General features: G+C 36.4%; 1 protein-coding gene, 2 long non-coding RNA genes and 1 pseudogene across 5 annotated transcripts in view; all 4 read left to right on the top strand.

Moving 5' to 3' along the window:
• LOC131415594 (killer cell lectin-like receptor subfamily F member 2) overlaps positions 1-8,165 on the top strand; it is a 9,935-nt pseudogene extending 1,770 nt beyond the window's left edge.
• A 46,561-nt stretch (positions 8,166-54,726) lies between these two features.
• LOC131416354 (uncharacterized) lies at positions 54,727-105,625 on the top strand. Of its 2 annotated transcripts, XR_009222585.1 has the most exons (6): positions 54,727-54,911; positions 70,190-70,288; positions 71,664-71,770; positions 77,046-77,114; positions 78,957-79,133; positions 105,423-105,625. It is a non-coding gene; the product is annotated as an uncharacterized LOC131416354 (long non-coding RNA). The 2 variants fall into 2 exon arrangements; XR_009222586.1 differs by lacking the exon at positions 71,664-71,770.
• Positions 105,626-106,618: 993 nt separating this feature from the next.
• LOC131416353 (uncharacterized) lies at positions 106,619-118,630 on the top strand. Of its 2 annotated transcripts, XR_009222584.1 has the most exons (3): positions 106,619-106,677; positions 113,540-113,643; positions 114,532-118,630. It is a non-coding gene; the product is annotated as an uncharacterized LOC131416353 (long non-coding RNA). The 2 variants fall into 2 exon arrangements; XR_009222583.1 differs by having other exon boundaries at positions 113,540-118,630.
• Positions 118,631-142,863: 24,233 nt separating this feature from the next.
• The window catches only part of CLEC12A (C-type lectin domain family 12 member A), a 10,912-nt gene continuing 9,596 nt past the window's right edge, over positions 142,864-144,179 (top strand). The window contains exon 1 of the mRNA XM_058558815.1: positions 142,864-143,037. Within this exon, the coding sequence (XP_058414798.1) occupies positions 142,947-143,037 (91 nt within the window). The 5' untranslated portion in view covers positions 142,864-142,946. The remainder of the gene's footprint in view (positions 143,038-144,179) is intronic.

Here is a 144,179-nt window from a genome sequence, read left to right as displayed (position 1 = left end):
TTTGACACTGATGAAATATTAGTAGGGACAACATTTTTTCCTAGTGATATTTTTTATTCTGATAAATTAGTGACAATTTCAATATTTATGTTTCTATTAAGTTTGTGCTTGTACTTTGACCAGTTTAAAAACATTTACCATGGCTTCCATAAATATTTACACCTACTCCTTCCCAAGATTATATATTAGAAAAGTTAAAGGTAACAAAATAGAATAAATTAATTAAAGCACAGAGAGTGGAAAGGGAAGAACATTGTAAAGAAAATGAAAAGCAGATGGAATAATGCTGTTGGATAAATCAACGGAGAGAACCACAGTTCAGAGAAAGTGCAACAGAGGGCTACAATGTAGATGGAAGCTATTCCTCATGGCACAACCCAGGCAAGACTTCATTTTCAGAGAGGAGAGTACAGAATGTAAAGAGAGGCCTAAGCAAAGCAATTAACTGAAAGACTTTCTAACGAATGTTCTTTAAGGTTGGTGTCTTGACAACCTCTTACCTCACTCACACATTGGCATTTGCTACCATATCATACGAAAAAACAAAAAACTCTTTTAAAACAATGAGATATAAAACTAGAATAAGCTAGGGCTCCTCTTTTATGGAGTGGTGGTTGGTGCAATAGAGTGTATGTCCCCTTGTTTTGTTCTGGGGTGGGAGACAGGAGTATTGTATTGGTCTACTGAATTGCTTGATTACTTCCTGTGCTCTTTCTATCTAAACGTTCATGGTAGCTAACCAAATATCCCAGAGCATAGAGAAAAGTGTCAGAAAAAAATCAACAAATGTAAATAAATACGAGAATATTTGAGACAATAACACAAAATGCTGTCCATCTGGAAGGACAACGTCTCTGTAACAAATTAGCAGAAGAAGAGAATGGGAGAAAAATGAAATATAAAATAACCAAAAAAATGATATAAAAATATTTTCAAGAGACAAAACAAAACCAAAAGACATGAATTTTCAGCTTATAAGAGCCAACCAAATTCAGAATAGGATACAAAAATAGGTTTAGATAGATGGATTGATGATAGATGATAGATAAATAGATAGACAGACAGATATAAACCTTCATCATATTTCAGGACACCATGGGTAAAGAGATGATTCTAAAAGTTTACATAAAGAATTAGTTTTCTGCCAAAGCAAAGAGAAACAAATTGGCATCAGATTTTTAAATACTCATAAGAAGACACCATTGTAGTAATGCCTTCAAAGCTATGAGCAAACTGGATTTACTATTAGTTTAAAACAAGGGTAATCAAGCTGTATAATTTTTCCATGTGTTCTTTCGGAACAGATAATGGAGGAGAGGCTGATTTTACATAGAGTAAAGCTAAACCAAGAATGTAATGGAAAAACATTTCAGGTTATCAACCGTTCTGTGTTCCTGGAAAGCAATTAATTCAGTCTACATGAAAGTGATTTATAAATAATGGAATCAAGAAGCTGAAGGGAATTGCTATGGTAAAAAGAAAAATTTTTTTTGTCTGGAACAAGAAGAAACAACATCAATTAAAAATTTCAGTTGAAAAAAGAAAATAATATTCAAAAAAGTGATAGGTATGAAGTTTAAGAATGCACACAATATTTAGAATTGTGTGATCAGCACTTAAAGGAATAAAAATAGATATGGTAAAAAGTGGCTAATTCTGGGGAAGGAGATGTGTAGAAACATAGAAGAAGAGTGAAACTGAACTTTTATTTCTATGCATTTATTTTGTGCTAGTATTTTTATTCTCATATACTTATATTGTTATTCATTTTTAAATGTTTCTCATTATATTTTTTCTTTGCATTGAGTATAGATAAAAAAGATGGATTTCCCCCAGAAAGTAAATATCAGCAGTCTAGCAGATAAGGCTTTTTTGTACGTGATGTGCTGCCCTATGTTTGAATCAAGAGATTTCAACCAACTGTCACGTGAATTTAGCCAAATTAAACATCAGTTTTTTAAACTTTCAGATGGGGATATAATAACTACATCACAGAAAATTTAGTGTAGATTAAACCAACTGTGACATTTAATTTTATGTGTCAACTGGGGTAGGCCACGCATGGTACCCAGATATTTGGTGAAACACTGGTCTAGATATTGCTGTGAAAGTACTTTTTAGATGAGATTAGCATTTAAGTCAGTAGACGTTCAGTAAAGTAGATTACCTTCCATAATGTGAGTGGGCTTTAAGAGAAAATCAGTTGAAGGCCTTAAAAAAAAATACTGAGGTTCCCCAAAGGAAAGGGATATTTGGCCTCCAGAGTGCCTTCAGACATGAGCTGCAGTATCAGCTCTTCCCTAGGTCTCCAACCTGCCAGCCTGCTCTGCACATTTTGCACCTGCCAGCCCCAATAATCACGTGAGCCAATTCCTTAAAATAAATCTCTCTGTGTCTCTCTCTCTATCCCTCTCTCCTCTCATTCTTCTCTCTCTCTCTCTGTGGAAATGCTGTTGAACATATTATACATATGTATAGATATGTATGTATACACACACAAATTCCACTGGTTCTATTTCTCTGGAGAACACTGACTAACACACCAATTAATATCTTATGGAGGCAGTATGTTGCAGTGGTTAAGAACATGAGCTATAGAGCCAAACTACCTGGGCCGGAATTTCAGCTTTGGCATTTATCTGTTGTATGGCTTTGAGAAAGTGATATAATCTCTTTGTGACTCATTTTCTCATCTGTAAATTGGGGGTGATAATAACATCTATTTTATAAGTTTTTATTTTATTGTATTCTTATATTTTTATTGTAAAAAATACAAGCAAAAATAGAGAGAATTGTATAATAAATCTCCATGTACCTTTCAAACAGCATCAAACGTTATCAATAAATAATCAATACTATTTCATCTGTATCTCCACCATCATTACTCCCCCAAACTAGATTACATTAAAGCAATTACCATACATCATGCCATTTAACATTTAAATATTTCAATATGCGATTCTTACAGTTAAGGATTCCTTTTGTTTAACACAATCACGATATTATTATTATCACTGTTGTGTTAGTGTTCTCTTGATGTGTAACAAAGTACCAGACACTTAGCAGTTTAAAACAACAATTATTTATTACCTCACAGTTTCCATAGGTTGGGAGTCTGGGAACAGTTTACCCCAGTCTTCTACTCAGGGTAACACAGGATATAATCTAGGTGTTGGCCTAGACACCTTTCTGGCACTGAGGTTTCTCCTGCAAGTTCATGTTGTTGTTGGTACAATTCATTTACTTGTGGTTGTAGGACTGAGGTCACTGCTTTCTTGCTGGCTATTATCCAGGACTGCTCTAAATTCCTAGAGGGCCTCTGCATTTCCTTACCATGTGTCACTCTCGTTCATCCTCTCAAGACATGGAAGCTTAATTCTTCAAAGAATTAAGAATTCTCTCAGAAAAGGCCCAGTTCCCTTCTTAAGATCTTGTACCTGATTAAGTCAGGCCTACCTGGGATAATCTTTCTTTCCATTAGCTCAAAATCAACTGATTGGAGATCCTTCTTTAGTCTTCAAAATCCCTTCATCTTACCATATAATATAACTTAGTCATGGGATGGGAGTGATATCACGTCATATTCACAGGTCTGACTCACACTCAAGGAGAGGGAAATACATAGGCCACGTACACCAAGGGGCAGAAATCTTGGGGGCTGTTTTAAAATTCTGTCTACCACAATTTCTAACAAAGTTAGCAATAATGTCTTAATGTCATCTACTATCCAGTCAGCATTAAAATGTCTTTTTTTCTTTCATTTGATTTGTTAGAATCAGAATCAAAAAAAAGACCACAATTGCATTTGGTTAAAATGTCTCTTGAGTCTCAGTCTGTAGATCCTCTCTACAGACATACCTTGAAGATATTGTGGGTTCAGTTCCAGACCACTGCAATAAAGCGAATATTACAATAAAGTGAGTCAATGAATTTTTTGGTTTCCCAGTGCATATAAAAATTATATTTATACTATACTGTATAAACTATTAAGTGTGCAATAGCATTATGTCTAAAAAAACAGTGGCCATACCTTAATTTAAAAATTCTTTATTGCTAAAAAATGCTAACCATCATCTGAACCTTCAGCAAATAGTAATCTTTTTGCTGGAGTACGGTACTGTAAAAAATGCAGTATCTGCAAATTGCAATAAAGCAAAGCACAATAAAATGAGGTATGCCTGTACTTCCTTTTATTTATTTATTTTTTTGCTACTTATTTGTCAGAAAAAAAATGGGTCATGGCTGTGCATAATTTCTCAAATTCTGGATTTTTCTGTTCATATCTCCATGGTGTCATTTAACATATTCCTCTATTTTATGAAGTTTTTTAAAAACTAAATATATTTTAGGTGCTTAGAAAACTACCTGTCCCATAATAATGGCTATATGTGTTTGTTGTTATTTTATGTAAAGGACCTGAGACAGAAATTGATACAAAGTGTTGCTCAGTACATGTTTTCCTCCATCTTCATTTCCATGATAATTCTTCTTATAGAAGATGGCACATTAACTATAACAACTCTTTTGGACAATTCGTGTCCACATTTTGCATCATTTTTTGGTGTTTTAACATATTACACTGATCACTTGGGGGTATTTTTAGAGTGTTCTGCAGCTCTACAGCTGTACTTTATTGACCAGTCTATCAATATCTGCACAATGGAGTTACTTAGTCCAAATGACTCATTTTCACTAATAATAGTGAAAAAAATAGCCACTCTCAAATCATAAATTGGGAGGTATATCTAAGGTCATTTTAGATCTTTTAGCACACAAGTATGAACTTGTATAGCTGAGATTAGAATTCAGTTATCCTGAGTCTTCAAATATTTTCACAAAATTATAATCACTTAGGATTGTCAACTCTTGTCCTGTTACAGAGTATATTATTAATGAGTCAAAGGTATATATGAAGTTTTATATATTAAAAATTAGTCCATATAGTCCTTTTCAAGTCATATCTGCTGATATTACATTTTTGTCATCTTAGCTGGACATATTAATTCAATTTCCTAAAATAAATTTTTACAATATTTTAGGCTCATAGATGACAGGCTAAATGTTAGCAATGAAAAATATGACATGCTCTGACTTATGGATATTTAATTCAACCATTCCACAATCAACAGTTGGACACTATAATTAAAGTGCTATATGATAGGAGATACAAAGATAAATATGACAGTCACCTCAAGAAACTTCAGTGAGGTAAAAGACACAGAGACGTTCACAAATTACTAGGACAGAAAATTTGTCCTTTGTTAAATGACACCTAAATGTTACAAATCTTAGAGATAGCAGAACTTATCACTGGTTAAAGGCTTTGTTTTTGAGGTGAAAATACTATTGAATATTAAAAGATAAGTATAATTGAGAAGATGAAGAAGGAAGAGAAGGCTATTCCAGGCTAAGGGAACAGTGTGAATGAAAAGCTCAGGAAGGTAAAAGTATCCAATGCAATGAGGTAAGTAATGGTAATGGTAAGTAATCTCACAGAAATGAAGTGTAGATTGTAAAGACAGCCTCAAGAAAAAGAATTAGAACCAGATAGTGGAGGGATTTAAACAAACAGGATTTTATTTTTTCAGTTAGTAATACACAATTGAAAATATTAGATATTTGTTCCCTCTAATTATGGAGGCCAGAATTCACAAGCTTTGTTCTCCCCAACCCATTACCCCAAATCCTGCTCCCATTCCAGAAAATATGCAGACTAATGAATTGATCTCATTCTTATTCTACTAATAAGAGCCGCCTTTTAATCAAAAAAAGCGAATTGGCAAAAATCTATTTTCCAGTCAATCATGTTTGACACTACTTTCTCTATTGACTGTAGAGTTTAATATTTTTCCTACATTTTTCTTCAGGAAATAATTATTTGTGCCCAGATGACTGGCTGTTGAACCAAGGGAAATGCTACAGGTTTTCCACTTCTTCTAAAACTTGGAAAGAGTCAACGCAATTGTACAAAGCTACAGGCACATTTGACTGTGAATCAAAATTTGAAAGAGCTGATGAGTAATCAAAAACAGGATCAAAGTGCCTAAGGAAGAATTGCTGGGTGCAATTCTAAGAAGTGAGGGTGGTTTAGAGTGATTGCTTTTTAACATTTATTAGCTGTAGTATAATTACTATTCTTGATGCAAAAAAAAAACAAACCCTATTATTTATGAAAGAAATTATTATTTACTGTTTCATCAGTGCCTAGACCTTGCTTTACTCTATAGAAGGCATCGAATTTTTTTGAATCAATAAATGAATCAATACACTATTTCCTTCACGGAAGTTTGTGAAGTCTAAAATCTGGGCAGCGTGGTTGGATTGGACTATATCTTACATCCCCAGGAAAACAATGGATGTGAATAAATGAACACCTTTCTGTGGAACAAAAACAGTAAGTTGCTATTTGATGGGGAGGGATGGTGGTGGTGATGCTGTTTCATTTATTGAAAGGTATTTTTAATTAAGCTTTGCTTTCCAGTCTTCTTATCTTTCTTCCTCTTTCCTCCATTCTTTTCTTTTTTAAAATTTTTTCTCTCCTTTTTCCTTCCCATCTCCCTTTTTCTTCTGTCCTCTCTCTCTTTCTTCTTTGCTTCCTCTCCTTTTTCTTTTAACATATACTAATGATGAGAAATGGGCATTAAAAGTGTTCATTATGACATCTGGAAATTATTAATTGTCAAAAACTGATAATTATTTTAGAATTGTTAAGCTGACAAATCTCATTTAAAATAATTTTAAGCAAATATTTTCCATATAGTAAATGCAAATATAAAATTCACCTATAAATAAAAGCATCAGGAATATATAAAAAAATCTCTTGAGCTAAAATCAGAAGTGTGAATTTGAAATTTTGTCCTTGGAAAATTCTGTTAAACTTGTTGATGTTAATTTCTTCATCTGTATGAAAAGAACAACGAAGCTTTCCTCACAATGTTCTTGTGTGAACAACATAATGTAACACATGCAAGAGTGCTTTAAAATTCTTGTGTCATATACATTTACATGTTCTCCTCTGTGCTCTCATTTTCTTTACATGTTACACCACTGGAGCGCCTGAGATATGGCGTGTTTGGAGCAAAGGCCATGAGTTCATTTCAGTCTGGATATTTATCTACTCCTAGATACTTCGTCTATTTATTATCGTCTTTTATGAACATAAAACCAAAGTATGAAGTAGTATTCATTCTTTGGACGTGCTTTAATTGCAATCTTTGACAGAAATTATTAAGAAATACTTAGGTTCTTTTATTTTCTTTGGAAACCAACATATTGTTAGGGCAGCACATCTCTTTTTAAAATCTTCCATTTCATTATTGAAGGAAAAATGATATTATAATACTGTTTGATTTTGTTTTTAAATGATAATCAGTAACTAGAAAGAATAGTTAAGGAAATAGCTCTCTCCAAAAATATTTTGTTCACACATTTTTCTAACCCTATCATACCATTGAAGTTAAATGAGTTTAACAGTCATCTAAACAGTTTTTACTTCAACTGTAAAAAAAATTTTTTTTCACTAGGTTACTGCTTCACAACTCCCATTGGTATGAGATATCTATCACCATGCAGTCTTTACCAAAAACTTCCATTTTAATATCTAACTACCTTTAAAGAAAATTATTTATGCTGCCGTGTGGAAAATGAATAGACGAGAAGCAAAATTGAAACTGAAGGTCACTTGGAAGGCTATGGCCAGAGATAAGGGAGAGGTAATAGCAGCCTGGGCTAGAAGTGAATGGATATACGGACTAATGTGAAGATAGAATATCCAGGACTTGCTGATATATGCAATGTGAGGGTTCAGAGGGAAGGAAGAGATGGGGATGCTTCTAATCTTCAGGCTTGAGCTTCCAGGGGAAGCAAATCAAGAGTGCCCAAATAGAATCACTGGGAACAAAAGAAGAATCCATTCTAAAGTCTTCACAGCATTTTGGCTGCTGATAGGTAATTAATACCTATACAAGTTTGGCTGGAGGAAATTTTAGAAAACACAACCATTATTTTAAGATAAATGCTTTAAAGAAGTCTGCCCTTTATTTCCTAGTTTTTCAGTGGTTGGACCAACTGATAACATGAGCTGTGCTGTCATGACAAGAAATCAGGTGTATTCTGAAGACTGTAACTCCCGATTTAATAGCATTTGGCAGAAAGATGCTGTCTGAACAACAAAAACAAATCTGTGCATTTAATAAAAAATTGGAATAAATATGTGTAGATGTTAACAATGCTCATCTTTTTTTCAGTGGATTACAAATTTATTTCTTTTTTATATAAATATAAAATTTTCCAATAATCTATACAGAAATAATACTTCAAAATGAGAAAATATAATAATTTATTTTTAAACAAGAAAACACAATTTCTTATTGTTTCATTGTCTAAAAAATAATGAAATTTAACCTTCTAATCCTGCCTTATTCCCTGTCTATATATGTCCTATAATGTGATTGCACAATTTATTCCCCTTTAATAAAATTTATATTTAAACATTATTATGTTAAGAATTGTCCCACTCCTTTAGTTTTTTTTTAACCTTGCCCATTTCCCCACCACACTCCCCTCTGGCAACCACCAGTTTGTCCTCTCTATCTATGAGTCTATTTCTGTTTTGTTTGTTCATTTCTTTTTTCTTAGATTCCACATGTAACTGAAATCATATAGTATTTGTCTTTCTCTGCTGACTTATGTATATAACACAGCTTCTTTATCCATTCATCTATTGATGGACACTTAGGTTGCTTCCATATCTTGGCTATTGTAAATAATGCTGCAATGAGTATAGGGTTGCATATATCTTTTGTAATTAATGCTTTCATTTTTTTTGATATATACCCAGAAGTGGAACTGCTGGATCATATGGTAGTTCCATCTTTAATTTTTTGAGGAACCTCCATACTGTTTTCCATAGTGGCCCCACCAATTTACATTTCCACCAACAGTCATAAGGATTCTTATTATCCACAGCCTTGTCAACTTGTTATTTCTTGTGTTTTTGATAATAACCATTCTGACAAGTGATAGCTCATTGTGGTTTTTATTTGCATTTCCCTGATGATTAGTGACTTTGAGCATATTTCATATGTCTGTGGGGCCATTTGTATGTCTTCTTCGGAAAAATATCTATTCAGATTCTCTGCCCATTTTTTTTTTTTTTTTTGTGAGGAAGATCAGCCCTGAGCTAACACCCATGCTAATCCTCCTCTTTTTGCTGAGGAGGAAAACCAGCCCTGAGCTAACATCCATTGCCAATCCTTCTCCTTTTTTTCCCTTTTTCTCCCCAAAGCCCCAGTAGATAGTCGTACGTCATAGTTGCACGTCTTCCTAGTTGCTGTATGTGGGACGCCACCTCAGCGTGGCCGGACAAGTGGTGCATCGGTGTGCGCCCGGGATCTGAACCCAGGCAGCCAGTAGTGGAGCGTGTGCACTTAACCTCTACGCCATGGGGCCCGCCGCCTCTGCCCATTTTTTAATCAGATTGTTTTTAGATACTGTAGTGTGTGAGTTCTTTATATATTTTGAATATATTTTGAATATTAACCTCTTATCAGATATATCATTTGCAAATATCATCTTCCATTCAGTAGGTTGGCTTTTTGTTTTGTTGATGGTTTCCTTTCCCGTGCAAAAGCTTTTTAGTTTGATGTAGTCCCATTTGTTTATTTTACTTTTCTTGCCCTTGCCTAAGGAGACACATCTGAAAAAATATTGCTAAGACTGATGCTGATGTCAAAGAGTTTACTGCCTATGTTTTCTTCTAGGAGCTTTATGGTTTTAGGTCTTACAGTTAAGTCATTAATCCATTTTGAGCTTACTTTTGAATATGGTGTAAGAAAGTGGTCCAGTTTCATTCTTTCACGTGTAGCTGTCCAGTTTCCCCAACAACATTTATTGAAGAGACTGTCTTCTCTCCATTATATATTCTTGCCTCTTTTGTCGTAGATTAATTGACCATATATGCATGGGTTTATTTCTGGGCTCCCTATTCTGTTCCATTGATCTTTGTGTCTGTTTTTGTGCCAGCACCATAATGTCCATCCACGTTGTTGCAATTGATGATTTTGTCTTTTTTTTGTGGCTGAGGAGCATTCCATATATAACACGTCTTCTTGATCCAATCATCAGTTGAACGACACTTGGGGTGCTTCCACTTCTTGGCTATAGTGAATAATGCTGCAATGAACATAGGGGTGCATAAGCCTCTTTGGATTGTTGATTTCAGGTTTGTTAGATAGATTCCCAGTAGTGGTATAGCTGGATCATAGGGTATTTCTATTTTTAGTTTTTTGTTGTGGTGATTATAGCCATTCTAACGGGTGTGAAGTGATATCTTAGTGTTGTTTTGATTTGCATTTCCCTGATGATAGTGATGTTGAATATCTTTTCATGTGCCTATTGGCCATCTGTATATCTTCTTTGGAGAAGTGTCGGTGCATTTCCTCTGCCCATTTTTTGATCAGGTTCTCTGTTTCTTTGTTGTTCAGTTGTGTGTGTTCTTTATATATTATGGAGATTAATCCCTTGTCAGATATATGTTTTGCAAATATTTTCTCCCAGCTGGTGGGTTGTCTATTCATTTTGAACCTGGTTTCATTTGTCTTGTAGAAGCTCTTTAATCTGATAAAGTCCCACTTGCTTATTTTTTCTTTAGTTTCCCTAGTCTGAGACGGCATGGGATCTGAAAACGTTCCTTTATGACCAATGTCAAATAGTGTGTTGCCTATATTTTCTTCTATGAGTTTTATAGTTTCTGGTCTCACCTTCAGGTCTTTGATCCATTTTGAGTTAATTTTTGTGAATGGTGATAGGAGATGGTCCACTTTCATTCTTTTGCATGTGGCTGTCCAGTTTTCCCAACACCATTTATGGAAGAGACTTTCCTTTCTCCATTGTATGTTCTTAGCTCCTTTGTCGAAAATTAGCTGTCCATATATGTGTGGTTTCAATTCTGGGCTTTCAATTCTGTTCCATTGATCCGTGTGTCTGTTTTTTGTACTAGTAGCATGCTGTTTTGATTACTATTGCTTTGTAGTATGTTTTGAAGTCAGAGATTGTGATACCTCTAGCTTTGTTCTTTTTTCTTAGGATTGCCTTAGCTATTCGAGGCTTTTGTTGCCCCATGTGCATTTTAACATTCTTTGTTCTATTTCTGTGAAGAATGTCCTTGGGATTCTGATTGGGATTGCATTGAATCTGTGGATTGCTTTAGGTAATATAGACATTTTAACTATGTTTATTCTTCCAATCCATGTGCATGGGATGTCTTTCCATTTCTTTATGTCATCATCGATTTCTTTCAATAATGTCTTGTAGTTTTCATTGTTTAGGTCTTTCAGCTCCTTGGTAAGATTTATTCCTAGATATTTTATTCTTTTTGATGCAATTGTAAATAGTGTTATCTTTTTGAGCTCTCTTTCTGTTAGTTCGTTATTAGCATACTGAAATATAACTGATTTTTGTAGATTGATTTTGTACCCGGAGACTTTGCTGTAGTTGTTGATTATTTCCAATAGTTTGCCAATGGATTCTTTAGGGTTTTCTATATATAAAATCATGTCACCTGCAAATAGTGAGAGTTTCACTCTTCGTTGCCTCTTTGGATTCCTTTTATTCCTATTTCTTGCCTAATTGCTCTGGCCAAAACCTCCAGTACTATGTTGAATAAGAGTGGAGAGAGTGGGCAGCCTTGTCTCATTCCTATTCTCAGAGGGATGGCTTCAAGCCTTTCCCCATTTTTTCTTCAGTTTCATGATCACAATAAAAGGGAAAAAGATTCTAATGGAAGAGATCTGTCTGCAATATTTTCAGATAGTTTGATTATATAAAAAGAAATAACAACAGAATCAATTTTTATTTCCTTTACTTTTCTTGTATCACTAGTTACAACCTCTAGTTCTATACTATGTTAAACAGTACCAACGAATGAGCATCTTTTGCTTGTTCTTGAACTTAAAAGGAATCTGCATAAAATTTCATTATTAAGCATCACAAAAATGCTGCATATAGCGTTAGCAATTTAAGGAAGTATTTTCCTATTCCTAGTTTCCTAATAGGGTTTATCTCAGATAAACATTGAATGTTATCAAATGCTTTTTGTGAATTTATTTAATAATCGCATGGTTTTACTTCTTAAATCTTTTACTGAGGAAGCCTACACTGATTGATTTTCTGATATCAAAGCCTTCCAAAGACAAATCCACTTGAATATAAATTGTTAACTACATTGTTTTATTTAGTTAATATTTTATTTGGAATTTCTACTTCTAATTTCATAAGAGAATTTGTCCATTACTTTTTGTTTTGATCTTAGCTTATTTTATTTATTTATTTATTTATTATGGTTTATTTGGTAACATTGGTTTATAACATTGTATAAATTTCAGGTGTACATCATAAAACTTCTATTTCTGCATGGATTACATCATGTTCTCATGTTCACCACCCAAATACTAATTACAATCCATCATCACACACATGTGCCTAATTATCCCTTTCACCCTCCACCCTCCACCTTCCCCTCTGGTAACCACCAACCCAATCTCTGTCTATATATGTTTGTTTTTTTGTGGTTATTATCTACTACTTAATGAGTGAGATCATACGGTATTTGACCTTCTCCCTCTGACTTATTTCACTTTGCATAATACCCTAAATATCCATCCATGTTGTCACAAATGGTTGGATTTCATCATTTCTTATGGCTGAGTAGTATTCCATTGTGTATATATACCACATCTTGTTTATCCATTCGTCCCTTGATGGGCACTTAGGTTGCTTCCAAGTCTTGGCTATTGTGAATAACACTGCAATGAATACGGGGGAGCATGTATCTTTACGCATTGGTGTTTTCATGTTCTTTGGATAAACACTCAGCAGTAGAATAGCTGGATCGTATGGTAGTTCTATCCTTAATTTTTTGAGGAATCTCCATACTGTTTTCCAACGTGGCTGCACCAGTTTGCACTCCCACCAGCTGTGTATAAGAGTTCCCTTCTCTCCACATCCTCTCCAACACTTGTTTCCTGTCTTGTTAATTATAGCCGTTCTGACGGGCTTGAGGTGATATCTCATTGTAGTTTTGATTTGCATTTTCCTAATAGTTAATGATGTTGAACATCTCTTCATGTGCCTGTTGGCCATATGCGTACATTCGTTGGAGAAATGTCTGTTAAGGTCTTTTGCCCATTTTTTAATTGGGTTATTCATTTTTTTGGTGTTGAGATGCATGAGTTCTTTATATATTTTAGGTATTAACCCCTTATCAGATATATGGTTTGCAAATATCTTCTCCCAGTTATTAGGTTGTCTTTTCACTTTGTTGATGGTTTCCTTTGCTGTGCAGAAGCTTTTTAGTTTGATGTAGTCCCATTTGTTTATTTTTTCTATTGTTTCTCTTGCCGGGTCAGACATCGTGCTTGAAAATATGTTGCTAAGACCGATGTCGAAGAGCATACTTTGTATGTTCTCTTCTAGAAGATTCGTGGTTTCAGGTCTTACATTCAAGTCTTTAATCCATTTTGAGTTAATTTTTGTGTATGGTGTAAGATAATCTAGTTTCATTATTTTCATGTGGCTGTCCAGTTTTCCCAACACCATTTGTTGAAGAGACTTTCCTTTCTCCATTGTATGTTCTTGGTTGCTTTGTCGAAGATTAGCTGTCCATAATGTATGGGTTTATTTGTGGGCTTTCGATTCTATTCCGTTGATCTGTGTGTCTGTTTTTGTGCCAGTATCATGCTGTTTTGGTTACTATAGCTTAGCAGTATATTTTGAAATCAGGGAATGTGATACTTCCAGCTTTGTTCTTTTTTCTCAGGATTCCTTTAGCTATTCGGAGTCTTTTGTTGTTGCATATAAATTTTAGGATTCTTTGTTCTATTTCTGTGAAAAATGTTGTTGCTACTTTGATGGAGATTGCATTGAATCTATAGATTGCTTTAGGAAGTATGGACATCTTAACTATGTTAATTCTTCTAACCCAAGAGCACAGAGTATCTTTCCATTTCTTTGTGTCTTCAATTTCTTTCAGCAATGTTTTATAGTTTTCAGTGTACAGATCTTTCACCTCTTTGGTTAAGTTTATTCCTAGGTATTTTATTCTTTTTGCAATTGTAAATGGGATGGTATTCTTAATTTCACTTTCTGCTGCTTCATTGTTAGTGCATAGAAATGCAACTGATTTTTGTATGTTGATTTTGTATCCTGCAACTTCACCCTATTCGTTTACTACTTCTAAAAGTTTTTTGGTGGTTTCTTTAGGGTTTTCTTTATATAAAATCATGTCATCTACAAATAGTGAAAGTTTCACTTCATCCTTTCCAATTTGGATCACTTTTATTACTTTTTCTTGCGTGATTGCTCTGACTAGGACTTCCAGTATTATGTTAAATAGGAGAAGTGAGAGTGGGCATCTTTGTCTGGTTCCTGTTCTTAGAGGGATAGCTTTCAGGTTTTCACCATTGAGGATGATATTAGCTGTGGGTTTGTCATATGTGACCTTTATTATGTTGAGGTACTTTCCTTCTATACCCATTTTATTCAGAGTTTTTATCATAAATGGATGCTGTATCTTGTCAAATGCTTTCTCTACCTCTATTGAGATGATCATGAGATTTTTATTATTTATTTTATTAACGTGGTGTATCATGTTGATTGATTTGCGAATGTTGAACCATCCCTGCATCCCTGGACTAAATCCCACATGATCATGGTGTATAATCTTTTTAATGTATTGTATACGATTTGCTAGTATTTTGTTGAGGATTTTTGCATCGATGTTCCACAGTGATATTGGCCCGTAATTTTCTTTTTTTGTGTTGTCCTTGTCTGGTTTTGTTATCAGGGTAATGTTGGCTTCATAGAATGAATTAAGGAGCTTCCTTCCTCCTTCATTTTTTGGAAGAGTTTGAGAAGGATTGGTATTAAGTCCTCCTTAAATGTTTGGTAGAATTCACCAGGCAAGCCATCTGGTCCTAGACTTTTATTTTTGGGTATGTTTTTGATTACTGTTTTGATCTCCTTTCTGGTGATTGGTATTCAAATTCTCTATTTCTTCTTGATCCAGTTTTGGAAGGTTGTGTGATTCTAAGAATTTATCCATTTCTTCCAGATTGTCAAATTTGTTGGCATATAGCTTTTCATAGTATTCTCTTATAATCTTTTGCAGTTCTGAGGTGTCCATTGTAATTTCTCCTCTTTCACGTCTGATTTTACTTATTTGAGCCTTCTCTTTTTTTTTCTTGGTGAGTCTAGCCAAAGTTTTGTCAATTTTTTTTTTATCTTTCCAATAACCAGCTCTTGGTTTTATTAATTTTTTTTATTGTTTGTTTAGTCTCTATTTCATTTATTTCTGCTCTGATTTTTATTATTTCCCTTCTTCTACTGATTTTGGTCTTTGTTTGTTTTTCTTTTTCCAGTTCCTTTAAGTGCCTTGTTAGATTGTTTATTTGAGATTTTTCTTGTTTGTTGAGATCGGCCTGTCTTGCTATAAACTTCCCTCTTAGAACAGCTTTTTCTGTATCCCATAAATTCTGGCATGTCGTATTTTCATTTTCACTTGTATCCAAGTATTTTTTGATTTATTCTTTGATTTCTTCATCGACCCAATCGTTGTTCAGTAGGATTTTGTTTAATCTCCACATATTTGTGGCTTTTCTGATTTTCTTCCTATAGTTGATGTCTTGTTTCATACCGTTGTGGTCAGAAAAGATGCTTGGTATTATTTCAATCTTCTTAAATTTATGGAGACTTGTTTTGTGGCCTAATGTGTGATCTATCCTGGAATGTTCCACGTGCATTTGAGAAGAATGTGTATTCTTCGGTTTTTGGATGCAATGTTCTGTATATATCTACTAGGTCCATCTGTTCTATTGTGTTATTTAAGGCCAATCATTCCTTATTGATCTTCTGTTTGGATGATCTATCCATTGTTGTAAGTGGAGTGTTAAAGTCCCCTACTATTATTGTGTTACTGTCTATTTCTCTTTTTATGTGTGTTAGTAATTGCTATATGTACTTAGGTGCTCCTGCGTTGGGTGGATAGATATTTATAAGCGTTGTGTCCTCTTGTTGGATTGTTCCCTTGATCATTATGTAGTGCCCTTCTTTGTTTCTTGTCACAATTTTTGTTTTAAAATCTATTTTGTCTGATATGAGTACTGCTACCCCAGCTTTCTTTTCATTGCCATTTGCATGGAGTATCTTTTTCCATCCCTTCACTTTCAGTTTGTGAGTGTCTTTACATCTGAAGTGTGTCTCTTGTATGCAGCATATATATGGGTCTTGTTTTTTTAATCCAATCAGCCACCCTATGCCTTTTAATTGGAGCATTTAGTCCATTGACGTTTAAAGCAGCTGTTGATAAGTATGTACTTACTGCCATTTTTTAACATTTTTTCCTCGGTGTTTTAGTAGTTCTTCTCTGTTCCTTTCTTCTTCTCTTCCTCTCTTCCCTTGTGGTTTGATGGCTTTCTTTAGGACTGTGTTTGGGCTCCTTTCCCTTAGTTTTTTGTGTATTTATTATAGGTTTCCGGTTTGTGATTTCCATGGGGTTCATATACAAACTTTGGGCTGTCCTGGGCAGCCATGAGGCGTTTCACCTTGTGAAGGTAGCATTTTTTCTCTCCAGAAGGGAATTTCTGCCTCTTCCACCCCAATTAGGATTTTCGTTTGTTGCAGGGGTTCCTCTTATCCAGTTTTCAGTTCTCTCTCAGGGGTAATTTTTCCAAGAGTAATTGTAAATTGGCTATGCCCATGGGAAGAGATGAATTCAGAGTTTTCTTACACCACTATCTTGACTTCTCCCTTCTTAGCTTATTTTCAAATCAAACTTACACTAGTCTTTTAAAAAGAATTGAACAGATTTCTCTTTTTTGCTATTTTCTAGAGCAAGATATACAATACAAGAATTAGCTGTTCCATTTGTTCTATTTTAATTCTGTTCTATTCAAATCTACCAGTTGAAAGATTATAGATTTACTCTATTTTAATTACTATTTCAGTCTATAATATTTGTTTCAATTATTTCTTTTTTGCTCATCATATTTTGGCATTTCATGTTTTCCAAAAATCTGTTTATTTACTTTTATTTAAGTTTATAAATTCATTGATGTTTTAGTATGCTTTGACTACCATTAACAAGGTACCACAAACTGGGTGGCTTAGACAACAGATATTTATTCTGTCTCAGTTCTGGAGGCTAGACGTCTGAAATTATGGCATTGGTAGGGTTGGTTCTTTGTGAGAGCTGTAAGGAAAGGATCTGTTCCAGGTATCTCTCCTTGGCTTGTAGATGGTCATCATCAAGTTGACATGGCATTCTCCTGCATGCAAGTCTGTCTCCAAATTTCCCCTTTTTATAAGGACACCAGTCATATTGTATTGGGGCTCACCCTACTGACCTCATTTTAACTTGATAAAGACCCTTTCTCCAAATAAGGTCATATTCTGAGGTACTGGGGATTAGGACTTCAGCTTATGAATTTGAGGTGATACAATTCAATCCATAGCAATTGATGAATTATTTTTATAATATTTCATTAGATATTAATATTTATATTTTATGTAATTATTTATATTTTATTGATATTTTCTTTGTTTGCATTTTCTCTTTTGCAAACTTTTATACATCTAGTTATCTAATCTTTTTTAATAACCACCATTTGATTTTGTTATTTTACTCATTTCTTCTGTTTTTTATTAACTTATTCCATTACCTATATTTTTTCATTTTGTATATTTTTATTTCACTCTCTTGTACCTAGATGTGTATTTTTCCTTATTTATCATGTTTCCACTTCTATTATCAACCTTAATTTAGTGTTTGGCTTTCCTTAATTTATCCTCCATAATCTCTCTCTATCTCTCTCATTCAGATTCTTATTACCTGGAAATTGGCATTTCTGTTTCTGTTTTTCATATCTCTTAGCTTTTCTTTTGCATTTTCCACCTTGTTTCCTTTTCTATTGTGTTTTGGACTATTTCATTCTTAATCAACATCCATTCTACTAATTAACTCTGCAAAATGTCCTTTATTTCAAATATATTTCCAAATTCAATATTTCCACTTGGTTTTTATTAAACATTCTTGTTTCTGTTTCATTTTATTAATACCCTTCCTAATCTTTTTTGAGTATTTTCATTATCTTTTAATTAAATTCTCAGAATAACTCTATTAAAGATTCTTCTTCTGGGAATATTCTGGGAATCATTGTATTTTATAGTGATTAGCTCTCTCAGATCCCTAGGTATTTTATATATTTTCCAGGTATCAGTGGCCCTGTCATATAGTGGCATGACTGAAAGCTGAGTTTTTAATTTAAGAAAACATCCAAGGCCTTGTGGTGCAAGACTGAGAGTTATAAGCACAGCAGACCGATATTGGCAACTCCTCAGAGAAAAGCTCCTCTGGTGGAGAATTCAAACTTAAACCCTATGAAAGAAGCAGTTTTAGGAAAACACAATCTTATCAGGTTGTAATCTCACGCCTTAGGTTTCATGGGGAGAGCAAGCATAGGAATTAATGTAATAAGATGCCTGGCCAGCTTGCAAGGATATATTTGAAAATTCAATCTTTCAAAAAATTACAAACACATATGCACCAAACATCAGAGATCCAAAATAAATGAAGCAAACAATGACAGAATTTTAAAAATGCTTCTGAATTTTAGATAGCTGGACATTAGAGCTACAAAAAGGAATAAAATACAATTCCTTTGGCCAAGTAAATCAGCCAGGTTTGCGTGGGTAATAGATCCAACTCTCTGGAGCGTATAGAGAGGAAGAAAATTCCTACCATTGCATAATGGAAATAGACAAGATATGAAGGATACTGAAGAGTTTGCTGGAAAGTTATGAGAACACCAGACTGCAGGAATATCATGATACTATGTGCATGCAAGAAGAATGAGGAAAATAAAACCTTCAGCTGTTAATTCGATCCATATTTCAGGCTTTCAGTATATGTTTTCTCTGAATTCTGAGTCTATCCAATCACATATTAACTATCCTAGGGTTAGCCTCACATGCCAGTTTGAAGAGCATCCCTTCTACATTCTCAAAACCAATGCTATCACTAAATAGAAAAGAATCAAGAACAGGAAGGTGGTATGGCAGAGTGCCTGGGATTTGACCTTATTACTAACTAATCGTGTAAATGTGGACATATGAATAACAGTTTTCGATCCCCAATTTCTTTGTATCTATTATTATATCTATTTGTATGTATCTGTCTGTTTATCTATCCATCCATCTATCTGTCTACATGCATACCCATGCATAGGTATGTGTATATGTGTGTAGTTACCCCTCACTAAGAACTTAGTACTTATCAGGTAATAAACTAAACATTCTTCACAGAGTATCTGTCCCATTTATTCCTCATAACAATGTCTGTAATACAGGATTAATTACCCTCATTTTATAAATGCGGAAATTGATGCTCAGAGAGATTAATATTTTTACACAAGGTCACTTCAATATTATAGAAAACACTTATTTAAACAATATTTTTTGTCCCTTTGCTCTTTATTTGTCCTTGTGTCCCACTTCTTTTTGTATTCTTCTTTGAATTATTTTCTACCAATACATTTAGAGAGCATCTGTGAATAGTGATTATTTTAAATTCTTACATCTGAAAAGTTTTCCCTGACATCTGGTTGATAGACTGAATAAAAAACTTGAATTTAAAACATTTTCTCCTTTATAAATCTGAAGTTGCATAAAGAACAGCTACAGTTGCTGATGAGAGAATAAGAGAATGATGCTCATTCTCCTAGAGTTCATTTGGTTTCTTTGTTTTCCTTCTCTTTGAAGGCTTTCAGGATTTTCTCTTTATCTTGATGTTTTGAAATTTGGTATAAACTATCAAATTATGAAATCCTTTTAACTTTTCCTACTCAGCATTTTGTATGCTTTTTCAGATTTGGGGTCATATTTTTCCTTCAATTATGACAATTTTTTTCTGTTACTGCTAAGGATACCTCTATCCTCTTCTCTTACTCGTCACTCTCTCTGGGACTCCTTCTTTATATTCCACATCTCTTAACTTTTTTTTTTTTTTAAAGATTTTATTTATTTATTTTTCCCCCAAAGCCCCAGTAGATAGTTGCATGTCATAGCTGCACATCCTTCCAGCCGCTGCATGTAGGACGCGGCCCCAGCATGGCCAGAGAAGCGGCGCGTCAGTGCACGCCCGGGATCCGAACCCGGGCCGCCAGCAGCGGAGCGCGCGCACCCAACTGCCAAGCCACCGGGCCGGCCCCACATCTCTTAACTTTTTAACACACTAACTAATTGCTTTGTTATTTTTCACTGAAATCAACAATACACATTTTACCTGATTTAGATTAGTCATTCTATTAATAATTCATCCTTGAAGAAGTTTCTTAGTGTCATGAGAAAACAGCAGTCCACACAGATTTCTGCTTCCACCCTTAAAAAATACCTAGAAAAAGTACAGAAGTAGGAAAAAGACACATACATTTGAGAAAATAACATGAAGAACTGCTAAAAACCCCTTTGGAGATCTAAGGCTATGCTACATGCACACACATGTATGTGTGTGTGTGTGCATGAATAGCAAGTGAGAGGTAAGGCTCAGGGCCTGCGCTCTGGAGACACAGCAGTGTAAGCGTCCAGAAAAGAAAACACATTGGACACACAGAAAGGAAAGTTTCTGATTTCTGCTTTTGCTTTCTTCCAACTGGCCTTTGGACAATTATTACACGTTCAAGCACCAAAGAAACCACTCAGGCCTCTGAAGTGAGTGTGATGAGCACTCAAAGGCCATGCTGGGAAGAAAGATTGGTTTGATTTGATTGTGGTAAAATACAAAATAAAATTTAGAATTTTAACCATTTTTAAGTGAATAATTAGTGGCATTACATACATTCACTAAAAAAAGACACTTCTAGTTAAAATTTCTCAAAATTGAAATGAACTGCCTTGTAAGACAGATATATTATTATCATTGAAAATATTCTAGTATAGGCTGCTAGAAGTGCTGTAGCCAGCAATGCCGGCTGAGGTGAGAAGTTTTAAGTGACTACTGAGGTGTCTTCAACTTTTAAGATTATTGGATTTATTTATTAAGAGAATTATTGAATAGATGCCTTTGGAATTCAAAGCAGTAAACTATAACAATTGTTTCTTTTGGTATCTGTAACTCATTTCAAGTTTCTACATTTTTCTCTTCACAATCTTCTTCTCTTGCTTTCTTCCCTTGTGGTTTGATGGCTTTCTTTAGTATTATTTGGGTTTCTTTCTCTTAATTTTTTGTATATCTTTTATAGTTTTCTGGTTTGTGATTTCCATGAGGTTCATATATAATAACCTACATATATAGCAATCTATGTTAAGTTGATGATCTCTTTAGTTTGACCTCTATCTGAAAGCTCTACTCTTTTACTCCCCTCATCCCACACTTTATGTTTTTGATATCATATCTAACCTCTTTTTTGTGTGTGTGTGTTTCTGTTACCCTATTACCATGGAAATAGGTAATTTTAGTACTTTTGAATTTTGACTTTCATATTATTTTCATAGGTTGTTGATCTGCTACCTTTGCTGTATTTTTGCCTTTACCGGTGATTTTATTGCTTTTTTTGTGTGTGATTTGTGGTCTTCTCTTTGCCACTTAAATAAATCCCTTTTGTGTTCTTGTAAGACTGGTTTCTTGGTGATAAACTGCTTTAATTTTTGTTTGTCTGGAAACACTTTGTCTCTCCTTCCATTCTGAATGATAACCTTGCCAGGTAGAGTATTCTTGGCTGTAGGTTTTCCTTTTCAGCACTTTAAATATGCCATGTCACTCTTTTCTAGCCTGTAAGATTTCTGCTGAGAAGTTAGCTGATAGCCTTATGGGGCTTCCTTTGTATGTAACTTGCTGCCTTTCTCTTGTGGCTTTTAGAATTCTCTCTTTATCTTTAATTCTTGACATTTTAATTATGATGTGTCTTGGTATGGGCCTCTTTGGGTTCAGCTTGTTTGGTGCTCTCTGTGCTTCCTGTACCTGGATGTCTGTTTCCTTCCTTAGGTTAGGAAAGTTTTCAGCCACTATTTCTTCAAATAGATTCTCTGCCCCTTTGTATCTCTCTTCTCCTTCTGGGACACTTATGATATGGATGTTGGTGCACTTGATGTTGTCCCAGATGTCCCTTAGACTGTTCTCATTATTTTTAATTCTTTTCTCTTTTATCTGTTCAGCTTGGGTAATTTCCTCTAGTCTTTCATCCAGCTCACTGATCCGTTCTTCTGTGTAATCTACTCTGCTGTTGAGTCCCTCTAATGAATTTTTCATTTCCAGTATTGTATTCTTCAGTTCTGATTGGTTCTTTTTTATATTTTCCAATTCTTTGTTGAAGTTCTCACTGAGTTCATCCATTCCTCTCCCAAGATTAGTGAGCATCCTTATGACATTTTGTTTGAACTCTTTGTGAGGTAGATTGTTTATTTCTGTTTCATTAATTCTTTTTCTGTGGTTTTGTCCTGTTTCCTTACTTGGAATGTATTCTTTTGCCTCCACATTTTGCCTCTTTCTCTGTGCTTCTATCTATGGATTAGGTATCTCAGCTATGTCTCTGATCTTGGAGTGGTGGCCTTATGTAAGAAATGCCATATGAGTCCCAGCATGTGCTTCCCTCTCGTCACCAGTTCCAAATGTTCCAGGAGTGTCCCCTGTGTGTGCTACATGTGTCCTTCTGTTGTGGCAGGGTTGCTCTTGCTGCAGGTGAAGCAAGACAGCCTAGGGAAGCTAGGCTGTCCCCCTGGTCAGCTCATTGTAATGCTCAGCTGCATGTGGCTGCTACGGTCCCTTTGGTCACTTTCTTGGGCTGGGGGAGCCCCAGCACAGTTGGGTGCAAGGCCTAATAGCACAGTCCTGTAGCAGTTTTGCTGTTAAGTGAGTAGGCACCCAGCATGCCTGGTTGCTAGGCTCAGGGGCTTACAATTGCTGTAGGCCTCCATTCTCTGAGGCTGTTGTCAGCTCTCTCCAGAGTGCAGTTGGGTGAGGCCAGCCCTAGGCATAGCAGTAAACAATTGTTTCAGGTTTTGGAAAATGGGGCAGATCCCCGTGTGGCTGTTTGAGAAGCACAAATCTGCTGCAGCTGACAAGCCCTACCGCCTGAAGGCTCACACACCCCATCAATGCATTCCTGCCCTGTGCGCACAGCCTGCCCCACTGCAGTCGACCCACTCATCCTGCTGCAGAGCTCCCACACAGTCCAGTTATGCGGGTCCACAAGTTGGCTTGCTGTTGGGCGAGGCCAGTCCCTAGGGTGGGCTGCCTGCCCTGGCTGAACTGGATTAAATCAGTGCTCTAGTGAATGGGGTAAATCCCTATGCTAACAGGCCATGGGAAGAACTTCAATGGCATATGCCAGTGTCTGTGTCAACACACATGTACTAGGTCACAATAATGGCTGCTGTCAATGTCTCAGTCCCTGGGGAGGTGGTCCCAGCCCCCTCCTTCCTCCATGAAATGTGCCTAGAGCCTATCAAGTGAGTCTCTTTCACCAAAGGGCTGTGCACCTTTCTTTCTGGTGATTTTGTGTTGCTTTACCAAATGAGTGAATTTGTGTATGGGCCCTTTATAGCAGGCTTTTCTTCTTTTTATGTTCGATAGATTTTCTGGGAGTATCCCCCCATTGTTTTTAGTAGCCAGGAAAGCCAGATATTATGACACTCATCTTGGTTGTTCTGAGTTCAAAAGCTGCTTATTGTGGCAAAGCTCTCCTTCTCAGATCCCCTGCTCCTCCAAGAGAAGATTCATACCTTAAGATTGCTCCCAGATGGCCATGAAGTGCTATGGTTATAACGTGGCTTTTTCCTCTCCAGAAAGGGATTTGCTCCTCCTTCATCTCAGTCACCACTGTCCCTTGTTGCGAGGGTTCTTTGGTCCAGTTTCTGCTTCCTTCTCAGGGGTAATTGTTCCAAGGGTTGTTGTAAATTTGTTGTGTCCACGGGAATAGGTGAGTTCAGAGTCCACCTACACTGCCATCTTGACACCGGATCTATCTTCATATTATTCTAAGTATTAGAATCTGCTTGTCAATTTCCAAATAAGCCTGACCAGATTTTTATTCAGATTACATTGAATCTATAGATCAATTTGAGGAAAATTGACATTTTAATGACATTTATTCTTCATCTATGAGCATTGTGTTTCCACATTTATTTGGGCCTCTTTTAATTTGTACTCAGTAATGTTTTATAGTTTTTACTGTGCAAGTTTTGTATGTGTTGATAATTATATCCCAAGGTATTTCATATTTTTGATATCAGTGAAAATGGTATTATATACTTAATTTCAATTTGCAATTGTCTGTTTTTAGGAAATAGAAACACAATCAACTTGTATATAGTGACCTTGCATTCTGAAACTTTGCCAAACTATTCACTCAGTAGTTCTATTATCTATTTTGTAGATCCTTAGGATTTCCTGCATCTTCCTGCACAGATTCAACACCTGTGAATAAAAGTTCTTTTATTTTTTTTCTAATTAGCATTCCTCTTTTTCTTTTCTTGCTTTATAATACTGGCTAGCACCTACCATAAGTGTTGAATAGAAGGAGGAAATTGCCTGTTTTTGCCATGTTTCCAACCTTAGGAATGAAAACATTGTCTTCTACCATAAAACATGAAGTTAGGGGTAGCATTTTTGTAGATGCTGCTTATGAACTTGAGAAAGTTCCTCTCTATTCCTAGTTTGTTGGTCAATCTGGCTAGATACTTATCCCCTTTATTGATCTTTCCAAAGTACCAGATATTGTTTACATTCATCTTCTCTATTGTTTTTCTCTTTTCTAATTCATTGATTTATTTTTACATTTCCTTGAGTCTTCCTTCTTTCTTATATTAGGTTTAGCTTTCTCTAATTTCTCTACTCTCTTAATGATGATGCCTAGATTAATTTGTGTTTTTTCTTCTTTTCTAATATTAGCAGTTTATTGCTATCCATTTCCTCCTACGCACTGCTTTAGCTTCATCCCACAGTACAATACATAGTGTTTTCATTTTTATTCAATTCAAAATGCTTTGTAATTTTCCTTGTGATATCTTGATTTTCTATTTTTTAATTTGAAGTGTGTTCTTATATTCTCAATATGTGGAGATTTTCCAGATACTGTGTGGGTTATTGATTTCTATTTTATTCTGTTGTGGTCAGAGAAGCACTTTCTTTTTAATTGTTTGAAATTTACTTAATCTTCTTTTGAGGCCCAGATATGGTCTGTATTGAATTTTTTGTATGAACTTGAAAAAAAAAATGAACTCTGCTCTTGTTGATTGAAGTGTTCTATGAGTATCAAAGTGGGTTGATAGTGTTATTCAGTCTTCTTGTTCTATAAATTACTCTATTTCATCAATTTCTGAGAGAAAGGGGTTGAAATGCCCAAATATAATTGTGTGTGTTTTCTCTCTCTCCTTTTAGTTAAGTTTTTGTTTCATGTATTTTATTTCTCTTATCAGATGCACACACAATTATGATTGTTTTGTTCTCCTGATGAATTGACCCACTTATTATTATTAAATTCATCTCTTTATCCTCAGTAATATGCCTTCTTCTGAAATCTACTTTGGTAATAATATAGCCACTACAGGTTTCTTTGGATTATGTATATTGTCATGGGTGTTTATACATATACTTTATATGCATATATTTATATATGAGAGTTTACATTTGTACAGATATATGTGAATATATTAGTGTATATGGATGTGTATGTCTAGATATATGGCATATGCATATACACATACCCATGTGTATGTATTTTGCATCTATGTATAGTCATATACTTGTGTTTTTGAATATATGAATACTTTCCTATATTTAAATAAATGTCTATGTGTGTGCGTATTTGTAACAGATGTGAGAATTAAAGTTTATACTGCACACCAAATTTCAAAAGATGTGAATTCCAAAGTGAGACTCCAAATGACTCTATACAGATTTTCAAAAGAAATGAATAAGATTAGAACTTGTTCCATGTCTCCAATTTTTTTTTTGTGAGGAAGATTAGCCCTTAGCTAACATCCATTGCCAATCCTCCTCTTTTTGCTGAGGAAGATTGGCCCTGAGCTAACATCTGTGCCCATCTTTCTATATTTTATATGGGACGCTGCCACAGCATGACTTGACAAGTGGTGCATCAGTCCATGCCCGGGATCCAAACCTGCGAACCTCAGGTTGCTGAAGCAGAGCATGCAACCTTACCACTACACTGCCAGGCCAACCCCCCACATCTCCAATTTTTAAAATATAAAAGTATGGAGAGAGTTGGGAGAGAGAATTTGTGAAGAGATTTTTTTGGAAAGACCTCTTGTCGTGTTAAGATTTTGCAATGTCCAACAAATTATATTCTTCCCTTTCCTGCCAGGGTTCAAAGCCAAAAAACTCAAGTCAGAGAAAAGTCAGCTGATAATGCTGATTTTGGATAATATGACACAAGTGCACATAAACAATGGGCTCCCCAGTTCTGCCCCTCAGTATGAGACAGATTACTTACCCAGTCATTGGCATCACTGAACAATTGCAGGCCATTTCCAAGGGAAAGCATCAAGGAGAAAAATAGAATGTGCTCTACACAGGCATTGGATCTCGAGTAGGAGGGTGCTAGGGGCTAAACCAGGCCCAATTCCTGATGAAAACTCACTACCAGGATGTTATCTCTTCTCCTGGGAGTCTTTTGGGGAAAACTCTCTTCATGGAAATCAGACAGAAAATTAGTCTTCTGATTCTCCTATAATACATATAGAGATATAAATACACACATACATACACACACTTGCTTCCTTTTAGAATTACACATATGCATAGATTCATCTCTTGATTCTTTTATTCAACAAACATTTACAGAGTGTCTAATATGTGCTGGATATTGTTCTGGGTGCTTGAGATATATCCATGAACAAAACAGAGATCCTTGTCCTCATGGAGTTTCCATTCTAGGAAGATTAAACAGATAAAAAGATGAAAAATAATAAATAAGTCATATGGTAACTCACCATAAGTATTATGGAGAAAAAAAGATAGGCTAGATTGAAGTTGGTCAGTAATGTTGAGGAATAGGAGTGTCAGTTGCCATTTTAATAGGGTAGTCAGAGTAGGCATCATTGAGAAGGTGAGATGTGAGTGAAGTTGGAGGAGGAGAGGGAGAGAACCATGTAGATACATGGGGCAACATCATCTTGGTAGAACTGTGTAAAGATCCTAAAGCAGGAGTATGCCTGACATGTTCCAGAAAGAGTGAGAAAGCCAATTGTGTCTGGAGGAGGACAGTAGTGGGAAATGAAGTCAGATAATTAACAAGCTAATTTTGGTGTTTCCATTCTAAGGTCTTGGCTAACATTCTAAGTAAAATGGGAAGCTGGTGAGGTATTTTAAGCTGAATAGTGTTTTGATCTGATACACATTTTATAGGTTCACTCTGGGTGCTGTCATCAGAGTAAACTGGAAGGAGATGAGACATCTTTGACTAGCCTCAAAAAGTACACATTTTAAAATGTTCAAACATTTGTCCATCATGATTCTAAAGTTCATCCTCTATCCCATTCTTTGCTCTTCCTCCTCTCCTTCTTTAGCTATCAAATCTTCTTCATTGAGCACTCTCGTTATTTTTAATATTATTTCAATCCCAGTATGAATTGATGGAAATTCCATCATTAGGAGATATAAGGTGACACTCTTAAAATGGGACTCACCACTCCAGAGTTTTCTAGTGAAAATGCACAAATCCCATTCCACTTCCTCCTTTTGCTACAGTGGTTATCTCTTGTAGCATAATAATCTAAAAATTGTAGACAATTTTTTGTTTTTGCACAACATGTAAATCATATTTTACCAAAGCCTGTATTCAAGGCCTATCTCAACAAATAAGAAAAATCTCAAATAAACAATCTAACAATGCACCTAAAGGAACTGGAAAAAGAAGAACAAACAAAGCCCAAAATCAGTAGGAGAAGGGAAATAATAAAAATCTGAGTGGAAATAAATGAAATAGAGACTAAAAAAAAAAAAAAAAAGAAAGAAAAAAATTAATAAAACCAAGAGCTGGTTCTTTGAAAAGATCAACAAAATTGACAAACCTTTAGCTAGACTCACCAAGAAAAAAAGAGACAAGGTTCAAATAAGTAAAATCAGAAATGAAAGAGGAGAAATTACAACAGACACCTCAGAAGAACAAAAGATTATAAGAGAATACTATGAAAAGCTATATGCCAACAAATTCGACAATCTGGAAGAAATGGATAAATTCTTAGACTCATACAACCTTCCAAAACTGGATCAAGAAGAAAGGGAGAATTTAAATAGACCAATCACCAGTAAGGAGATCGAAACAGTAATCAAAACCTCCCCAAAAATAGAAGTCCAGGACTAGATGGTTTCCCTGGTGAATTCTACGAAACATTCAAAGAAGATTTAATACCTATCCTTCTCAAACTCTTCCAAAAAATTGAGGAGGGGGGGAAGCTCCCTAACTCATTCTATGAAGCCAACATTACCCTGATACCAAAACCAGACAAGGACAACACACAAAAAAAGAAAATTACAGGCCAATATCACTGTGGAACATCAATGCAAAAATCCTCAACAAAATACTAGCAAATCGCATACAACAATACATTAAAAAGATTATATACCATGATCAAGTGGGATTTATTCCAGGTATGCAGGGATGGTTCAACATTCGCAAATCAATCAACGTAATACACCACATTAATAAAATGAAGAATAAAAATCACATGATCATCTCAATAGATGCAGAGAAAGCATTTGACAAGATACAGCATCCATTTATGATAAAAACTCTGAATAGAATGGGTATAGAAGGAAGGTACCTCAACATAATAAAGGCCATATATGACAAACCCACAGCTAATATCATCCTCAATGGTGAAAAACTGAAAGCTATCCTTCTAAGAACAGGAACCAGACAAGGACGCCCACTCTCACCACTCCTATTTAACATAGTACTGGAAGTCCTAGCCAGAGCAATCAGGCAAGAAAAAGAAATAAAAGGGATCCAAATTGGAAAGGAAGAAGTGAAACTCTCACTATTTGCAGATGACATGATTTTATATATAGAAAACCCTAAAGAATCCACCAAACAACTTTTAGAAGTGATAAACGAATACAGTAAAGTTGCAAGATACAAAATCAACATACAAAAATCAGTTGCATTTCTATACACTAACAACAAAGTAGCAGAAAGCGAAATTAAGAACACAATCCCATTTACAATTGCAACAAAAAGAATAAAATACCCACAAATAAACTTAACCAAAGAGGTGAAAGATCTGTACACCATACACCAATAACTATAAAACATTGCTGAAAGAAATTGAAGAAGTCACAAAGAAATGGAAAGATACTCCATGCTCTTGGATTGGAAGAGTTAACATAGTTAAGATGTCCATATGTCCTAAAGCAACCTATAGATTCAATGCAATCCCTATCAAAGTTCCAACAACATTTTTCACAGAAATAGAAGAAAGAATCCTAAAATTTATATGGAACAACAAAAGACCCCGAATAGATAAAGGAATCCTGAGAAAAAAGAACAAAGCTGGAGGTATCACACTTTCTGATTTCAAAATATACTACAAAGCTATAGTAACCAAAACAGCATGGTGCTGGCACAAAAACAGACACACAGATCAATGGAATAGAATTGAAAGCCCAGAAATAAACCCACACATCTATGAACAGCTAATCTTTGACAAAGCAGCCAAGAACATACAATGGAGAAAAGAGAGTCTCTTCAACAAATGATGTTGGGAAAACTGGATAGCCACATGCAAAAAAATGAAAGTAGACCCTTACCTTACACCATACACAAAAATTAACTCCAAATGGATTAAAGACTTGAATGTAAGACCTGAAACTATGAAACTTCTAGAAGAAAACATAGGCAGTACGCTCTTCGACATCAGTCTTAGCAACATATTTTCAAGCACCATGTCTGACCGGGCAAGAGAAACAATAGAAAAAATAAACAAATGGGACTACATCAAACTAAAAAGCTTCTGCACAGCAAAGGAAACCGTCAACAAAACGAAAAGACAACCTAATAACTGGGAGAAGATATTTGCAAACCATACATCTGATAAGGGCTTAATCTCCAAAATATATAAAGAACTCATGCATCTCAACAACAAAAAAAATAACAACCCAATTAAAAAATGGGCAAAAGACACGAACAAACATTTCTCCAAAGAAGATATACAGATGGCCAACAGGCACATGAAAAGATGTTCAACATCACTAACTATCAGGGAAATGCAAATCAAAACTACAATGAGATATCACCTCACACCCATCAGAATGGCTATAATTAACAAGACAGGAAACAATATGTGTTGGAGAGGATGTGGAGAGAAGGGAACTCTCATACACTGCTGGTGGGAGTGCACACTGGTGCAGCCACTATGCAAAACAGTATGGAGATTCCTCAAAAAATTAAGGATAGAACTACCATATGATCTAGCTATTCCACTGCTGGGTATTTATTCAAAGAACTTGAAAACACCAATGGGTAAAGATACATACACCCCTGTGTTCACTGCAGCGTTATTCACAATAGCCAAGACTTGGAAGCAACCTAAGTGCCCATCAAGGGACGAATGGATAAAGAAGCTGTGGTATATATATACAATGGAATACTACTCAGCCATAAGAAATGATGAAATCCAGCCATTTGTGACAACGTGGATGGACATTGAGGGTATTATGCAAAGTGAAATAAGTCAGAGGGAGAAGGTCAAATACCGTATGATCTCTCTCATTAAGTAGTAGATAATAACAACAACAAACAAACACATAGAGACAGAGATTGGATTGGTGGTTACCAGAGGGGAAGTGGGGAGGGAGGAGGGTGAAGGGGATGGTTCGGCACATGTGTGTGGTGATGGGTTGTAATTAGTATTTGGGTGGTGAACATGATGTAGTCTATGCAGACATAGAAGTATAATGATGTACACCTGAAATTTATACAATGTTATAAACCAATGTTACTGCAATAAACAAACAAACAAAAAATAACAAAGTCTGTATTCAACTTGCTAATATATTTTATAGACTATTAAATCCCAGCCCCTGTAGATAAGAAAGGAAAGATATTGACAAAATTTGCTTCTGGTGATGTTATACATGACTTCTTCCATATTGTTTGAATCTTTACAATAGGTGTGAGACAGAACTGAGTTAAAATGTAGTTCTACCACTTAATATAATCTTAGGCTAATAATCTAAGTATTCATTTACTCATTTATTTAAGAAAAATTGATAGGAGGTATTCACCATTGAAGGGTTGAAAATATTTAGCATAGTTCATGGTATAAACGTATATCCCAACGAGAATTACTCGTTGTGTTTGTAAATGTAAAAATGAAGAAAATAAAGGTAGGCTAAGGTAAAATATTAAATATTAAACAGTGCAGAGATTTTTAAGGAAAACTAGATGTTGACCCTCACACTCTGTCCCTCAGATACCTTTTTATTTATTTTATTTATTTTTTTTTACTTTTTATTTTTTTTCCCCCAAAGCCCCAGTAGATAGTTGTATGTCATAGCTGCACATCCTTCTAGTTGCTTTACGTGGGACGCAGCCTCAGCATGGCCAGAGAAGCGGTGCGTCGGTGCGCGCCCAGGATCCAAACCCAGGCCGCCAGCAGCGGAGCGCAGGCACTCAACCGCTAAGCCATGGGGCCGGCCCTCAGATACCTTTTTAAATATTATCTGGAATCTAAATCCCATAGGTCTTGTGAAAGACCAGAGAAATCTCCATGATTTCTTTAAGTCACCAGGGCTTTTTTTCTCATGTTCCACTCCATCTCTAAATACTCACATTCTGTTTACCATGACTCACATCACAAAGCTTGATTCCTTCACCAGTTTCAGCAACAACAAACCCACTTAATGTGAGTAGTTCTTTAGTTCAGTTATACAGGGAGAGTGTAACTGACATTTCATTGACCACCCTTCACACATGAAAAAAAAATTGTTAATTTAAGGCTGAAGTAGGTGTTTACTCACCTACTCTTTGCAACTGTCATCACAGTGAGATAGGTACAGGCATACCTCAGAGATATTGCCGGTTCGGTTCCAGACCACTGCAACAAAGTGAGTCACACAAATTATTTGGTTTTCCAGTGAATATTAAAGTTATGCTTACACTATACTGTAGTCTATTAAGTGTGCTATTTCTACTACATCTTCAGTTACTTTCTCTAGTGAAGTCTTGAGCCTCTTAAAGTCATCCATGAGGGTTGGAATCAACTTCTTCCAAACTCCTGTTAATGTTAATATTTTGACCTCTTCCCATGAATCACAAATGTTCTTAATGGTATCTAGAATGGTGAATCCTTTCCAGAAGGTTTTGAATTTACTTTGCCCAGATCCCTCAGAGGAATCACTATCTATGGCAGCTATAGCCTTATGAAAGGTATTTCTTAAGTTATAGGACTTGAAAGTCAAAATTACTCCTTGATCCATGGGCTGCAGAATGGAAGTTGTGTTAGCAGGCATGAAAACAACATTTTCATGCATCTCCATGAAATGCACATTTCAATCAGAGCTCTTGGGTGGTCAGGTTCATTGTTACTGAGCAGCAATAGTTGAAAGAAATCTTTCTTTATGAGCAGTAGGTCTCAACAGTGGGCTTAAAATATTCAATAAACCATGTTGTAAACAGTTGTGCCGTCATCCAGGCCTTGTTGTTCCATTTATAGAGCACAGGCAGAGTAGATTTAGCATACTTCTAAAAGGCTGTAGGATTTTTGGAGTGATAAAAGAGCGTTGGCTTCAACTTAAAGTCAACAGCTGCGTTAGCCCCTAACAAGAGAGTCAGCCTGTGCTTTGTCTCTAGCTATGAAGTCCTAGATGGCATCTTCTTCCAATATAAGACTGTTTCATCTACATTGAAAATCTGTTGTTTAGTGTAGCCACCTTCATGAATTATCTTAGTTAGATCTTCTGGATGATTTACTGCTGCTTCTGCATCAGCACCTGCTGCTTCACCTTGCACTTTTATGTTATGGAGATGGCTTCTTTCCTTAAACCTTATGAACCAACCTCTGCTAGCTTCAAGCTTTTCTCTTGCAGCTTCCTCGTCTCTCTCAGCCTTCATAGAATTGAAGAGAGCTAGGGCCTTGCTCTGGATTAGGCTTTGGCTTATGGGAAGGTGTGGCTGGTTTGATCTTCTATCCAGACCACTACAACTTTCTCCATATCAGAAATAAGCCTATTTCACTTTCTTATAATTTGTGTGTTCAATTGAAGTAGCACTTTCAATTTCCTTCAAGAACTTTTCCTTTGCATTCACAACTTGGCTAATTGTTTGGCACAAGAGGCCTAGCTTTCAGCCTATCTCAGCTTCTGACATGTCTTCTTCACTAAGTTTAATCATTTCTAGCTTTTCATTTAAAGTGAGAGACATGTGACACTTTCTTTCACTTGAACACTGAGAGGCCATTGTAGGGTTATTAATGGCCTAATTTCAACATTGTTGTGTCTCAGGGAAGAGGGAGGCCTGTGGAGAGGGAGAGAGATGGGGGAAGGGCTGGTTGGTGGAGCAGTCAGAACACACACAACATTTATTCATTAAGTTCACCATCTTATATGGACATTGTTTGTGGCACCCCACACCAATTACAATAGTAACATCAAAGATCACTGATCACCATAACAAATATAATAATAATAAAAAGGTTCGAAATATTACAAGAATTACCACAATGTAATACAGAGACAAGAAATGAACAGACGTTGTTGGAAAAATGGCTCCAATAGATTTGCTCAATGAAGAGTTGCCACAAACTTTCAATTTGTAAAAAATGCAACATCTGCAAAGTGCAATAAAGCAAAGTGCAATAAAATGAGGTATGCTTGCATTCTTTACTTGATAGACTATGATATACATAAATACTCATAAGTAAAATACCTAGAAATGATTTTCTAAATTCCTATTTTAGGTCATAGATAAGCATATAAAATTCAAAACGACAAAAAGAGGGCTGGCCTGGTGGCGTAGCACTTAGGTTTGCATGCTCTGCTTTGTCTGCTGGGGGTTCACGGGTTTGGATCCCGGGCACGGACAGACACACCACTTGTCAAGCCATACTGCGGCGGTGTCCGATATACAGTAGAGGAAGATGGGCACGCATGTTAGCCCAGGGCCAATTTTCCTCAGCAAAAAGAGGAGGAATGGCAACGGATGTTAGCTCAGGGCTAATCTTCCTCCCATACACACAGAAATACGAAAAGAAAAATAGAATGGTGAATTATTGTGAATTCTGGTATATAATTTCTGGTAATTAAAATGCTTTCAGTGCTTTTTTTTGGAAACTTTGTAGCACTCGTGTACACTTTCCTAACTTCTAGGGTATCTTCAAATTTTTATCCTGCCTGTTTCCAAAATACATGTGTATTTATGTGCCTATGCATTCCCTAGTACCAACTGAGAATTTACTAACTGCTATGGGCTGAATTATGTCCCCTCAAAATTCATAAGTTGAAGATATAAACCCTAGCAGCTGAGAATGTGACTTTGTTAGGAGATGAGATGTTTAAAGAGGTGATTAAGTTAAAATCAGGTCTTTGTGGTAGGCCCTAATTCAATATGACTGGTGTCCTTATAAGAAGAAGAAATTTGAACACAGACAGGCGTGTGCACAGAAAGAAGATTGTATGAATACACAGGGAGAAGGCAACCATCTACATGCCAAGGAGAGAGACCCCAGAAGAAATCAACCCTACTGACATCTTAATCTGGGACTTCTAGTCTCCAGAACTGTTGTTTAGGTCATCCAGTCTCTGGTATTGCTACAGTAGCTTCAGCAATTCATACACCACCATTAACCAACTTACAGCTCTTTTACTTCTTCCTCATCTTTTTTTTTTTTTTGGTAGGACTATATATATATGATATAATGTTAAGCTGCCAATATTTTCTCTCAAGAAAATGCCATAAGTGTTAGGTTTCATTGTCAGTAACTTTAATCTATGTCATACTTTTTCTTATATTTTTCAAGGTCAAAAACAAAATTATTGGCTGTATTTTTGCCCTCAAATCATTATGTGTGTTTTTTCACACCAAATTGGATAAACATACAATGATAGGAGAAGTTTCTTTAAATTTAGAAACTCCTGCTACTCTCTTTATCATGTCATATATCTAATATAATATCTAGCACAGATACCACAGAGCCAGCACAGTACTGATCTGTAGTAGGTGCTCAATAAATTGTGGCTAGTTACCCTCTGTGGGGAACTCAATATTTTTATTATTCCTTTCTGTTTCCTGAAGTTGGGGAAAATCTTAAACGTTTCAAGGACAAGAACAGAGTTTAAGGGTACAATCAGTTCTTCAAGCTAAGGAACATAGAGAAGTTCTAGAAATTTAAATAAAGGTCAATGGGGGTAAACATTTTCTTTTTCTCATTTATTCTTTTCCATTTTAGGCCACCAGTGGGTGTGGTAAGCGTAGCCTCGAGTAACTTTCTAAGACTCCCCTGTCAATGAGCGCCCAAAGCAACAACAAATAGACAAACAAACAAAAGGCAAATTCCTGAGTGGAAAGAGGCAAAGATCAAACTAGTTAGACTTTCATTTAGTCTAGGACAAAAGGGACGCTTGTGGCTCACCTGTGGTGTCTCCAACTCACCATATCGAAGCAAATATTGGTATTTGATGCCAAAACCTCACTAAAGACCATACATTTGCCTGAAGGTTCTCTTTGGCCTTTTTGGGAGATGATGTGAAGGAAACTACAGAGGTAGATGATGACCGCCTCAGAATCCTTACCCTGCTTAACACATTTAATGATAAATAAATGTTATTAAGGCTCACCAATTGTTGTATGCAAGTCCATTTGCCCACATCCAGAGTTTGCTTGCACTGTGCTTTTTCAGTCCCATCCAATACGAAGAGGGCCCCAGATAGCGCATTAAAGATTCCTTTTACAAAATACAGAGTGCTATACCGGATCTCTCCTAGTTTTCTCATTCTCACTACATCCAATGCTTTGGTCTTTTTTGAGCCCATTATTCTCTTGCTAGCGATACTGCAGCAGACTTGTAACATGACACTCTGTTTTTATATTACTAGCTCATCACAGAAAAGAAAACAATTCTTTTAAAACCCAAGTCAGATCATGTCACACTTTTGTTCATAATTCTGCACTATCTCCATATTTTACTTGGAGGAAAAAAAACAAAGCCTATACGATAGCCTACAAAACTCTAATGATTCCCATGCCTCACTCACTCCCTCATTCTAGGCACATTGACTAGCTGCCACTTTTCTTTTCGTTGAATATTCCAGGCATATACCTACCTTAAGGTTCATGTTCCAGCTGTTTTCTCTTCTTGGGAAGCTTATCTCCCAGAAATTCCCTTAACTAACTCCCTTATATACTTTACATTTTTGCTCAAGTGTTATTATCTCGATACGATAAGACTATCTTACCTTCAGTCTACCCACTTGGAACACTCATAACATTCCTTAATCTACATATGAATTTACTAACTTCTAATATACTTTATAATTTACATATTCATTATGATTATTTTTCATTTTCTGTCTCTTCCCTTGGGAAATAAGCTCTATAAAAGCAAATATGTTTCACTGTTTTGTTGACTGATGTATCATACAATTGAAGTACACCTGTCATATAGTAGCTACTCTATAAATTAAATGAAATTTATATTCCAAAGGAGATATCTAACCACTTCATTCTTGAAGTTAAAAATGGCCAGAGATCCACGACAGGTCATGCAGTTTGCCTGGCCATCTATCCAAGTTTTTTCACGTTCAGATTGAAAGAAGCAATTATTATTGATTCGGTGCCAGCCTTGTGGACATATAGTTGCATCCTCAGAGCATATCTTGTCTTTAAAGATCCTCAGATTTTTAACTGAAATTAACACAGTGGTAGAGAAAAAAAACGAAAATGCAAGAAAAAGGTAGAATTTGACCTTCATGGTAAAAGATTCTTATATATTTCAGATTGAGAAAATGTATTTTACTTCCATATTCAATTCAAATGATTTGACTTTAAACTTCAACTCAGAAAAATTAAAGCTCAAGACAGTGTATGAAAGAAAACAGCACTGAAGAATGCAGATCTATGCATAATTTAAGATAGCAGTAATAAACAAAGAAACTTCTAGAAACTCAGTTAATCTTCTCCAGCCATTTTCCCTCTCTTTTTTTTTTTTAATCTTCCTAGCATTTACTCTATACACCCATTTCCTGTTCTGTAATTTAATATGGCATCTGGGTCATGTCTCACTGTAAATAAAACAATCCTCTATATTCATAACCTGAGAGAGCTGGCTCCCTATTGTTGACTTAACTGAGAGTAGATTGTCTTCCAAGGACAGCACTTCCCCAGAAGTTGAAGTTTTTCCTTTGTCCTTAAACACCAAACAGTGAAAGGAAAAATTGTTGAAATTTTACTGGCTTTTTACCATCCACTTTTTATTTTCCAACTTACTGCAACTAGATAGATGAGGTTACTTGTTGAGGTATAACCCTGAGAAAAACAAGGCTTAACAAAAGGACACCTCTTCCCCACAGCTGAAATAAATGACTGGTTCATAGTCGAGTCTATGAATGGGAGGATCCTCAAACGGAACAATAAACCTGCAGTGTGGGACTATACATATGAGCCTGGTATCAAAGCCAAGTGGAAGCATCAGGTCATTAAAATTATTTGAAAGTGTCAAGTTCAAAATGATTTAAAAATGTCAAGTTCAAATAAACAACTAGTAAAAACATGAAGTATTTTGTTCAGAACTTGGGTCAACAGAAAGCCAAGTTTTCTTATTCATTCACTAATTCATTTTCTTTCTTTTTTTTTTTTTTTGTGAGGAAGATCAGCCCTGAGCTAACATCCATGCCAATCCTCCTCTTCTTGCTGAGGAAGACTGGCCCTGAGCTAACATCTTGCTGATCTTCCTCCACTTTATGTGGGACGCCACCACAGCATGGCCTGACAAGTGGTGCCTTGGTGTAGCCCGGGATCCGAACCCGGGCTGCCAGCAGCTGAGCGCACGCACTTAACTGCTATGCCATGCAGCCAGCCCCATTCTTTCTTTTATTCATTCATTTAACAACCACTGGTTGAACTTCTATCATGTGACACACTTTTGTAGCTCTAGGAATACAACAGTGTACATAACATATACAAATCCTCGCTTTTATGGAAATTACATGTCTAGTAAATTGTATAGTTTGTCATAAACTATATCAGAGTAAAGGGGATGAGGATTGTTGGTGGAAAGAGTGGCAATTTTAATATAGTAATCAGCAAAGGATTCAACGTGAAGCTGATATTTACTAAAGGCTTGAGGGAGGTGAGATAGTGAATCATATGCAGATACAGGGGAAGATATTTCTAAGCAAAAAGAGATAGTACAAAGGACCAATGTGAATATGTCTGACTTGCTTACAAAATTGTGAATATGCCTTATGACTGGAGAAGACTGAGTGAAGGGGCAAGTAGCAGGAGGTGAGATTGCAAAGGTAATTGGGTGACTGGATCCAATAGAGCATTGGCAGGATTTTGGTGTTACTCCAGTGAATGAAAAACAATTGCAGCATTTTGAACAGATCTGAATGGTTTTAAGAAATTTGTTAAAAATATACTGTAGAACTGTACTGTCTAGTTTGGTAGCCACTAGCCACATGTGTCTATTGAGCCCTTGAAATATGGCTAGTCCAAATCCAAATGTCCTGTAAGTATTACATGCATACTGAATATAAAAAACTTAGTATGGGAATGTAAACTGGTACAGCCACTATGGAAAACAGTACAAAGATTCCTCAAAAAATTAAGAATAGAACTTCCAAATGATCCAGCTATTCCACTTCTGGTATTTATCCAAAGAACACAAAAACATGAATACATAAAGATATATGCACCCCTATGTTCATTGCAGCATTATTCACAATAGTGAAGACTTGGAAATAATCTACTTGCCCATCAATGGATGAACCGATAAAGAAGATGTGGTATATATATATACACACACACACACACACTCAATGGAATACTACTTAGCTATAAAAAAGATGGAATCTTGCCATTTGCGACAACATGGTTGGACCTTGAGGGTAATATGCTAAGTGAAATAAGTCAGAGAATGTCAAATACCATGTGGATTTCACTCATAAGTAAAAGACAACAACAACAACAAACATACATACAGAGATTAGACTGGTGGTTACCAGAGGAGAAGGGGGGAGGGAGGAGGGTGAAAGAGGTGATAGGGCACATGTGTATGGTGATGGATGGTAATTAGTCTTTGGGTGGTGAAGATGACATAGTCTACACAGAAATGGAAATATAATGATGTACACCTGAAATTTATATAATGTTATAAACCAATGTTACCTCAACAAAAAAATGAACATAAAAATCCCATTAATAATTTTTATGTTGTTACATGGTGAAATAATATATTGATTATATTGGGTTAAATAAAAATATAATTAAAATTATTTTCATTTTTTTTCTTTTTACTTTTTTAGCGTGGCTTCTAAAATGTAAATGACATTTGTGGCTCACATTATATCTTCACCGGACAATGTTGCTCTAGGAGGTCAAGGGTGGAAGAAGGAAGAACATTTAGAAGAGAGAAAATGTTGGCTAGGAACAGGTGGTAACAGTAGAGATGGTGAAAAGTACTTAGATTCTGGTTGTATTTTGAAAGACCAAGCAGAACTTGCTGATTATATTTGGGGTATGAGAGGGGAAAAAAGAGTCAAAACATAACTATAAGGTCTTTGGCTTGAAAATTGGAAAGATAAATTTGCTATTTCCTGAAATGAGGAAGACCACAGTTATGGGAGAGAGATAGACTAAGATTTCATCTTGGGCAATGTAAAGTTTGACATGTCTATTAGTCAATTAGATGGATTTTAAAAATTGGAATTCTGGGAAGACACCCAGATTGGAGATACATATTTGGAGGTCATCAGAATCTATGTGACTAAATTTAAAGTCGTAAGTCGGGTTCAGCTTGCCAAGGGTGCAAGGACAGATATGGAGGGGATTTGTTCATGAATTGAGCCCTGGGGCACACCAAAGTTAAAAGGTCAGGGAGAAAAGAAGAAACAAGCAAAAACAAAAACAAAAAAAACAAACCCAGCAGGAGCAACAAGTTATGTAGGAAGCAAACCATGAGAGACTGGTTTCCTGAAAGCCAAACGAACAAATTTCTAGGAAGAGAAAGTGTTGAATGCTGCAGAGAGGTCAAGTAAGATGAAGACTGAGAATAGACCACTAGATTTAGCAACATGGGAGTTACTAATAACCCTGAAAGACAAATTTGGTGGAAAAAGAGAAAGTGGGAGCCTGATCAGAGCAAATTTATCAGAAAATGGGAAGATAGAAATTAGAAAAAACTAACTAAGAAAAATTTTCAAGGAGGTTGCTGTACAGAGGAGAAAAGAAATAAATTGGTAGCTAAAGGAGGAGTGAGGGCTAATGAAGTTTTCTTTTTTTTTTTAAGCAGGAAAAATACTACCACGTTGTATTTCTGGTAGGGATATTTCAGTTGAGCATGAAAAAACTGATAATGTAGGAGAGAGAGAGAGGAGAATTACTAGAGTAATATTATTGATCAGGTGAGAGGCTATAGAATCTAGTGTCGAACATGGATACTCCATCTGTAGTACCAGGAGTCTAGACGTGGTATATGGATGGAGATGGAAGTGAGTAAGTAGCTGCAGTGATGGGCATATTTGGAAGTTTTCAACTAATTGTTATAATTTTTGAAATAAAATTGGAAGCAAAGATATAGACTTGAGAGCGAAGATAAGGAAAGAGGCATTAAAGGTTTAGAGAGACAGGAGAAAGTGTAAAATAATCGTCTATGGGAGTGAGCGAGTTAATGCACTAGGGAAATGTCATACAATTGCTAGTCCACACCCCTCTTCTTTTTAACTCTGTCATAATTACACCTGGTGAGATTCTCTGACACTCATGTTCTTTCTCCCATCTAAGATGCTTTCTCATAAACGCCTACTTGACCCTAAGATTCAGCACAAAGACTTCTCCCTTCAGAAAGCCTTACTTGACTACCAGAGGCAGACTTATAATCTCCTTCTCTTCTGCTTCAAATTGAAATATATTTCTATTTAGCAATTATTTTATTGTGTTACTATCATTGGTTACATGCTGGTTTCTTCATTAAAGATGAATTCCTTTCAGGCCAGAAATCCCATTTTCAAAATTTTGGTATCATCATCATCTATTACTTGCCCGAAGTTCAATAGATATTTGTTAAAAGAACGATCATTTTAGAAGGCAAAGCAGGTGACTAAGTTTGAAGAGCAATTAGATATTGTGGCTGGGAGAATACTTTCTGATTGCAATTGTCGAATGTTAGAGAGGAAAGACTAGTCACCAGTAGCAGACTGAATCAATAGTAATAGAATTAATACTTTTTTAGCAGAATTTTTTTACTTACATATCTAGGAAATCCTAACATTGCCCAAAAAAGAAAGGCAATGCCTCCACATATCACACTTCATATGATCAGCATTTTCTTTGTTAAAGGAAAACACATATCACTGTGTATCTTCTAAAGAAAAACAAACAAGCAAAAAAACAAAAAACCCAAGTAATGTTTACCTTTTCCTCTATCTTCTATACGTTCTACTATTGACAACCCAACAATTAATGTATTAAAAAGGGGGGAAGTGTACTAAGATCCAACTTTTCAGCAGCAGCAGCCTCAAAAGTGCTTTGGCTCCACTTTTCAGTGGAACTTTTCTGAGAACTGTGTTGCTCAGTCTTCTGCCCTGCTCCCACAACAGAAACCCAAGTTTCCTCCTGGGACTTTTTAAAGAAATGCTCTCTTTTCTAAGGAGGAAAATATCAGGTAGAGAGGGGTAGATGCACCATTTCTTTGAAGTCTTTGCTTTATTAATGAAGACCACTTTTATTTAAGGGCCAGAGTAGGGACGATCCTTTAAAAAAATGCTGAGGGTGCAAGCTGGAATCAAGAAATGATGCTAGGGTAACCACAGGAGGCTCAGTTCCCGTATCTGAGGATAAACTCCGTCGCCCCCTTTACCTGGGCTCTTGGCCTTCTGCTCGACAGGCTGCACTCCATCGCTATTCTCAGTTCTTTCGCCCTCCATCTCTGACCCTCATGGAAAAGATTCTTCTGTGGTCACAACTGCTGGGGTAATCCTGGGGACGAATTGAGAATTCCTAGTTATATTGAGTGAAGCTCATCCAGCAGGAAACCTAAGCACCAGTGTTTTTGGTGTGCGGTGCAGCAGCAAGACTGAACTGGAAACAGCCCAGCAATCTAGCAACCTCCGCTCAGTCCGGCGGACTGGACTTCGGCCAGACGCCCCCAGGGGCAGTGCATATTCTTTATCCTTTTTTCTGATATTCTTATGAGGCTGAGCAGTAACCACTACCAGGCAAGCACCAACTGGCACCCTTGTCCAGTGGTGATGGCTCTGCAGCCAGGGATTGGCTGGAGCACAATGACGACTCTGAGAATCTAATCTCTGATTGGCTGCTTACCTCCCACCTGCCAACTACGCAAAGCAGAGCGTGGAAAGGTCCGTACTCTTCATTTTTGGCACCTTCTATGATCTCCCTAAAATCTCAAATCTGAGACAATTTAACAACATATGGGCTGTCCGCTTGCAAACTGTACATACCAACCAGCATCACATAGTGACTCTGCCCTCTTCTCCCTACTTCTTTTTCATAAGTTTTTTTTTCTGTTCTTTTTAATTTCTGAATTCTAAGTTTACCTGTGAACTGCTTAGGGAAGTTCGGGGAAACAAGGCCATTGTCTTTACATGTTTCCATGGTGCTTGAATGAAGGTTTGTTTCATGTACAGGCAGTCCTCACTTCACACAGTAGAGTGGGATGATAAAAATGACTGTGCAAGCTGAAGCCATGTTATTTTAATAACCAAGGGGGAAAATTGTGATTGTTCTTGATCTTTAAAAACTTTTGTTAAAACATTGGAAACTCTCTTACGTTCCCTCAAAAACGTATAGGGAGTAATAAACCAGTAAAACTAATATTTTTAGAGCACTGTAATTTAAAACATTAGAAACATTGAGAAACTCAAGTACTTCATTTTATTTTGTAAAAAACAAAAACAAAAACAAAACACAATGCTTACCAAGAATACTTTGAACAGGTTTGCTTCTTCTCATTGATAACTTATGACGTGGAACAAGCATTTTTTCTATGCTGTCTCAAAGTTTCTTTTTTTTGTGTGTGTGTGAGGAAGACCGGCTCTGAGCTAACATCTATTGCCAATCCCGCCCCACCCCCAAAGCCCCAGTAGATAGTTGTACGTCATAGTTGCACGTGCTTCTAGTTGCTGTATGTGGGACGCGGCCTCAGCATGGCCGGAGAAGCAGTGCCTCAGTGCGCGCCCGGGATCCGAACCCCGGCCGGCCAGTAGGGGAGCGCGGGCACCTAACCGCTAAGCCACGGGCCGGCCCTGTCTCAAACTTTCTTACTTCTAAGTTCTACATTTGAATGGGCTTTCAATATTTGATCTTTTGCGTTTGGAATGTCATGAAATATCTCTGAGAATTCTTTTGATGTAAATATTTTTTGTGGATGTAACTTCTCTGGGACATTTCCGTTCCTTTATATCACAACCATTTTCCTTATTTTTGTTGATGTTTGCTTTCACTAAATTCTGCTGGCTACATCTCTAGAGTCTCTCCAAAAGTGGAAATATCAGTATCCCCAAGAGAAGCTATTTCTTTTATAACTTTATTTACTTTCTATTTGATTTTCACTTTTAGTGTTATCACTTTTTGTTTTTTTGCTACATTGCAATCATTTTCACCAATTCCCTCTTTTGATTATCTATTTTTGTAAAATGTCATGTGAATTTATCACTGGGAGACAAAGTGGTAACACAACTTTAGACTTAACTGTCTATGTGCTAACTGATGACAGATGCATGCTAATCAGTTGTTGATAGACTTAGAAAAAAGGGACATGATTGGTCATTGATCACAATGCATGTCTGTTACATTTGTAGTCATTTGCAGACTAGAAGGATGTGCAACTATGACACACAACTATCTACTGGGGCTTTGGGGAAGAAAAAAAGGAGGAGGATTGGCAATAGATATTAGCTCAGGGCTAGTCATCCTCAGCAAAAGAGGAGGATTAGCATGGATGTTAGCTCAAGGCTGATATCCCTCACCGAAAAAATTAAATTAAAAAAAAACAACTGTAGTGATTTTCAGGCTGAAAACCTAGCAATGAATTTTGCACTTTATACAATTACAGTAAATGTGCTGTAAATATGTTGTAAATATACTGTAAAATTGAAATTTGAAATGTAGTTGGAATATGGTGTTATTTGTTAAATTACGGTAAATGAAATTTGTGCGTATCAGAACCATACAAAACAATGCATAATCACCCCACACACATATACACATTCTCTTGCAAGTGTACATAGAAAAGTAAAAATATATACACATATAAACATACATTATATACATATATACGTTATCTGCACTTATGATATTGACAAAATGTGTACCCCCAAAATTCATGTGTTGAGACTGTAACCCCCAATGTGATGGCATTAGGAGGTGAGGCCTTTGAGAGGTAATTAGGTTCAGATGAGGTAATGAGGATGGAGTCCCCATAATGGGATGCCTGTGTATGTATATATATATATATATACACACATATATATATATACATATATATCGTATCCATGCTTATTTTTGTCTGCTCAATCTGATGATTAGGGCAAGGTAAAGACTTCTTGCTATAATGTATGCATCATGCTGAGTATTCAGAGATCTGAGTTGGCTTGTTACCGAAAACACCTACATAACCTCACTACTAGGATCATCTATTTTGATAAAACGAAAGGGAATAGTAGGACATGGATACAGGTAAATGTTCAAGTGTGATGCCAGTCTATTGCTGGAGTATTTCCTCTCTGTAAGGAAATACTGAAGTTGTTTGCTATAATAAGGATGAATGTGTGGATTAGAGCAGACTAGGAAACATTTGAAGCTAGTCAAGGAGATAGTGAGGAAAAATAAGACCTGACCATCATAGATTTTTCTCCTAGCTTTATTGAGATGTAATTGACAAATAAAAATTATATCTATTTAAAGTGCATAATGTAATTTTAGATATATGTACACATTGTGGAATAATCACCACAGTCAAGCTAATTAATGTATCCATTACCTCACATAGTTGCCATTTTCTTTATTTTGTGTGTGTGTGTGGGTGGTGAAAACACGATTTACCCTCTTAGCAAATTTCAAAGATACAATACAGTATTGTCAACTATAGTAACATTACTATACATTAGATCTCCAGAATTAAATCATCTTGAATAACTGATACTTTGTACCCTTTGACGAACATCTTTCCATTTCTTCATCTACCCAACCCCTGGCAAGCACCATTCTAGTCTCTGATTATGTGAGTTTGATATTTTTATTTATTTTTTATTTTTTTAAATTTTTTGTTTATTGCAGTAACATTGGTTTATAACATTATATAAATTTCAGGTGTACATCATTGTACTTCTGTTTCTGCATAGATTACATCATGTTCACCACCCAAATACTAATTACAACCCATCACCACACACATGTGCCAAATTATCCCTTTCACCCTCCTCCCTCTTCCCTTCCCCTCTGGTAACCACCAATCCAATCTTTGTCCCTATGTGTTTGTTATTATTGTTATTATCTACTACTTAACGAAGAAATCATACGGTATTTGACCTTCTCCCTCTGACTTATTTCACTTTGCATAATACCCCCCATGTCCACCCATGTTGTCACAAATGGCTGGATTTCATCGTTTCTTATGGCTGAGTAGTATTCCATTGTGTATATATACCACATCTTCTTTATCCATTCGTCCCTTGATGAGCACTTAGGTTGCTTTCAAGTCTTGGCTATTGTGAATAACGCTGCAATGAACACAGGGGTACATGGTCTTTATGCATTGGTGTTTTCAAGTTCTTTGGATAAATATCCAGCAGTGGAATAGCTGGATCATATGGTAGTTCCATCCTTGATTTTTTGAGGAATCTCCATACTGTTTTCCATAGTGGCTGCACCAGTTTGCACTCCCACCAGCAGTGTATGAGAGTTCCCTTCTCTCCACATCCTCTCCAACATATGTTGTTTCCTGTCTTGTTAATTATAGCCATTCTGATGGGCGTGAGGTGATATCTCATTGTAGTTTTGATTTGCATTTCCCTGATAGTTAATGATTTTGAACATCTTTTCATGTGTCTGTTGGCCATCTGTTTATCTTCTTTGGAGAAATATCTGTTCAGGTCTTTTTCCCATTTTTTAATTGGATTGGTAGTTTTTTTGTTGTTGAGATGCATGTGTTCTTTATATATTTTGGAGATTAAGCCCTTAACAGATGTATGGTTTGCAAATATCTTCTTCCAGTTGTTAGGTTGTCTTTTCATTTTGTTGATGGTTTCCTTTGCTGTGCAGAAGCTTTTTAGTTTGATGTAGTCCCATTTGTTTACTTTTTCTATTGTTTCTCTTGCCCTGTCAGACATGGTGCTTGAAAATATGTTGCTAAGACCGATGTCGAAGAGCATACTGCCTATGTTTTCTTCTAGAAGTTTCATAGTTTCAGGTCTTACATTCAAGTCTTTAATCCATTTGGAGTTAATTTTTGTGTATGGTGTAAGATAAGGGTCTACTTTAATTTTTTCACATGTGGCTATCCAGTTTTCCCAAAACCATTCGTTGAAGAGACTTTCTTTTCTCCATTGTATGTTCTTGGCTCCTTTGTCAAAGATTAGCTGTCCATAGATGTGTAGGTTTATTTCTGGGCTTTCAGTTCTATTCCATTGATCTGTGTGTCTGTTTTTGTGCCAGTACCATGCTGTTTTGGTTACTATAGCTTTGTAGTATATTTTGAAATCAGGGAGTGTGATACCTCCAGCTTTGTTCTTTTTTCTCAGGATTCCCTTAGCTATTCGGGGTCTTTTGTTGTTCCATATAAATTTTAGGATTTTTTGTTCTATTTCTGTGAAAAATGTTGTTGGAACTTTGATAGGGATTGCATTGAATCTGTAGATTGTTTTAGGAAGTATGGACATCTTGACTATGTTAATTCTCCAATCCAAGAGCACAGAATATCTTTCCATTTCTTTGTGTCTTCTTCAATTTCTTTCAGCAATGTTTTATAGTTTTCGGTGTACAGATCTTTCACCTCTTTGGTTAAGTTTATTTGTGGGTATTTTATTCTTTTTGTTGCAATTGTAAATGGGATGATATTCTTAATTTCTCTTTCTGCTACTTCATTGTTAGTGTATAGAAATGCAACTGATTTTTGTATGTTGATTTTGTATCCTGCAACTTTACCATATTTGTTTATTACTTCTAAAAGTTTTCTGGTGGATTCTTTAGGGTTTTCTATATATAAAATCATGTCATCTGCAAATAGTGAGAGTTTCACTCCTCCCTTCCAATTTGGATCCCTTTTATTTCTTTTTCTTGCGTGATTGCTCTGGCTAGGACTTCCAGTACTATGTTAAATAGGAGTGGTGAGAGTGGGCGTCCTTGTCTGGTTCCTGTTCTTAGAGGGATAATTTTCAGTTTTTCACCATTGAGGATGATATTAGCTGTGGGTTTGTAAGTTTGACAGTTTTAGATTTACATATAAATGAGATTATGCAGTATTTGTCTTTATGTGAATGGATACACTAGACAAAAAGAAGAAAATTCTGAATACAAGAACACAAATAGCAGGGTCAGGGGGAGGGGGAGTAAAAGTGTAGAGTTTCTGTATATAATTGAATTTAAATTGGTATCTACCATTAAATCCAATCAAATTATTATACACAAAATCAGCCTCTAACTCATAGGAAGGAGTACATACCACACACACTCCCACCCCCAAAATAGGACTCCACCTAAAATGTTGAAGAGGACAATGGATTGTGATATGTAACCAATAGTGTCTGATATAGAGTTATTACCAAAAGATTTAATAAAATGTGTGTATGTGTGTAAGGGGTTTATTTACTGATTGCAAGACACAAAGAAAGAGATAGTACCAATATTCCTCGCACACAGTATAACAAAGTCTTAAAAAGTGAAAAACCCATTCTGCTCAGCTTTAGCTGAGATGTTAAAGGTGAAGAAAAATTCAGAAGCACTAAGTATTCTTGTATCCCAAAGCCAGGTACTCTATCACTTATGCAGGAGCTACTAAGAGTGTAAAATCAAGTTGACTTACATTAAACCACGATTCTCCCTGTGAGTACAAATAAATTTAAGTGACAAACAACAAACGAAAAATGTATTTGGAAGAGTTATCATTATGCTGTGCATCACCCCAATGATCCACACTGAGAGAGGGAAACTGTTTCCCACTCATCTCCAAACAAGTGATAATAGCTCCAAAGGGACCAATCAATGGACACAAGTGTGTCCCTTGGTGTTAAAGTGGTAGTGACCATTATCTGACCCTACCCAGGGAAGGCTAAAAATGACTTATGGCGCAGCCTGAAGCCAGCAGAGCAAAGAGAAAAAAGACTGCAAGGGAGCTAATCTATTTCCACCAATCACACAGTGGAAACAGATGTGCATCCCACCTTGGGAAACTGGTTTAGGGTGATTATAAAACATATCAAGTGCAGATTTAATGCAATCCCTACCAAAATGCCAACAGTGTTTTTTGCAGAAACATAAAAATCCATCCTAAAATTCATATGGAAATGTAATAGTTCTCGAATATTCAAAACAATTTTGAAAAAGAATAACTAAGTGGGAAGTCTCATACTTCTCAATTTCAAAACTTATTGCAAAGCTACAGTAATGAAAACAGTGTGGTACTGGCACCAAGACAGACATATAGGCCAACAGAATAGGATAGAGAGCCCAGAAATCAATCCTTGTCTGTGTGCTCAAGTCATTTTCAACAAGAGTCCCAAGACCATCTACCAGAGAAAGGACAATCTTTTCAACTAATAGTGCTGAGGAAACTGGATATCTACATGACAAATAATAAAGTTGACCCTTACTTTGCACTGTATACAAAAATTAATTTAAAATAGATCAAAGACCTAAATGCAAGAGGTAAAACAATAAAACACTTATGAGGAAAGCTTCATGACACTGGATTTGGCAATGATTTCTTCGATAACACATCAAAAGCATGAAAACAAAAGTAAAAATAGTTAAGTTGCACCATATCAAAATTTAAAAAATTTTTGTGCGTCAAAGGATATAATCAACAGAGTGAAAAGGAAGTGTACAGAATTGCAGAAAAGGTTTGCAAATTGTATATCTGATAACGGATTAGAATTCAAAATATATAAAGAATTCCTACATCTCAATAGCAAAATCCCCCAAACAACTCAATTAAAAAAGTGAGCAAAGAACTTAAATAGATATTTCTGCAAAGAAGACACATAATCGGCCTACAAGCACATGAAAATATACTCAACAAATAATCATTAATGAAAGGCAAATTGAAACCACAATGAGATAAGACAATTAGGATAACTATTTATGTTCAAAATATAGAATATAACAAATTTTATGAGGATGTGGGTAAATTGGAATACTTGTGCACTGTTAGTGGGAATGTAAAACGGTGCAGCTGCTATGAAAAACAGTATGGTGGTACCTCAAAAGTTAAACATTGAATTATTATACAATCCAGCAATTCTACTTCTGGGAATACACCCTCAAAGATTTGAAAACAGAGTTTTGAAGAGATATTTATAAACTCATCTTCATAACAGCATTATTCACAATAGGCAAGAGGTGAAAGCAACTCAAGTATACATCAATGGATGAATGGATAAACAAAATGTGGTATATACATACAATGGCATATTATTCAGCCTTTAAAAGGAAGAAAATTTTGACACACGCTAAAACATGGATAAACCTTGAGTACACTACGCTAAGTAAAATAAGCCAGTAACAAAAAAACAAACACTATATGATTTCACTTATATGTGGGACCTAGAGTAGTCAAATTCATAGAGACAGAAAGTATGGTGGTTGGCAGGGGTTGGGGGAGGGGGAAGTGATGAGTTGTTTAATGGGTATAGAGTTTCAGTTTTGCAAAAATGAAAAGAGTTCTGGAGATTGGCTGCACAACAATGTGAATGTACTTAATACTACTGAACTGTAGACGTAAAAATGCTTAAGATGGGAAATTTTATGTTTTGTGTATTTTACCACAATTTTTTAAAAAAGTATCCAAGAGAACTCTAAGAAATGAAACCCTAGTAGTGAGAGTCTATAGAACCCCCAAAGCTGAGGAGGAACCAGCTCAAGAGAAGTATCTCTGACAGGAAGTAAGCAGCAGTCAAATAAGGTGATTTCTGAAAAACCTACAAAATCACTCAGTAGGGAAGCCATCAATAGCACACATATGTTCTTCTTGTCCTCCAGTTTTCTCTTCCCCATTAGAAGTCAGAACAGCAGCTGATAAATAGAGGAATTGATGAAGCTAGGGAAAAATGTGGAAGCAAACAGCACATCCCACCCTCTGTAGGCTCCCAGGTCTGAAATAGTATAGACCGGAGCAGGGAAGAGGTTTTAAATTAAACAGGGAAGAGTTGAGTTTTGATATTATGTTAGACATAATAATTTCTGAAATGAGACTGTTCTTGTTACTGAGAGGAACCACAAAACTGTGAGACTGACCCCAAACTATCCAGGTGTGGAGAAATAAAAGTCTCAGAGTGACTTTAATGGAATGAAAGAAGAAAGCTAATTTCTGTGTGTACATGCGAAGCTACAGTCCTTTCAAAATACCGGATTCACCTGTTTGCCTTTCCTCTGATCCATGTCTGTGCATTCTTCCCATCTTCATGAATGTGGCTGAGGGTTGTGGGTTAATGGTTCTTCCTTGACTGTAAACTTGGGGATATCAGTTTCTGTTACGTGGGAGGGAAGAGAAGCAGAACCTTAAGCAATATCTCAGTCATACAGATTGCTTTTAAAATAAATACACTGTTTTCTGGAATCTCATGGTTGCGTTGAAGTTTTCTCCTATTTATTTTATGAACTGTTTCAGAAGGAATTGTTTCCTATGATTCCTCAGAACATACAGCCTTTTAAAAACATTTAAATCATTGCATATGCCTATACATTTTCCCCAATTTTGTTCGTGTTTTCTAGCAATGGATTTTGAGATGAGTTACTTCAGAATGAGTATTGAATGTTTTAGACAAAGTGGAGAATAAAAACAATTATATTATTAATAATTATATTATGTGAAATTTGGAATCCAACTGCCTCTAAAGGCAGTAACCAAGAATATGGTACAGCAGTCCCTGGAGTGAGGTCAGTCAAGAGAATGTTGCCAGGCAACAAACTCAACCAGTGTTTAGTGTGTAATGATCTGAAGATGGTCTGGGGTTGAGTCTGTTGCCTGGCAACGTTCCCTTGACCGCTCTCACCCCCAGTGACTACTGCGCTGAGCTTGTAGGGTGCTGGTTCCCCTCCAGATCTCCGGTTGCCCTTAGAAATAAGGAGAGGTGGAGATGGGCACTGCTGGACCAAGCATTCTGGTGTCTCAGTACTTATGTTTCAGTTTTGTGTTATTTCACTCCACCTGTTGTGGCAGCTGAGATTTAGAAGTTTGTGTTATGGAGTTTCCTTTACTAGCAAACTAACTTTGCAGAAACCTCAGTAGCTGTGCTCCTGATTCATTCAGTAAGCTTTCTGAGACTTGTGATGGTCAGAGCCTAAAGTAGCAGGCAACCATTGCATAAAAAACACAATGAATTTCTTGATGCCTTTCAGTCATTTGGAAAATGGTAACTGGGCACCTAAATACTCAATCAATAATATGAAACATCCTGGGATTAGGTAATAGATAGGATGACTGATATGTGTGTAGAGGGATGGGGAGAGTATACTTTAGCATGTGTCAGTATAAACCTTCCTTCTCATTAAAAGAATTATTACTACCTATACAGATTTTCTCCTTTTTTCTAGCCAACCTCCTCATGTGTAGAGTGGGCAGATTTAGCAAATTAAAATCTGGAATTCCCAGTTAAATTTTAACTTAACAACAAATATTGCAAATACAACAAATACAAACATTGCATGAAGAATACGTGCACAAAAAATAAATCATTTTCAGTTTTAAATTCAAATTTAAGTGGATACCTTGTATTTTACCTGACAACTCTAGTTAGGTCACAACAATTTTTCTTATCTTTTAAATTGTTCGGCACTCTAGGGCTTTGTTTGGGATTTTTCTCAATTCTCCGCTTATACTTCTTTGTGAACCCTTAAGTAGTGATACAGCCCAGAGACTGAGGACAGGAAAAGAATGTGCACCAAAGTCAAGAGGGATTGCTGCCCCTTCAAGGGTGGAAAGGACCCAGAGAAAGGGGAAGTGGAAAAGACAACATGACATGCTGGGAAGCAGTTCATCTGAAGACGAGAGAAACGCTGGAGGAACATGGAGAGTTGAGACAGGGTGAGTATCAAGGAATTACCACTGTGAGTACCTAGAGCTTTCTAGAAGCCAGTGTAAATACTATCACAACATTTTCCTGTCTTTCCCCAAGAGTATAGATATGTTTCTGTTTCGCTTCTGGTTGTAATGAATCCTTACCTGTGGCCTGACAGGGAGAATTTCCTGCTTTGCCCCCAGTGGCTTAAGGTTTTTGCTCCACAGGGGAGAAATTTCCAGGTGGGGCTCTGTGTCTTTTGCACAACGATTGCTGTTCATCTCCCCCAGGCCTGCAACATAAGAGAAACTTTCTAAAGTCTCCTAACCTGCCCTCAAACTTGCAGCATCCGGTGAGGTCCGTGGGTGTGATTTGCCTTTGTGTCTGCAGCTCTCAGGGGTTCTAAGCTCTCATGCAAAATCACACTCTGCCTTTAGCAACTAGCTAAAAGCTTCAGCTGAATTGGTTGTAACAGCTTATATGAGTTGAGTATTCACCCCAGGTAAGCAAGATTTCATGCCCTGTCTTTCCTCGGAGGTACCTGTCTTTCCTTCGATTTCAGCTTAGTTGATTGCCATGTGACCTCAGATCTCTGATGGATTTAAGAAAGTTGTGAATTTGCAGACTCTCCAGCTTTGCTTTGTTGCTGTAAAAGCAGGAGTTACGTACTTTCCAGCTTTCTACATGCTAAGTGGTCCTGAGTCTTCCCTTCCGGTGGCTATCTGCTCTGGTGACCCAGCCTTGTAGCCTTTACAGGTTGAAGTGTTTGCTCACTTGGAGTGGGTTAAATGTCAACCACACTTTGGACTCAAGACTAAAACGAGAGGTAAGAATTAACTCATCCAATACTGATTTGCTTCAGGATTAGCTCCTTTAAGTCTGCAAAGTAACTGGCTATGCTTGAGTGCTTAAGACAGTTTGGATAGCATGCATAAGTGAGGGATCAGGTGGTAGGCTCTGACACATCTTCCAGTTACAGACATAGGGAGGGAGGCTGGTGGGCTCTGTCGCAAAAATACTGAGGCAGCAGAACAGAAGAGAAGCAAGATTTTCCCATGTCATATTGCCGTGACCAAAAAGCTTAGAATGCATTCCTTAATCATGCCAGCAGAGAGGCTGCCATTCCTCAGCCACACCTCTAAACACCCATGTGCAGCATCAGAATCTCCTCCATGGAGTCTGATATCCAGACCTACTAGATTACTGCATGTTGCCCCAGTGTGAGATAGGTGAGAGGAAAGCTACGCAACTGCAGTTGGTTCTGCATCTGTGATATTGTTCCCTAGTAAATATTGTCCCAGAAAAACTGGTGTGGATGTATTGTTTGACCATTTGCTCCTGTGTATACATATATGCTCAGTAGGTTTTATACAATGAACAATAGGAAGATTTCCAGTTCTGACCATAGAACTGTAGCCTGTATCACGTGATGCGTCCTACAAAAAGATCATTAAAAAAGGACAAAATTTATACAAGAACTGAGAAGATGAAACTTGAGGGACTCCAATTGCTCAAGGCTTACTACTTATATTCTACCTGCCTGCCAGAAAAAAAAATAATAACCTCTTTGGTCTGGATTGAGCCCGTCTGCAGAGACAGCAAGACTGATCTCAGTTTTCCTGGCCTGCAAAGCTATTTCTAGAGTCTTTGGTAAACCGACCTTGGCCGTCAGTATGCATTCTCCCTGGCATGGCTCCTGGGCCCCAGATCCCTAAATGTGTCTCTTGTTACTAGAGAAACCAGGTGTTCCCTAGCTCCTCTTAGGCTAACCCGTACCACGTAACAGGGTGATAGGGCGGGGCTTACGCTCTCCCTCTCTCTGGGAGTGCTCTCTGTGCATGTGCAGTCTCCTGGCTAAGGCAAACTCCCTCTATCAGGACCTTTGTCACAACACATACGGGACACCTATGCCAGGCCATTGCTGTAGAAATGTGAGTGTTTGAGGACCATGTTCTGTCTTCTCTGCCTGAGAGCTTTTCTCCAATAAATTCTATGTTGTATCTGCACCATGTGGTGCTAGTGATTTGTGCCCCCTTGCAGGACACTAATAACATCCAAACACAATTTTAAAAACTGCTTTCTGTAGTTGGGAGACATAGAGAAATGAGAAAAAGGAAGAGATAAGAGGAAGAAAGATGTTCCCTCTTGCAACAGATCTCTGTTCTTTCTGAGGCCACATATGTGCTGCAGCTCATTTGTAGACCTGTGGGTGATTGGTACAGTGGATTTAAAAACAGAAGTTTAAGCTTCGGTTTACAAACAGAAGTTTAAAATCACAACTCCTGTTTAACATTAACTCTGTAAGTTCACTGCCATCTTTTTTTTTTTTTTTTGCAGTTTGTCGAATTTCTCTTCATAGCCATCAATGTCTGAAGAAGTACTGATGCAGATCTAAAATTCCAGGACTCCAGTAAGACAGAAAACATCTGGGAGTTTGACAAATTGGAGATAAATGGTAAGATTTTGAGCTGTGGATGTGTTGTAAGGTGGCAGAAAAGTAAGGGTAGAAGTCCTGCACTGTAGTTATTAGTGAATCAACAATGATCCTTCAATTTGATTTTTTAATTAATCCTCCCATTTTTACTAAAGCTGGCAAAAGTGTCATACAAATGATTATAAAGGTTTTTTTTTAAGGCACTGATAAGTGCATTGAACACTCAATCTTTTATGATTTTTCTATTTTTTTTATTGATGTTTTAATGGTTTCTAACATTGTGAAATTTTGGGTTGTACATTTTTGTTTGTCCATCACCACATATATGACTCCCTTCACCCCTTGTGCCCACCCCCAACCCCCACTGCCCCGGTAACCACAGTCCAGTTTTCTCTGTCCATGTGTTGGTTTATATTCCACATATGAGTGAGATCATACAGTGTTTGTCTTTCTCTTTCTGGCTTATTTCACTTAACATAATACGCTCCAGGCCCATCCATGTTGTTGCAAATGGGACGATTTTGTCTTTTTTATGGCTGAGTAGTATTCCATTGTATATATATACCACATTTTCTTAATCCAATCATCAGTCGAGGGACACTTAGGTTGCTTCCACTTCTTGGCTATGGTGAATAATGCTGCAATGAACATAGGGGTGCATAAGCCTCTTTGGATTGTTGATTTCAGGTGCGTTGGATAGATTTCCAGTAGTGGGATGGCTGGATCATAGGGACTCTATTTTTAATTCTTTGAGGAATCTCCATACTGTTTTCCATAGAGGCTGCACCAGTTTGCATTCCCACCAGCTGTGTATGAGGGTTCCTGTTTCTCCACATCCTCTCCAACATTTGTTGTTTTTTGTCTTGGTGATTATAGCCATTCTAACAGGCGTGAGGTGGTATCTTAGTGTTGTTTTGATTTGCATTTCCCTGATGATTAGTGATGTTGAGCATCTTTTCATGTGCCTATTGGCCATCTGTATATCTTCCTTGGAGAAGTGTCTGTTCATTTCCTCTGCCCATTTTTTGATCGGGTTGTTTGTTTTTTTGTTGTTCAATTGTGTGAGTTCTTTATATATTATGGAGATCAACCTCTTGTCAGATGTATGTTTTGCAAATATTCTCTCCCAGCTGGTTGGTTGTTTGTTCATCTTGATTCTGGTTTCATTTGTCTTATAAAAGCTCTTTAATCTGATAAAGTCCTACTTGTTTATTTTTTCTTTAGTTTCCCTAGTCTGGGTAGGCATGTCATCCGAAAAGATTCCTTTAAAACCAATGTCAAATAGTGTGTTGCCTATATTTTCTTCTATGAGTTTTATAGTTTCAGGTCTCACCTTCAGGTCTTTGATCCATTTTGAGTTAATTTTTGTGAATGGCGATAGCACATGGTCCACTTTCATTCTTTTCCATGTGGCTGTCCAGTTTTCCCAACACCATTTATTGAAGAGACTTTCCTTTCTCCATTGCACGTTCTTAGCACCTTTGTCGAAAATTAGCTGTCCGTATATGTGTGGTTTTATTTCTGGGCTTTCAATTCTGTTCCATTGATCTGTGTGTCTGTTTTTGTACCAGTACCATGCTGTTTTGATTACTATTGCTTTGTAGTATGTTTTGAAGTCAGGGATTGTGATGCCTCCTACTTTGTTCTTTTTCTTTAGGATTTCTTTAGCTATTCGGGGTCTTTTGTTGCCCCATATAAATTTTAGTATTCTTTTTTCTATTTCTGTGAAGAATGTCCTTGGGATTCTGATTGGGATTGCATTGAATCTGTAGATTGCTTTAGGTAATATAGACATTTTAACTATGTTTATTCTTCCAATCCATGTGCATGGGATATCTTTCCATTTCTTTATGTCATCATGGATTTCTTTCAATAATGTCTTGTAGTTCTCATTGTATAGGTCCTTCACCTCCTTGGTAAGATTTATTCCTAGGTATTTTATTCTTTTTGATGCAATTGTAAATGGTATTATCTTTTTGAGCTCTCTTTCTGTTAGTTCATTATTAGCATATAGAAATGCAACTGATTTTTGTAGATTGATTTTGTACCCTGCAACTTTGCTGTAGTTGTTGATTGTTTCTAATAGTTTTCCAACAGATTCTTTAGGGTTTTATATATATACAATCATGTCATCTGCAAATAGTGAGAGTTTCACTTCTTCGTTACCTATTTGGATTCCTTTTACTCCTTTTTCTTGCCTAATTGCTCTGGCCAAAACCTCCAGTACTATGTTGAACAGGAGTGGTGAGAGTGGGCAGCCCTGCCTCATTCCTGTTCTCAGAGGAATGGCTTTTCAGTCTTTCCCCGTTGAGTATGATGTTAGCTGTGGGTTTGTCATATATGGCCTTTATTATGTTGAGGTACTTTCCTTCTATTCCCATTTTATTGAGAGTTTTTATCATAAATGGATGTTGTATCTTGTCAAATGCCTTCTCTGCGTCTATTGAGATGATCATGTGGTTTTTATTCTTTGTTTTGTTGATGTGATGTATCACGTTGATTGATTTGCGGATGTTGAACCATCCCTGCATCCCTGGTATAAATCCCACTTGATCATGGTGTATGATCTTTTTAATGTATTGTTGTATTCGGTTTGCCAATATTTTGTTGAGGATTTTTGCATCAATGTTCATCAGCGATATTGGCCTGTAATTTTCTTTCTTTGTATTGTCTTTGTCTGGTTTTGGTATCAGGGTGATGTTGGCCTCGTAGAATGATTTAGGAAGTGTTCCATCTTCCTCTATTTTTTGGAATAGTTTGAGAAGGATGGGTATTAAATCTTCTTTGAATGTTTGGTAAAATTCACTGGAGAAGCCATCTGGTCCTGGACTTTTATTTTTTGGGAAGTTTTTGATTACTATTTCAATCTCTTTACTTGTTATTGGTCTATTCAGATTCTCCATTTCTTCTTGGTTCAATTTTGGGAGGTTGTATAAGTCTAAGAATTTATCCATTTCTTCTAGATTGTCCAATTTGTTGGCATATAATTTCTCATAGTATTCTCTTATAATCCTCTGTATTTCCATGGTATCCATTGTAATTTCTCCTCTTTCATTTCTAATTTTATTTACTTGAGCCTTTTCTCTTTTTTTCTTAGTAAGCCTGGCTAAGGGTTTGTCGATTTTGTTTATCTTCTCGAAGAACCAACTCTTTGTTTCATTAATCCTTTCTACTGTTTTTTTGGTCTCAATTTCATTTATTGCTGCTCTGATTTTTATTATTTCTCTCCTTCTGCTGGCTTTGGGCTTTGTTTGTTCTTCTTTTTCTAGTTCTGTTAGGTGTAATTTAAGGTTGCCTATTAGGGCATTTTCTTGTTTGTTCAGGTGGGCTTGTATCGCTATGAGTTTCCCTCTCAGGACCATTTTTGCTGCATCCCATATGGTTTGATATGGCATGTTATCATTTTCGTTTGTTTCCAGATAGTTTTTGATTTCTCCTTTAATTTCATCAATGATCCATTGGTTGTTCAGTAGCATGTTGTTTAATCTCCACATTTTTGTCACTTTCCCAGTTTTTTTTTCATGGTTCATTTCCAGTTTCATAGCCTTATGGTCTGAAAAGATGCTTGTTATGATTTCAATCTTCTTAAATTTATTGAGGCTTGCTTTGTTTCCCAACATATGGTCTATCCTAGAGAATGTTCCATGCACGCTTGAGAAGAATGTGTAGTCAGCTGTTTTTGGATGGAGTGCTCTGTATTTGTCTACTAGGTCCATCTCGTCCAGTTTTTCATTTAAGTCTAATATTTCTTTATTAACTTTTTGTCTGGATGATCTATCCATTGCTGTAAGTGGGGTGTTAAGATCCCCTACTATTATTGTGTTGTTGTTGATTTCTCCTTTTAGGTTTGTTAATAGTTGTTTTATGTACATTGGTGCTCCTATGTTGGGTGCATATATATTTATAAGTGATATCTCTTCTTGATGTAGTGTCCCTTTTATCATTATATATTTCCCTTCTTTGTCTTTCTTAACCTGTTTTATCTTGAAGTCTACTTTGTCTGATATGAGTATGGCAACACCTGCTTTCTTTTGTTTGCCATTAGCTTGGAGTATTGTCTTCCATCCTTTCACTCTGAGCCTGTGCTTGTCTTTAGTGCTAAGATGTGTTTCCTGAAGGCAGCATATTGTTGGGTCTTGCTTTTTAATCCATCCTGCCACTCTGTATCTTTTGATTGGAGAGTTCAATCCATTTACATTTAGGGTAATTATTGAAATATGAGGGCTGAATGTTGCTGTTTTGTCACTTATTTTCTGGTTCTTTTGCATTTCCTTTGTTTCTTGTCCCATTTGTTTTGGACTGCCAATTCAGTTTGGTTGTTCTGTCTTATGATTCTTCTAGTTTTCTCTTTGTTTATCATATGTGGTTTTGCTTTGATTATTTGTTTAGTGGTTACCTTGAGGTTTGGCCAAAAAATCTTGTGTATGAGATAGTCCATTATCTGATAGCCTCCTATTTCCTTATACTAAGTCAATTCAGTCACTTTCCTCTTCCCCTTCTAAGTTGCTCTTGTTATACCTTATTCTATCTTGTGTTGTGGCTGTGTGTTTACAGTGATGGGCTTAAATTTATTTTTGGTGAATTTCTTCCTTTGATCTTTGAGTTTAGTATTTAAGTGGTTGCTAACCTATTCCGGTAAAGATCTACTATTTCTCTGATTTTGTCTACCTACTTTTCTCCTTCCTCCAAGCTTTGTGTTCCCTTTCTCTTCTTTTTTTCAGGCCTGAGGGCCTTCTTGAGTATTTCTTGTAGTGGGGGTCTCGTGGCCATGAACTCCCTTAGCTTTTGTTTATCTGGGAGAGTTACTATTTCTCCATCATATTTGAAGGATATTTTTGCTGGATAGAATATTCTTGGCTGAAAGTTTTTGTCTTTTAGTATTTTGAATATATCATTCCAGTCTCTTCTAGCCTGTAAAGTTTCTGTTGAGAAATCCGCTGAGAGCCTGATGGGAGTTCCTTTGTACGTTATTTTTTGTTTTTGTCTAGCTGCCCTTAATATTGTTTCTTTGTCATTGACCCTGGCTAGCCTTACCACTAGGTGTCGTGGTGAAGGCCTTTGTCTGTTAATATATATAGGCGTCCTGTTGGCTTCGCTTACTGGTATTTCCTGCTCCTTCTCCATATTTGGGAAATTCTCAGCTATTATTTCCTTGAATAAGCTCTCTGTTCCTCTTTCCCTCTCCTCTCCCTCAGGAATACCTATAATTCTTATGTTACATTTTCTAATAGAGTCATATATTTCTCGGAGTCTTTCTTCATTTCTTTTTAGTCTTAGTTCTCTCTCCTCTTCCATCTGGAGTATATCTGTATTCCTATCCTCTAAAGTACTAATTCTTTCCTCCATATTGTCAGCTCTGTTCTTTAAAGATTCCAGATTCTCCTTTATCTCCTCCATTGTGTTCTTCATCTCCATCAGCACTGATTGGTTTTTCTTTATGATTTCAATCTCTTTTGTGAAAAAACTCCTAATCTCATTGAATTGTTTGTCTGTGTTGTCTCGTATTTCGTTGAGTGTTTTTATGATAGCTATTTTGAAATCTCTGTCATTTAGTTTATGGATTTCTGTGTCTTCAGGGTTGATTTCTGGGTGCTTGTCATTTTGTTTCTGGTCTGGTGATTTCATATATTTTTGCATTGTGGTTCCTGTGTTGGTTTTGTTTTTCCTCATCCTGGAAGTCTCTGGTTGCAATTTCCACCTGCCGCCACTGTCTGGTGGTAAAGGGCTGTGTAGTCTAAGCCCCCTGCGCTCTGCCCCTGTTTTTCTGCTGCGATCCGCAGTGTTGTTTTTTTTTTTTTCCCCGCTGCGATCCACGGGTCCAGTCGTTTGATCAGATCTGCCTCGGATCGCTAGGTCTGGTCTGGTCGAGCTGCAGAGTCCGGGTTGCGGGGAGGGGGGAGCTCTCTCTTTTGCCCTCTGGGTCCCTGACGTGGGAGGCTTCTCGTTTGCCCCTCTTTATCCGCTCTCTGGGGTGCTCAGATGTTGATGGTAGCCCTGTGGCTCCTCTGAGTCCTCTGTGCGGGAGTTTCCCACTGGCTGAGAGAGACCGAAGAGCCATGGTTTCCCCGCCTCCCCTCCCCCCTCTCTGGGAGCCGCGCGTACCGGGATCGCTGATCTGTTGGGGAGGGAGAGGAGTTCTCCTTACCTCTTCCCACTTCCTCCGGGGGCCCAGCACGTTCCGCTCTCAGATGTGCGGCAGTGTGGATCCCTCCGCTCTAGGTTTTCACTGTCTGGGATTCCGTTGTTGGTCTGTGACTGTTGCTTTTGTTGTATCTTGTCGGGGGAAGAGTTCACAGGAAAGCTCACTCCGCCATGATGCTGACGTCACTCTGATTTTTCTATTTTTTAATACCAAACTCAAGATAATTAAGAGAGGATAGTATTTTCACATGACTGGATTGCAAATTTTCTTTTTTTTTCTCATCAAAGGAAGCCATGAAACAAGGACCATATGTTGCCCAGGAAAGTCAAGTTTTTTAATGTTTTTTTTTAATAAGAAAATGCTAGTGAGTGTGTATGTGTGTCTGTGTAAAAGAGAGAAATGGAGAGGCAAAGAGAAAGAGAAACAGACAAAGAGAAGTTTTAGAAGATTTCATTTGATTTTCTACCAAGTTAAGCATATGTTCCCATAAAATTTCTCCTACTTCTTTTGGACATCTTTTCCCAACTTAGTAAAATATAGAAGAGGTTTAGTTAGATGAAAGGACATATCAAGGATTCAAAAATGAAAAGAGATAAAGAAATATTGAAAGATATAACATTCAAAACCACACTGTACCTGGAAACTTTGTATTTTTCCATTCAGCTCTCAGTTATATTGATCCTTTCTATTGTCTTTTTAGTCTCTATATTATTTATTTATGCTTTGATTTTTGTTATTTCTTTCTTTATACTCATTTTAGGCTACGTTTGTTTTTCCTTCTCCCATTTGCTGGGTTGCCTTTTCATTTTATTGATGGTTTCTTTTGCTGTACAGAAGCTTTTCAGTCTGATGTAGTCCTTTTTGTTTATTTTTGCTTTTGTTTTCCTTGCCTTTGGAGTCAGGCCCAAAAAAACATTGTTAAGACTGATGTCAAAGAGCTTACTGCATATATTTGCTTCTAGATGTTTTATGGTTTCAGGTCTTACATTTGAGTATTTAATCCATTTTGAATTAATTTTTGTATATGATGTAAGATAGTGGTCCAGTTTCATTCTTCTGCATGTAGCTGTCCAGTTTTCCCAACACTACTTATTGAAGAAACTGTCATTTCCTCATTATACATTCTTGCCTCCTTTGTCACAAATTAATTGACTATATATGGCTGGGTTTATTTCTGGGCTCTCTATTTAATTCCATTGATCTATGTGTCTGTTTTTATGCCAATACCATACTGTTTGATTACCATAGCTTTGTAGTGTAGTTTGAAATCAAGGAGTGTGATACGTCGAACTTTGTTCTTTTTTCTCAGAATTAGTTTGGCTATTCATGATCTTGTGCAGTTCCATATAAATTTTAGGATTCTTTGTTCTATTTCTGTGAAAAATGTTGTTGGTATTTTGATAGTGATTGTATTGAATATGGAGATTGCTTTAGGTAATATGGACGTTTTAACTATGTTAATTCTTCCAATCCATGAGCATGGACTATCTTTCCATTTCTTTGTGTCTTCTTCATTTTCTTTCAACAATGTCTTATAGTTTTCAGTTTATAGATCTTTCACCTCCTTGGTTAAGTTTTTTCCAGGTATTTTATTCTTTTTGTTGCCATTGTAAGTGGCATTGTATTTTTGATTTCTTTTTCTCCTAGTTCGTTGTTAGTGTATAGAAATACAACAGATTTTTGTATGTTGATTTTGTAACCTGCCACCTTACTATATTCATTTATTAGTTCAAAAAGTTTTTTGGTGGAGTTCTTAGAGTTTTCTGTATATAGTATCATTTCTTCTGCAAATAGTAACTGATTTACTTCTTCTTTTCCAATTTGGATCCCTTTTATTTCTTTTTCTTGCCTAATTGCTGTGGCTAGGATTTCCAATACTATGTTGACTAAGAGTGGCAAAAGTGGACATCCTTGTCTTGTTCCTGTTCTTAGGCAAATAGCTTTCAGTTTTTATCCATTGAGTATTGTGTTAGCTGTGGGTTTGTCATTTATGGCATTTACAATGTTAAGGTATTTTACTTCTATACCCATATTATTGAGACTTTTTATCATAAATGGATACTGAATCTTGTCAAATGCTTTCTCAGCATCTATTGAGATGATCATGTGACTTTTATTCTTCATTTTGTTAATGTGGTGCATCACATTGATTTATTTGTGGATGTTGAACCATCCTTGCATCCCTGGAATAAATCTCACTTGATCATGGTGTATGATCCTTTTAATGCATTGTTGTATTCAATTTACTAGTATTTTGTCAAGAAATTTTTCATCTATGTTCATGAGCAAAATTGGCCTGTAATTTTCTTTTTTCATGTTGTCCTTGTCTGTTTTTGGTATCAGGGTAATCTTGGCCTCATAAAATGAGTTAGGAAGCCTCTTCTTCTCTTCCGTTTTTTGGAAGAGTTTGAGAAGAGTAAGTATTAAATCTTCCTTGAATGTTTGGTAGAATTCACCAGAGAAGCCATTTTGTCCTGGACTTTTGTTTTTTGGGAGGTTTTTGATTACTGTTTCCATCTCCTTACAAGTGACTAGTCTCTTCAGATTCTCTGTTTCTTCTTGATTCAGTTTTGGAAGGTTGTCTCATTCTAGGAACTCATCCATTTCTTCTAGGTTATCCATTTTGTTGCTGTATAGCTTCTCATTGTATTCTCTAATAATCCTTTGTATTTCCATGGTATCCATTGTAATTTCTCCTCTTTAGTTTCTCATTGTATTTATTTGAGCCTTCTCTCTTTTTCTTGGTGAGTCTAGCTAAAGGTTTGTCAATTTTGTTTATCTTTTCAAAGAACCAGCTCTTAGTTTTATTGATCCTTTCTATTGTCTTTTTAGTCTCTACATTATTTATTTATGCTCTGATTTTTGTTATTTCTTTCTTTATACTGATTTTAGGCTATGTTTATTCTTCTTTTTCTAGTTCCTTTAGGTGTAATGTTAGATTGTTCAGTTGAAATTTTTCTTGTTTCTTGAGGTAGGCCTGTACTGCAAAAACTTCTCTCTTAGTACTGCCTTTGCTGCATCTCATAGATTTTAGTAGGTTGTGTTTTCATTTTCATTTGTTTCCAGGTATTTTTTATTTCTCCTTTGATTTCTTCATTGATCCAATAGTTGTTCAGTAGCATGTTATTTAGTCTCCTCATATTTCTGAATTTTCCATCTTTCTTCTTCTAGTTGATTTCTAGTTTCATTGTGGTCAGAAAAGATGTGTGATATGATTTCAATCTTCTTAAATTTAATGAGACTTATTTTGTTTCCCAATATATGGTCTATCTTTGAGAATGTTCCATGTGAACTTGAGAAGTATGTGTATGCTGTTGTTTTTGGATGGAATGTTCTATAGATATCTATTAAGTTCATCTGGTCTAATGTATCATTTAAGACCAATGTTTCCAGGGCCGGCCTGGCGGTGCAAGTGGTTAAGTGTGTGTGCTCCCACTGCGACGGCCCGGGGTTTACCGGTTTGGATCCTGGGCACGCACCGATGCACCACCTGTCTAAGCCATGCTGTGGCGACGTCCCATATAAAGTGGAGGAAGATGGGCACGGATGTTAGCCCAGGGCCAGTCTTCCTCAGCAAAAAGAGGAGGATTGGCAGATGTTAGCTCAGGGTCAATCTTCCTCACACACACACAAAAAAGACCAATGTTTCCTTGTTGACTTTCTGTTGGGGTGATCTATCCATTGATACTAAGTAGAGTATTAAAGTCCCCTACTATTATTGTATGGCTATCAATTTCTCCCTTTAGATCTGTCAATAATTGCTTTATTTACTTTGGTGCTCTGATGTTAGGTCCATATATATTAAGAGATGTTATGTCTTGATGAATTGTCCCCTTTTCATTATACTATGTCCATCTTTGTCTCTTGCTATCTGTTTTTGCTTGAAGTCTATTTTGTCTGCTATAAGTGTGGCTACATCTACTTTTTGTTTGGTTGCCGTTTGCTTGGAGTATCATCTTCCATCTCTTGTTGGCAGAATGTAGATATGTCTATATGTCTTGTTTTTTTTTCAATCCATTAATTCACTCTATGTCTTTTGATTGGAGTATTTAGTCCATTTACATTTATAGTAATTATTGAAAGGTATGTACTTATTACCATTTGTTAATTGTTTTCTGACTGTTTTTGTTTTTCCTCTCTGTTCCTTTGTTCTCTTTGTCTCTTTCCTTGTGGTTTGATGACTTTCTTTAGATATTTAGAATTATTTCTCATTTTCCTTTATGTATTTAGTGTAAGTTTTTGCTTTGTGGTTACTGTGAGGTTTATATATATCATCCTATGTATATAATGGTCTGCTTTAAGTTGATAACAACTTAAATTTGAACACATTACAAAAGTCCACATTTTTGCTCCCTCTTCCATGTTTTATATTTTTGATGTGACTTTTTACATCATTTTATTTTATGTATCCCTTAACTAATTATTGTAGTTTTAGCTAATTTTACTACTTTTGTCTTTTACCTGTCTTAGTAGCTATATAAGTGATTAATTCACTATATTTACTATATATTTACCTTTTCCAGTGAGATTTTTACTTTCATATATTTTCTTGTTATTAATTAGTGCCATTTCCTTTAGGCTTAAAGTAGTCTCTTTTATATTTCTTGTAAGACCAGTTTAGTAGTGATGAACTCCTTCAGTTTTTGCTTATGTGGAAAAGTCTTTATCTCTCTCTCAAATCTGAGTAATAACCTTGCCATATAGAATATTTTTGGTTGGAAAGTTTTTCTTTCAGCACTTTGAATATGTCATGCCATTCTCTTCTGGCCTGTAAAGTTTCTGCTGAGAAATCTTATGCTGATAGTCTTCTTAGGTTTCCCTTGTATTAACAATTTGTTTTTCTTCTGCTGCTTTTAAGATTATCTCTTTATGTTTAATTTTTGCCATTTTAATTATAATGTGTCTTGATGTGGATCTCTTTGGGTTCATCTTATTTGGAACTCTCTGGGCTTCCTCAACCTGGATGTCTGTTTCCTTCCCCAGGTGAGGGAATGTTTCAGCCATTATTTCTTCAAATAATTTTTCTGCCTCTTTCTCTCACTCTTCTCCTTCTGGGATCCCTATAGTGTGAATGTTATTCTGCTTGATCTTTGTCCCACAGGTCCCTTAAGTTATCTTCATTTAAATTTTTTTTTCTTTTTGCTGCTTTGTCTGAGTGAGTTCTGTTGGTTTGTCTTCCATTTCATTGATCCATTCATAGGCTTCATCCAGTCTGCTCTTGAACCCCTCTAGTTAGTGGTTTTCTCAGTTCACTTATTGTATTCTTCAGCTCTGTTACTTCTGTTTGGGATTCTCTTATATTTTCTATCTCTTTGTTGAAGTTCTCACTGTGTTCATCCATTCTTCTCCCAAATTTGGTGAGCATTTTTATGACCATTACTTGGAACTCTTTATCAGGAAGATTACTTATCTCCATATCCTGAAGGTCTTTTTCTGGGAATTTGTCTTGTTCTCTTGTTTGCTTTAGCTCTTGGTTGTCCCTCAAACCTTTGTGATTAGCTAGATCACCTGATTTATTCTTGCTATGGCCCCATTGTTGAGGGTGTTCTAAGATCTGTCAGTGTTCCATAGGGAGGAATCTCATTTAGCACCTAATTTGAGACTGATTAGAAACCAGACCCTCAGGCAGCAGCTTTTAATCTATGCAAACATATACAGTCCTATGGGACTGCTATCGTTATCCCTGCTGGCCTCCAGCCCAGAAGATCTGAAGGTGTCCCCTGGGCAATCATTGGAGATTTGGGGGCTCCAGATGAGAGTTGAGCTCCTTTCTGAGAAGTCTCATTGAGCTGTGGTAAGGCCAAAGGGGTGTGCAAAGATAGTGTCTCCCTTTTCATGTTCCCTGATTGTGTCTCCTTAGCATCTAAGTATGTAGGAAACCTGAAGCCTGTCCCTCAGGCTGATGTTCCAGGCTAAGTAAATAGTCCTTTTTCACAGGAAGACTGGGCTTGTGTTTCAATCTGCTTTCTGTACAGTGCCCTAGGGGTGGTAGCCTGCTAAAAACTGTCTTTCTGATTCTTGCAGTCTTGTAGAGCTCAGGTATGCCAGCCCTCTTGGCCACCAGCATCAGGCAATTAAGGGGTATCCTCTGTGTGGATTGCATGCACCCACTGGCTTTAGCAAGATAGCTGCAAAGTTTAGGGAATGAGCACATTCTCTGGCTTCAGGAAGGCAGCAGGAAAATGTCTTAACATTGCCCTCCTAGCTTTAGGCTAAGAGCAAGAGAATGCCATGACTGCTCACTCTTGTCAGCCCCAGCTAGGGAGCAGGAGAGTGTTGCAACCACCCATGCTTTCTGGTTTCAGTGCCATGACTGCCTGCCCCATCCTGTCCTAGCTAGGTGGTGGGAGGGTGCCATCTCTGAGCTCACCCACATGTGCTAGCAGTGGGGAGTGCAATAATGGCATCCACCAGGGCCTCCATCACCAGGGAGCCTTTCAATTGTCCCTGGCCCCTCCAGCCTATGCAGTTAGGTTAACAAATGAATCTCCTTCACATATAGGCTAGGAGTTTTTCAAACTGCTGTTTTTTCACTGAGTCTCTGGGTGAGTAAAACTACACATGAGCCCTTTAAGAGGGGAGTCTCAGTTTCCTATAACACTTTGAGTTCCTTGGACATCAACCCTGTTGGTTTTTAAACCAGACGTTTTGGGGGCTTGACTCTCCAGTGCAGATCTCAGGGGTTGGGGTGCCTTATGTGGGGCACCAACTTCTCGCTCCTCCAGGAGAAGAGCCTGTCTGGTGAGATCCCTCCCTGTTTTGTGTCACCATGGTGGGGGTGGGGTTTTTTGCAAGACCTTATCTCTGCTCTCTTACCCCTCTTGATGTGGTCATTTTACCCTATTTGTGGAGAGTGGTTCATCTAGTTTTCAGATCTTTTACAGAGGGAGATGATCTGTATCCATACATAAATTTGGTATGTCCCTCGGAGAAGGTGAGTTCAGGATCTTTCTGTGCTGCCATCTTGGACCCCCAGATCTCTGTTCTTTTATTACTTGACTTCCCTGGAGCATTCACAAAGTTTAACAGTCCTTCTTCTTTAGAGAATTTTGTTGCACATTCTCATGGACACATCTTCATGGTTTCTGCCATCACAATGGCTGCTCCCTCTCAGTCTTCTTTTTTCACTCTTCCCTTTGGGTCAAACTTTGTATTATGGAACACTCCAGGGCTCTGTCCTGGGTCCCCTTTTCTTGTGTCACTAAATGTACTTTGCTAAGTTGCCTCATTCAGTCATCTGGATTCAAACATAATGAATCCCAAATATCTCTTCATGACCTTTCCTTGGCTCTTCAGACTAGAAAATACAAGTGCCTGTTTCATATTTCCACATGAATATGAAATTCTAATTTCATTTCAAATTTTAAATGGCAAAAATAGAAATATTTATTTTTCCTTTAAAACTGTTCCCTCTCCCCAATAATCCTCACTTCATGAAATACAAATATAGATACATATTTAAATACAATCACCAAGTGTTTGCTAGGTGCCAGCACTGTTCTAATCATCTTAAAAATACTGAATCACTTAATCTCTAATGCTTTGTGGCTTTCTTTTTTTAACCACTACAGACTAAGACACAGAGAGGTTTGATTACTTATCCACAGTCCCACAAGTGATAAGCAGCAGAACCAGGCTTCAAGCCCAGGTATACTAGCCCTAGAGAATGTGCTATGCTTTTTATCACTATGCTATACTGCCTATAAATGTTCATATCTTATTATCTACCAACTTTATCAAGTCAAAAATCTCTCATAAACATTTCATAAATTTGTACTATAAATTCTAACTTCAAAATGTATTCTTACTCTATCCATGGGTCATCACGTTTTCTGATACTAGTATTTCAAGCTACTATTCTCTCTCACGTGACATACTGCAATAGGTTTCTTGCTATTCTCCCTACTTCAGATACCGCAGCCCTACAATTCATTCTCCAGATGTAGTAACAGTGTCTTTCTGAGAAAACAACTCAATTATTTTCCCTTCCTGATTAACCTCTTTCAGTGGTTTTCCAAAAAACTGCAATTCCCTTACTGTGATTAACAAAGACTGGGAATAGTCTGTCTCCTGCCTTTTTCTTTGACCTCCTCTAACATCATTTCTCATCTTGGCCACAATTCTTTAGCCACTGTGATTTTTTTCTGTATTTCAAATAGTTAAGGTTTTTCCCCAAATTAGGGTCTTTGAACTAGATGTTCTTGCTCCCTGTAATCAGTCCCACTGATTTGGCACACTGATTCTCACTGGCTGTAAGATCTGAACTACCTGCTCTCTGTAATATAAGTTAGTTTCAAATCTCCGCATACTGTAGCACAATTTGAGAACTATCTATTTATCTATTCATTTATTTTCATTTACAATTAAAATTTGTATTCCATGAGAGCAGGGACTTGTATGTCTTGCTCATTTCTGTATTGTTGGCACCAAGAATAGCGTTTAGTATATAGAAGGTACTCAATAGATAACTTTTGAATAAGTAACTACATAAATAATTGAGAAAATAATTCTTAAGAAATATAGTTCTTGAGGTCATACTTCTAACCTTAGATAAGATCTTGACGAGATAGTTCTTTCAGTATTAACTATTTTCCAAAATCTAAAAAAGTTGTTTCACATTTTATTTGCAGTTTTCTCTCTTTCACAATATTATTGTATAAACAACTGTGACATGTAGGACAAAGACTAGAAGTTTAGTAAGATTTTCTTGGTATCTCTGAATTATATTTTTGAAATATCTAGTACTCATATATACACAAGATAATTTGATTCACGTAGTGAATTAATAATAATTAAATTATAATATAAAGTTCATAATTTCTTTCTCCAAATTTGTATAGACAGGATATGTTGTATTCAGATTGATTGGTTTTCTTACTTCTCTTTCTTAAACCCCATTTTTGCCTCTTTGTTTCTTGAATCAGCCTACCAATTAACAGCCTTTCTTGTGAGAACTAGCTTGCATGCAAAACAACTAACAAAATATTTTTGACTTGTTCTTAAAAAGGTATTTAAAAACGTCCTTGAGTTTCTAGCAAACCACATTCCTTGACCAAGGACACATTAGGAAAGACATAAAGACAAAATGAATGAGTGAATGATTCAAATTAAGATGTATACCATTGCCAGACCTCTTTGCTAATTTTGCTTTCCACAGCGCCTCCTGCTCCTTCCCAGGTATGGCGTCAAAGGGCCTTGGCTCTGACTCTTCTGTGCCTTCTGCTGGTGATTGGACTGGGAGTCTCAGGAAGCATGTGTAGGTATCACCCATGTTTTGATTAAAAGGGAAAACACCTAGAGTGGCATGAGTTTTTACAAAAAAGTTTGCTCTGAATTGAGGCTTTGGAATGATTATAGGTGATATACTCACAGAGGGGACTTACAATGTGGTACTTAGTCTCTTTCTCTCACTCCTGTGAAGTGACTGCTTCCCTGACCTTTAATGTTCTTAATACTATTTCAGCAAAGAGGAGGTGATGACTATTGAGGCATTAAAAATTTCTGTTGAACATTTTTTTTGGTCTGGAGTTTACATAACATTGAAGATAGAAATGGGAAAAGTGAATAAACTACAAAATTTTAAAGAAGAACTTCAGCATTTCCAAACTGGAACTTTAGGATCAAATTTCAGAACACGATTTCTCAGCATTTACTAAAACCAGAATATCTGGAAATTATTCCTGAGGGATCTGAATTCCGTAAAATCTACATAAGAGGAGATTATTTGTTTCCACCTATTTGTATTCTTTTAACTGAGAGAAAAAGTCAATGTATACTATAATAAGAGGGTATTTTGAATAAAATATGTATAAAAAAGCAGAATTAAGAGGGGTTGGCAAAGGCAACTGCCAAGCAGATGTATTGCACTGAGTCCCTAGGTCCTAGGAAAAATGAGTTCTCTGGAAAGTTTATTTGTGTATTTATTTATTTTCCTTTTTCTAATATCTAAATAATATCTCCATGTTTTACTTATTATCCCAGCATTTCTGGTCACTCAGGTAGCAATTACATATTTATTTTTTAGGCAAAAAATTTATTTTCCCACAAGTCTCAGCTTTTCTACTCTAAGAAGCTTTGTCCTCCTTTATAGAAGAGGAGAAATCAATCCATAGTCTCTTCATCTGATCATTTTCAAATGATCCATTCATAGTTATTTACTCAAAACAATGTCTGGAAGATGAGAATAAACTATTACTCTGGCTACAAAATTCTGGACTGGTTCTAAATTCTGTCCTATCACCACTCTCATCTGACTTTGCTACATTTTTCTCCTACTCTTGCTGTTTCTATTAACTTGTGTTTACAGTGATTAACCACCTCCTTTGCCCGTGGACTGAATATTTACTGCTCAATATTTGAATCCTGGAGTTTGTGAACTTCATTGACCCTAAGTTAAGGTTATACATGGATTGATAGATCCTTCTCCTTGTGAGACAGTAACCAATGTATAAATTCTGGAGGAAATCTTACCGTAAGGAACACTTTGTCTCCATTTTTTTTAATGGCATTGAAAAGTAGCAGTATAATGTCAAAAATACTACTTTAAATAAGTAATATGTAAGATATTATATTGTGAGGTAATAGACAAAAATAAGAGAGTTATTTTAACAAACCATCTCTATTTCCTGTAGGAATTTATAAAATTCCAGAGGTTATATAAATATTGGCTGGAATGATCTCCCAGAAATAATTACATAGCCTACAACATCTTGGATGAGATAATTATCTCCTCCGACTGGTAACTCTTTATTTTTGTTGAATTTTTCTAGCTGGTTTGAGTTAAGGCATTTTCCTCAGGAGATTGGGACTTTACAATTAAAACTGGCTTCAACTAAAATTACATGCTTAAAGAACTCTTTTCCAACCGGCTTCCTTAACATGTTTAATAATGCAAAAAATTGCTGCAAATGTCTTCTCATTATCTTAAAAAATCTCTAATGAATTTATAGTAGCCATATAAGCGAGAATTGCTGGGAATAATACTTTTATCTAAGAAAATTATAGAAGCCAGTGAAAGTCACTGGGCTCTAACGTGTTTAAAATTATGCTAAGTGCTGGGATTCGAAGATGAATGAAAGAGTGATTCTTCCCTTAGTTACATAACCATTAATTGTATCCACAGACTAATTAAACTATTCTTTAGATAAAAAGAATATAATGTGATAAATGCTTCAGCAGGAATACACAGAATAACCAAAAATAAATTTTAGCTTTGAAATTTGTGTTATAACTGACATTGAAATGGCCACTTTTGAATGAAAAATTTGGAGACAGACGAGAAGAGCATTTTTGATCAAAAGAATAAAATGAGGGTCCAGCCTGGTGGCACAAGCCGTTAAGTGCTCGGGCTCCTCTGTGGCGGCCCGGGGTTAGCTGGTTCGGATCCCGGGCGCATACTCACACACTGCTTGGCAGGCCATGCTGTGGCGGCGTCCCGTATAAAGTGGAGGAAGATGGGCATGGATGTTAGCCCAGGGCCATTCTTCCTCAGCAAAAAAAAAGAGGAGGATTGGCAGATGTTAGCACAGGGCTGATCCCCTCACAAAAAAAAAAAAAAAAAAAAGAATAAAATGAACATGGGCATGGTATATTGTATATATGGTATATATAAACTATTTTGTTGTGTAAGATATTAAGAAATGTGGTTTATAAATATACCATTATAAATGGATTCATTTGTTTTATTTGTTTTCCCTCATTCCTTGTAATGAGGGGAAAAAAAAACAAGACACTGAAAATAATGCCAAAATTCCATTTGTATTTTATAATCCTTTAAATTTAGGAAGTAGACTGGATTATACTACAGAAAGAATCCAGAACCTTAACCTACTGGATACTATTGGAAGCCCATGAATGTGGTTGAGGACACACCAAGCAGGAGTGAACTCAGGGCAACTGTGTCGGGTGCTGCCACACGAATCTAAACCCGGAGGTTCCTGCATCCTCACCACATTGGGCCAGACAGCAAATAGAAGCTTGGATTGTTTTTGTGCTTTGTTTTGTTTTGTTTGCTTTTTCCTCCAGATTGAAATAGCAGAGTTAGGAATATGGGTCAGAAACACAAGGCAGCTCTCTCATTGGCAGTTTACAATGAGAGGACAGAATGAGGTATTAGATATATAGAAATGGAGGAGAGAAGGATGTATACTTTAACGATCTCATTTGTCGTGAAGGACTAGAGATAAAGGTAGTGTGTATCAGGGGAGGATGTAGCTGGAATCTTGTTTGGAAAAGTAGAATTTCCATGTGTTCATTTGTAATTATTGCTAATGGGAAAGGAATCTATAATGGGATGGTAGATATTTCTACTATCTACAATGGGATAGTAGATGGTGAAAAAACAGTAGATATTTCAAAGTGTCAAGAAATAATACTGAAATAAAAAGTGAGTAATAATATAGATGTATATAAAACACATTATAAATATATATACTATATAAGCGTATGTTATATATGTATGTATGTATGATTTCCTTTGGTTTTTTATTCTCAATGTTATTTTTGGGCTTGTTTTTGGAAAGGGGCTGTAATCAATGACATCTGTATTATGTCATCTCAAATAGGAAATTTCACTTTGGAAAATTTAATTGATCCAATTATTAATTGATGATCATTGTTATTGACCCAAGTATTGATGCTACCTTTTTTCTGAAAGATAATATTTTCAATTTACAAATTTGTCTTTAATTCATGGTCCCTGGTCAATAATCTTGTATTAGGGGCTGGTAATTATTCAGAACTCCAGAGTAATATCTTTGAAAAATGGCTAGAGGGAAATGTCACTTGGAGATGATGTTGAGCTTAAGGCATCCTACATTAGGTTAATTCCTGGTTTTGGTGATTATGAAAAACATTTGAGGAAGACATTTTTGAAGATTTACTACTGGGCCAGTTAGACTAAAGAATCTAATGGAACTGAATTATTCTAAATCATACTAGGTATTGGGGTAGACAGGAGTTATGTCTGGAAGTAAAGGACAGCAAATATTCCAGATGTGATAAAGTGGAAAAGGCAGGGAGAAATCAGGCAGTGTTTGAAATTGCATATTTGTCAATAAAAATGAATAATTTGGACACTCTTGACATTCTGAATAATAATTGAAATTTATTTTAGACAATGCAGATTCTAGCAATAATACGATGGAAAAGTAATTTTTTCTGTGAATGTGATTCAAATGTTTGACTTGCCAAGTGTAATTCTTTATTTTCTCTTTCAGGTTTATAAGAAACACAAATGACTTAAATGATAGGATATATTGTAGATATATAGATAACATATATGTTTATTACACTGACTGCACTGAGCCAAAAAGGATTATATGTGAGAAGTTGGCTATTCCAGTGAAGATTGAGAATACACTGAGTGAAGTACCAGATGGAAGAATGTAGTCAGTGCAATTATTTTGCCTCAGCTATTATCCTGCAATTAAGGGCAACTTCAGGGAGCATATATTTTGCAGACCGCACAAATGGAACATAGATGCTATAAGACTAAATTTCTGCCTCTCTCCTAACAATTTCCATTTTCAAACTTTCTTCCTTCTCCTCATTTGCTGAGTGAAAGTAACCTAAAATCATACCTTATCATCTATATATAGTCAGATACTGTTTGGTAGAAATGCAGTGTTTTGGGTGAGAATACAGAAAACTGAAGCTAATTGTTCCTGCCTTTCCAGAAATAAACAAGTAAAATACCAACCTTATGGAAAATCAGAAAAATTAAATCTATTAGTATATAGAAAAGATAATACATCGTGACCAATCGAGGTTTATTCTAATAACTCAGGTTGACTTACATTTTGGAAAAAAGTAAGAAAGCAAGAGAAAATATGTTATTTCAATAGATGTAGAAAAGCACTTGATAAAATTTAACACCAAATAAATATAAAATCTCTCAGAAAACTAGAAGTGGATTTTCCTAAGTGATTAAAAAATGTCAACATTAAAAGGAAAAATGGAAAAAAAAAACTAACAGCAGCAACAACAAATCCTAAACCTAACATCATATTTCTGGTAAAAGAGTGAATGTTTTTCTTTTTAGCTCTGGAACAAGATCAGAATGGTCTTTATGAATTATTTTATTCAACAACCTATCTATTGAAGATCCCAGCAGTGAAATAAGGCAAGATAAAGAAATTTAAAAATATAAAAAATGAGAAAGGAAGAAATATTTTTATTTGTAGATAATATAATTGTATACATAAAAAACTAATATAATTTATAACGTACTAGAATAAATAATTTATCAAGGTAATTGGATAAAATCTCAATAGACAAACATTGATCATTTTTATATGTTATCAGTATACAATGATAAATAAAATTTAAAAAGCAATACCACTTATAACAGTATCCAAAAGCAAAATAGGAATAAACCTAATAAAAATGTGAAAACCTCTATACATGAATATTTCACGCAATGTGACCCCATTGCCTCACCCAAAGTAACACCTCTTTCCTAGGGATCTCTATATCAGTGACTGGCAAATATGGTGTAGCAAGTGACCAGGAGCAGACTGCCCATTATGAGCTGGGTTCTGTTTTATCCACCAAATCATAAGGTTAGGTGGCACCAACAGAAATTCACTGTAAGATGCCTCAAAGAAAACAATAAGCTCTTTGCTGTCGAATTAACTAATATGTACCCATTTGACAATGGAAGGAGCCACGACTCACTTTGACAGGAATAGATGCTTATCCTGGGTATAGAATTGCTTGTCCTGCCCACAGGGCCTCAGCCAGAACCAGTATCCATGAGCTTAGAGAATACTTGATCAACTGGAATGGGACTTTACAAAATATCATGTCTGAACAAGGGACACATTTTCAAGCATAGAAGTAAGAAAGTGGACAATTGATCATGGATCCACTGGTCATATCACAAACAGAAGCGACATAAAGCTGAAAGTCAGATAGAGGAATGGAAAGGACTAAGCACAGCTGGAAAGCCAGGTCTGAGTTAATACTTATGACAACATGATGCCGTCTTCCAAGGTTTGGTGTAGGCTTTAAATCAACAACCTTTATGTGGTGCTTGTCCTCAGCAGGTAGAATACTTGGGTCTGGAAAGGGCAGAAGCAGGAGTCACTTTGCTTACCATCATTTCCAATGACCAACTTGGGAAATGCGTGCCTTCTGTCCAAGTCACTCTGGGTTCTGTGGGTTTAGAGAACATGGTCTCTAAAGGACAAATTCGTCCACCAGGGGGCACAACATCTCATTGGATGACTCACTCTTGGAATGAATAATTGAGTCTGATGAACAGCAGGTAAGGCTGCTGTTACACAATAGGCACAGGAAGAAATACATTTGGCATTCAGTTGTCCCACTGGAGTACATTTTTATAATCCATTGCCCATTTTGATGGTAAATAGACAAATTCAGCAGTCATATCTTGAGAATTGTGTGATGAACAAGGGCTAAAACCCCAAGTAGGTGACAAAGATCAGCAGAGATGCTAGCAGAGAGTGATAGAAATCTGGAATGAATAGTAGAGGAGGGAGAGGATGAGGATCAGTTGTGACTCTGAGCTCAGCTGCAGCACCAGGAGCTGTAATTCACTCCACACACCCTCTTCTTACAAGTTTATCCCAAGAAAAGAGACACAGCTTCAACCTGGACTTCCTTCACTTCCACGAAGAAGTGGATCTAGACTGGGAGACAAATTGTAGTGGACTGTGTGGTGTGATAGACAGATCCTCCTTCAGGACTGAAAGGTTTATTCTCCCAGTTGCTGGGGAAGCGGTCAACACACAACTATCAAGTGTGAGCCTTTGTCTCTGTTGAAGAGAATGAACTCACCCAAGGTCATGTTCTCTTTCCAGGGCAGCTCATATCCAACGATTTATACAGGAGTATAAAGACCTGGCTACTTTGCTCTAACTGGGCAAAACTCAAAATGTCTATTCCAGCTTAAGAGCTCCATCTGGAGTTGACTGAGGCCTCACTGAGAATGCAACACAGCCCAGCTTCTTCCTTTGCCCAATCCTGCTTCCCTCTCTTCTCTTCCACAGGTGGTAATGATATCGAACCTGAAGTGAGTTCACTCACCCATTGTGTAGCAAGTCAACTTCTGACACCAGGTATGCTGGAAGAAAGTAGGAATTTTATTGCAAAGTGCTGAGCAAGGAGAACAGGCAGCTAATGCTATAATCCTGAACTCCCTGAAAAGCTACAACCAACAGTTTTTATTTGAGGTTTTAGGTAGAGGAGTGGAAGAATGTGGCCTTGGGGGTGAAGTTCTAAGTGTCCTCTGCACAAGCGTGACTGTCTGTTCTATGTGTTGCATTTGGTGGAATTTTAGTCTGTGATGTCTAAAGTTTACAATCAGGCATTTTAGCTTCTCAATGTTCCTGCAAGAGGCTTAGTCAGGGATGGGGCTGTCAGGAGGTTTCTTTCTTATCAGTGGTCCTCCTGCTGTTCTGCAAGGCAAGCTCAGAAACTTTGGTTATTTTGATTCCCATGTTACCCTTGTGGGTACAAGGCACAGGTTCACTCTAATCCAGGGAAATTTTAACTCCTTCACCCTCAGTTTCAATCCTCCCTCTCTGTTGATCATCCCTCAATCTTGGGGAATGGGGCTGAAGACCACTCTAGCTGATTCCTGCTGTGAAATGGTGAAGTTTGAGGTCAGAGGAATGAAATTGTTCTACATTTATTTTAAAATATTCTTTGGTACCAGGTGAGGGAGAGCAAGGTATGTTCTGCATGACTAATATTTTAATCCTCTGATAAATGGCTTTGGAACAACCTTTAATTCCACATTTTTTAATTATATAGACAACCACATATATTAGCAAAATACACAGGCCAAATTTTAGTATCCTCTCCATAATGGACCTTAATCCTTAGGGAATCCAGGAGAAGAGACCTGTAAACCGATCAAGATTAGGGCCTGGAACCTCAGGTGAAATCTGATGTAGCCAAATAGCCTGCTATCTAATAGTCCAACAAGTAAGATAAGAACCTGGGAGTCATTCATTACTTATCTTTAGGAGGCTGTCTTCTGTATTGCAACTTGAGGTCTATCAAAGGTTCACTTGTCCATTTGAAGAAGTCAATGTTTAGAGTATGAAGCCAGCCAAGGTTTGGGTGATCCTGGTTGTGATGTTATTCTATGGCATGGTTTCTGTTCCCTGTGTCGTTTGTCATATGATCTCATCTAGCAGGGAGGAAGTTGATCTTCTGGGTGCTTGTGTTTCCAGGATTTTAATATGATTCAGTCTCCATTACAAAGATGAGTCAGAGGAACATCTGACAGTGACTAGTTCCTTAATTCAAGTTCACTCTGGGTCTTTTGAATCGTCTCTATAATGAGATGATTATAGAGATCATCTCTTATAATTGAGTCCCAATGTTAGGACTATATTATGTAAGCAAGTAACCAGGTATTTAATAAGAAACATTTCCAGAGAAACAGAAATAAAACAACATTAATAGTTGGAGCAAATTAAAAACCAATTCCTGAGCCCAGGTGATGGCCAGTCAAGAAGATTTCTAGATGTCGGGGTTGAAGTATCCCCTGCAGTTTGAAATGTCTCTGATGGTGTCATCACGTACTCAGGTAAACTTTTTGAGTGGCTTATACAGAAACAGGCATGAAGATTGTCTAAACATGGGCTATCATGGTGTTCTCGCTTAAGTTTACATCAAGTTGTCCAGCTTCAGTTTGCAAAAATCTCAAAGACAATTAACAGAACCGGAATCCAATATCCACAAATGTGTATTATAGTTTCCATTGAAACATAATTTTTCTCTCTAAAAATCAACCTCATTTTTTCCAAAGATAGACAACTTTAGACTCATTGGTTCACAAAATAAGTCTAGTTTCAGTGAACTTGGCCCAATCATTTACATAAGTATAGCAAGAACAGCAATTGATCATATAGGCTCCTTTAAATCTGCTTTGTTGAAACTTTTCATAGGGAATCTCAGATTGAACTTTAAGGGACTCTCAAGGCCAGGAAAGCCAAGCCAAGGACTTGTCATCAGACTCTGCCTGCAATGTCTACAGATTTGGGTGAATTCTTCTCTTTTCAAGGTCACCAAAATGTCCTGAGGTTCTTGCACCTGCCAGGGAAGTGACCTGCTTTACTCACCTGGTAAGGTTACTGGGAACTGTAAGCAAGGTATCAGGCCAATATTTCCAAGTGATTTTATATGTTCCATAAAGTCAATCCTTGTCTCTTAAAGTTGTTCGGTCATATCTGAGTTTATGCATGTTTTTCTCAAATACAACATTCCTGTCAAAGCCTGGGTAATATAACTAGTGTTTCCAATTGTGTCCTGCTATAAGGAGAACAGATTCTTATTGAACTTATGCAAATAACTATATTGCCATGAAAATAAGAATACTCAGTCCTCAAGACTTTTCAAATTTTTGAGGGATCAGATAGAGAGAAAAAGATAAATGTTTCAATTCTGCTTACAAATAGCAATGTCATAGTTTCTTAAGGGAAAAGAGAAAAAGTTTCCCTTAAAACTGAAAAAACAAAACATTAAGAATGTCAGCAATATTTCAAATGAAAAGTCATAAAAATTATAAATATCTTCATCAATTTATTGTCTCATATAATTAATTCTTGATCATTATCTTCTCTTAGTTTTATGAGGCCATCAGTTTCTCCATTAGAGTTCTGTAATTTCTTATCCAGCTCAATTTTATAACTGAAAATATCAGAAACCTGCATTCTAAATCAAGTGTCAGAGTCCTTTCCATGACTTTCTCTAAAGATGAAATATCTGCAAAAACGTCAGAGTAAAACAACAACTGTCTGCAAATAAGAAAACATTCAAAAATGACATTTGACAAAGTCATTAGACCATTTCTGTGACATATAATACTTTGAGATAATAACCAGGGTTATGATTGATAACCAAAACAAATCAGAATTTTAGGAATGTTATATAATTTATTTTAAAACACATATATTAATAACATTTACCCATATAAAATAACCTAGGAAGGTTTATAATCACTTATTTGACGATGCTTCCCATGTATTTTGACATACCAAATAAGTCGTTAGTTTAATATCTCTCTTTATAGAAAGAGAGAACAAATTCTTTGAGAAGTCCCAAGACCCATTGGAAATTCTGAAAGTTCCTTTTTAAGTCAAAAGAAAGACTTTAGCCAGAATTCAGGCTTCAAGGGTGTTTGTCAAAAATATCAAAAGGATTTAAAACACTTGGTCAAAAATGAAAAAATGCTTAGTTATCCAGTCAATCAAGATGACAACAGAAGATGTCAAAGGCAAACAGAGAGAGTTTAAACAGTTAAAAAAAAATCTTAATAGAGAGAAACTTCAGTCTCTTTGAACATAGGAAATTGTATTAACAGAGCATAGACTTTTTGTTACCTAGGTAGATTTACTCAAAGGCAAATAAAAACCCTCTCTGATCTTTTTATCAAGAGCAAACCAAAAGTGCAAAAAGATCATCCTTTCAAGAGAGAGAAAGCCAAATTCTAATTTTGCACCAGCTTACCCTTGATATTGAGATTCATTAATTTAATTTAATTCATTTAAATCTCAGCCAACTTGACCATGCACAAAACACCTCAGGGTTTTACTTCCATAAACCTTCTGTCACTTACTTTTTCACTCAGTATTCGTCCCATGTTTTCTTTCCTAGTACTTTAGGACAAATTTATTTTTCTTAACAAAACAAACAAAAATATGTATACCTTCTTTACTGAAAACATACATTTTACTTTCCTTGTATACAGAAACATGTACTTTCTCATAGAAAATTCCCCAGCATACACAAAACATGTTTGTCAATAAACCTAAGCATCTTTCAGTTTCTCTGAGATAAGAAACCAAAGGCAGACAAATCTATGCTTAGTTATCAATTTCTAATATTTTATCTTATGTGGAAAAGACCTAGATACTCAATTAATTGCTATCATTTAATTTAGCAAAACTGTAAAGTTTCAAGTTGCCAAAAAGATTTTGGAAGCTATTTTTCAAGTATACAGACCATAAAACATAATTATTTCACACAAAAAATTTTATCCATTTTCATCTATCTAAATCATTTGTTCCCAACAATTAGGTTTAGATTTCTCACAAAAACTTCATGTGACATTAAAGCAGTTAGCCATCATCTTAAGTTGTTTTAAGTATATATATCATAATGCATAATTATTGTTAAAAAGTTCCCCCCAAAACTTTTATCCTTTTTATATCTATTTAGTTTACTTCTTCTCAACTATTACCTTTAGATTGCCTGCAAAAAACTCATGAGACATAAAACAAAATCAGCTATTAATCTAAGTTATTATTTTTGCTGACAAGCTTTGTAACAGAGATAACATGTTTGTATCATATCCAACGTTCATAACTCTGAAAACATGTTTATTTCAATTAAACCAACAAACTTAAACAAGCTCTTCTTTACAAAAGGTCATTTTATATCGTGTTAACTTGAAAGACATTTGGGCTAGTTTCTATTACAATTAGAAACAATTTATATAAGCACTTACCTCAAGCCAATTAAACAGAACTCTTTAGAAATTATATCATCCAGAGGCAGACAAATACGTAGAGATACTTACATACATAATCATACAGATAAACACAAACAGAGATCTTCAAAATTTTAGTCATATTTAAGGTACAAAACTCAAAAGAACAGTTGGATTAAAACTGTTCCTCTAGCAGATGAAACTGTTCAGATGGCCAAAGATTTTTATTAAAGATTCCTTTCTTTTCATTGTTAGGATCCTTTTAGAGCTGTTTTTGTAGTCATTTTGTCTTTTAGAAGCTTCTGCATATTAATCAAAGAATGTATTCCATTGTGAGAGGTTTTGAATTCTCTCTCTTAAGGGTAAACCATAAAGTGGACTTATCTGAAACACAGGTTCCCCAGAATGGTCATTTTAAGGTGAGATCTTCAGCATCTTTAATTAACGTTGCCTGAAGGGTGGATATATGGCTCTTATAATATCAGGAAGGGGAAACATTCCCCCATGAGACACAATGTTTATCCCCCAACATAATCTGTAATACAATCAGACAAAAGAGATGCAATCATTTCACATAAAGCCCATTTAAATATACCAATTTTCTTACAAAGTTTAATCTTAATTTTATCAACTCTTATAACCCGAATCATAATTTCCATTAAGAGTCCATTAACAAGTCTCCATCTTATAATACTGTGTAGGGGAAGCATTCCCAGCTAGACACAACCTCTGTTCCCCCAAAAACACTCAGGCAAAGTTGACATAACCTCTTTATATAATATTAGTTCAAACATTTTAATCTTTATAATCTTATCAGCCTTAGTGGCCTCACTGTTGCCTCAAATGATTATTGGTCAGGTTTCTTGTTGTGATTTCTGAATTTTGGCTTTGTTTTCCTTTTCATAGGTTCATAATTGAAAACATTTCAATTTTGCAGTATGCAACCTAGATGGCTGCCACTGGGAACCGAATCTGAGTTTCCCATTATGGCACCATACACACACACACACATGTATCAAAACAAATGGGTCCAAAGAGTTCCTCTGTGAGTGAAAAATCTCTAGTGCTTTCAAAAAATCACCCCCCCCCGAACAAAATCCAGTAACCTGGAACAAAACAGAGGCAAAAAAATGAAAGTGAAAATAAGATTTCAGTCAGTTAATGAGGAAACTCAACAAAAGGAAGTCATTGCAAACCAAAACAAATGAAGCCCAGAGGGCTGCCATGTACCCATTATTTCTGGCTGGTCCTATTGGAAAAGCTTAGCATAAAGACAAAAACAAAAACTGCCAGCTACTTACAAAAGACATCTCCCCAAGTGCCCAACCTAATTTCTTCCACCATCAAAAGCAAAAGTGCCATGGGCCAATGATGTCTGGTCAGCAGCCAATCCCTTGGGGCTGTCCCTGAGATGAGGGGCTCAGGTAGCTGAGGTAGCTGCAGGACAGCTTCCAAGAGAGGCTCTCAGCCAGAGGCTGATGTGCCACAAGTGAGACGTCCACTTGGGACTAGGTCCCATCTGGGTCGCCAACTTTGATATCGAACCTGAAGTGAGTCCGCTCACCCACGGCACAGCAAACCAATCTCTGACACTGGGTGTAGTGGAAGAAAGTAGTAATTTATTGCAAAGCACTGAGCAAGGAGAACAGGCAGCTAATGTTGTAAGCCCAAACTCCCAGAAAAGGTACAACCAAGGGCCTTTATTTGAGATTTTAGGTAGAGGAGAGGAAGCATGGGGCCTTGGGGTCTGAAGTTCTAAGAGTCCTCCACACAGGCGTGACTGTTCTATGTGTTGCATGTGGTGGATCTTTAGTCTTTGATGTCTAAAGTTTACAATCAGTCATTTTAGGTTCTCAATGTTCTTGCAAGATGCTTAGGCAGGCAGGGGGCTGTCAGGAGGTTCCTATCTTATCAGTGGTCCTCCTGCTGTTCTGCAAAGCAAGCTCAGAAACTTTGGTTATTTCATTTCCCATGTTAGCCTTGTGGGTACTAGACACAGTTTCACCCTAATCCAGGGAAATTTTAACTCCTTCATCCTTAGTTTCAGTAATACCAAGGGTGCTGTCTAATAAACTTCCATCTTGCTAATCTTGATTTCAGAATCTGCTTCTTGGGGAACAAAACCTGCAAAAGTTGCTGAAAAAATTAAAGAAAAACTTAATAGGTGGAGAGATGACCATATACTTGGATGAGAAAACTCTATATTCTTGGGATGTCAAGTTTCCAAAATTTATCCCTATGTTCAATACAATTCCTGAACATTTCAGATGGACTTTTTGGAAATGACATGCTAATTCTAAAATTAAGACATAAATGCATAGGATTTAGAAGAACCAAAACAATATGTAAAACGAAGAATATTTGGGGGCCGACCATGTGGCATAGTGGTTAAGTTCAGAGCACTCTGCTTCCATGGCCCAAGTTCATGGGTTCTGATCCCAGGCACGGACCTACACCACTCATCAGCCATGCTGAGACGGTGGTCCACATACAAAATAAAGGAAGATTGGCATAGATGTTAGCTCAGGGCGAATCTTCCTCACTAAAAAAAAAGAAGACTATTTAGAGAAATTATAGTACTGAATATCAAGACTTACTCAAGCCACAATAATAGAACAGTTTTGACTTCATACCAGGATACATATACATCCAGAGGACCAGATCAAGAGCCCACAATGAGATTCATGAGCATACAGTTACCTTATTTATAAAAAAGTTATCACTCCGTTAAAGGTAGAAGATGATGATCTTTTCAATAAATGGAGCTGAATCAATTGGATATCTGCATAGAAAAAAATGAAACTTGATATCTACCTTATACCATACATAAACGTTAACTCAAAATAGATCATAGAACTAAATATGAAAGCTCAAAATATAAGGATTCTTGTATAAAACATAAGAGGATATATGCTTTTGCAGTGGACAAAGATTTCTTAAACAGGAAGAAATAAACAGCAATAATAAAAAAGATAGTAAAATTAGACTTTATTAAAAAAAGAACACCATTAACAGAGTGAAAATGCAAGACATAGGCTTGAAAAAGATATATGCTGGGTTTGTATTAATATAATACACACATATCTGTATTTACATAGGGCTTATAGTCAGGATATAATTAACTCCTACATCAATAATAAAAAACTCAGATTAAAAAATGGACATAGAGAAGTCAAGACGACAGCATAGGTGGACTCTGAACTCACCTCCTCCCACGGACACAGCACAGACTTACAACTACTCTTGGAATAATTACCCCTGAGAGAGAACTAAAGCTGGTTAAAAGGAACCCCTACAACAAATGAGAATCCTGACTAAGTTGGAAGAGGCAGAAATTCCCTCTTCAAGAGAAAAAATGCCACCGTCACAAACCACAATGCTTCATGGCTGCCCAGGAGCAATCCAAAGGTACACAGCCTTCCCTGGAGGAGTGGGAGACCTGAGCCAAGGAGCGCTGCTGCTATAGGCATTTTTTGGACCCAACACAACTGAGACAAGTGTCATAATATCTGGCTTAGCTGGCTACTAACAACAATGGGGAATAACCCCAGAGAAGCTGGGACATAAGGAAATTAAAGCCAGCTCTTAAAGGGCCCACATACAAATTCACCCATTTTGGAAAGCAACCTAAAATCACCTGAAAGAAAGGTGTACTGTCCTTTGTTGAAAAGAGACTCACCTGATAGGTGCATCTCGGTGAGAGGTGAGACCTCTCCAGGGACTGGGGTATTGGCAGCAGGCATTTTTGTGACCTGGTGTGGGCTTGCTGACACAGGCACTGGCAGAACCCATTGGAGTTCTCCCCCTGGTCTGCTAGCCTTGGATCTGCCCAACCCACTAGAATGAAGATTTAACCCAGCTTAGCCCCTCCTAGGGACTGGCACCATCCAACAACAAGCCCTCAGGCAACTTATGGGCCTGAACTGGCTTGATGCCTGGATTCTTGGCAGCCTGGAAAGTTGGTCTACTTCTGTGGGGTGGAGTGTGTGTGAGGAGCAAGTAGAGTGAGTGGGGCTTTGGCAGACTGTGTGGAGCCTCTACTGGGGGCGAATGGGTCCATATCAGGTGGTCAGGGCACATGCACGGGGTAGGACTGTGTTGATGGTGTATGTGGCCCTGTGGGTAGTGGGGCTTGTCAGCTGCAGAAGACTTGTGCTTTTCAAACAGCCACATAGGGGATCTGCCCCACCTTCCAAAGCCTGAAACAATTGGGTGCTCCCATGTCTGTGGCCAGCCCCACCCAGCTACAATCCTCAGAAAGCTGACAAGAGCCTTATAGGCCCAAGGCCTATAGCAATTGTAAGCCCCTGAGCCTAACAATCAGCCATGCTGGGGTCCTACTCACTTAATAGAAAAACTTCAACAGGAATGTGCTATTAGACCTTGCAACCAACTGTGCTGGGGCTCCCCACACCTGAGAAAGAGACTGAAGGGTTTACAACAACCACATACAGCTGAGCATTACAACCAGCTGGTCATGGGGACAGCTCAGCCTCCCTGGGCACCTACAGCAAGAACAACCCTGCTACAACAGAAAGATCCATGTAGTCCACGCAGAGGTCACTCCTGGAATATTTAGAACTAGTGATGAGAGGGAAGCACACTGCTTGGCCTCATAAGGCATCCTTTACATAAGGCCATCTCTCCAATTTCAAGAGACATAGCTGACCTACCTAATACATAGATACAAGCACAGAGAAAGAGGCAAAAGGAAGAGGCAAAGGAATATGTTCCAAATAATGGAACAGGACAAAATCCCAGAAAAGGAACTGAATGAAACAGAAATGAACAGTCTACCTGACAAAGAGTTCAAAGAAGTGTCATAAGGATGCTCACTGAAATTGGGAGAAGAATAGATGAACTAAGTGAGAATGTCAACAAAGATATAGAAATTATAAAAAAGAACGAATTGTAGATGAAGAATACAATACTGGAAATGAAAAATTCACTAGAGGGACTTAGAAAAAGAGTAGAGGATACAGAAGAATGGATCAGCAAGCTGGATGAAAGACTAGAGGAAATCACCCATGCTGAACAGATAAAAGAAAAAGGAATTAAAAAGAGTGGACACAGTGTAAGGGACCTCTGGGACAACATCAAGCACCCTAACATCCATGTTATAGTTGTCCCAGAAGCAGGAGAGAGAGACAAAGGGGCAGAGAACCCATTTGAACAAATCATAGCTGAAAACTTCCCTAATCTAAGGAAGGAAACAGACATCCAGGTACAGGAAGCACAGAGAGAACCAAATGTGATAAACCCAAAGAGGCCCACACCCAGACACATCATAATTAAGATGTGCAGAATTAAAGATAAAGAGAGAATCCTAAAAGCTGCAAGAGAAAGGCAACAGGTTACATACAAAGGAAACCCCATAAGGCTATCAGCTGACTTCTCAGAAGAAACCTTACAGGCTAGAAGAGAGTGGCAAGATACATTTAAAGTGCTAAAAAGAAAAACCTACAGCCAAGAATACTCTACCCAGCAAGGTTATCATTGAGAATGGAAGGAGATTAAAGAGTTTCCCAGAGAAAGCAAAAATTAAAGGATTTTCTCACCAAGAAACCAGTCCTACAAGAAATGCTAAAGGGACTTATTTAAGGAGGAAAGAGAAGACCACAAATAGGAAAAATTATCTATATCCATGATAAGTTGGTGACAGACACAAATGCACAAAAAAGAGGTTAGATGCAATATCAAAAATGTAAAATGTGGGAGGAGGGGAGTAAAAGAATAGAGCTTTTAGAAAGAGGTCAAACTAAAGAGACCATCAATTTAATATAGATTGCTATGTACCTAGGTTACTATATATGAACCTCATGGTAATCACAAACCAGAAACCTATAATAAATACACAAAAAGCTAAGAGAAAGGAACCCAAACAATATACTAAAGAAAGCCATCAAATCACAAGGGAAGAGAAAAAAAGTAAAAAATATGGCAGTAAGTATATACTTATCAATAGCTAGTTTAAATGTCAATAGACTAAACACTCCAATCAAAAGGCATAGGGTGACTGACTGGATTGAAAAAACAAGACCTATATATATGCTGCATACAAGAGACACATTTCAGACCTAAAGACACAAACTGAAAGTGAATGGATGGAGAAAGATACTCCATGCTAATGGCAATGAAAAGAAAGCTGGGGTAGCAATACTCATATCAGACCAAATAGACTTTAAAACAAAAACTGTAACAAGAGACAAAGAAGGGCATTACATAATAATCAATGGAACAATCCAACAAGAGGATATAACACTTGTAAATATCTATGCACCCAACATAGGAGCACCTAAACATGTAAAGTAATTATTAAAAGACATAAAAGGAGAAATTGACAGTAACATCATAATAGTAGGGGACTTTAACACACCACTTACACCAATGGATATATCATCCAAACAGAAGATCAACAAGGAAACATTGGCATTAAACGACACTCTAGACCAGATGGACTTAGTAGATATATACAGAACATTCCATACAAAAACTGAAGGATACACATTGTTTTCAAAGGAATATAGAACATTCTCTAGGATTGATCACATATTAGGCCACAAAACAAGTCTCAATAAATATAAGAAGAATGAAATAATACCAAGCATCTTTTCGGACCACAGGAATATGAAAGTAAAAATCAACTACAGGAGGAAAATCAGAAAAGCTACAAATATGTGGAGATTAAACAAAATGCTACTGAACAACGATTGGGTCAATGAAGAAATCAAGAAATACCTGGATACAAACGACAATGAAAATATGATATGCCAGAATATATGGATACAGCAAAAGTGGTTCTAAGAGGGAGGTTTATAGCAATATAGGCCTGTGTCAACACACACAAAAAAATCTCAAATAAACAATCTAACAGTGCAACTAAAGGAATTGGAAAAAGAAGAACAAACAAAGCACCAAATCAGTAGAAAGAGGGAAATAATAAAAATCAGAGCAGAAATAAATCAAATAGAGACTAAAAAAAATAGAGAAAATCAATTAAACCAAGAGCTGGTTCTTTGAAAAGATAAACAAAATTGACAGGCTTTTAGCTAGGTTCACCAAGAAAAAAGAGAGAAGGGCCAAGTAAATAAAATCAGAAATGAAAGAGGAGAAATTACAATGGACACCTCAGAAATATAAAAGATTATAAGAGAATACCATGAAAAGTATATCCCAACAAATTGGATAATCTAGAAGAAATGGATAAATTCTTAGAATCACACCACTTTCCAAAACTGAACCAAGAAGAAATAGAGAATTTGAATTGATCAATCACCAGTAAGGAGATCAAAACAGTAATCAAAAACCTCCCCCAAAATAAAAGTCCAGGACCAGAGGGCTTCCCTGGTGAATTCTACCAAACATTCAAAGAAGACTTAACAGCTATCCTTCTCAAACTCTTCCAAAACATCGAAGAGGAGCAGAAGCTTCTTAATGCATTCTATGAAGCCAACAGTATCCTCATACCAAAACCAGACAAGGGCAACACAAAAAAAAAGAAAATTACAGCCCAATATCACTGTGGAACATTGATGCAAAAATCCTCAACAAAATACTAGCAAATCAAATACAACAATACATTAAAAAGATTATACACCATGATCAAGTGAGACTTATTCCAGGGATGCAGGGAGGTTCAACATCCACACGTCAACGTGATACACCACATTAACAAAATGAAGAATAAAAATCACATGATCATCTCAATAGATGCAGAGAAAGCATTTGACAAGATACAGCATCCGTTTATGATAAAAACTCTGAATAAAATGGATATAGAGGGAAATTACCTCAGCATAATGAAAGCCATATATGACAAACCCACAGCTAATATCATCCTCAATGGTGAAAACCTGAAAGCTACCCCTCAAAGAACAGAAACCAAACAAGGATGTCCACTTTTACCATGCCTATTTAACATAGTATTGGAAGTCCTAACCAGAGCAATCAGGCAAGAAAAAGAAATAAAAGGGATCCAAATTGGAAAGGAAGAAGTGAAACTGTCACTATTTGCAGATGATATGATTTTATATACAGAAAACCCTGAAGAATCCACCAAAAAACTTTTAGAAGTAATAAATAAATATGGTAAAATTGCAGGATACAAAATCAACATAGAAAAATCAGTTGCGTTTCTGTACACTAACAACAAAGTAGCAGAAAGAGAAATTAAGAATACAATCCCATTTACAATTCCAACAAAAAGGATAAAATACCTGGGAAAAAACTTAACCAAAGAGGTGAAAGATCTGTACACTGAAAACTATAAAACACTGTTGAAAGAAATTGAAGAAGACACAAAGAAATGGAAAACTATTCCATGCTCTTGGATTGGAAGAATTAACATAGTTAAAATGTCAACACTTCCTAAAGCAATCTATAGATGCGATGCAATCCCTATCAAAGTTCCAACAACATTTTTCACAGAAATAGAACAAAGAATCCTAAAATTTACATGGAACAACAAAAGACCCTGAATAGCCAAAGGAATCCTGAGAAAAAAGGACAAAGCTGAAGGTATCATGCTCCCTGGTTTCAAAATATAATACAAAGCTATAGTAACCAAAATAGCATGGTACTGGCACAAAAACAGACACACAGATCAATGGGATAGAATTGAGAGCCCAGAAATAAACCCACACATCTATGGACAGCTAATTTTCAACGAAGGAGCCAAGAACATACAATGGAGAAAGGAAAGTCTCTTCAGTAAATGGTGTTGGGAAAACTGGACAGCCACTTGCAAAAAACATGAAAGTAGACCCTTATCTTACACCATACACAAAAATTAACTCAAAATGGATTAAAGACTTGAATGTAAGACCTGAAACCATGAAACTTCCAGAAGAAAACATAGGCAATATGCTCTTCGACATCAGTCTTAGCAACATATTTTCAAGTACCATGTCTGACAGGGCAAGGGAAACAATAGGAAAAATCAACAAATGGGATTACATTAACCTAAAAAGCTTCTGCACAACAAAGGAAACCATCGACAAAAATGAAAGACAACCTAACAACTGAGAGAAGATATTTGCAAGCCATATACCTGAGAAGGGGTTAATCTCCAAAATATATAAAGAACTCATACAGCTCAACAACAAAAAAACTAAAAACCCAATAAAAAAATGGGCAAAAGACCTGAACAGATATTTCTCCAAAGAAGATATACAGATGGCCAACAGGCACATGAAAAGATATTCCACATCCTTAACTATCAGGGAAATGCAAATCAAAACTACAATGAGATATCACCTCACTCCCATCAGAATGGCTATAATTAACAAGACAGGAAACAATAAGTGTTGGAGATGATGTGGAGAGAAGGCAACTCGCATACACTGCTGGTGGGAGAGCAAACTTGTGCAGCCACTAAGGAAAACAGTATGAAGATTCCTCAAAAACTTAAGAATAGAACTACCATTTGATCCTTCTGTTCCACTGATGGGTATTTATCCAAAGGACATAAAAATATGAGTGCTTAAAGATACATGCACCCCTGTGGTCATTGCAGCATTATTCACAATAGTCAAGGCTTGGAAGCAACCTAAGTGCCCATCAAGGGACGAATGGATAAAGAAGATGTGGTATGTATACACAGTGGAATACTACTCAGCCATAAGAAACTATGAAATCCAGCCATTTGTGACAACATGGATGGACATTGAGGGTATTATGCAAAGTGAAATAAGTCAGAGGGAGAAGGTCAAATGCTGTATGATTTCCTTCATTAAGTAGTAGATAATAACAACAATAAACAAACACATAGGGACAGAGATTGGATTGGTGGTTACCAGAGGGGAAGGGGGAGGGAGGAGGGTGAAAGGGATAATTCAGTACATATGTGTGGTGATGTGTTGTAATTAGTATTTGGGTGGTGAACATGATGTAATCTATGCAGAAATAGAAGTATAATGATGTACACCTAAAATTTATACAATGTTATAAACCAATGTTACCAAAAAGAAAAAAACACTTCAGAGTTCATTAAAAAAAAAAAAGGGCATAAAGGCTTGAAGAAGCACTTCATGAAAAAAGATATTCAAATGGACTAAAAGCATATAAAAGGTTCTCAACATCATTATTTACCAGAAAAAAAGTTGAAAATAAAAGTACAGTGAGGAACCACTATGCACACCAGATAGGCAAAATTAAGGCTGGCAATACTAAATGTTGACAGAAAGGTAGAATGTGCTGGATTTTTTTGTGGTCAAATTAGCACCCAAATTCCTCAGTCTTAAATTGCATTTCCCAGAGTCCTTTTCTCTGTTTAGATCCTGGTCAGAGTTGGGCAATGGGGAAACTCATGGGATAAGTAGAGGGTGAAAATGAAGCAGAGATCATTACTCTCAAAAGGTTGCTGTGATCAAACAGAATGACAGGTGGATGCTGAAGAGCTTGGTGGTCCTCAGACCATCATCCTCTCCTCTGTCTCCACATCCAATTCACCTTGCTGACCTCTTACCCTGCCAACCCACAGTAGCCCCAGGTCCATCACCAGGTGCATGGCTCCATCCCACAAATAAGCCGTTTTTCTACAGAAGAGCTGATTCCTGAGAGGCAATGGCCTTTGTGAAGAAACCATTTCCTACAAAGGCAGGGCTTCCTCACGGGCAGCAGCTCTGCCGTAGCCACTGGCTTCCAAAAAACAGGTGGATTCCACAAACTTCTCCTAAAACTCGCTCTCTGTAATTCCAATTTGTAGGCCAGATGAACATGACATTTTAGGATTTTTCCCTTTCCACATTGTAGTAGACTGAAAAGTGACAAACCAAAGATATTAAGTCCTAATCCCTAGAACCTGCAAATGCTAATTTGTAAGGAAAAAGGGTCTATGCAGATGTGAACCAGTTGGCATGGGGAGATTATCCTGGATTACATGGGTAGGCCCTACATCTAATCACAAGTGTCCTTATGAGAGAGAAGCATAGGGAGATTTGACAGACACTGAAAAGGAGGAGGCAATGTGAGCAGAAAGGCAGAGATTGGAGGGATATAGCCACAAGTCAAATAATGCTGGCACCTACCAAAACCTGGAAGAGACTAGAAACAGATTCTCTCCCAGAGCCCAGAATGAGTTCTCTCCTGGAGACTTCAGAAGGAATACTGCCCTCCTGACGCTTTGGTTTCAGACTTCCTGCCCCAGAACTGTAAATGAAGACATTTCTGCTATTTCAAGCCACTGAGATGTGGCAGTTTGTTACATCAGCCATAAGAAATGAATGCACAGACCTTCCATATCCAGGTTCTCTCCCGTTATAGTTCTTCTATTAAATAATTTAATCCCCTCACAGCTGAAGTGGCTCTGTTTTGCTGACTGAACCTTGGCCGATTCAATTATTGGTGCTGGAAATGGTTTCAGGGAACAAACTTAAGAATAAAATTATGGAAGTTTTTAAATGTCTAGATTTAAACACATCAATGAACCCATCCCACTGTTAAATGGGACACTAATCAACCCTACTATACAATGACAAATATTTTACTTATGTTATCATTGGTGTTTTTCTGGAGTCAAGGTGTCAGCCATAGACTATTAGACTGTAAATAGAGAATATATTTGAAAGAATTTGACGTTTGTTGATTTTTTCCAAGTATTTTGGAGAACCTATAAAAATAAAGTGACGGGTTCAAAATTTCATCTCACGGTCCATGTAAGAAACTGAAAGTATTCTATGACTATTGTTAAAGTAATGCTCATCTTCTCTAGCCAGAGAGCTAGATTTCTGGAAATTAAATCTAAAATCTGATTCTGCAAGTTTCTGATTTCCAATTCAAGATTAATCCACAATCTTGCAGAGAATTCTTCTTCTTTTTTTTTTTTGTGAGGAAAATCAGCCCTGTGCTAACATCTGCCAATCCTCCTCTTTTTTTGCTGAGGAAGACTGGCCCCGGGCTAACATCCGTGCCTCATCTTCCACCACTTTATATGGGATGCCGCCACAGCATGGTTTGCCAAGCGGTGCATCAGTGCGCGCCCGGGATCGGAACCGGCGAACCCTGGGGCCTCCACAGCGGAGCGTGCGCACTTAACCACTTGTGCCACGGGGCCGGCCCCCAAGAATTCTTAATTAAAGTGAAGTCTTTGATTGCTGACCATAAGGATGTGACATCTGCTAAGATTCTGATAAAGCAGAAGATTCTGAGCCCTCATATACCATTGATCCTCCTTTGTAACTAGAAGCAGGCTTGGGTCTCCTGCTGAAAAGTTTACCCTCCTCTTGTTTAAGTATATTAATGATTCCTGAGGTACTTATCTTGCAGGAGAATGTTGATCCTCATCAAGACCCATCAACTATCATTGCTTCTAAATTTATAACTAGATCATAATCTGTGTCATTGATCCCCTTTCAAGAAACATTCAGTTTATGCCCAAGCCTGTCTTATCTGTTTTCTCCACCTGTGAGTTTTGTCACCATAGTTTTCTGACATAAATTCCCAATCTTTATACCTTTGATATGATGTAATATTTCTTTCAAATAATTACTAAAGGCTCATATAACAGGAGAGAGACTGTATTCTCTTCATGAAAGAGGATTTCTTTAGAATCTTTTGGTTTCTCTTAGAGGAGGTGACTTTCACGATATACAAATATATATACATATGTGGATATATATACAATATATCATATATTCTCAGGTACATTTTCATTCAGGAATAGATTGTTCTACTTCTGTGCCATTGATTCTGTAATCAAATGTGTATTTTCAACATGAACTTTGTAAATTATTGATAAATTTTATTTCTTTTTCTTTCATAAGTGTTCCAAGAACAGGTAAAAAGGCAAATAATCAGAGAAATTGTAAAGATGTAAGTCAAATAATTTTAGGGCAGGAACGTACATATCACAAATTTATTTACTTTCTTCTTTCCATATTATCTTCATTGTGTAATTTTATGATAAAATGTGTAGAAAGCAAGGTACATTAAGCAAAGATACACATCTTAATAAATTATTGTAAAACAAACAGCCATGTGAATACCACTCATATCAGGAAATGGAACACTGGCAGAATGTGAAATGCCTTGCAGGAATCCTTTCGCCAAAGTAGCCCAATCCATTACCCCAGTGATAGTCACTATCCTGATTTTATGGTATTTAGACTCTCTCTTTATAAAAGTTGTACTACCTAATTATGCACTCCCAGACAAAATATCTTTATCATCACTCAATTATCATTATTGATATCATTTAATTTTGCCTATTTTTGAACTTTATTAAAATAGTATCATACGATATGTATTGCACTGTATCCAGCTTCTTTTACTCGAGACTTCACCTTTAAAATTTATACATATGATTTCATGTATGTGTAGTTTGCTAATTTTCAGTGTTGTACAGTGTTCCATAACATACATGTGCTACAATTTGATTTTCATTTTAATGTTGAAGGTCATTGGGTTTTCTCATGTTGCAAATAATGCTGCTATAACTATTCTTGTACATGTTTCTGACGGGCCAAGAATTTCTGTGAGGTATAGATCTTGGAGTAAAATTTCCAGGTGATAGGTATTTGGTATCTTCTGCTTTGGTGAAAAATGTCAAGCTCTTTCCCAAGTAACTTGTCACTTACACTCTCAGTGTGAGTACCAAATGCTCCACATACTTATCAATATGTGATTGTCGTATTTTTCAATTTTTTCCAACCCAGTGTTTTTGTAGAGCTATCTCTTTGTATTTTTCATTTGCGATTTCCTGATTATTAACAAGAAAAAATGATTTTTCTTATGTTTATTAGTTTTAAATGCTCCTTTTGCCAGTTATAATCCTTTGCCCATTTGCCTATTATGTTGCCGTCTTCTTACTGATTTGTAGGAATTATTGCTATAATCTGGATTTGACATTTGTTAGTTATAGGTATTGCAATAATATTCTCCCACTGTGTAACTTGCCTTTTGATAGTTTCATGGTGTCATTTACAATTAATATAGTCAAATTTATCAATATTTTTCTATATAGTTACTCCAAAATTTTTTACCTTCTTTTATACAAATTATTCCTAGGACAAGGTGATAAGAATACTCTGCTGTATTGTCCTCTAAATGTGTTGCAGTTTGCCTTTCACTTTTAAAGCTGCATTCCCCTAGTATTGACTTTTGTATATAGTGTAATGGAGTATCATTTTGTTTTCTTCCACTTGGAAAATCAGTTTTCCTATCAACATATTTGAAAAACATTTTCCTTTCTCTGCTACTCTACAATAAAATTCTTTCCTATATTAATTGTGCTTGAATGCATAGATCTGTTTCCGGGTTCCCTCTTTTGATGCACTGCGTATTAATCTATCTTATTAGCTTTATAACGTCTTGCTATCTGGTAGAGAAAGTTCTTCCATTGCGTTTCTTTCTTTTTGTTTTTCCCCCAAGAGTTTTTGGCCACTCTTTGCTTCTTGCACATCTATATCTGCCTTTTTCCTCTCCCTTTTCTTGCCTTCCTTTGCATTAAACAGGTTATTTTTTATTGTTTACCTCTCAGCTTGTCGTGTATGTTAATTTTATACCTTCTTTTATCATTCTTTTAGTGGTTACCATAGCAATTACAAGATATAGTATTGGCTTTTTAGAATCATATACAAATTAGTTCTTTTCCACATCCCAAATAATGCAAGGACATTAGGAGGTTCATTTCCATGCACTGCCATTTGCTATTTGTCTTATTATTGTCGGGTATTTTAATTCTAAACCTATTTAAATCCCTAAAAGAAAATATTATGTTTTATACAGTAAAATTTTATTTTTATTTACCCACTATTTACTTTTTGTATTGCCCATCATTCATTCAGTTTCTCTTGAATTCATTTTCCTTCTGTCTTGAGATCACTATTTAGTTTTTCTTTTAGTGTAGGACTATTGGTAACAAATTCTCTCAGTATTTTTTATCTGAAAATATCTTAACTGTGCCTTCATTTTGTATTTTCACTGGGTATAGAACACAACTTTACCTTGCATTCCGTTATATTCTAGCTTCCATCATTTGAGAGATTATATTGTTTCTAACTATCTCCTCCTTCACCTGTATGGATACTATATATCCTCGCCTTTGCTGTACTTACTTACTTGGAGTACACTTTCCCACCTCACTGTCACTCTTAGCCACATGACTTTATTTAGCCAATGAATTGTGAGTAGATGTAGTATATGTCATGTCAATCAGAAATTTTAAATATGCTTGCATATTTTGCTTCATTTATTGCTTCTGCTTTTGCCATGTAGAAGGGACTGATCCTGCAAGTTGGATCCTAAGATAAAAAGACATAATCAAAGCTGGTAGAGTTTGGCAGAGGCAAACAAAATCCATCGCAATGAGTAAGAAATAAATGTTTGTGATTTTAAGATATTGAAATAATGGGATCATTTGTTACCACAACAAAAACTACCAACACATGATTCCTGTTGAAAATTTAGCTGTTAGTTTTACTAATATTATTTTAAAGACAATATATCTCCCCTCTTCTGGATGCCTTTTAAGATTTTCTTTGTCTTTTTTTCAGCAGTTTTACTATGATATGCATAGGTATGGTTTTCTTTTGTTTTGTTTGTTTTTTTCTCTGCTTGAGATTCACACAACTTCTTGAATCAGGATGTTTTTTATCACTTTTAGAAAATTCTTAGACAATATCTCTTCTAATAACATGTACCATGTATTCTCACTGTACTTTTATGAGATTCCATTAAGTGCCCATTAAAACTTATTACTGCATTCCATAGATTTCTTGCATTCTTCAGAATTTTTCATCTTTTTTTTCTCTCCTTGTTTCCATCTGGATATTTTTTACTTACTTATCTAAGTCAATACAGACTAATTCTAGGTATCTTTGCTATGGCTAATCAGCTGTTGGACCCTTTGAGTTTTTAATTTTAGTTATTGTACTCTTTAGTTTCAAAATTTCTATTTGATTCTTTTATATAGATGCAAATTTTCTAGTAACATTCTCCATCTAGGAACTAATATTGTTGCATATGTTAATAAGCCCAGAAATTTAAAATCTATGCCTAATGACACCAGTGTCTATTTCTCCTGTGGGCTTCTTTCTGTTGTTTTGTTTTGTTTTTCTCTTGGTTTTCTGTCATTTGAACCTGAATCCTGGCATGCATGGTTACTTTTTATTCAATTATTGCCACACAATATGAACAATTATAGAAGCTATGGTGATGTTATGTTTCTTCAGAATGGATTTAATTCTATTTTGGCAGAGATTTCTATTAGGGGTAGATCACTTTGCCCCAATCAGGAATTGATATATCTAAGATTATGTTTCGCTCTTTGTGAAGGATGGTCTCTTTCTGATTTTTACTTCAAGAGATACCTCTTCTGAAGTCTCCACTTCCTGGATCTCAACTTTAGGGCTCTGTTTTTATTGTCACTGCAGCACTATGTGACTGCAGCACTATGAGCCTCATAAACTCTACGTCTCTTCTAAGGCTCTCAGCTATTGTTTTCACTTGGCTTGTTGTCTTCATACCCTATGCACAATAGCCTTTAAGAGAAATGCTTTGAGGGAAAAAGTGGTTCTGAATATCACACTCACTTCTCCGTGGTTCTTTTGTTGTTGTTCATTTGTCCGTTGAAGTCTTGATTTTCTTGTTTCGCTTAATTCCAATTTTTTCTTTGTGCCCGTGAGAGTATCTAAAAGTTTAAGCTGTTGGTTTCTGCTTCATATGTATGCCCTGAGCAAAAATGGAATCAGCAATGTGAAATATAAATACCAGAGTTACCATACAGTGTTTCCTTTAAATATACAATCTTGATACCCCCAAATCCTGGCTGAATCAGTTCATAGTCAAAGCTTTGAAACAGTTATTTTGGTGCTTTATCCATCTTTTAGAGTTGTTTTTAGTGATATACATGATCTAATATAACCTACTCTTCTGTAGCTGAAAACGAAAGCCTACCAATGTTCCTAGTGAACTTTAGCAGCACCTTATCAATAACTAAGTAGACTATTTAGTATGGTTTTCATGGCAATTGTATGACATTTCAAGTAAAATTTGTAATTGGCCACTTTGCATATTTAGTATTTTAATCCAGGAACATGGTATATCTTTCCTTTTAAGACTTTTAAATATCTCTCAATACATTTATTCAATATTCCTCAAATAGTTCTTGCATATTTTTAATTGCTTTATCGAGGTGTAGTTGGTATACAATAGATTGCACATATTTAAAGTTAACAATTCAGTAAGTTTTGACATAGGTATAGACTCGTGAAATCATCACCACATTCAAGATAATGAAGATATCCATATTCCCAAACGTTTGCTTATATGCCTCTTTGTATTCTGTCCTCCTCCATCTTCTCTGCCACTTCATCTCCTGGCAACAACTAATATCTTTTCTGGCACTATAGATTAGTTTGCATTTTCCAGAAATTTAAGTAATAGAATCACAGAGTGTGTGCACTATTTTGTCTGGCATTTTTTTATCAGAATAATTACTTTGAGATTATTATGAATTTCTTTTTGTTTCAATAGTTCATTTCATTTATTGCTGAGTACGCTCCCATTGTTTGTATATGTTTATTTGTTCACTTGCTGATAGCCATTTGGGTTGTTTCCAGTTACAACAAATAAAGCTACTATGAACATTTGTACATAAATCTTTATATGGGCATATGCTTTTATTTACCTTCAGTGAATACTCAGGAATGCAATGACTGGTCATAGGGTAAGTGAAGGCTTAACAGTTTAAGAAATCATCAAACAGTTTTCCAAAGTCATTGTACAATTTTACATCCCCCTTTTTGGCGTACAAGAGTTCCGTTTGCTCAATATCTTCACCAAGACTTGATATAGTGAGGTTTTTTTTTAAACATTCTAATAGTTATATAGAGGTATTCATTGTGATTTTAATTTTAATTTTGCTAATATGTTATGATGTTGCCTACCTTTTGTTATGCTGATTTGCCATTTATATATCTTTTTTGAAAGCGCGTCAGTTCTGATCTTTTGCTCATAATGTAATTTTTTATTATTATCTTTGAGTGTTGTGAGTTCCTTTTATAGCCTGGATGTCAGACATGTTTTATGAGATATGTGATGGGCAAATATTTTTTCCTTGTGTTTGACTTGTTTTTTTCGTTTTCTTAACAGTGTTTTTCAAAGAGTGGAAGTTCTTAATTTTCATGAAGTCCAATTTTTTATTTATTTTGTTATTTTATAGATTTTACATTTGGGGTTGTATCTAGGAAATCTTTGCCATAAAGATTACCAAAATCATAAAGATTTTCTCCCTTATATTCTTCTCAAAGTTTTATAGTTTTAGATTTTACATTTAGATTTATGATCCATTATGAGTTTTTGTTGGTGTTTTTTTTGTTATTTTCTGTGGTACAAAGTATGGATAAAAATTCAATTTTTTTCATAATGATATTCAACTTTTGAAATAAATATACTTTCTTCACTGAATTACCTTTGTATCTTGGTAAAAATAACCAATTGCCCACATACATATGGTCTATTATGGACTTCAATATTTTTCATTGAACTATTTATCTAAATCAACAATAATATTAAACTGTCTTACATATGGTAGCTTTATAAAAAGTCTTAAGTCAGGTAAAGTAAGTTTTGCAATTTGTCTTTCTTTTTCAATATGTTTTGACTATTGTGTCATCATCCTATAGATATCTATCAGGTCAAGTTGGTTGATACATTTGCTCAAGTCTACTATATAATTGCTGATTTTCTATCAAATCAATGTGGTTCATTTCAAAGGGAGTGTAACAATCTGTTGAATTGAATTGCCTGTTTAACAGACTAGTTTGTTGAATAGTTTTCGTATGTCAAATATTAGAATGAGAGCAGAATGCAGGGGATAAGTTGAATCAAAAAGCCAATTGCCTGGCGAATGTAAAAAGTAACTTTGTGTAAGGAGATTCTGTTCTCTGAGACACTTCCAAATCTCATTTCTACCATAATTCTGTAGTACTATGAGGCAGCTGAAGAGAAAAAGTTTATTGCATTTTTGTGACAGAATGTAAGTGTTTATTCTATCCTCATGTTGCAAATTAATACATTTCCATTTGGGAATGAATGACTCAAGTTTTGAAATCCTGTGTTTTTGTGGGAACAGTTTGACAATTTTTTATTTTTTGCCAAGATGAAATACATATTGTTACATGGAAATAACCAAGGAATAACTTTCTTAATGCCCAAATGGCAAAGTGAAGCTTTGTTTATAAATGAAATCTCTTGACACTCGTGGGCTATTCTGAAATGAAATATGTGATAGTGTGTTGGGTATAATGACAAATTGTGTTTGATCACTTTAAGGAAAAGTTCCATGAGAGTAAAGTTAAGAGAGAAAAAGCTAGAATTGAGCATTAAAAATTTTTTTCATGAAATCAATGTTAACAAGTTATTTTAGCTACTGTCAATACTGGTCCCAAGGATGTGTCATAAGTTGGAATCAAAATCACCACTGAATAGCCAGCCAAAGCACAATGATATTGATTCTCTTTCTGGTAACTGAAGTTTTTTCCAATTTTGCCAATTTTTTGAGACAAATTTGTAAAACCTGTAGCTGTATCTAAATTTTCATGTGATTTTTTAAAATAAGTTGTCTGGAAAAAACTATTGAATCAAATCCTATCATAATCTATCTTTTCCAATTACAATCAAGCTTCATTTTATTTCACTTTATAAAATAATCATTTCTAACTTCTATTAACAAATAGATGCTGGTTGTTTAACAGAGTAAATTTCAGCAGGACAGTATCTATATATTTTTGGTTTCATTATATATGTTGGAAAATTTGACCATCAACTTAATTCATGCATGTGTGTACACACACACACAAACACACGAGTACAGACACACAACTAATTGATAGAACGCCATGCCTTCTGTTATTTACCTCACCTCACATATATCTTAAAATTTTAGCTACACTGTCCATTGCATGATTACAAGTTAAGCAATGAGAAATAGCACATTCATTTATTACCTTGCTTTATAACACAAAAATGTATAAATAAATTTTAGTAGGCCTACATTATTTTAATATGATTTAACTATTCTGATATTACAAATATTCTCTTAATATATTTTCAGTACCTCTTAATGTGTTCCTCAAAATGCATATTAACTGTTAACGTAAATAAGAATATTTTTTGACATTGAAGAAGTAAAACTGGATGATTTGATAATGACTACTGGCTTTGCCAATAAGATTATAAAAATATTTTCCATAAATTCATTAAGTCAAACATATAACTATACTTTATTGACATAGATATACTTAAGACAGTAAGATAAAAATTTTTATTTTAAAATATTATGTTGATGAATTATAATGAAATTAATAGGATTTTGATATCTCAACATGTACTGAGAATATTGGGTTAAACAAGTAGTCTCTAAGTGAAAAAGTATCTGTTAGAGTTGCCACAGAGATAAATCTTAAGTTTTGTATACAGTATTCTTCCCAAAACTTGAGTCAATGAAGGAAAGTAACAACTAGACAACAAAGTATTTTTGTAATTCCCATTGTTTCCTATATTTTCACCAAAATCAAGAGGGGATTTAATCAGCATTTAAAATAAATAAAAGTAATGGGTGCGGCTCCGTGGCTTGGCAGTTGGGTGCGCGCTCTCCGCTGATGGCGGCCGGGGTTCGGATCCCGGGCGTGGACCGACGCGCAGCTTCTCCCGCCATGCTGGGGCCGCGTCCCACGTGCAGCGGCTGGAAGGATGTGCAGCTATGAAATGCAGCTATCTGCTGGGGCTTTGGGGGAAATAAATAAATAAATAAATAAATAAAAGTAATATTTACTATTAGATAATATGGAAACTTTGGCACATAATTCATAAGGAGTTAAAATAGTTGAGTGGAATTGCTATAATGAAACTCCTATTTTCATCTATTTAATTTTATGAATAAGAATTTTCTCAGTATTTATATCTATAAACAAAAAAAATACAAACTGTTGAAAATTGCCTCAATCAGAATTATATACATGTACCTGAACTAATTATAGAACACATTAGTATCATTAAAAGATGCATTTCCAATACAATATTATATTTATGTTTAAGAGTTATTCAAATGACTAATACATTTATATTGTTTTTATCAAGTGTATATTATTTTAATTGTAAATTTCAATACATAGAGCTTCATGTATACAGAAATAAAACAAATATAAAATTCATAATCTATATCCATACTTCACTGCAGAAAGTACAATATGCTAGTCAGTAGGTTTTAAATTAAGGACAGAATCAATAGGAAAGAAATCAGCTGGGACAAGGACAGAATGAAGGCAAAGTATGAAATTGGAGAGAGATTCTTGGTTAATAACTATGAATAGACACTGTTGTTTTTATTTTCATTTTCTCAAAGTAATGTATATACACATTTAAAACAAAATAGTACAGAATAGCTTATTAGTCAATAAAAACTTCTCCCCTCAAATAACTGTCTTTCTCCTTAAAATCTATTGTTTTTAATTATTTGTTTTTATTTCTTATGATGATTACCTTTGTATCTCTAAATAGTATGTTTGTACTACTCTATGTAGATTTATCAACTTTAGAAATTGTCTATTGACATCTCGTTTTGATAGATGATTCATTTGTGACCTTTTCTCTCAATCCTCTTCCTTCGGCCTTTCATATAAACCTTTACACCTTATTTCAACAACCACAGAGTATATCTCTAAATTCTCCACTCTGCAGGAGGTGGAGATTAGTGTTACCACCCTTCCTTCCACTTCTCCCCCTGCCCTCCATCTCCTTCTTCCCATCTTACTGCCTCTTAATCTCTGTCATTTGATTCTCTACTTTTACACTGCTGATATTGGAGTATCCATAAGCTCCATGACCATAATCAATTCCTTATTTTACCATTGGCTGATTGTAAGAGTGAATTTTTATTATTTACCATGTTATAGTTGCATAATACAAATCTTTATGACATCTCCAATATGCCACTCAAAGGACAATATTCTCAGCATAAAGTTCAAATGGAATTCTCTTATTATACCTCACTAACTGTTGAGAGTTATCCCAAATTTGTGTTTGCCCCACATTTGTACATAGTTATTCTGCAGTTATTTGCTTTTGCCTTTGGATTGTCTAATTGCTTTTCTCCTTTCCTTACTTTGTTTATATCATATCCTGCAGATTTTTAGATTCCATGTCATATTGTATATTCTGTGGTGTGTCCTTTTCTCTGGAGTCCTCCTTCCCAGAGTCCTCAGTCCTCCTACCTCATTCTGGACCAGCATTTTGCAAGAGCTGTTACAATGTTCACTCTGGAACATTTGTCTCTGCTTTCCTGAATATTGTCCACTGTTAGCCAGATCCCACAAATCTGTTGATTTTTAGGTTTCTGCCTTCCTTTGCTGAATTGTTGTTATTTTTTCAGATGACACTATGTTTGTGAATTGGTCAGTTTGGATGTAGCCAGTGATGAAGGCATTCTGATTCAGAGTTTCAGGATAAAGAATCATTGCTAGTGAAACACACCCAAGAGGTCAATGTGTACCCGGTTACTGGGACTGAACCAGTGGATCCAGAGACTGAGAACATGAATTACTTCTATTTCAGATCAGATGAGGACACAGTGTTTGACATATTTCCTGCCTTGGTCAGATTTGGCAAGGGATCATGTTTGGGCCACAAGTTGAAAATAGGAAACATATTGTGATGAAATTGAAAAGAAAGGGGAAATTTAAAAGTAACCCAAAACCTCTGAAACTGAAGAGTAAATAACTTACTTTGAAAAATTATTCTGACTCTTATGATTTCAGTAACTAAAAAGGAGAGTAGTATTATGGTATTAAATTAGCATGTTTTTGTGGAATGATATTTTTATTGTGTTATTCTCTGACTGTTCCAAATGACAACTCCGCCGAGGCCTTCCAAGAGCATCCTATTTAAAGTAAGCCTCCTCTCCTTCCTCTGTCACCCTGTCTTTTACTCTGCTGAATTTCTATCCATAGCACTATCATTACTTTACATTATATTACATATCCATAAATAAATATATAAAATATTAATATATAAGTACATATTTACAAATAAATACATGAAGTATAGAGTGTAAACTACACTAACAAAAAATCTTTTTATCATTTGCTCTAGAATAATGCATAGCATACAGTAGGTACTCAATTAATTTGTTAAATAAATAAATGAATGAATAAGTGAGCGTTTCTGAAATCCCACATAAAAATATTCTTTTTCAAAGTTCGAAAGATCTTTCAAATAGGTGAATATAAATACATACTCTACCTTACTCCCAGAATTCAAGTTATTAGAATTCAGATCCTAACCTGGTGGGTACACACTAAAGAAAGAATTGCCACTTTTAAAATACATCTCTCTTCTTTTCAGTGGCTGCTGTGTGTGGTGGGATGTGGCGGGGACAATTGTTGTTTAGTGCAGCTCATGGCAGCCTCCCTCTTTTTCTCCTCTTTCTTTTAGTACTACTTTTTCTTGATTTTGTATTGCTCCATTAACATTCTGCTGTAACTTCTCAGGACTCTTTTCACTCCACAAAAATAGGATGTAAAAAAGTTTAGAAAAAAGTTTTGGTGAGAATTAACTTACCTGTCATTTTCTGGGAGTTCATAGTGGGTTAAGTACCACATGCAATTATAACATGTTCTCACAGGCACATGCTGATTAACGACCTTATATATGCAGAATTAAATACACTTTTATTTGTATTTTCACAAGATAGTCTCAAGTCTGGAGATCTCTATGGTTTTCCTACAAATAAAAAAAAAAAACAGATTGTTTATACTTAAAACACACATTTTTCTCCTAGGACCATTTCTTCAACTTGGTGTTTTACTGGAGGAAGCTGAAAAAGGGAGATAGGAGGGGTGTGCTGAGGTGAGAAGAGTGCAGTTCTGAAGTTCTCAGCGGAACAGTTCTGTTGTCTGACACTATTTTTTTGTTGGTTTTTACAAAGGTTGATCATTCGACTTAGTCCCTGCCTGCACAGATCACCCACAACAGCAGATTTGGAGAAGTTCAGTGTGACATAGGCAGCACACAGAGTGACTGAATAGTGCTTTATCTGTTCAGTAATGCCCAAAGAAGTGACCTATGCTACTCTCAAATTTCCAAATGCTTCTCAGACAAAGAAACTCCAGGACAGCTACAGTCTCAAGAGAACAGCTAAGATCCTCCATGCAGGATCAGACAGACCGGAGAAGAGATTATTCAACTATACTGCTGAGTTCTCCTGTCTTCAGTCAAGGCTCTTAGACTTCTCTGAGATTTCGGTTGTGGAGTGCTAGTCCATAGTGAGGCCTCTATGCCAGGGCCTACTTTTGTCTATCTTATTTAGTTTGTAAGATAATCATGGTGTGTGAAAAAAATTGTGGTCTAAGCCTCTAGAAATTCAGATCTCTGATGTCACCAGAATAGCACTTCTTAATTTTTTTAGATATTTTGGGATGGTCTCACAAACAGGGGAAGGAAAAATAGTGATAGCAGGAGCGTAACTATCCAGGAATTTCACTTAACTGCTAAAAGGTATCAAATAGACATACACTATGAGATTCATAGGATCATGGGACCCGAGTTAGTGATGATGTACTCAATATTTATTTATTTCCAAGAAGGAATAAGACTGAAGGTTCCTTATCTCAAAATAATATAATTTTAGTCCACAGAATTCCAGTCTACTTTATCCAGCAATTTAGTTCCCAGAAAGTTAGAGATAACAATGAAGCAGTAAAAGATAACTTTCGGAAATATCAAAATCATATTTACTAAAATTTATTGCTATGGGATACATGATTTCTTGTGCATTCCCTGGGATTATTTTTATTTATAATTTGTTATTTACATTATTTCTATACATTTGTATTTGTCTTTTAATTTGTTTTTAAGTCCTTTTGATCTTAACATAAAATTATGTCTTCTATGTATATGTGAAATTTTTAATTTATGAACTTACCCCAAAGTATTTTATATTCAAATGATTAAGAAAAACAAAAAAGAAAAATCTATTGTCAGAATCAATGCTGGGACTATCGGGATAGTTAGAAAGTAAAAAGAAGACTAGAGCAAAGAGTGATTTTTTTTTTTAACACTTTCACTTTTTTCCCTGAAAGGATAATCATGGAGTGCCAGAGTTGGAGCTGAGTGGTGGAGCTGAAATGGAACAGGGAGAGTTGAGAGCACAGTTGAGGTGGCAGAGAGCACAGCCGTGAGAGGTAAGAGCTATTTGAATAAATAGAGCCACTGGGTCAAGGAGAAAATTAAGAAGGACACTCTGGAAGACATTGGGGCATAAAAATTAGAGACTACTTTTAAAAATTAGAGATATAAAACATTTTCTGGGGCCGGCCCGGTGGTACAGGTGGTTAAGTGCGCGTGCTCTGCTGCGGTGGCCCGGGGTTCACCAGTTTGGTTCCAGGCGCCCACTGATGCACCGCTTGTCAGGCCATGCTGTGGCGGCGTCCCATATAAAATGGAGGAAGATGGGCACGGATGTTAGCCCAGGGCCGGTCTTCCTCAGCAAAAAGAGGAAGATTGGCAGATGTTAGCTCAGGGCTGATCTTCCTCACAAAAAAAATTTGAGAAAGGAAGTAAGGAGGATAAACAAAAGATGATAAACTCGTATCCCTTAGTTACAGGAAATCATCCCTTTTTTATTATTTTCTCCATCCATTCCTAGAGTTTTCATATCTTTTTCTCATTTTATTCCTGTTTTTATAATATTAAACCTCATTGACTTATTCCTTCCCATTTTTCATCATTTTATCCTTTTATTACATTTCATGGGTGATTTTCTTACATTATCTTTCAATTTTCCCATCAAAAATGTGTTCCTGATATCATTTTATTTCCTACAAATGTTTATGGTTGTTTTCTAAAGGCTTCTTTAATAGTAATCTATTCTTATGTGTGGATGCAGAATTTTATCTTACTTCTCTGATGGTTTAAAAAGTTGTATTTTCAAGTCAACATTATTGACGTATAATTTAAATACAAAATAATGCACCCACTTTAAGTGTATAGTTCATCATATGTAAGAAATGTTTACCTATATGACTACCAAAATTAAGATATACAAAATTCCTATACCCCAAAAAGACACCTTGTTTGCCTTCCAAGTTATTCCCACCACCATCAACATCAGTCTTAGTCTGAGGTAATCACCGATCTACTTTCCTTCATCCTAGAATATTCTGCCTGGTCTGGAATTTTATATAAATGGATTCAAATAACCTATACTCTTCTATGACTGGCTCTTTTAATTAATCATAATGTTTCTGAGATTCATCCATGTTGTGTATATTAGTAGTTAATTCCATTTCGTTGCAGATTAATATTTCATAGCACGGATACACCACAATATATTTATCCATTCACCTGTAGGTGGACATTTCAGTCACTTCCAGTTTGCATTAGTATAAATAAAGCTGCTGTGATGTACAGGTGTAGACATATTTTTAGAAATTTAATTAGATAAATACCTAGGAGTAGAATTCTGGGTTGGATGGGGTATGTTTAACTTTATAAGAGAGTGTCAAGGTTATTTTTCATGTTTTCACTTCCATCAGGAATGTAAGATAGTTCTAGTTTATTTACAGAACTTTTGAAGTGTTCTCCTTGTGTTATCTCTGCTTCTTCTAAATTCCTTTTGTCTGTAGTTTATTTTTTTCTCAGTCTTTCATGTTGGCAGCTTTCTTCAAATGTCTGGTGATCCTTGGCTGCCTGTACTCATTTAAGAGTGTGATACCAAATCAACTTAGTGAGACCTTAGTATATGAGATGGGCTTCCTAAATGATAGCCTTCATGGACTGGGACAATTCACTGAGAAACCCAATTGTCAATATTTGTAGGGTTTTATTTTCCCCTCTTGGTCCAGTTAATTGCTCTGGAGATGACTCTTCCAATACTCTGCCCCTGGCAGCCTTCTACCACAACATGTAAGAGATGGTGCTAAGGAAAAATTCAGTTTTCCACCTATTGTAGGGAAAAACCCAGTTCTTCCCTGCTATGAGTTTCTTTCCTGTGAGTCTCCTTTACTATTCACACAGAATACTTCACCTCTGAAACTTCTGGTCACGAAATGTGTAGGGTTTTTTCCTCACATCAAGCAATTCTCTGTGACACCAGCTGGGTGTCCTACAATTTAACTAAATTCTAACACTATCTACCTGGAGATAGTGTCAGATCCCACAGGTAAGGGCTCAGTCCCATAAGACTGTTCCCACCCTACTTCAGATGCCAATCACAAGTATTAGGTCCCAAGGTTACCCACAACTTCTGTCCAGTTTGACTGCAAATTGGAGATTCCCATGACCCCCTCCTCAGGTTAGACTAATTTGCTAGAGTGGCTCACAGAACTCAAGGAAGCACTTACTTACATTTACCAGTTTATTAAAAGATATGATAAAGAATACAGTTGAAAAGTCAGATGAAGAGATACATAGGGTGAGTCCTGGGAGGGTTCAAAGCACAGGAGTTTCTGTCCCCGTGGAGTTGGGGTTTGTCACTCTCCTGGTGCTGTGTTTGCCAGCCTGGAAGCTCTCTCTGAACGTGGTACTTTTGAGATTTTATAGAGGCTTCATCACGTATGCATGATCAATCATTAACTCCATTTTCAGCCCTTCTCCTTTCTCAAGAAAATAGGGGATGAACCTGAAAATTCCAAGCTTCTCATTATGGCTTGGTCTTTCTGGCGATCAGTCCTCAAGCAGAAGCCATCCAGGAGCCCACCTAGAGTGACTTCATTAAAAAAAAGTTTCTCGGGGCCGGCCCGGTGGCGCAAGCGGTTAAGTGCGCGCTCTCCGCTGCGGCGGCCCGGGGTTCGCTGGTTCGGATCCCGGGCGCGCACCGACGCACTGCTTGGCAAGCCATGCTGTGGCGGCCTCCCATATAAAGTGGAGGAAGATGGGCACAGATGTTAGCCCAGGGCCGTCTTCCTCAGCAAAAAAAGAGGAGGATTGGTGGATGTTAGCACAGGGCTGATCTCCTCACACACACACAAAAAAAGTTTCTCCTAGTGCTCTTATCATTTAGGAATTTGCAAAAGTTTAGGAGCCCTGTGTCAGGAATGGGGTCAAAGATACATATTAGAACAAAGATGCTCCTAGTGTTCTTATCACTTAGGAAATTACAAGGCTTTTAGGAGCTCTGTTCAGGAACCAGAGGCAGAGATTAATATGAATATTTTCTATTATCTCACAGAGGCTAACTCAGTTGTATGAAGTGTGGGAGAAAATATGGGGCGAGGGGAGTCTATCTATATCTTACATAGACTCTCAGGCACTTTTTCAGTTTTCAGGCTCACCCATACCACCACTTGGAGAAACGAAGTACCAGGTATCACCAATTCATGGAGCTTCTGGGGTTCTTAAGTGAGAATCAGCTTGCTTCTTTTGTTTCCTCACTGCTGACTTTGGTTCAGTTTCTGAAGGCTCTGAAAGCTTTTATTTCTGTCATAACTGAAGGGTAGTTTCGCTGGAAAGAGTATTCTTGGCTGATAGTTTTTATCTTTCAGTATTTTGAATACCCCGAGCCTATAAGATTTCTGCTGGGAAGTCTGCTGAAAGCCTGATGGGTCTTCCTTTGTAAATTATTTTCTTATCTTTGGCCGCCTTTAATATTATTTCTTTGCCTTTGACTTTTGACAGTTTTAATATTATATGCCTCAGACAATGTCTTTTTGCATTGATGTAATTAGGAGTTCTATGATCTTCGTGTACTTGCATGTCCACTTCGTTCCTCGGGTTTGGGAAGTTCTCAGCTACTATTTCTTTGAATAAGCTCTCAGCTCCTTTGTCTCTCTCTTCTCCCTTTGGGATACCTATAATCCTTATGTTACTTTTCCTTATAGAGTTGGATATTTCTTGAAGAATTTCTTCATTTTTTTTACATCTTAGTTCTCTCTCCTCCTCCACCTGAATCATTTCTAGGTTTCTATCTTTGAGCTTATTGATTCCCTTCTCCATAAGGTCTTCTCTATTTTTTATGCTTTCTACATTATTTTTTATCTCATTAATTTTGTTCTTCACATTCAGAATTTCTGTTTGGTTTTTTTTTTTTCCTAGAGCTTCAATCCATTTGGTGAAGTATTCCTTCTGTTCATTAATTTTATTCCTAAGCTCATTGAACTATCTTTCTGAATTTTCTTGTAACTCATTGAGTTTCTTTATGACAGCTATTTTGAATTCTCTGTCAGTCAGATTGTAATCTTCTGTGACTTCAAGTTTGGTTTCTGTAAAGCTGTCATTTTCCTTCTGTTCTGCCATGTTACTCTAGTTCTTCACAGTGTTTGATGAATTGATCCTCTACCAGCAGATTTGTGGTAGTAACTACCTTTCTTATTTGGGTAAGGCTTTGGTTACTTCGGTTCTGTGCTGCTTCTGGTTGTGTTTGAGAGCCTGCACTTTCCACCCACCACTTCCTCGGCTAGAGATGTTGTCAGTGGCCTCCTTGTGCTGCTTGTGCCTCCGAGGTTGCTGGTGACTTACTGCTTTCAATGTCGCTGCAGTCTCAGGTGTTGCCACCAGGGTCACCAGACTGGTAGCACTTCTGCTGCTTCTGGGGTCACCTGGGTCTTGTGTTTCCCATTTGCTCTCTGCAGGCTTTCCACAGGGTCAGCTGCTACTGCCCTGTGTACCATCCGCACTGCTGCTCCTGATTTATCTGGGGTTCTGGCAGCACTGCTGCCAAGGGCACTGGGTTCACAGGTGTCCCTGTTGCTGTCAGGGGCCCAGGATCTTGTATGCAGCCTCCACTGCTGGTAGAGCAGTGTCAGGTGCTGCCACTGCGGCTGGGTCTCAGGTTCTGCTGTGGTTCCCGAAGCCTCAGGTTGAAAGTGCCACATGTCACTTCAGATGTATAGGTGCATGGATCACTCAGATGTTCTGGAGTGCTGTGCAGGGAGTCCTTTGTTAGTCACTGGATGTCTGACTGGTTGTAACTTAGAGGGGAGAGACAAAGGGAATGACTCACTCTGCCATGGTGGGGATGTCACTCCCTCTTCTTTCTTTTGTTCCTACACCCCCATTGCCACTCACATTTTACGCTCATGTTTTAATGGAGTTTAGACATCATGGAGTTTAGCTGGGTATATGGGAGATAAATGTTCTGTATGCTTGCATGTCTGAAAAGGTCTTTATTTTGGCTAGGTATAAATTCAAAGGGCAAAAATTAGTGTTTTAGAGAATATTGAGAGAACTACTTCATTGTCTCTAGCAAACAATGTTGTTAATAAGAAGTCTGTTCCCAGTGTGATTTTCATTCCATGTAAATGACCTGACTTTAGCATTTAAGATATTTTCTTCAATTTGGGGAGCTGAAATTTTAGGATATTCTGAGTGGGAGTGTTTTTAGTCATTTATTTGCTGTGCACTCTGTGGGCCTTCTCAATCTGAAAGTTTATATCTTTCAAATTTAGGGAAAACATGTGCTATAACTTATAAGTCCATTTCTTCCTCTACTCCATTTCCTCTGGAAAGTCCATGACTTCTCTGCTTCAAATGTTGAGATTTGCAGATTGTCATCTTTTCTTTATATTTTCTGTCTTTGGGGGCTTTAGATTCTGGGAGACTTCCTAAACTTTACTTTTCAATATTTCTGTTGATTATTATTTTCACAATCATATTTTTTAATCTAAAAATATTTTTTAACCTTATATGATTCTTGAGAGTTCTTTTTTTGTAGCATCATGTTCTTACCTTATGTATATAATATTTTTGGAGCTATCTAACTATATTAATTAGAGGAGTATTTTAAAATAATACTCTGTGTTTCAAAATTCATTTTTTGGGGTAGGGGCAGTTTTTTCCTTTCTTTTCTTTTTCTTTTATCTGAGAATTCTTCATGTGCTGGTGCTCTTATATACCTATGATTCTTTCTTCTCGTTCATATTCAAGAAAGGGAGAGGTGGCTGGTGTGGGTTGACTCTACTGTTAATTAAAGAGGGTATTTTTTCCATTAGATCTCTCTGGAAGTAAGAAATCTTTCTGGATATTTTAAGGGTGGAAGACCAGAGTGGAGTGTATGAACACGCAAATTTCCTTTCAAACGAGGCTGGATATAAAGTGTGGCACCAACAATCATAGTAGAAACCTAGGCTTTGCTGGATAGTTCATTCAATTTCTTCAATGAGGAACCATATATTTTCCTCTCCTGAAAATTCAATAACCTCTCACTGATTTTTCTTCCTTCCTCTCTTTATTCTTTCCTTTCTTACTTTCTTTTATTTAAAAAAATCACTGCATACTGTATGTCATATGTAGGAGAATATAAAGTTTTCTGCCTAAAAGTTATAGCAATTCCTGGCCTCAGTAGTTTATGATATGATAGGAGAAGCAGACAAGTAAGCAGAAAATCACAATTCAGTGCAATAAGAAAGTGTAAACATTAATATATATAGAGAGAAACAATATAGTTGGAGGAAATAGTCTGAACTGGATGGGGGTACAATGTTCAATGCCGGAAGTGGAGACATATTGCAATAAAAGTAATGAGAGATAGCGTGGCACTCTCCACAAAAATTCAAGGTATTCAAAATGAATGGATGACAGGAAGCTAAGTGGAAAATAAGAGATAAAATTGAAGTGCCATAAGTGTTCCTATAGGTAACGTGGACGGTCTGAATTTTAACCTGAAAGCTACGGAAAAATATTGGATCATTTAAAGTAGCGTCTTATAGAAATATCACTGGATACACTGAGGTGATAAGGTTACTGTAGAAAATTTAGCAGAATAGAGATGGATTAGGGTCATATTGCAGCAATCCAAACATATCGAAGTTTTCTCTGAGTGCTTTTAATAATCCCTTCACCATTTTCTTTCTTTATCTCTATGATTTTTCTTCTGTCTTCAGATTTTCCCAGATCCAAATCCCAAATTTCAGATTACATACTCTTTCTTCTCATATTTTAAGCAATCATCTCATTCAATGTATAATTTTGTGAATCAATATATACTGCAAATGTTTGAAAATTTCTGATATACATGCTTATTTATAGTATATCTGTGCATACATATTTTGCATGTGTATGTGTGCATCAATATCATATCTTTTTAGACTTTCCTCATTTGTTTTTCAGACCTTGGATTTCGCTCATGCTCAGAGTCATGGATATGGCATGGAGATTGCAGAAAGAATCATTTCTCCCTGATGAACAATGGGAAAAACTGGAATAGAACCCACGTCTGTGTTATGATTTGTGGTACATCCACAGAAATTTCTTGGTATTATTAAGGTACAGTAAGGAGAACTGGAGTGACAGCATTAATCTTTTGCTATTCGTAGTAAATGGCCTTCATGTTCTTTATGTTTGCCCCCTCCCTTTTAGTGGAGTCATTGGAGAATTCCTATATCACAGGTTCAAATAGCAAGGATATACAATTATTAGAGTTACCTATCCATGAGATGTATCATAACAGGTAAGCTATGGAAATATATTTCTTTGGTACTTCTTGTTCCCTGTGATTTCTGGTTCTGGTAGAATCAGAAAAGAGAGAATAATGATTTATTTCCAGGTGTGAGGCATATTTTAATGGATCACTGATGCAAATTAAATCACAAGATTCTCTTCCCCCTTAGAATTGTTGTCCACTGATTATAATCCACTTGGTACAATCATATAAGTTATCTATCTTCTCTTCACATATTACAACCCTTCTTAATGTCATTAAAGTTAAAATACAAAGAAACAAATCAGATAAATTTACTGGAATGCTCATAATTATTTTGCTGTTGTGGTTTTTCTTAACATTTGAGTGTAGGAAAAAAACCCAAATTCCCAACTGCAGAATGTTAGAACACTTACCATCCAACATAATCTATTTGTTTAATTTCCTGTAATATAAAGCATGCTCCAACCCAACAGATTTTGTCATCAGCGTTAACCTGAATGTGGTTCATGACTCTGTGATTTCTGCCCTTTATGGTTTTGTTACCTGAATTATTATTCTGTCCCTTTTGAATTTGATTAATCCAACTCAATTTTCAAGTTTCAATTTCTTTGTTTCTTTGAAAATTTTTCTTCCATCACAATAAGCTAAATTAATGGCTTTCTCTTTCATATTCCCACAGCATTATATTTTTAGTCAACAGCTGTGAATGTATCTGTTCTGCTAGACTTTTAGCTCCTTGAAGGTATAAAACATGTTTTACTCATTATTATGTATCCATTTATGGTACCGAGAACACTTTAATCCTGGCTGAAGTACGACGTTCTTCAATAACTTGATAAAATATATGAGATTTTTCGTAGGCAAAGGGAGTACTTAGAATGTCAAAGAGGAGATTTTTTATTGTTTTAATATATTATTTTGATAATTTACTTTTTTAAGGGAAGAACTATCTGAGTCAGGGAAATCAATTAAGTAACAGTTAAAAGAAATTAAGAAAAATTTAGAAATAAAATTAAGTGGTACAATCTAATTAGATATGAGGTATGAAGGAAAGAGAGAGACTATGATAATTTTAAGTTTTCATCTTGAATTTGTACACAAGGAAAACTGTTAATTATATGTATGGTATTTTTGTGTTTAGAACTGATATCAAGTGTAAGTTTTAATATGTCAAGTTTATGGTGCTTGTGAGAAACACATGGACATAAAATGCATTTCAGCTTGGAGCTCAATGGGAGATGACTGTAATGGAAAAATGATTTTAAGTATCCACCTATAATTATAGTCAACTTTAATTATCAAATATTTATCAGTAATTCCTATGTACTTGTCATTGGGGATACAGATGAATAAATTACAAATCCATATCATCAAGGGAAATTTGAACCTGGCAAGGAAGACTTTCAGTCAATATAAGTAAAATCCATAGAATGAGTGATAACATCCAAAATGAATTGGTAGACTGAGAAAAGGTGAAGATAAAAGATAAACTCCTAGATATCCACACTTTATATAAATGGGACAGGAAAATAGGAAAATTAACACAAGTGTTTAAGAATAAATGATTAAAGAAGTAGGGAGAAAAAAGGAAGGCATGATGCCATGGGAGCTAATGAAGAAGAGCTTCAAGAATAACCTAATCAACAGTGAAAGCACCTCAAAGAGGTTAAATAATACACAAAAGAAATGACAAATGCTGCTTATTATCTGCCTATAATGAGCCACAAACTGGAAAAAACCTTTTTATCTTATGTTTTACTTAACCTTAAAATAGTCTATATAAATATCATTATCCCTAAATTTCAGATCGGGAAACTGAAGTTCATAAAGAATATGTAAATTTCTTAAGTTCACATGAGTAGTAAGCAGCAGAACGCAGGCTCAAATCCCGGACAGCCTATTTCCAAAGCTCACGATATGTCTAAAAATAAACAATTAGTTGACCATTAAATGATTATTCCGGTAAGAGTATTATAAATGAAATAATATAAAGTTATAAATGAAATATATATATGGAGTTATATAACTGAAGTAATATAGGTTAAATGTTGATAACATTTTACTATTCTTTTTTTTTTAAAAAACGTTCAACAGATTCTGTTTTTATTTTTTTTAATTTTATTTATTTATTTTTTCCCCAAAGCCCCAGTAAATAGTTGTATGTCATAGTTGCACCTCCTTCTAGATGCTGTATGTGGAACGCGGCCTCAGCATGGCGGGAGAAGCAGTGCGTCGGTGCGCGCCCGGGATCCGAACCCGGGGCGCCAGCAGCGGAGCGCGCGCACTTAACCGCTAAGCCACAGGCCCGGCCCCCATTTTATTATTCTTCAAACACATATTTCTGAAGTGTTTACTAAGTTCTGCAACATGGACTAAATGCTGGGGATATGACAATAAGCCTTGCCCTCATAAATCTTACAGACGCTTATAATATAAGGTGAATCAAAACAATATATCAAGAATTATGCCAATGGTTAACTACAGTTATGATGTTATGTATACAAAAAATGAAAAGTACAGTGCTCAAAAAGGATAGAGGTGGCTTGAAGTCTGAATGAGGAAGAAGCAATATAATAAGGCTTAAATTCCAGATTTTCTCTTAAGATACTTAGACGTGCATGGAAGACAAGATATCTTATATCTCAAGTGAAAATTCATGATACCAGGGAGAGTTTTAAAGACATTATTACTTACTTCAGGATAGGGCCCAATGAAGGGGGAAAGGAAAGAGTAGGATAGAGATAGGTAAATTGGAAAAGAGTGCGGGGGGGCTCTTTGGAAAGGCTAGTTTGGAATGAATGGGAACCCATTTCACAGTGAATGCAGAAAAGAAAATTATCATCTCTGCAGATATAGACATGATGATATTTGGGGGAGTGGGAGTTAGATCATCTGATGACTTCTGTTTTTGCTTATCATCTGCTGAATGTTAGAGTATAGGGATGCTATTAAATAGGAAGCTTGAGAAGAATAAAAAATGTTTTAAAATTCCACAGAGAGGGGCTGGCCCGGTGGTGTAGTGGTTAAAGTTCACACACTCTGCTTTGGCAGCCTGGGGTTCACAGGTTTGGATCCTAGGCATGGACCTATGCGCGGCTTATCAAGCCATGCTGTGGCAGGTGTCCCACATATAAAGTAGAGGAAGATGGGCACGGATGTTAGGCCAGAGCCAATATTCCTCAGCAAATGAGGATTGGCAATGGATGTTAGCTCAGGGCTAATCTTCCTCACAAAAAACAAAAAAATTCACAGAGAGAAAGGGGACAAGGGACAAGAAGTGAAATGATTGCTGAGTGGAATTTAGATGACATGAATCTGGTTTGTTGCACTTGAATTAGCTCCCAGTGGTACAAAGGAGTAATTCTAGCTGATGTTTCCTTTGTTTACAGCTATTCATTAAATTAAATGTCTTCCATCACCTGTCTGCTGGATGGATCTGAATTGTACCCTCAACAAGACAAAGTAGAGAGCAGAGACTAGTTCAAAATTTTGCATTTTGACTTGTGAGTTAACCTGTCCCTTTCTTCTTGTCAATAATAAAAAAAAATCTGTTTTGCTAAATTTGAAGATGCTTTTTCTGACAGTCATCTCCACATACGGTCAAAGAGGTATAAAGAAAAGGCAAGAAACTTTGAGAGCATTTGTCTGTAATCAGGTAATTCTTTTTTAGCAAAAAAGCAATTCCATTTATAATGAGTTTCTTGGAATTGAGAGCACTGGAGGTAAAAATTCAGAAGCTTTGCTATACTTCCCCGCCCCTCCTTTCACATTACTGCTCCAAGCTTTCCTAGAGCACTAAGAAATGGAGAGAAGGCACAAGTCAGCGTCAAATCATTGTCAAGGATATTATCCTGTGCATTATAAAATAAAGTGTCCCCTTGGATCCAAGAAAACTCTGTTTTGTTTCTACTACTTTACGTATTGTTTAAATAAATAGTATAAGCTTGTATTCTTTGCTAGAGAAAGAGTATGACAGTTTTTTAAGTGAGTTATAATCAACGTGACCATATGATTTATTGTTCAAACCAGAATACTTTGAGAGTGAAAGGAGGCATTATTGATAATTACACCAAGACACTGGGCGTAAATCAGAAGTGTCATGGGGAAACCAAGATTGCTCCATGACCTCTTGGGTGAAATTGGAAATAGAAGGCTCAGAGGTAGTTTTGGTCCTAGACAGTTGAGGGCTCTAATGAATTCTCACACTAAGGAATCACCATAGCTATTGTCACTTTCTTTTCTTTTAACTAAAATGATCTAAGGACAAAAGAATGAAAAGTTTTGGAACTAATAGATTGAATTTATGAGATAATTGTCTATTTTTCAAGATAAATAAAGCACATAACTCATTTTTATTTTTTGTTGTTGTTACAGGTTTGGCACCCCCATAAATATTTCAGTGCTCAAACAATGAAGTATGCAGTATTCAATGGAAATGAAATAACGGGAAAATCTAATGACTCTAGTAGTTATAATGTTTGTGAAAACAAAGTAGATATACCAAATTCTCAATGTTAGGAAAATGCAAACACTTCTAGCTTATTATAATAGTGTGGAACACAAAAATGACCATGTAAGCTGAAACTATGCAAAAACAATCTCAGAATCAAAGAGAAAAATTTGATTTTGTTGTGACCTCTGAAACTTTTTGTCAGAACATTAAAAACTGTCTTACTGCTGATTATAAATATATAGGGAAGTGAAAATAGTAAAATTAATATTAGTACATTGTAATTTAAACATTGAGCATTAAAGTGGTTTATTTCAGTTATCAAGAATAGCATGAATATGGTACAACTTCTTCTTGTGGTACAACTTACTATATAGATTGAGCATCTTTTGTATGCTTTGGTAAATTGTCATACTCCTTTCTAAGTTGGGATCAGATTTTAACATTTTATCCTTTGTGCTCTCAAAGACGTGAAATATTTCCAACAGTTCCATAATGTGAAGTTTTCTGCTGGCATCACTTTCTTTAGGCAGCTTCAACTTCTTCATCACAATGATTTTCCTTATTTATTTCAGTGAATTTCCTTCAATAAGTTCCTCTGACTGCTGTCAAGACACTCTGCAATGATAGCAGTGTCAACGTTCTTCCAGTCAGCTGTGTCTTCTTTAGCTGTATTTAGATTATTATTTGCACAGTGTGGTAAAAGTCCCTGTCATACTCTACAGATATTATTCACTATTACATCCTGCCAGGCTGCTTGAATATTTTCAGCTGTTTGCTTTATATCATATTTCTAAAACTCAGCTAAAGAAATTACATGATTGTAGCGTCAATAGGCTGTCGAAATTTCCATCTAAGATAAAAGGTTTTAAAAACTGAAATAACTTCTCGGTTATTTCAAGAAGACTGGATTAATGAAGTTGTGTCTGGTGATAAAAGGCAAATTTTCACATTTTCACCCATGACGCTAAGAGAACCAGTGTGACCCAGAGTGTTATCTAACAGCAATGCTTTAAAAATTATTTTGCCTACAGTATCTCCACAACTGAGAAACAAGGAGGGAAACCAACTGCATGCTTTACTATCTATGTCAACTGAATAAGAGATTCTCAGTGACCAATCACAGATAGACCTTGAAAGAATTGACAAGATTGGTCACTGATTATAATGAGCATCAGTAACTTCCAGAGCAGAAAAGTTTGAACTTCACACAATTGCTCAGAGTTAATATAGTGGAGTAAATGAAAACTGAACTGTGTTGTTGGGGGCCTGGTGTTATTTAAGTGAATCATGATCACTGAAATCAGTGCATAAGAGAACCATGAAAAGCAAGAACTGTTTGTGCTTCCAATACAGTTCAGTTACTGCATAATTTGAGTACCTCCATTGAATCCTATAAATTATAGCAATTTTTAAATTCAATAACATCTAACTTAATCTCACTATTATGTCTGTAGTCTGGATATAGTATTCTATAACCAGAATACTGGATATAGAAAAGAACAATGACCTTGTCTCTTCCCTCAGACAGCTCAGTGTGCACCTATAAGATGCAAATAAAAAAATGTTTCTTATCTACCTTTTAACTCAGATATTCTATGCCTTGGTAAAAAAAGAAAAAAATCCCTTCCGTGTTTTTTTGTTCAGAAACTAATTTCTCTTTATCCTTTTTTTTAGTAATTCTTTCTTTGTGCTACTGCAAACTTCATATGAAATATTGGAAATTCATGTTCCTGGGTACTTGGGCAAACAATTCACTACACTGAGGAAAGGAAAAATGATGAAAACCCCATTGAGGAGAGTTTTGCAAGATGATATATGCATTTACTCTCTGATCCTGAAGTTACAATTTTAGGAATCTGTGCCCACAGCAGAATGACAAACAAACAGACAAACAAAAGACTGTATGCATAAGGCTATCCCTAACAGCATTCTTTCCTCTTTGCAATAAGAAAAATCTAACAATAGCCCAAATGTGCAGCAATAGATGACTGTCGGCATAAACTATCGTACATTCATACAATGAAGTAACATGCCGCTTAAAAAACAGTGACGGAGAGCCTAATCCTTATACTTTATGGGTTATCTTCAAGAGATATTATTAAATGAAAAAAGCAAGAAGCAGAACAACGTTTCTAGTATGTTACCTTTTGTTTAATAAAGTGTGGGTGGGGGGATACAATTGAAATACATATATACACACATATATATGTGTAATTTTCTTACATTTTTGAAAATAAAGAATTAGAGGGTAAACCACAACTAATAAAAATGAAGGGAGGGGATAGGAGAATATAACAAAAGCTAGATTTACATTATAGTTTTCATTTTATATCAATAAATACTTTATGTCAGTAAAAAATAAAAAGGAATTCTAAATTCCTAAATTCAATTTCTAAAAAGGAAAAAGTATCAAACTGAAGTAAATAAATCTAAATATATACCAAATTTGTGGCATAAGCACCCAGAGAAGAATTATTTAAGTGATATTAAAATACAATATTTTGACTTATATCCCTGGTGAGATATTTCCTAAGGACAAAAATAAATAAATAAATAAATCATGAATTTACTTAATATTTGCCAATGAGAGATAAGATACTAAGAAAAGTCTGCACATATCTGATTTGTTTGACAAATTGGCATGAATGCATTTTCTGGGTTTTTTAGGGAAATAAGGGCTTGAATTTTAAGTCAAATTATAGATGAGTGAAAAATGTATTTTTACACACTTGATTTTTATTCCTGTGAGAATTTGATTCTGCTGCATTTGCACATACAATCCTTCAGAATAGTCGAAGATTTAAGATATTATTACCACATATCCTTCATTCTAGTAATGTTAGAATGGTTTATTATTAGGAAATATATTCATAGAAATTATTATACTGCAAGACATGATAAAACAAAACACTTTATTATCTTCAGGGCTGTTGAAGAGTCCTTCAGCATAGGAATAATAACAGCTACAGGAAACATAACATACTTAATACAATTTTGGTCATCAATTACAACATGGTGGGTATTTTCTGCACACCACCAGGTAATTCTTCACCAACTGCTGGGTGTCCTACAATTCAACTCAATTCTAACACCATTTAGCCTGAAATAGCATCAGATTCCACAGGTTAAGGGCTCAGTTCCACAAGCCTGCTGCCATTTCAGATGTCAATTGCAAGTCCAGGTTGTTACCTTCGGGATTTGAGGGAACCTGGAAGAGAGGGGGAGAGCCATGTAGATACATCATCTTGGCAGAATTGCGTGAAGACCCTAAAGCAGGGGTATATCTGGCACATCCAGAAAGAGTGAGAAAGCCAGACACAACTGAACAGTAGTAGGAAATGAGGGCAGATAATTAACAACAAGCTAATTTTAGTATTTTCATTCCAAGGTCTTGGCTAATTTTCTAAGTGAAATGGAAAGCTGGTGAAGTATTTTAAGCAGAATACTGATTTTATCTGACACACATTTTAAAGGTTCTCTCTGCATTCCGTCATTTGGAAGGGGATGAGATATACTCATGTAGCCTCAAAAAGTATACTTTTTAAAATGTTCAAACATTTGTCCATAATGATCCAAAAATTCATCCCCTATCCCATTCTTTGCTCTTCCTCCTCTCCTTCCTTATCCATCAAATCTTCATCATTGAGCACTCTGGCTTTTTTTAATATTATTTTCATCTCAGTATGAATTGATGGAAATTCCATCATTAGGAGATGAAAGGTGGCACTCTTGATATTTGAGTCACCACTGCAGAGATCCCTAGTGAGAATGTTCAAGTCCCATTCCACATCCTCCTTGTGTTGAAAATGGTTATCTTTTGTAGCATAGTAATCTGAAAAACTTAGGAAATTTTTTGTTGCTGTGCAGCATGTAAATCATATTTTAACAAAGCCCATATTCAACCTGCTAAAACATTTCATAGACTATTAAATCCCAGGCCCTGTAGACAAGAAAGGAAAGATATTGACAAAATTTGCCTCTGTAATGCTATGCATGACTTCTTTTTTTCCTCTACTATTTTCCATATTGTTTGAATCTTTACAATTGGCATGAGACAACTGAGTTGAAAATGTAGTTCTACCATTTAATATAATTTTTGATAATCTAATCTTTTATTTGCTCATTTATTTAAGGAAAATTTATGTGAAATATTAACTATTGAGGGGTAGAAAATATGTAGTGTAGTTCATGTTGTAAATTAATACTCAAAAGAGAATTACTCATTGTGTTTGTAAATGTAAAAATGAAGAAAATAAAGGTAGGTTAAAATAAAATATTAAATATTAAAAAGTGCAGAGATTTTTAAGGAAAACTAGGTGTTGACCCTCACACTCTGTCCCTCGGATACCTGTTTAAACATTATCTGGAATCTAAATCCCACAGCTTTGTGAAAGACCAGAGACATCTCCACGAGTTCTCTAAGTCACCAGGGCTGCTTCCCTCATGTTCCGCTCCGTCTCTAGCTACTCATGTTCTGTTTGCCATGACTCACGTCTCAAAGCCTGATTCCATCACTGGTTTTGGCAACAAGTCCATTTAATGTAAGCAGTTCTTTAGTTCAGTGACTTGAATGAAGACCTAAGGAATGGTGTAAAATTGCACATGGCTCCGGATGAATTTATTTCTAGTGTATCTGATCTTTGATGGTGATGCAAAGTAAGAAAACCTCATCAATCTCTGAATATTTCTCCCATGGACCTTCTTTTCAAATTCTAAATGAGTTACACACCACTCAGGGCTGAGTGGGACATCAAAGCTGCAGCTTCATCTCTTTTATCGCCTTTAGTCAGATGTAATTGAATTTCAGATCCATAGATGTAGCTTTTCTCCTTTCTCTTTGCTCTTCAGTCTGTTCCGCTGAGGCTGCTGATGCATCAGTTATGACCAGGACCAGCATTACAACCACAGGCTTAGACGCACCAACTCACGTGGTCTAACACCACCATGGAAAAACTCAGCTTAGTTTCTAGGCTTTTTAGATAAGTATTTAAATGAAGACAAAAATCATTTGAAATTTCATCAGTCAACTTAAAACATGTGTTTGATTGCAAGGAAAACGTATTTATATGAATTTATAATGCATAAAAAATTTCCTTAATTACTTTATTTCCTGTCTGGAGGAACTCTTTAAGGACAAAGGCTTTTTCTGCTGCATATGTATTTTCTTGCATCATCACAATTGGCACTACTGATGTCCTTCTCAAATATGAAGGCACACTTTCCACTTCGTTCAATATTGAACCTGGAACAAAAGAGATTCTTTATTCACTGAATCTCATGAAAATAAGCAAGCATAACCTAAAATATCAAGTATAAACTTTAGTGACTGTTTCAAAATGTGCAACGTGGAAGGAGGAGAGACAGTGAAATAAGCTGCTTCTCTTCTCTTATCAGTCTCCAAACTTTACCTCATATGTGGTGATGGGAAGAAAAGGACACTAGGAGCTTCACTGCCATCACAACAAAGAGAGTCCTGGACATTTATGCTGCTTCATAATGAAGTAAACATTGTAAATTATTTTGTGATGGATTGGATTCTTCCCTTTATACTAAATAAATTCATTTAGCCATTTAAAGATTATATAGAGGGAGAGTGTAACCAATATTTCATTGACCATCCTTCACACAATAAAAGAATTGGTCTATCTAGGGGCTGGCCCGGTGGTGTAGTGGTTAAGTTTACACTCTCCGCTTCGGCGGCCTAGGGTTCGCAGATTCGGATCCCGGGCATGGACCTACGCACCGCATGGTCCACCGCATGGCTATGGCAGGCATCCCACATATAAAGTAGAGGAAGATGGGCACAGATGTTAGCTCAGGGCCCATCTTCCTCAGCAAAAAGAGGAGGATTGGCAACAGATGTTAGCTCAGGGCTAATCTTCCTCACAAAAAAAAAACAAAGAGAGAGAGAGAGAGAATTGGCCTATCTAAAGGCTGAAATAGATGTTAACTCATCCACTCTTTGCAACCATAACCATAATGAAATAGGTATTCTTGATAGATTATGATACACGTAAATAATCATAAATAAAAGATCTAGAAAGGATTTCCTAAATTCCTGTTTTAGGTTACATATAAACATATGAAATTAAAAATTTGAAATGAGTAAAAGAAAACTAGAATGATGAGCCATGATGAATTTCTGGTCATATGGTAATTAAAATGCATTTAGCACTTTACTTTGGGGAACTTTGTAGCACTGGTGTATACTTTCCTGATTTCTAAGTTACCTTCAATTTTTATCCTTCCTATTTCCAAAATATATGTGTATTTCTGTGCCTATGCATTCCCTCCTGACAGCTGAGAAGTCACCACTGTTATGGGTCTGAACTATATCTCCCTGAAATTCTTAGGTTGAAAACCTAACCCCTAGTAGCTCAATACATATGCTCAAGACCTAATCCCTAATAGTAACAGTGTTAGGAGATGAAGTGTTTAAAGAGGTGATTAGGTTAAAATGAGGTCTTTAGGATAGGCCTTAATCCAATGTGACTGATGTCTTTACAAAAAGAAGAAATTTGGACACATATAGGCATGTGCACAGAAGGAAGACTGTGTGAATACACAGGAAGAAGGCAGCCATCTACAAGCCAGGGAGAGAGACCTCAGAAGAAATCAACCCTCCTAGCACCTTGATCTGGGACTTCTAGTCTCCAGAAGTGTTGTTTAAGTTATGCAGTCTATGGTATTGTTACAGTAGCCTTAGCAACTAATACACCCAATTTTAACCAACTTATAGCTGTTTTACTTCTCCCTCATCTTTCTTTTAAAAGTGGTACTACATATAATATATGATATAATGTTAAGCTGCCAATATTTTCTCTCAAGAAAATACCATAAATATAAGTTTTGTAGTCAGAAAGTTTAATTTATGTCATACTTTTTCCTATATTTTTCAAAGTCAAAAACATAATTATTGGCTATATTACTGCCCTCAAATCATTGTGTGTTATTTTCACAACAAATTGGATATAAAGGCAATGATGACAGGAGAAGTTTCTCTAAATTTAGAAACTCCTGTTACTCTATCATGTCATATGTCTCATATAATATCTAGCACAAAATACTGCAGAGCTAATATAGTACCTATCTGTAGTAGGTGATCAATAATTGTAGCTAGTGACCCACTGTACGGGGAACTCAATAACCTTCCTATTCCTTTCTCCTCTCTGAAGTTGGGGAAAATCTTAAATGGTTCAAGAAGAAAAATGGAGTCTAAGGGTATCATCAGATCTTCAAGCTAAGGAACATGGAAAAGTTTTAGAAATTTAAATAAAGGTCAACTGGGGCAAACATTTTCTCTTTCTCACTTATTCTCTTCCTTTTCAGGCCACCAGTGGGTGTGGTAAGTGTAGGCTTGAGTAACTTTCTAAGACTTCCCTGTCAGTGAGAGTCCAAAGCAACAGCAAACAAACAAAAGGCAAAGTCCCAAGTGGAAAGGGGCAAGGGTCAAACTAGTTAGATTTTCATTTAGTCTAAGACAAAAGGGACACTTGTGGCTCACGTGCGGTGTCTCCAACTCACCATATAGAAGCAAATATTGGTATGTGATGCCAAAACCTCACAGTGAGACCATATATTTGTCTGAAGGTTCTCTTTTGCATCTATGTGTTGAGGGCGTTTTTGGGAGATGATGTGGAGGAAATTATGGAGGTAGCTGAGTATAGACTCAGAATCTTTACCCTGCTTAACACATTTAACCCTGAGAAAAACAAATGTTATTAAGGCTTACCAATTGCTGAATGCATCCCATTTGCCCACATCCAGAGTTTGCTTGCATTGTGCTTTTTCAGTCCCATCGAGTATGAAGAGGGCCCCAGACAGTGCATCAAAGATTCCTTTTATGAAATAGAGAGTGCTGTAATAGAGAAAAACTGAAGGAGGAAAAGCCAAAGCCTTTACAACAGCTTACAAGACTCATGATCCACATCCCTCACTCATTCTCTCATTCTAGGCACCTTGACTGGCTACTTTTTTTCTGTTCCTTGAATATTCCAGGCATATACCTACCTTAATGTTCATGTTCCAGCTGTTTTCTCTCTTTGGGAAGCTTATCCCCCAGAGAGATAGTCCCTTAACTAACTCCCTCATTTACTTTACATTTTTGCTCAAGTGTCATCACATCCATGAGATAAGACTATCCTACCTGCAACCTACCCACCCCACTGTCCCACAAAACCCCTTACTTTATATATATATTTGCGTAAAATCTACTAACTTCTGATATAGCATATAATTTACATATTCATTATGATTATTTTTCATTCTCTGTGTCTTCCCTTGGGATGTAAGCTCCATAGAGGCAAACATCTTTGACTATTTTCATGACTGATATGTCACATCCTTGAGGTATACCTGTCAGATAGTAGCTACTCAGTAAATTACATGAGATTTACATGGCAAAGGAGAAATCTAATCACTTCCATCTTGGACTTGTATATGGCCAGAGACCTGCAAAAGATCATGCAGTTTGCCAGGCCATCTATCCAAATTCTTCCATGTTCAGATAGAAAGAAGCAATTGGTTGGTTCCAGCCTTGTGGACATATAGTTTCATTCTCAGAACATGTCATGTCTTTAAAGATCTTTGGATTTTTAAGTAAAATTAACGCAGTGATAGAGAAAAAAAAATGAAAGTGTAAGAGAAAGGAAGAATTTGAACTTCAGGTGAAAGATTCTCATATATTGCAGATTGAGAAAATGTATTTTACTTTATCTTCATTTCAAATGATTTAACTTTACACCTCAAATCAGAAAAAACAAAGATGAAGACCAGAGCATGAAAGAAATAAGCATTGAAGAATGCAGATCTATGCATAATTTAAGATAGCAATAATAAACAAAGAAACAAACTTCTAGAAACTCAATTAATTTTCTCTAGCCATTTTCCCTCTCATTTTCTTCATCCTCCCAGAATTTTCTCTATTCATCTTTAAAGCCATCGTGAGTGGACCGCGGAGAACCAAGGACCACCGGATGTGGAACCGGAGCTCCGTGCTCAAGTTAGAGGGGTCTTGGACATTCTCCTTGTGCTTTTTGACCCAGGAAGACCTGACTTTGTGGACATTGTATTCCTTGCTTTGCTAGAGCGAATATTAGAGCGAAGAAGACAACACCTAGCTGACCGCAGAAGAAGACTTAACACCTAGCTGACCGCAGAATGAGAAACACTTCACACTGCTGTTTAGACCCCTCCCTACTCCTTCCCCTTCCTCCCTCCCCAAAAGCTTCTGTACTGGATAAAAACCCTAGCACACCAAGGCTCGGGGAGGCAGACTCCTGGAGTTGACCTTGAGAGACGCAGCTGCTCCTCGGAACCATCTAGCTGCTCCTCGGTCCTCCAGCTCTGCCTCCCCCTGTGGAGGCTGCTGACTGGGTTGCACCACACTACCTGAGTCAGGACTCTGATTTCAAGCACTTCTCTGAATCTCCACCGGTAAGCTCCCCCTAGCTTGGTAGGTAGATCCCCTCCCGGCCCGCGATCGAGTCCCTGTCTCTGCCCCGGGTTCCCGAGGTCCCACGGGGTGCCCAGAAGAGGGAACCTATCATTCATCCATTTCCTTTGTTAATTTACTGCGGCATCTGGATCATGTCGCACTGTAAATACCAGTTCTCTATATCCAAAACCTCAGAGGGCTGGCTCCCTATTGTTGACTTAGATTAGATGGTCTTTCAAGAACAGCATTTCCCCTTTTAACAGAAGTTAAAATTGTTCCTTTGTCCTTATACAAAAAAAATGTTGAAATTTTACTAGCTTTTTACTATCCACTTTTTACTTTATAACTTACTGCAACTAGATAGATGAGGTTACTTGTTGAGCCATAACCCTGAGAAAAACAAGGTTTAACAAAAGGACGTCTCTTCTGCATAGCTGAAATAAATGACTGGTTCATAGTCGAGCCTATGAATGGGAGGATCCTCAAACCGAACAATAAACCTGCAGTGTGGGACTATACATATAAGCCTGGTATGAAAGCCAAGTGGAAGCATTAGGTCACTAAAATTATTTGAAAGCATCAAGTTCAAAATGATTTTAAAATGTCGAGTTCAAATAGATAGCTGGTAAAAAAATCAAGTATTTGGTTCTGAACTTGGATGACCAGAAAGCCAAGTTTTCTCATTAAATCACTAGTTCATTCATTCTTTCATTCATTCATTCAACAACTACCGGTTGAGCTTCTATCACATCCCAGACACTTTTGTAGCTCTGGGAATACAACAGTGTACATAACATACACAAATCCTTGTTTTTATGGAACTTACATGTCTAGTAAATTATATAGTTTGTCATAAAATATATCACAGTGAAGAGGATTGGGATCGTTGGCAGAAAGAGCGGCAATTTCAATATACTAGTCAGGAAAGAATTCAATGAGTAGGTGATATTTACTAAAGGCTTGCAGGAGGTGAGCTAGTGAAGCTATATGGGAAGGCAAAGAGAATACATAGTACACAAGACCAGATAATTACGCCTGGCTTGTTCACAAAATGGTGAGGTCACTTGTATGACTGGAGAAGATCCAGTGAAGGGGCAAGTAGTAGGAGACGAGATCAGAAAGGTAATTGGATGACTGGATCCAATAGTGCTGTGTAAGTCATTGGCAGGATTTTGACATTATTCCACAGGAATGAAAAACAATTGTAATGTTTTGAACAGATCTGATTTGTTTTAAAAAGTTTTGTTAAAAATATACTCTAGGGGCCAGCCCAGTGGTGTAGCAGTTAAGTTTGCATGCTCTGCTTTGGCGGCCCAGTGTTTGCAGGTTCGGATCCCGTGTAGACTGATGCACTGCTCATCAAGCCATGCTGTGGCAGCATCCCACATAAAGTAGAGGAAGATGGGCAGGATGTTAGCCCAGGGCCAACCTTCCTCAGCAAAAATAAGAGGAAGATTTGCAATGGATGTTAGCTCGGGGCTAATCTTCCTCACACACAAAAAATATATATATATATTTACTCTAGAACTGTACTGTCCAACATGATTGGCACTAGCCTCATGTGGATATTGTGCACTTAAGATATGGCTGGTCAAATCCAGATGTCCTGTAATTATTAAATACACACTGAACATCAAAAACAGTACAAAAATTGTATGTGAAAATCTCATTAATGATTTCTATATTGTAACATCGTGAAATAATAATATATTGACTATACTGGGTTAAATGAAAATACAATTAAAGTTATTTTCATTTGTTACTTTTTACTTTTTTAGTGTGGCTTCTAAAATGTAAATGGCATTTGTGGCTCACATTACATTCTTACTGGACAATATTGCTCTATGACGTCAAGGGTAGAAGAGGGAAGAACATTTAGAAGAGAGAAAATGTTGGCTAATAACAGGACAGTAACAGTAGAGATGGTGAAAAGTGCTCAGAATCTGGTTGTATTTTGAAAGACCAGGCAGAACTTGCTGATTATATTTGGGGTATGAGAGGGGGAATAAAAGAGTCAAAACATGACTATAAGGTTTTTGCCTTGAAAATTGGAAAGATAAAGTTACTATTTTACGAAATGCGGAAGACCACAGATAGAAGAGGTTATAGGAGAGAGAGAGACTAAGATTTCAATGGGCAATGTAAAGCTTGATGTGTTTATTAGACAGTCAATTAGGTGGTTTTAAAAATTTGGAATTCAGAGAAGAGACCCAAATTGAAGGTGTGTATTTGGAGGTCATCAGAATCTATGGGACATTTAAAGTTGTATGGCTGGTTCAGATTGCCAAAGGTGCAAGGGTAGATATAGAGAGGACCTCTTCAGCAATTGATCCCTGGGGCACACTGAAGTTAAGAGTTCAGGGAGAAAAGAAGGGATAAGCAAAGGAAACCTGGAAGGAGTTACAAGTTAGGTAAGAAGCAAACCATGAGCAACTGTGTCTTGGAAGCAAAGTGAACAAACTATTTCCAGAAAGATAAAGTATTGAATGCTGCAAATAGGTCACGTAAGAGGAAGACTGAGAATGGACCACTGGATTTAGCAACATGGAAGCTACTAATGAAACTGAAAAAAAAGGAAATAGGAGCCTGGTCAGAGTAAAATGAACATAAAATAGGAAGATAGAAATTAGAAAAAAAACTAGCTAGGAATAATTTTCAAAGAGGTTGCTATACAGAGGAGAAAAGAAATAACTTGGTAACTAAATGGGGAGTGAAGTCTAATGAGTTTTTCTCTTTTGTTTAAGGTAGGAAAAATACCACCACATTGTATTTCTGGTGGGGGTATTTCAGTTGAGCATGAAAAAACTGATGATGTAGGAGAGAGGAGAATTAGTGAGCAATATTATTGATCAAGTGAGAGGCTATAGGATCTAATGTAGAACATGGATACTCCATCTGTAGTACCAGGAGTCTAGACAGAGTATATGGATAGAGAGAGAGGTAAGTGATGGGAGTATTTGGAAGTTTAACTAATTGTTACAATTTCTGAAGTAAAATTTGAAGCAAAGATCTAGACTTGAAAATGAAGATAAGGAAAGAGGCATTAAAGGCTTGGAGAGACAGGAGAAAGTATAAAATAATCGTCTATGGGAGTAAGAAAGTTAATGCACTAGGGAAGTGTCATACAATTGCTAGTCCCCACCTCTCTTCTTTTTAACTCTATCATAATCACACCTGGTGAGATTCTCTGACATTCATGTTCTTTCTCCCATCTAAGATGCTTTCTCATAAATGCCTACTTGACCTTAAGATTCAGCACAAAGACTTCTCCCTTCAGAAAGCCTTACTTGACTACCAGAGGCAGACTTATAATCTCCTTCTCTTCTGCTTCAAATTGAACATACTTCTAGGTAGCAATTATTTTATTGAGTTACTATTTGCTTACATGCTTGTTTCTTCACTTAAAGATGCATTCTCTTCATGCCAGAAATCCCATTTTTTAAATTTTGGTATCGTCGTCACCTAGTACTTCCCTGACATTCAATAGATATTTGTTAAAAGATTGATCATTCCAGAAGACAAAGCAGGTGACTACATTTGAAGAGCTATTAGATGTTGTGGCTGGGAGAATACATTCTGATTCTAGTTGTCCAATATTAGGGAAGGAAAGGCTAGTCACTGGTATCAGACTGGCTCAATAGTAACACAATTAATATATTTTTGGCAGAAATTGTTCACTTACATTCTCTAGGAAATACTAACATTGCCCAAAGAAGAAAGGTGATGCCTCCACATATCATACTTGATATGACCAGCATTTTCTTGATTACTATACCTAAGAAAAACACGTCATTGTTTATCTTCTAGAGAAAAACAAAAAACCCAAGTAATGTTTATCTTTTTCTCTATCTTCTATATGTTCTACTATTCACAATCCAGCAATTAATATATTAGGAAAGTGAGAAAAGTAGTAAGACTCAACTTTCCAGCAGTAGCATCCTCAAAGGTGATTTGGCCCCACTTTTCAGTGTCATTTCTGAGAACTGTGTTACTCAGTCTTCTGCCCTGCTCCTAGAACAGGAAACCAAGTTTTCTCCTGGGAATTTTTAATGAAACGCTGCCTTTTGCAAGGGGGGAAAAATCTGGTGGAGAGAGGTTAATCCACCATTTCTTTGAAGTCTTTGTTTTATCAATGAAGACTGCTTTTACTTAAGGGCCAGGTTATGGATGATATTTAAACAAAAAATGCTGAGGGTGCAAGCTGGGATCAAGAAAGGATGCCAGGATAACCACAGGAGGCTCAGTTCCTGGATCCGAGGACAACCTCTGTTATCCCATTTACCTAGCCTCTTGGCATTCTGCTCCACAGTCTCCACCCCATCCCTATTCTCAGTCCCTTCGCCCTCCATCTCTGATCCTCACAGAAAAGGTTCTTCCGTGGTCACAGCTGCTGGGACAATTCTGGGGATAAATTGCAAATGGCCAGTTATATTTGGTGCATTTTGCAGGAAATCTAGGCACCCATTTTTTCAGAGGGCAGTGCGGCAGCAAGACTGAACTGCAAACAGTGCAACAATCTAGCATCCTCCGCTCAGTCCTGCAGACCGGACTTCGGCCAGATGCCCCCAGGGGCAGCACATGTCATTTGTCCATTTCTCTGACATTTTTATGAGGCTGAGCGGTAACTGTTACCAGGAAAGCACCAACTGGTACCCTTGCCCCATGGTGATGGCTCTGCAGCTAGCGATTGGCTGGAGCACAGTGAGGACTCGGAGAATTTAATCTCAGATTGGCTCCTTATCTCCCACCTGCTAACTACTCAAAGCAGAGCATGGAGAGGCCCATACTCTCCATTTATAACTCCTCTATATAGTCTCCCTAAAATCTTAAATATGAGACAATTTTGCAACATACGGATTGTCGACCTATAAACTGTACATACTCACCAGCATCACATAGTAGCTCTGCCCTCTCCCTCCTACTTTTTTTCATAAGATTTCTTTTGTTTGTTTTTTTGCTCTTTTTACCTTCTGAGCTCTAAGTTTACTTGTGGACTGCTTAGGTAAATTTGAGGAAACAAAGCCAATGATTTTACATGTTTCCATAGTACTTGAAAGGAAGTTTGTTTCATATACAGGCAGTCCTCACTTTGTGCAGTAGAGCGGGATGATAAAAATGACTGTGCAAGCTGAAGCCACACCATGTTATTTTAATAAATGAAGGGGAAATTTATGATTGCTCCTTGACCTTGAAAAATTTTTGTTAAAACAAAAAATCTCTTCCTTTCCCTCAAAAACATACAGGGAATGATAAACCAGTAAAACTGATATGTTTTAGAGTACTGTAATTTAGAAACATTGAGAATTCAAGTGCTTAATTTTATTTTGTGAAAAAAGAAAAAACACTTCTCAAGAGTACTTTGAACACGCTTGCCTTCTTCTTGTCGTATAACTTACAATATGGCGCAAGCATCTTTTCCATGCTATTTCAAACTTTCAGACTTCTAAGTCCTAATGGACCTCCAACATTTGATCTTTTGCATTTGAAATGTCATGAAATATCTCTGAGAATTCCTTTGATGGAAATATTTTTTTGCGAATGTAACTTCTCTGGGACATCTCCATCCTTTTCTTCACAATCACATTCCTTATTTTTGTTGATGTTTGCCTTCCTTAAATTCTTCTAGCTCCATCTCTAGCTTCTCTCCAAAAGTGGAATTATCAGTATCCCCATGATCAGCAATAGGCTAATCCCCCTCACCAATCAGTACGCCCGTGATTCTTTTATAACTCTACTTACCTTCTGTTTGATTTTCACTTTTAGCATTATCACTTTTTGTTTCTTTGCTGCATTTTAATCATTGTTGACCAATTCCCTCTTTGACTATCTATTTTCATAAAAGGTCACGTGAATTTATCACTGGGAGATAAAGAGGTAACAGCTTTACGCTTAACTGTCTATGTGCTAACTGATGACAGGTCATTAATCAGTCAGTGACATAAAGAAGGGACGGGATTGGACATTGATCACGATGCATATCTGCTACATATGTAGTGATTTGTAGGCTGAACAACTAACAAAGTTTATACTTTATGCAATTACTTATGGTAAATGTACTGTAAACATGTTGTAGATATATGTAAGTATATGGTAAAACTGAAATTTAAAACGTAGTTGGAGGATGGTGTGATTTATTAAACTATTGTAAAAGAAATTTGTGCATATCAGAACCATACAAAAAAACAATGTATAATCACCCCACACACATATATATACATTCTCGTGCAAATGTACCTATAAAAGTAAAAAAATATATACATATAAACATACATTATATCCATATATGCCTTATTTTATACCTATGTTATGGACTACATGTTTGTGTATCCCCAAAATTAATGTGTTGAAACTATAAGTCCTAATATGATGGTATTAGGTGGTGAAGGCTTTGAGAGGTGATTAGGTTTAGATGAAGTAAGGAGGGTGGAGCCCCCATAACGGGATGTTGTGTGTGTATATATATACATATGTATATGTCCTATCCAAGCTTATTTTTGTCTACTCAATCTGATGAGTAGGGCAAGTTAAAGACTCGTCATTACAATGTATGCACTATGCTGAGTATTCAGAGATCTGAGTTGGTTTGTTACCAAAAACACCTATATAACCTCACTACTAGGGTCATCTATTTTGATAAAAGGAAAGGGACTAGTAGGACATGGATATAGGTAAATGTTCAAGTGTGATGCCAGGCATTGCTGGAGTATTTCCTCTCTGTAAGGAAATACTATAATAAGGATGAATGTGTAGATTAGAGTACACTAGGAAACATTTGAAATCAGTCAAGCAGATAATGGTGGGGGGCAGGGAGACCTGACTGACATAGATTTTTTCTTAACTTTATTGAGATGTAATTAACAAATAAAAATTATATCTATTTAAAGTGCATAACGTGATGTTTTGACATATGTATAAATTGTTGAATACTCACCACAATCAAGCTAATTAATATATCTATCACCTCCTATAGTTACTATTTTCTTTCTTTCTCTATTTTTTTTTTATGGTAAGAACACTTAAGATTGACCCTCTTAGCAAATTTCAAATATACAATATACTATTGTCAACTATAATCACATTACTGTACATTAAATAGGCAGAATTTATTCATCTTGAATAACTGAAACTTTGTACCCTTTGACCAACACCTCCCCATTTCCTCCTCCTCCAGCCTCTGGAAGCACCATTCTACTCTTTCCTTCTATGAGTTTGACAATTTTAGATTCCACATATAAATGAGATCATGCAGTATCTGTCTTTATATGAATGGATACACAGTATAAAGAAAAGCAAAATCTGAATACAAGAATACAAAGTGGTGGGGATGTAAAAATGTAGAGTTTCTTTATGTAATTCAGTCAAATTGATCGTTACTATTAAATGTGATCAAATCACTATACATAAAATCAGTCTCTCCTCATAGTAGAGAGTATATACCACATGCACCCTCACCCCCAAAATAGGACACTGCCTAAAATGTTGAAGAAGACAATGGATTGGGATAGGTAAGCAATAGTATCTGATACAGTGTTACTTCCAAAAGCTTTAAAAAATGTGGGTGTGTGTGAGAGGGAGTTCTTTACTGATTGCAAGACACAAAGAAAGAGTTAGTACCAATTCTCCTCACATACACTATAACGATGTCTTAAAAAGAGAAAAACCCATTCTGCTCAGCTTCAGCAGAGATGTCAAAGGTCAAGAACAATTTAGAAGCACTGAGTACCTTTGCATCCCAAAGCCAGGTGCTCTATCACTTGTGCAGGGGCTACTAAGAGTATAAAATCAAGTTGACTTACATTAAGCCACGATTCTCCCTGTGAGTACAAAAAAATTTAAAGGAAAAAAGTACAAAAGAGAAATGTATTTGAAAGAGTTATCATTATGCTGTGATACTGTTTAATGATCCACACCTCAATGATCCACACTGAGAGAGGGAAACTGTTTCCCACTCATCTCCAAACAAGTGAGAATAGCTCCAAAGGGACCGTTCAATGGACAAAAATGTGTCCCCTGGTGCTTAAAGTAGTAGTGACCATTATCTGACCTTACCTAGGGAAGGCTAAAGATGACTTATGGAGCAGCCAGAAGCCAGCAGAGCAAAGAAAAAAAAAAAGACTGCAAGGGAGCTAATCTATTTCCACCAATCACACGGTGGAAACAGATGTGCATCCCACCTTGGGAGACTGGATTGGGGTGATTATAAAACATATCAAGTGCAGATTTAATGCAATCCCTATCAAAATGCCAACAGTGTTTTTTGCAGAAATATAAGAATCCATCGTAAAATTCATATAGAAACTTAAGAGATCTTGAATGCTCAAAACAATTTTGAAAAAGAATAACAAAGTGGGAAGTCTCACACTTCTCAATTTCAAAACTTATTACAAAGCTACAGTAATGAGAACAGTGTGGTACTGGCATCAAGACAGACAGATAGGCCAATAGATTAGGATGGAGAGTCCAGTAATCAGTCCTTGCCTGTGTGCTCAAGTGATCTTCAACAAGAGTGCCACGACCATCCACCAGAGAAAGGACAGTCTTTTCAACTGATGGTGCTGGGGAAACTGGATATCTACATGCCAAATAATGAAGTTGACCCCTTACCTTATACCAGATACAAAAATTAACTGAAAATAGATCAAAGACCTAAATGTAAGAGCTAAAGCCATAAAACATTTAGGGATGAAGCTTCATGACACTGGATTTGGCAAAGATTTCTTGGATATGACACCAAAAGCACAGAAACAAAAGTAAAAATAATTAAGTTGGAGTATATCAAAATTAAAAAATTATGTGCATCAAAGAACATAATCAACAGAGTGAAAAGGAAATGTACAGAATGGGAGAAAATATTTGCAAATCATATTTGTGATAAAGGATTAAAATTCAGAATATATAAAGAATTTCTACATTTCAATAGGATTAGGACAAAATGGGCGAAGGACTTAGATTTTTCTCCAAAGAAAACATACAAGTGGCCAACAAGCACCTGAAAATACACTCGACATCAGTAATCATTAGAGAGATGAAAATCAAAACCGCAATGAGGTAAGATACCCGTTAGGATAGCGATTAGAATGGTTACTTTCAAAATATAACAAGCGCTATGTGGATAAATAGATAAATGTGCACTGTTGGTGGGAATGTAAAATGGTGCAGCTGCTAGGGAAACCGTATGGTGATTCCTCAAAAAATTAAATATTAAATTATTATACGATCCAGCAATTCTACTTCTGGGAATACACTCTCAAAGATTTGAAAGCAGAGTTTTGAAGAGACATTTATAAACCCATGTTCATAACAGCATTATTCACAATAGCCAAGGGGTGAAAGCAGCCCAGGTATACATCAATGGGTGAATGGATAAGAAAAATGTGGTATATACATACAATGGAATATTATTCATTCTTAAAAAGGAAGAAAATTCTGACACCTGCTACAACATGGATGAACCTTGGGACATTACGCTAAGTCAAATAAGCCAGTTATAAGAAAATAACACTGGAGATTTCACTTATATGAGCTACCTAGGCTAGTCAAATTCATAGAGACAGAAAGCAGAATGGTGGTTGGCAGAGGTTGAGAGGTGGAGCGAGGAGGAGGCAGTTGTTGTTTATGGGTACAGAGTTTCAGTTTTGTAACATGAAAAGAGTTCTGAAGATTGGCTGCACAGCAATGTGAATGTACTTAAGACTACTGAACTGTATACTTAAAAATGGTTAAAATGGGAAATTTTATGTTATGTATACTTTACCAGTTTTTTTTTTTTTTTGGTGAGGAAGATTGGCCCTGAGCTAACCTCTGTTGCCAATCTTCCTCTTTTTGCTTGAGGAAGATGGTCCCTTAGCTAACCTCCATACCAATTCTTCCTCTATTTTGCATATTGGATGCTGCCACAGCATGGCCTGACGAGTGGTGCATATGTCTTGTGCCCGGGATCCGAACCTATGAAGCCCGGGCAGCGGAAGCCGAAAGCGCAGACCTAACCACTATGCCACTAGGCAGCCCCACCACAATTATTTTTAAAAAAGTATCTAAGAGGACTCCAGGCAATGAAACTCTAGCACTGAGCGTCTGTAGAACTCCAAATGCTGAGGAGGAGCCAGAACAAGAGAAGTATCTGATAGGAAGTAAACCGCAGTCAGATAAGGTGATTTCTGAAAAACGTGCAGAATCACTCAGCAGGGAAGCCATCAACACCACGCATCTGCATTTCTTGTCCTTCAGTTTTCTCTCCCTCGTGTGGGATCAGAAACAGCAGCTGATAAATAGAGGAATTGACGAGGCTAGGGAAAGATGAGGAAGCAAACAGCACATCCCACCCTCTGTAGGCTCCCAGGTCTGAAATAGCACAGATCGGAGGAGGGAGGAGGTTTTAAATTAAACAGAGAAGAGTTTAGAGTTTTGAGATTATGCTAGACGTAATAAGTTCTGAAATGAGACTGGTCTTGTTACTGAAAAGAACCACAAAACTGCGGGACTGACCCCAAACTCTCCAGGTGTGGGGAAATAAAAGTCTCAGAGTGAGTTTAATGGAATGAAAGAAGAAAGTTAATTTCTGTGTGTGTATACAGAGCCGCAGTCCTTTCAAAACACCAGATTCACCTCTGTTTCCTCTCCTCTGATCCCTGTCTGTGCATTCTTCCTGTCTTCTAGAGTGTGGCTGAGGGTTGTGGGTTAATGGCTCCTCCTTGACCACAGACTTGAAAATATCAAGTTTGTTAGGTGGAAGGGAAGGAAAGCAGAACCTTAAGAAATACCTTACTTATGCAAATTATTTTTTAAATAAATACAATGTTTTCTGGAAACTAATAGTTACGTTGAAGTTTTCTCCTATTTATTTTATTAACTGTTTCATAAGGAAATGTTTCCTCTGATTCCTTAGATTGTACTGCATCTCTTAAACCTTTAATCATTGCATAGGCCTATAATTTCTTCCCTTTCTGCTCACGTTTCTAGTATTGGATTTTGAGATGAGTTACTTCAGAATGAGTATTTACATATTTTAGACACAAAGTAGAAAATGTAAAAGAATTATTTTATTAATAGTTATATTATGTGAAATTTGGAATCCAACTGCCTCTAAAGGCAGTAACCAAGAATATGGTACAGCAGTCCCTGGAGTGAGGTCAGTCAAGAGAATGTTGCCAGGCAACCAACTCAATCAGTGTTTAGTGTGTAATGATCTGAAGATGGTCTGGGGTTGAGTCTGTTGCCTGGCAACGTTCCCTTGACCACTCTCACCCCCAGTGACTACTGCGCTGAGCTTGTGGGGTGCTGGTTCCCCGCCAGATCTCCGGTTGCCCTGAGAAATAAGGAGAGGTGGAGATGGGCACTGCTGGACCAAGCATTCTGGTGTCTCAGTACCTATGTTTCAGTTTTGTGCATATTTCACTCCACCTGTTGTGGCAGCTGAGATTTAGAAGTTTGTGTTATGGAGTTTCCTTTACTAGCAAACTAATGTTGCAGAAACCTCAGTAGCTGTGCTCCTGATTCATTCAGTAAGCTTTCTGAGACTTGTGAAGGTCAGAGCCTAAAGTAACAGGTAGCGATTCCATTAAAAAACACAATCAATTTCCTGATGCCTTTCATTCATTTGGAAAATATTAATTGGGCATCTAAATACTTGATAAATGCTATGAAACATCCTGGGATTGGGTAATAGATAGGATGACTGGTATGTGTGTGCAGAGACAGGAAGCATATATTTTAGGATGGGTCAGGATAAACCTTCCTTTTCATTAAAAGAGTTTTTGCTACGGATGCAAATTTGCCTCCATTTTTATAGGCAATCCACTCCAATGGACTTATGTATAGGGTGACCAGATTTAGCAAATTAAAATACAAAATTCCCAGTTAAATTTCAGGTCAACAACAAATATTGTGAATATAACAAATACAAACATTGCATGAAGAATACTTACACAAAAAATAAACCATTTTCAGTTTGAAATTCAGATTTAAGTGGATATCTTGTATTTTACCTGACAACCCTACTTAGGTCACAACAATTTTTCTTATCTTTTAAAGCGTTAAGCGCTCTGGAGTTTGGTTTGGCATTTTTCTCAATTCTCCACCTACACTTCTCTGTGAACACTTCAGTAGTGATACAGCCCAGAGACTGAGGACAGGAAAGGAATATGTACCAAAGGTAGATGGATTGCTGCCCCTTCAAGAGCGAAAAAGACCCAGAGAAAGGGGAAGGAGAAAAGATGACATGAGATGCTGGGAAGCAGGACCTGAGGAATTCAGTGTAAGCAGTTCATTTTGAAGGTTAGAGAAAGGCTGAAGGAACGTGGAGACTTGAGAAAGGTTGCATATCAAGCAATTACCACTGTGAATACCTAGAGCTTCATTTGGCAGACGGCTTCCAGAAGCCAATGCAAATACTATCACGATGTTTTCCTGTCTTTCCCCGGGAGTATAGAGATGTCTGTATTTCACTTTCAGCTATAGTGAGTCTTCACCTGTGGCCTGATGGGGAGAGTTTGTGGCTTTGCCCCTAGTGGCTTAAGGTTTTTGTTTCATTGGGGAGAAAGTTCCAGGTGGGGCTCTGTGTCTTTTGTACAACGACAACTGTTCATCTCCCCCCAGGCCGGCAACACAAGGGGAAAACCTAAACCTGTTATATCAATGTCAATTTTGTTATTAATATTTGTCTCCTTTCTATTGATTTGTATAACACTTCTGTAAATTAGTAAGATTACCTCCTCATCATTTATAAAATACATATATATGAAATATGTATGTGTATATATATGTATATAATTTTGTTCAATTTGCCATGGGTATTTTTACTCTATTATATTTTGTCATAAAAACAAATTTAATTTTTATATTGTCAATTGTTTCAATATTTTTAATGTTTTTTCTTGTCTTTTTTAGAAAAATCTCTCCAACTCAAAGATAATAAACAAATCCACCAATGTGTATTTTCTTCTAAAATTGTAATGTTTTCATTCTTTATATACAAGTATTTGATCCTCCTAAGAGGAAGAGAGGAGCTGGTCTGTTCTCACCATGAGAGGCGTTAGAGCCCGTGGATATGTATTTGAACTAGGCAGCCAGGATGCTTGGGTCAGGTCTCAACTCTACCACTCCATCTGTGTTGATGTTTTTCCCTTCAAATTTAAGGACTTAACCTCTTTACAGCTCACTTCCCCATCTGTAAAATAAGGGCAATAATAACAGTACCCAGCTCAAAGAGTTGTAATAATGAAACCAGCATTAGTAAAGTGCTTAGAATGAGATAATCATTATATGTTTTGCATATGCTTTCCTTTAAATTTGCTGGCAATATGTTCACAGTTATATTTTCAGATGAATGTCAATAGGTTTTTGTCAAGTACCAGGAAAAAAATCTATTAGTATTTTAATTAAGTGGACATTGAATGTTTGGATAAATTTAGGAGGAATAATATTCTTTTACAATATTGATGCTTGTAATTCAAAACCATGTTTTTCTATTTCTAATTTTTCTCAAAAGTTTTAAAGTTTTCTTCATTTGGCTGTGGATATTTCTAGTTATTTTATAGCTGTGATTTTTTCTGTTTTTATAAAATTTTATTGATTGTTATGTGTGGCAATATTGACGTGAATTTCAAGGTAAGATTTACCAATGAAAATTAGGAAAGAACTTAAAAACAGACATTCCCCAACCCCTACCTCTATCTTGTGTATTGATCAAGAAATAAATGAACCCTGCCTCCTAAGAATACTAAGTCAACCTTATAAGATTTGTATCTGCATGTCCCTGGAGACTCATTGCCTTTCCCTTTTTGGTACCTTAGCTGAGGATTGGCTCAAATGGATTGAGCCAGTCTGCAGAGACAGCAAGGCTGATCTCCGTTTTCCTGGCCTGCAAAGCTATTTCTAGTTCTTTGGATAAATACCCAATAATAATGGTATTGATCCAAAGAACTTGAAAACACCAATTTGTAAAGGTACATGCACCCCTGTGTTCATTGCAGCGTTATTCGCAATAGCCAAGACTTGGAAGCAACCTAAGTGCCCATCAAGAGACGAATGGATAAAGAAGATGTGGTATATATACACAATGGAATACTGCTCAGCCATAAGAAATGATGAAATCCAGGCATTTGTGACAACATGGATGGACATTGAGGGTATAATGCAAAGTGAAATAAGTCAGAGGGAGAAGGTCAAATACCGTATGATTTCCTTCATTGAGTAGTAGATAATAACAACAATAAACAAACACATAGAGACAGAGATTGGATTGGTGGTTACCAGAGGGGAAGCGGGGAGGGAGGAGGGTGAAAGGGATAATTCGGTACATGTGTGTGGTGATGGCTTGTAATTAGTATTTTGGTGGTGAACATGATGTAATCTATGCAGAAATAGAAGTATAATGAGGTACACCTGAAATTTTTACAATGTTATAAACCAATGTTACTGCAATAAACAAAAAATTAAAAAAAAAAAAAAGCTATTTCTAGAGTCTTTGGTAAACCGACCTTGGCCGTCAGTATGCATACTCCCTGGCATGGCTCCTGGGCCCCAGACCCCTAAATATATTGCTTGTTACTAGAGAAACCAGGTGTTCCCTAGCTCCTCTTAGGCTAACTCGTACCATGTAACAGGGTGACAGGGTGACAGAGTGACAGGGTGGGGCTTACGCTCTCCCTCTCTCTGGGAGAGGGAGTCTCCTGGCTAAGGCAAACCCCCTCTATCAGGACCTTTGTCACGACACATACGGAACACCTATGCCAGGCCACTGCTGTAGAAAGGTGTGTGTTCGAGGACTGTGTCCTGTCTGTTATTTCTCTGCTTGAGAGCTCTTCTCCAGTAAATTCTATGTTGTATCTGCATCATGTGGTGCTAGTGATTTGTGCCCCCTTGCAGGACACTATTAATATCCAAACACAATTTTAAAAACTACTTTCTGTAGTTGGTAGACATAGAGAAATGAGAAAAAGGAAGAGATAAGAGGAAGAAAGATGTTCCCTCTTGCAACAGATCTCTGTTCTTTCTGAAGCCACAGATGTGCTGCAGCTCGTTTGCAGACCTGTGGGTGATTGGTACAGTGGATTTAAAAACAGAAGTTTAAGCTTGTAAGTTTAAGCTTCGGTTTATAAACAGAAGTTTAAAATCACAACTCCCGTTTAACATTAACTCCATTAGTTCACTCTCATCTTTTTTTTTTTTTTTTACAGTTTGTCGAATTTTCTCTTTATAGCCATCAATGTCTGAAGAAGTTACTTATGCAGATCTAAAATTCCAGGACTCCAGTAAGACAGAAAATATCCAGGAGTTTGACAAATTTGGGATAAAAGGTAAGATTTTGAGCTATGGATGTGTTGTAAGATGGTAGAAGTGTAAGGGTAGAAGCCCTGTACTGTAGTTACTAGTGAATCGACAATGATCCTTCAATTTGATTTTTCAATTAATCCTACCATTTTTACCAAAGCTGCCAAAATGTCCGTACAAAATGAGTATAAAGATTTTTATTTTTAAGGCACTGATCAGTGCATTGAACCCTCAGTCTTTTACAAAGTTTCTATCTTTTAATATCACACTCAAGATAATTAAGATAAGATAGTATTTTCATATGATTGGATTGCAAAATGTTTGGTTTTTTCTTCCCTATGCAAGGAAGCCATGGAACAAGAAACATATGTTATCCAGTAACGTTATGACTTTGTATGTTCTTTTTTATAAGAAAATGCTAGTATGTGTATATGTGTGTGTTTAAAAGAGATTCAGAGACAGACAGAGAGAAAAAGAGGCAGAGAGGACTTTTAGAGGATTTCATTTGATTTTCTACCAAGTCATGCATATATCAGCCTAAAATTTTCCTACTTCTTTTTGAGATCTTTTCCCAATTTACTAAAATATAGACAAGGTTAAGTTAAATGAAAGGACGCATCAAGGACTCAAGGAAAAAAATAGATAAAGAAATATTGGAAGATAAAACATTCATAACCAAACAGCACCTGGAAACTTTGTATTTTTCCATTCAAATTTAAATTATAATATAAACAAACAACCCATGTTGACTTCCAGTTTATACTCCAATAAAGTATACTCCAATCTCCATCCTACTCATAACCTCATATTTCTGTTATCATATGTAGCTCCCACCTCCTGACTACTGATCTTTTGGGTGAAATCTTCCCCAGCATATCCGCACTTGAAATCAGTATGTTTAAGTTAAAAATAACTTAAACAGTAGCTATGAAGAACACAGAAAGTTGGTAGAAACAGTGAAATCAGGAGAGAGCAGTAATAGAAGAATTTTCATGTATTCTTTAAGTATTTTTCCCCATAAAATGGAACATTCTTTGAAATTCTAACTTTACAATGAACAGAACTTTTAGTGTTAGATCTTCATCTATCATCAGTATTGTAAATCTTGAGAATGAATAACAGTTTAATTCTGTAGGTTTTTCCTCTAATGCAGATTATTTTTAAGAGG

Source organism: Diceros bicornis, chromosome 17 (genome assembly GCF_020826845.1).
Source record: "Diceros bicornis minor isolate mBicDic1 chromosome 17, mDicBic1.mat.cur, whole genome shotgun sequence".
Classification (NCBI taxonomy): Eukaryota; Metazoa; Chordata; class Mammalia; order Perissodactyla; family Rhinocerotidae; genus Diceros; species Diceros bicornis.
This window is presented reverse-complemented; position numbering and strand designations above follow the sequence as displayed.